The sequence below is a fragment of the Melospiza melodia genome, chromosome 10, assembly GCF_035770615.1.
Source record: "Melospiza melodia melodia isolate bMelMel2 chromosome 10, bMelMel2.pri, whole genome shotgun sequence".
Lineage (NCBI taxonomy): Eukaryota > Metazoa > Chordata > Aves > Passeriformes > Passerellidae > Melospiza > Melospiza melodia.
In genome coordinates this window covers 25665549-25808669 of record NC_086203.1, presented here as the reverse complement: position 1 = coordinate 25808669, position 143121 = coordinate 25665549, and the positions used below count along the sequence as shown (strand labels likewise).

The following is a 143121-nucleotide window of genomic DNA, read 5'->3' as shown; positions in this document are numbered from 1 at the left end:
TTCCAGGAAATCTCCTTTCCAGCAGATTAGCAGCTCCCTCTCCCCACCCTCCATACCCTTTCCAGCCCACAAGTCCTGGAGCAGTCAGGAGGAGTTTTGGTCTGCAGGGCAAGGCCTGGTCCTGCTGCTAATTTAACTCAAGTCTCCTTTTACACCAGAACCCATGATACACCAAGAGTTACAGCATGCCCAGGTTCCTACTCTCACTTATTCTATTAAAATTTGTGGAATTTTTCCTATTAAATCAAAATATCTATGGTATCTTTGGGCAGTGCCGTAAAAAATCAGGTCTCTTTTGAAAAGCAAGAGAGGCAGACCAAGCCAACAGCTGGAGGTGTGGGTCTCAGAGGACATCAGGGTGTTTTGAGGGTTTGGGGTTTCTTCCAGTCTTTCAGGCTGAACTTAAATGAATTGGGGCAAAATGAAGATGAAAATTTTGCCAGGAAAATCACCATGGCATCTCCTGCCTCCCCATCTTATGACTGGGGCAGGGCGGGAAGGAAGAGTGGTTTTTAAGTAATAAATGTATAAATAAGGAATTAAACAAACATTGCCAAAGGCCCTAAGTAAAAAAAAAAAAAAAACCCTAAGTGATCTGGAATGTTATGTAATCCAGGGAGCATCTGGGAGCACTTCCTTCACTGTTTGCATTACAACCGACACCCAAAAAACTTCACACCTGTGCTGGGAACCTTCCCAAAAAAAGCCCAGCCAAATATTTGAAACAAACATATTTTTTCAGACTTTTCTAACCCCAAGGCATTTGTTGCAGGCATTGCCAAGGCTCCAAGTCAAAGCATGGAGAGGAGAACAAACAAAACATCCCTCAGCCAAGCACGGCTCTCCTGCCTCGTGTGGGATGACCACGGTCAGGTTGGGAGCTGGATTGGGCTGGGTTTCCTAAACAAAAGGCTTCTCCAGCTCTGTCCCACCTTCCAGCATGGGCATTGAAGGGAGGAACATTTCCAGCTTGGTGTCTTCAGGAGAAGGGAAGAGCACCCTGAGTCCAACCAGAATTCTGCAGAATCAGACAAAGCCACTGCCATAAAAGAAAAAACAGGTTCAGAGTGACAAGAGGAGAGCCAAGCGAGCGTGCTGTGCTCAGGGAGGTGTTCTGCTCACTCTCCCAGGGAGGTTTGACAGTAGCTTAGTAACTCCGTGTCACCAAAATATTGCTGGGGTTTCCAACCTGGCAGAGCCGGCGGGCTGCATGGAGACCAACTGTGTCAACAAACAAAGCCACCCCTCGGTGCTGCTCTCTGTTCAGCCAAGCACATCTTCCTCAGAGAAAGGGAAAGGTAATTCCTCAGCTATTTATAGGGGAATTTACAGCACAACCTGCTTGCCCTTGCCTGGGCTGTGTGTTTGAGCCCACCTTGCTCCGTGGGCAGGGTGGCTCCTGCCAAGCAGTAGCCAGACAGAAGGGCAGACACAGATAATTAGCAGAGTGCTGGGACGGACAGACTGACTGCCTGTGTGGTCCTGCCCTTCAAAGCACCCAGCCTGCAGCCCAGAGCCAGCACAGGAAAGGCTCAGGGGTGGTTTGTGGAGAGGACAAGCTCCCTGCTGGCCGTGCCTGGAGGAGCTGGGCTGTGCTGAGAGCAGCTCTGTGCCTCGCTGGGCGCAGGGGAGGGGAGCTGCCTCTCCCTGCTGTCACCCATCCTGCCAGATGTGGGGTGGGACATGAGCTCAGCCCCACGAGAAATGCTCCCCATGGATGAGCACAGGGGTGCCTGAGCCAGGCAGCTCCACCAGCTAAAGGCAAGGCTCAAAGTCACCCCTGTGAGGCATGGATGGATGGCAGAGGCATGTGTGGGCTCTGCCTGCCTGGGGGGGAGCCTTGAGGTTCTGATCTGCCCTGCTGGGGTACCACCAAGAGGCTTCAGGTTCTGATCTGCCCTGCTGGGGTACCACCAAGAGCCCCACCAGGAGCCCTGTGAGGGCTGCTGGCCTCATGGTCAGTGCCTTGGAAGGGATTTATCTAATAGTCACATCAGCCCCATTCCCCCCTGAGGTGATGCCAAGTGAGAAGCCTCTTGTCAGTACTGATTTTGTGCTTCTTTTTAACATGGAACACCAGGCTCCCTGGGTAAAACTAATGCTTAAGTTACAATCTTTGGATTTAGGGATAAGGAACTGGAAAAGACCTCTGAATCCTGTCTCCTGCCATCACAAAAAAACCCAAAAAACCCACAAAAAAACCACAAAAAACCCCCACAAAAAATCTCATAAAATCTCTTTCAAATCCAAAATGCTCCTTTTGGAAAACCGAAGGGTTTTAGCTGTCATTGTTTGTCCCAGGCTTGTAGGACAGGAAGATTTCCAAAGGCAGAGCTTTCAGTTAAGGAAAAAAATAAATATATCAAAAGCTCCAAAAGAAGGTGGGACAGGCAGCTCCTAGACTGGCATAAGCCAACAAAGAGCTCTTTGCTCCTGGGGCATCTTGTGTCAGCCAAAGAACTGTCTCAAGGTTTACAGGTGAGTAGTGGAGAAGCAAACATCCTCATCTCCTGCCATGACAGGAAAGAGGCAGCAAAGCACCACTACACCTTCCAGTTGTCTGGGAGAGGATTCAAAACCCTGCTTGAATTAATCAAATCTGTGAGTATCCAGATCCAATGTTCTCTTTTCAGCATCTAAAATCTGAATCCCTGACAGGAAAGGCAGAAAGAGACAGCAAGGGAGTTAAGGCACTTTACAAATGCTCCCTTGCAGGGCAGATTTGCTCCCACAGCAGCCCTGCAGTTTTCCAGCAGAGCAGAGGACTGCAGTTTGTCCCTGAGCTTCATCCCAGCAGCCTGTCCTGGCTGGCATTGTGAGAGGCTGGCACAGTGCTCTCCACTGCTGGTGGCATGGAATGACCTGAGTGTGGTGCCAGCCTAGGTGTGACCCTGCATGGGTACCAGTGTCCCCATGCCCAGGGCAGCTCCCTGCACGCAGCATCTGCTCTGTTTCTCTCCCTGCTGAGAGAAATGTGATGGCATGTTTGTGACTGCTGCACCCTTGCTGGAGTCTCAACAGCTCTGCTGGTGTCTGGGCTCCTGAGGGAATAAACAGAGAGGGGAGAAAGAGCCAAAGCACCAGGGGAAACGAGAAAGGAGACAGAGCTGCCAGCAAAGGCTGCCTCCTGCCTGCTCAGACAAAGCTTGTCTTGCTGCCAACAGGGCACAAAAATGCTGCCCCACAAAAGCAGGCAGGGAGGAGGAGAGCAAGAGGTGCCCCTCAGTGCTGGCTGGGGTCTGTGTGCCATGGCTGGGCCTGGACACAGGATCCAGGGAATGGCACACCAGGGAATGGGGACACCAGGGATCCAGGGAATGGCACAGCAGGGAATGGGCACAGCAGGGAATGGCACACCAGGGATCCAGGGAGTGGCACAGCAGGGAATGGGCACTGCAGGGAATGGCACACCAGGATCCAGGGAATGGGCACTGCAGGGAATGGGGACACCAGGGAATGGCAGACCAGGGAATGGGCACATCAGGGAATGGCACACCAGGGATCCAGGGAATGGGCACTGCAGGGAATGGGCACTGCAGGGAATGGGGACACCAGGGAATGGCACACCAGGGAATGGAGACACCAGGGAATGGCACACCAGGATCCAGGGAATGGCACAGCAGGGAATGGGCACAGCAGGGAATGGAGACACCAGGGAATGGCACACCAGGATCCAGGGAATGGCACACCAGGGAATGGGGACACCAGGGAATGGCACAGCAGGATCCAGGGAATGGCACACCAGGGAATGGCACACCAGGGATCCAGGGAATGGCACAGCAGGGAATGGCACACCAGGGATCCAGGGAATGGGCACTGCAGGGAATGGGCGCTGCAGGGAATGGGGACACCAGGGAATGGCAGACCAGGGAATGGGCACATCAGGGAATGGCACACCAGGGATCCAGGGAATGGGCACTGCAGGGAATGGGCGCTGCAGGGAATGGGGACACCAGGGAATGGCACAGCAGGGAATGGCACAGCAGGCAATGGCACACCACGCTCCGAGGAAAGGGCACACCAGACACTGTCTCTGCTGTGTCCATAGCCACAGGGTCACATCTGCACCCTCCTGTGGAGGATGGGAGGGAAGAGCAGGGAGAGATTCCCAACCTTCTGTCTCCTTAAAATGCCCCTCCTGACATTAAAGCAGTAGGGAGCTCTATAAACTCCATTTTAAAGAACTTCTGTCTCCATCTTTTCTGGATTAAACTGTGCTGCCTGTCTCCAATCAAAATGTGAAGTCAAATCAGCTACAACGTGGCTGAAGAAGCCCTGAGTGGAGCCTGGGACACTGTCTGGGTTTGAAAATCCTCCTTTTGAAAATCCCTCAAGGTCTGAAGCTCTCCAAGCAGAGCCCACCAGAGCTGCTGACAGACATCCTTCTCCTTCCTGTGGGCTTTTGGCTTGCTGCTGGAGCTCTGACAAAAGTCCAGCACTTTGGAGAAGACTGGGGTGGCCAAGCAGAGCAGGAACCCAGCTGCAAGTCAGGAGACCCAGGCTGAGCTACCAGCTCCATGACTCTGGATGTGCTGTGTCCTTTCCCCATTTATTGCTGACAGCAGGATAAAGCCTTTTGCAACATCAATCATCTTAAAACAATAAAACCCATAAAGCAGACCAAACATCTTTTTTCCAAACACACCAGCATTAGTGACTTTACATCTGCATTGGCTGGAAGAGGAACTTTATTGTAACAAAATAGTTCTGTCAGTCCAATATTCTCAGCAAAGGCTACTTTAATGGCCTGGAGTTTATTTTCCTGAACTGCCACACACAGTTAGCACTGAGGAAAACAGAGAGGGCTTGATGAGACTCCAGAGCACGCAGATATTATTTTTTTTTTTTTGCAGCTTTAAAACTGATTTACAGCTTGCACATATGCAACGCTTCTGGATGTTTTGGATTCTGACAAGTTGCACAGAGGGCTGTGCTGAAGGTGTCCAGGGGAAAGCTTTATGTGGGCAATTAAAACACAGAGACAGCCCAGCCTAACGAGCACAGGGATGCTGCTTGGCAAAAACTGAGCTGTTACTTGGTGGCTGTTACCCTTTTTGTACTTGGCACTCCAGAAGCCATCACAAAATCAACTCCAAGAGTCCAACTTTCCTGGCACTTCTTATTCAGCAATATCTTGAATTTTTTTTTTTTCCTGATTTTTTTTTTCTCTTTTTCCCTGCATGGGAAAGTAAAGCCCAGTTTCTACAAATACTTATGGCAATGATATCCTGGTTTCTATGCTTGCCAGTGCAACCTGACGGATTGGGTATCTGTGAAAAGTGGATACAAAGGGTGTGATCACAGGCAAATTCATGGTAAAATCCCAATGAATATTCATGACATTTTTGTGGCATTCAACCATCAACAGCATTTTGGACTTCCCCCAGCAGCATCACAGCCATTTGTGGGGCAGGGGAAAAGCTCTGCTCTTCACACAGGAGTTACCAACCCTTCACTGCTAAATTAGGACCAATGCAACTTTACTTTCCAACACTTAGCACAGCCTGTAAACATCCTGAACACAACCCTCAATCCCAGTACCCTCCAGTGATCCTTGATGTGCTTTACCCCTGCAGCCTCAGAACACAGGGCAAACACCAACCTCTCCAAGTAATTTCAGATGCACTGATTTCTCTGCTAAACACCAAACAGCAAGTGGGGACTGCCTTTCTCACAGAGATTTGGGGAGCATTTGGCACAGAACAGAGAGCCTGATCTCAGCCAGATCCTCTGGGTGCTGCTAGAAGGCATGCTAGGAGTAATATTTTCCCTAATCAACAAAAATTTTAACAAAACCTTTTGTATATTTACTCCTTGCTCATGGGAACCTTGTTGACTGAGAAAGGCTGAGGGTGAAGAGCAGACACACTTCCCTCTGGCAGCCTCAGCCACCTGGAATATCATCTCCAGAGAGACATCTTCATCAAGACAGATAATGTTTGCTTGCTGCAGTGAACATGACAATAAAATATGTTTAAGCACACCATAAAAATTAAATAGCACATCCATTACATCACAGCTACCACATTGCCAGGGTAGTTTGGTTAGTTGGATCCACAAATTTTTAGTGGGAGAGGCTCTGTAAATTCAGTCAGCTTGTCATACTGCAAGATGCCGGGTCATGTCCTTGAAATGTGTTGCTTTATTGTGAAAATTTGGTTTACCAGAGGTTAATAAATCAGCCACTGCTGCAATGGTGTCTCTCAGTGCTCGTGTGCAGCAGATATTTCCTTCACCCAGTGAAGGATGTCAGTAGGAGCAGGAACCTCAGCCCAAACATCTGAACACAGCTGGGAAGCACTGACACATTTTTGGGTCATAATTTGAGGTTTCTTCCTGCCACCCCTCCCACCTCACCAAGCACACCAGGAGACCTTAAATCCAGTTCAAACCCCACCAGAGGCCTTTCCAGTCTCTTTTGAGGGATGTGATAAACTTGCACCAGTAAAACTGAAGGCAAATGGCTTCAGTCTGACCTGATGTGGCTCTGCTGGGATCAGGCTGACTTGGCCAAAGAAAAGACAAATATTCCCTCCACACACAAAACAAGGCAAAGCTGCAGAACGTTGCTTGACAGCTTTTTGTCATACAGAGGCACTTCCAGAGTTGTCAGGACATGAAAGCAAGCACTACTAAATAATATTTGACTTGAGTATTATGTCACATGAAGTAAACATCATCTGTTGCCCTGATGGCTTGCTCTGGGTTGGAAAACAAGCACCACTGCCAAGGCACCCAGCAAATTCCTAAAAGAGGCTCTTGCCCAAGTGCTCAGAGCAGGGATTTGGCTCCACACTGCATTTGAGCTGGGGATGGACAGACAGATGCAGAGGACATTCAAATCCCATGGGATTTGTACAGAGAGATGGGTAGGACTGCATCCTGCTCCTTGCCTGATTCCCAGATGTTCATGGGCAGCCTGTGAGGCTGGGGCTGGGTTTCCAGCCATGGGACAGTGCCAAGGAGTCACTCATTTGGAGACCAACAGCCATGAGAAAAGCTGAGCCAAGTGTGCAGAAGCACAGGGGAAGGTAGGAGAGGTGTACAGAGATTTTGGCTGTGGTAAAGGTCAGGCTTATCCAGTGTTATCAGTTGAGAAATGAAAACAGCAGAGAAGACACTCCAAAAATTCACCCTGGACACTAAACTGCTTGAAGGGTGAAAAAAGATACAGGGGAAGAGTCAAAACCAGAAGGAAGTTTTAGACTAATGGTTGGACTCAATCTTAGAGGTCTTTTCCAACCTAAACAATCCTATGATTTTGCCTGGGAGAGGAATACTACCTGATGCACCCAGGAGAAACCAATCCCAGTCTGGAAAATAATGCTGTAAAGAGCAACCTGGGGCAAACCCAGAAAAGGGTTTTGTTTTCCTCTAAGAATGTCCCAGGAGGGGCAGAGGGCCCAACACTGTCCCTCTCTCCAGCACAAGGAGTTGGGACCATGGGGATGCAGCGAGGGTCAGTGCAGTGCCACGGAGAGGCCCTTGAGGAGATCAGATCCTGGGCAGGGCCATGAGCAGCAAGGTCACCAAGGAACACCCACAGCATTGCAAAAATCAGCACCTTCAACTCAGGGCAATACAAAGAGCACCTGGAAAAATCAGTTTTCTTGGAAAAATTCCAGCAAAGAGCTGTGGGAGTGACTCCACCCCATGGAGGATTTGCACATGGAGAATCACTCCTGCATGGAGAAGTCACATTTTTGGGGCATGGATGGTTCCCCCAGAGATCCCTGCAGGGAAACTCCTGCAGGAAAACTGTCAGAGAGGCTGAGCTGAGCCCGAGACAATGGGGTTGGCTTGGGAATGGCTGTGATTTTTACAGCCCTAAATTTGATAGATTACCAAGATTTGTTCTGTTTGTTTTTTTAAGGGAAACGTTTTATGGAACCCAAAAGAATTTTGCTAACAAAAATAAAAAAGCCACTTACAGAAGGCCTTGTGAGCCACCACACAGACAAATGTTACTAAGCACAGTGTTTAACTGGGATTAGAGACATGGACATTAAATACCAACAGGCAACTTCTGCTGTGGGAAGCCCCAAAACCATCGATTGCTGTGGATCAAAACAATGCTGAGGGTGGTATCAGGACCCTTCTGCTTTGTCCTTAGGGTTTTTTCTCAGCATCTGCTCCATAGTCCCAAACACGAGGCAGAACTAAGCTCTGATCTGGCCCACAGAAGGGTCCTAACACCCACCACATACAGGATCCTGTTTTGTGGTCAGATTGCAAACATCTCCTGGAGATCCTGGGGATTTTTCCTTTGGATTAAGTACAAAGGCCTGCTGGAGGTTTACAAACAAATGCCTTAAAGATAAACGCACTAATTTTTTTGGTAGGAAAAGATGTTCTTTCAGGAAGAGAAGGAAAAGAAAATGTGAGCTAATCAGGGCAAAGACAGAAGAAATGAGTTCATGGCCAAAAACCCCCTAAATTCATTGCCATAAAAGATAAAAACTGAATGAGTAATGAGAGCACAGCTCCATCACAGTGGGAGAAAAACTGGATAAAAATGCAGAGGTCCTTTCACCAAACAAATCTTTTCTGCATGAGGAAAAATGGGAAAATATAAGAAACACAATTATCCATCAACTGCTTTGGCAATTTTCTCTTAGTGTCTGGTATAATAAGTGCAATTTAACACTTTGGGTATACAAAGCAAGAATTGTGTACTGGACCTGACAAACACATGATGGACGTTAGTAATGGAAATTCAAATCTTCCCAGCCAGGCAGACTTGTCCTGGGAAGGGGCCACACTCTTACCAACGAGGAAAGGGGAGAAAAAGGAAACAAAGATGAGCAAAGGAAGCCATCAGTGAAGTTGGGGTAATAGAAAGAAAAAACCCAAACTTAAATTAGGTCCATCTAGAGATCTTGTTGCTGGTGCAGAGGGTTCTGGGAAGCCTGAGCATCTCTCCTGATGTGTTCCAACAGGGCAGGTCAGTGTCAAACCACACCCCAGAAGGTCTCCTCTGCCAGTGCCCAGCCTGCCCTTGCTGCAGCCCCTGCCCATGGACAGCTCCACATCTGCAGCCTGCTGGTTGTGTGGGAAATGCTGTTTGAAGGGAGGAGAGGAGCAGTGAGAGGCTGCTGCCCCGGCAGAGATGGAGCACACAGGATGCTGGCCAGGCCGAGTCACTGTGAGCTCTGCTCACACTGCCCGGAGCAACAGGAGCGTGGCTTGGTTGCAGCTGGGCTGTCCCAGTGGTGCCCAGCCCCACTGGCCAGTGGGAGACTGTGCACAGTCCCAAATCAAGGAGAAAACCACATGCCTGGAGATATCCTTCCCCATTCATTCATCTGCACAGCCTCCCCTGCACACTGAATGCTTTCCCTGCGTTTATTTTATGTTGCACTTCTCAATGGTTACGGTTGTCAGATGCTTTCAGTGACAAGACACTGGTTTTTCAGTTGCTGTTGCCAAAATTCCACTATCCAGGCTTAAATTTTCCAAGCAAGCATCTGCTGCAGTCGGAGTCTTGGGGGGAAAACACTTGAAATAAGTCTTGTGTTTTGTAGAATGAGCTCATGGAAAACAGGGTTGTTTTGTCTACGTTTGCAAAAGAAAAAAATAAGAGAATCATCAATGTTTCACAGAGCAACACAAACATTTCCATACAATGGAGCGAAACATTGAAGCCTGCTGGAGGAGAGAGGAGTTTGCAAGCTCAAAGCCATGAGAAGGAAAACATCCCTGCTGGGGAGGCTGAGCCATGGCCAGGACATTTCCTCCATCTCCCCAAATGGGAATCTGCCATGGACAGGGATGAACCAGCACCCCAGCAGGAGCAGCTGGAGCACTCAGTAGACCCTGACTGGATGGAGCAATTGCTCTGAAGATATTCCAGCCCTGTCTGGGTGCAATCCTGTGCCCTGTGCTCTACTTGACCCACTGTGATCCCTTCCAACCTGGCCCATTCTGGGATTCTGTCTCCATGTGCATCTTAGAGGGTCTCCCATGGATGCTTGGCCTGAGCACGTGGTTTTTTGGAGGACAAATGCAACATGGTCCTGTCTGGAGAGCCCTGCTGAGGTATTTTCCAGCTACTTCAAGATGCAGCTGTGATTACATCATTCATTAATTTGTGGTAGAGACAAGTATCCCATAATTCAAGCCCAAGAGAGATTTCTAGGGCTTTGACACTAGAGATTAAACAGAAATAAACATCAGTATCAGCGAAAGTGACTGCAAAATAGCAGAAAGGGTAAGTGGTTGAGAACAGATAAAGATCAGTTGTGTTAGCCTGTAACAAGGATTTAACTGCAGGGAGGAGAAGGGCACACAGAGACCGTGACAAATTGACAAGTTCTTCACTGTTTATGAATAAAGGAAGTATTTCAAAGAATAAATAGAGAGTTTCTAGAGAGGGGAGGTGTGTGCAGGCGTGGAGTTTTGCATAGTCCATTAAGCTGAGTGTGCTGCATTTCAGACTTGCCTGGCTTGAAAAATGGCTCCAAGGTACTTGATATCAGCATGGGCTGCTGAACTTAACAGACTAATTAATACCTGTTTGTCCAAAGGGACAAATATACCCACAATTTACCTAAAACAGTGGTGTTCCACTGGATTCAGCAGCTGCCTCCAAGCACAGACGTCTCAGTCATGAAATCCTACTGCTTTCTAAATGTTTTGGAAAGAAGTACACAAAAATAGGCCCATAAACAAGGGCAGCAGCAGTAGGTACATCTTCTGGGTCTTTATAGTCTGTTTGGGATCAGCAATATGGGCTCTGCCATGCACTCCACAAGGAGTCAAATCCACAAAGAGTGTTAAGCAATGCCAAAAACTTCCTAAAACTTCTCTTTGTCCAAGGTGAATTCCAGGGATTCACCACCCTCCATCCCTTTAGCAGGTCCCTGGCACCACCACAGCTCTGCCCTGGCAATTGTGGCCAGCAGGATTTGGTCACTATGAGCCCTGCTCTGCCCTTCACACACTTTTTTGCCTTTTTAAGATCCAAGTTTTCAGATGAACGTGACAACAACCCAATAGTTTTCTGTTTGTGCCAGTGCTGAGGGGCTGAACACACTTGGAGATAGCACCTTCACAATTTAAGCATCAAACAGAGGATGCCATGACACTGTTTCAGTAAGAGAGTCAAGAAAATTTTTTAAAAAATTAAGTCAATGAGTGATTAAACAAAATATGTTAAATATACCTATTAATGTCAAACCAAAAGTAATGTTTCAGGAAAGCACATAAACCTGAGGAGTTTCCCTGAACAAACTGGGCACGTTCATGTGAATGAACTTGTGCAGGTTTTCCTGTGAGTGTAACAAAATGCCAGGAATTATCTGTTGCATAGGAAAGGGCTCCATTTCTTGCAGTACCAAAGCTCCAAGCTCAGAATGGACCAGGCTGCAAGGAGGACAGGGATGATTCCCCAGACTGTCCTTAAAGGGTATTCTAAAAATTTGGCCAGCACGTGGAAAATATTTGGAACAGCCTTCATAAAAAAGGTTTTGTTCTATCTGTTCAAGTGAAGATATTTATGGTGTCTGCTGTGTCATTCCAGATTTGCCATGGGCCATTAAATATCCACCTGGATATTGCATCATTTAACTACTGGAATGCATAAGCATTTCTGCTGCCTGTGAAAGGGCAGCTCTGAGCTGTGCAGAGCATTAAGTGCACTGCTCTACTTTAACAAATAAATCAGAAAGTGCAGCAGATAATACAACTGTGTTCAGTTGTGGTGGACTGATTGTTGTGTATATTTATTTCTTTTAACTGCTCATGACAAGAATGTGAGTAGGACTGGATATATTATTTCTGGCCTTTCCTTGAGTTTGTTAATCTTCTCTGGGTGTCAGCAGCATTTTGGTGATCCATCTGAGCAGGTCTCTTCTCAAACCAGACCCTGCACAAAGTCAGAATCCTCACACACAGGCAGATGCCTGGCATGGACAAAAAAAGCTCATCTCGATTCAAGACCATTCTCCAAACTTTGTGCACCTGTAGGTGGAAAACCATTGCTCAGCCCAGGTGGCTCCAGCCTGTCAAGATCTGGAACAGGATTCTGAAACAGCATGTCAAATTCTGCTGTAGTGCATGAAATCTCCACAGAAATGCTGAAGGTTTTTGGCATGCAGTGCCTCCAAGATGTGTCCAGCCTCAGGCAATGCTTTTCAGGCTTGTCCCTGTGCTGGCTGGTCCAGCTGCCTCCCATTTGTGTTCCAGTGCCATCCACCTATTTTAAGTGTGTCTGGTGACACACAGGGGGACCCTGGGGTCACCCAGTTGTACTACAAACACCAGCACAGTGTCCAAAGTGGAAGGAAGGATCCCTGGTTACACAGGGCCCTGAAATGGATACTCCTCAAGAGAAAGTGTCTAATGACATATGACTGCAGACCTCCTTGGTGGTCCTGCTTTATCCCAGATTTTTTTAGAAAAAGTCTCAAGCTGAACTGATGGAAACAAGGTGACATTGTGGTTTGATGCTGGCACCTGGCATGCAAACTGGGACAGCCCTGGAAAGAGCTGATTCTGCCAAAGCTAAGGGGTTTAAAATACATCTATTTCTTTCCAGTCCTCAGTGGGGGTGGTGGAAAGGAACCTAAACCCTCTCCAAAATCAAAATGTAGTTATAGAGGGTTATTAGGGAAATAAAGTAGTTTCAGTGGGAGTGATTTAGGCAGGCTGGGGTGGGAAACTGAATATTTGGGCTGGCTCTCCTGGGGCAGCCTGTGAGGCAAGTGCCTGCTTGAGGGCCAGCAGCCCCACGGCCTTTGGCCTTGGCACAAATCCTCTCAGAGTCCCTGGGGATGTGGATATTGGGAGCATGTCAAGGAGGTCAGGAAATCTGGCAGGTCTCTGCCCACATGACATCAGCTTTGGAAGAACTTTGCAGGAATCAGAGTCCTGCTGGGGAGACAGCAAATGTCTGCAGGTCCTCAGCTGCAGGGGAAGGAGCAGCTCTTTCTGCAGGGGAGTTTTCTGGCTGTCTGCAGCTTGCCCAGCATGCCCAGGCTCCATCACATATCTCATTAATGCCTCCTGGTTGTCCCTGGAGTGGCAGCAGCAGCTGCAGAGGCACAGGCTGGTCTCAAGTAGGAGGTTGCTCCCTTCCAGAGCAGCAGAATGTTTTCTTTTGCAATTCCAAGGGATTGGACTCTAAATCTGATGTGTTTCCTCTGATAAGCTGCTCAAAACAGAGGCCCTCACCCTCCTTCTCTGATACCAGCAGCATGGAGCACCGGGCAGGCAGAGAAAGGAAACCCAGCAAGATCAAATCCACTCACAGAACAATTTTATCAACAATTCCTAAGCTGCTCAACTCTTCCCAAGCCCAGCAGAGGCAGGTGTTCCCAGTTTACTGTAAACCACCAGAGAAGTGTGAAACAGCTTTTGCTGTACTGGGCCATATGGATAGGAAATCTGCCTCCAGAATAAATGTATTTCAATAAACCCCTGCTCGAGACACACTCTAGGCTGAGCCTATAAAGTAAACTCTGCAGCACTCATTTTGGAGGGGAGAGGGGAACTGTTTTCTTTGGCATTTCCCATCCCTTTTTGCCTCAGCTGCAGACAGAAAGAAAGCAAAACACACATGTGGTCCCTAGGAGGGGAGAGGAGAGGGAGATTTTGCAGGGATTGGTGTGAGGATGCCGTGGTGCTCTCGAGAGCCCCTCCAGTGCCACCCAGCATGAAACCTGCAGCTCACTGTGACCAACCAGAGCAAGGAGCCCTGGAGCAGACACTGCACTGAACAGAAAAGGAAAGCCTGGCTAAAATGTCCAAGCACAGCCTGTCAAGGCAAACAAATAATGATGGCAGGTAGAAAAGTGATTAATACAAAATCTCCATCCTAAAAAAATTGTTTTAGTGCTGCTTTGTTCACTTACATTCAATTACCTGAGTTTCATCAACAACCCTAAAATCCACAGGGTGCTTCAAATTGGTTATTCCTCTAGTTTAAATACAAGAAAACTGCACATAACCAGCCATTATAGAGGAAGCAGGAACCTTGGCAGTGGAACCCATTGTAGAGCAACCTGTCCTGATAGTTGTGAGCAAACAGCAACAGGTAAGATGCAGGTTGATATTTGATTTACTTCTTTCTCAGACTAAGATCTGGCTAGTAACAGCTGCCTACTTTATGGCTGTCTTTTTTTATTACTTTATTCACCCCTATGCCCCCCAAAAAGCAGGGGGGGGAAAAAAAAGAATGGCTAAAATTAATGGCTAGAAGAAACCGATTACTGTTGGCAAGCGAACTGAAGGGATCAATTGTTCCATACGGCAAAAGCCAAAGAACTCAGGGCTCTATTCACAAGAAAAGACTGATGTGCTAAAGGGCATGGAAATGCCACTTTTATTGTGTGGCAGAGAATTTTCACATTTGAGTCCAAATTCCATAGGAGAGCGTGGAATGCGAGCGAGGCAGCTCGGGGGGCTGGCCAGACGGCGCGTGCGAGCGCAGAGCCCCGCGCGGGAAAAGCACAATGGGCCAGCACAAAGGTTCTGTGTTCACGGCCTCCAGCACTGCACCAGCCCCTCACACAGCAGGGGAATTGTGTGCAAAATGCCTGGAAGTCAGCACCAAGTGTGCTCAGTCAGGCAAAGCCAGAGCAGTGCGCTCCCCTTCTCCAGCCAGCGTGGACTGTTGGATCTGTGGCTGGTGGTGGTGGGAGGAATCTTGGTCAAACCCATGAGAATCCCTGGTTTAGTGGTGGGAGAACAAACTCCTCACGTTTCTGTGCTTCAGGAGGAGGAGCAGCAATCCCCAAGCTGAGCAGGCTGTGCCAGGTGGCTGCAGGTGGGAGCAGGATGCAGGACAGAGCAGGATGCAGGTCCCGCAGGATGCGGGACAGAGTGAGTACAGCATGTCAGGAAAAATCTTCAGAACTAGGATGGGAAGAAATCAAGACCTTTGGCTCCAGGACAGACATGCAAACCGCTCATGTGTCTGTTGACAGAGCAGTTAAGCACGATGGGGCTGAAGAAGCCAATCTAAGCTGTAATTTTGGACTTGCATCAAAGGCAGCCCCAGTGGAGAAGAGGAGGGTTTACAGCCCTGCCATCTTAACCCCATATGCTGAGCTCACTGGGGTGAAGTTTCCAGAGGTTCTTGGTGCTGGGTGCTGCACAGAAAGTGGGGACAGATGGTTCCTGCTCAACACCAGGGATGGCTATTTATTACCAGTTGATTTGGTGTTTTCCCATAGACATCTGTACCACAGCAGGGAGGAACTTTGATTTTCAGTTTTACAGGCAGAAAATGGGAGGTGGGCACACATTTAATAAATCTTCCAATGGCAGCTAGGTACCTCACTCCCCAAAGAACCCTGGAAATCACAGTCCTTGTTCAATTAAGTGAAACACAAAAAAGTTCTCAGAGCAGCCAAGCACAAATTCTTCTAAAGCAAATGCCAGCCTCGAGATTTCCCAGGTTTTGTTTTGGGATGCTCTGTCTGCCGGTATCCGAAACTCAGGACACACAAGTGTTTATGCATTTCCAAGGAGGCTCATGGCTAAATTTGGGCAAAGGTTTGTGAACTGGAGGAGGGGGGAAAGGCTCTGGGAAGGACTGCAGCAGTGATTCCAGCAGAGCAGCCCTGCAGATGGGTGTTGGAGCACAGCTCCCGTGGGGCGGGATGGATGGAAGGCTGACAGCACAGATGTGCTGCAGCTCAGCCTGTGACTAATTTTAACAAGCTGCTTGCACGGTTACAAAAGGCAGATCTGTTGGCATTTTTACTTTCAACCACCTGGTCTTGACAAACATGTTGTGCAAATAGCACATATGTCATGAGGCTGGACTTGGGGAGGAGTGCAAGGCAGGGAGGAGCTTAAATCCTGAGGATGGAGGCAGGGGCTGGAAGTGGGGATGGCCAGGATGTCCCACCAAGCAGTCCAGGTCAGCATAACCAACTGTGGCCAACAGGCTGAAGGAAAGCAACGCTCAAAGGAAGAGGTGAAATATTTATAATAGAAATGATGCAGTGGCACAGGTCTGCCACTCATGATGGACAAGGAGCACTGTCCAGGCACAGGCTGGAGCAGATTCCCTGCTCAGTATCACCTACAGTGCATTGACACAAGCCTTGCACCAGTTCCTGTCCTTGGTGGGACCATCTGTCTTGAATGCCAGAGAGAGAGGGACAGCTCCAGGGAAAATGCCCAGAAGATGACAGAGGTTTGACCATTTGAAGGAGAACATGTTGAACAGTTTTTATAGAAGGTTTTGACTTAAAAAAGGTCCCTCTGTGTTCGAGCCAGCAGGGGAGGACACAACTACAGTGATGTGGTGCTTTCAGGGATAATCCTGGATCAGTTTGCACCCTCAGGCAAGGCTGTTCTTTTTGCATGAGATCCAGAGCACAGGCTGATCTGGTGGACCTAAACATGCAGCAGTGACCTCCACACTTCTCCTTTTCTCACCCCACAGTAACATCCACTGCCGAAATTGAGGAAGGACTGGTGTGAATTTGTGTTAGAGATGAACATTATCCAATTCAAGCGTCATGGCTAAGCACAGAGATAACAAAGGAGCTACTAACAGCCTCCATCCCTTGATGTCTCACTGGCAGGCCATTTTGGAATAAGAGTGATTGGGCTCATTGCCAGTGTGACTGGTAAATCCCATGATTCATGAAATGTAAACTTCCAGTTGTTGATCTTGCGATACTCTCTGCCCTTAAAACTAATCCAGCTGTTCACAGAAGTTTTCTCTGTTTTCCTGGAGCCTGGCACAATGAGGGAGATTAAATGCAGGAGAACAAAAGAGTGAAATGACAAACTAGTGGGGCCATGACTCAACTGTTTCATAGGCTTCTTTTTGAGATGGGGATGGGGAGGGACTGCTGACAAGCTGGGCTTTGATCAGACCAGGGAAGGGAGGAGGACACCAAGCGATGCAGAAACCATCTCAGTGAAATTGTTTTTTTCTTTTACAAGGATGAAGCTGGTTCTAGTCTCTGCATCTAGAATTAATTTAGTTTGGGTTGGGCAAGGAGCAGAGAAGTAGGAGAGCCCTGGAAATCTGTAGTGCCTTTCCCTGATTAAAATGTGTCCTGGCTCCCAAACATGAAATGTTATTCCAGCTCATTTTCAAGCTACACTGGAGCCATTTTCAGACTTCAGAGTAAATCAAAAAGCAAACCAAGCAAACAACAAGTTTATGTGTCAGATCAGCTGAGAAACTGGGTCTCTCCAGAAAGTGTTTCATATTTTTACTGCTGCATTACCAAAACGGGTCTCTGCTGACCTATTATATAAAACTCAGTCAAAAGCAGACCACCAAAACCCTTCTGCACACAGACTTACCCCCAAAAAGGGTCAGCCAGGAGCCTCCACAGTTGGTCAAACACACATTTTCAGCTGCCTGCCCAACACACAAACTCTCATTGCTTCCTCTGAAATAGTCATGGGACAGCAGAGAGGAACGAGAAGGAATTTGAAAAGATGGAGATTTAGGAACAAATGATAATTTATGTCTTTCAGAAAATGCAAGTCAAACCTTGCCTGCTCTGGCCCTTCAGCACTCCTGATTGGAACAGGATATTGTTTAGCATATCTCCAAGGTATTCTCATGTGAACATGACAACCAGGTGCCTACTGCGAGGACAGCTATAACAAATCACCCACATTCTTGTCAAGCCAACGCTGCAATTGTTCTCCTCACATCATCTGGCTGCAGTGTGGGCTCCCTTCAATTCCTAACACAGAAAGTATTTCCAATAGTTGACAGATGTCTTTCCTCGCTTTACACTCCTTTCTTACCCTCTTCAGTGTCAGCCTTGCAGGAAATACCGACTTAATTGGAAAGATTAGGGAAGGTCTCCTGCAGCTATTGCAGGAGAAAGTGGGAGCAGACAGAATGCAGTCAAGAGAGAATAATTCATTTAAAGTTTTATTTAGTATTAAGCTTTAAATGTTAACAGCCAGAGGAAGGAAAGGCTCTAAAATTCTGTTGGGTGTTTGTTATCACTCAGCACAAAGCAAAGCGATCCCTCTCACAATAATTTAAAACTGGTAGGTTAATTCCAATAATTTTAAACTGGTTAATTCCTTGTTCACACACAGAAGACAGTTTCCAAGAAGCAAGCATTTCTAAACAGTTACTAGAAGTACAATTTGATTTTGTTCTGCAATAATAGAATGTATGGTCCAGCTCACTGGTTTATCCCACACACAGACCTCAGGGTTTTTGCCCATAAATTTCTCTCCTGTGGAAGATGAAATACTCATTCTCAGCAGAAAAAAAAATTAAAAAAGGAAAAACGAACACACAGAGAGGAATTTTTTGAGCACGTAGATAATGAGAATTTCTATAGAAATTGTCTCTCATGAGCTCATTGGATTTGAGTCAGGGTTTGATGCCAAGATTTCTAAAGGACAAGTAGTCCTCCTCAAGGATCCAGGAGTGGAGTCCAGGTTTTCACCTCCACCCACTCTCTACCATTTCATAGGCAAAAAGAATATTTTCACATTGGTATCAGTTTGATATGGAGTTTGATCTGCTCTGATTTACAGGCTATATTCACCTATGAGAAGTTACAAAGAATTTTCTTCCTAAAATGACACAAAACACAACCTGTTCTTATGTCTCTCAATGAACTGGAGCCATCTCAGCTGTTTGGAACCTACAAACAGGAGTTGTAAGGGAGATATGTAACCATCTTGATTTATCACTGCTTTGCAATGCTGTCCTTGCAGCAAGACAAGCACTATCCTCCTCAAAAAAAGAGGTTTGTACTGAGAGGAAGAGAAGGGAAAAGAACAGCTCTGTGCTGCAGGGAGCAGCTGCAAAATCCCTGCAGGAGGAAAGCTAACCAAAGGAAAAAACTCTGCACGAGCAGTGCTCAACATGCAGCTCTCAGCTCCTCAGGACCAAATCAGGAGGACAGAGATTGGGCATGGCTGAGCAGGGATAAAGGAGCAGAGAATAAATTAAAAATTAATTTTGTATTTAGACCTCCTGATGAAACAGGGACAATTAGCAGAGACATGGTAATTCAATGGACAGTCACTGCAGGGCTCTACAGGGCCCTGTCAGGAAATCACCCTCTGAGGGGCAGTCCCTGAGCTGTTACCTCCATTACAACCAGTGGGGATAATTTGAGATAATTTTCAAGATTGGTATTATTTGTGTCATGCCAGCCAGCATTTATCCTGCAGGCCAAAACTCAGCACTCATTTAAAACACATTTCAAAGCATTACCTGCTCAGGCATCTGGAAGCGCTTAGGCACATGAACCTGTTTGCTATTTACACTGTTTAACTGCTCCCATGTTGGACTGCCCTGAAAGTTGGGCGACAGCAAAGAAAACAGCAAAGAGCAACACCCACTGCCTTTTCCAAGGAAAAAGGAGGATAAAACCCCACTGGTAGCTTTGTTTGCTCTTTGGCTTCTCCTTATCTCATGCCTTGAGAGCCCTGGGGAGCAAGTTAAAGGACAAGGGAAAGAAAATGAAGAGTAGCTATGACTTTAGATGAGGAGCCATTCCCAATGAAATCAGGATGAAGGCTGCCAAAGTCTGGTGGAGAACAGGAGCATCCAGAAGGGAATCTGCAGGGAAGAAGACCTGAACAAAGGTTGCCTCAGCTGGGATGCTGAACAGATGGGATCCAGTAAGAAAGGATCTTCTGCCAGGAGCCAATAAAGCAAAAGGAAAACCCATGAGAGCTGCAATGAAGGGCTGCAAGAACACTTCATGAGCACTACTGTGCTGCCAGAAAGGAGCCCCAGGCCTGCAAGCCACAGAAAACTGCCCACAGCACACCCTGGGTGATGCTGACAAAGTTCAGAGCCGGTTTGTGCTAACAGATCACACCTCCATGTGCAGGAGAAAAGAGCAAGATTACAGCAGGAGGCAGGCCAGGAGGGTTAAAACCTTTCAAATAGCCATGGTCCAGAGGCAGGACCATCTCCTCAGGACACAGAGCAACAGCAATGGAAGTTGAGTGCTGAGAGAGGCAGTGCTGGAAGGTGCTCACTGCCCTGCACAGTGACCTGCAGAGCAGGAGGGGCAGGGAAGAGCTCAGCTGAATGGGGAGCACCCTCCAGTGAAACCCCATCCAGGAGAGCAGGCCAAAGACAAGCAGGGATGTGCCACTCTGCCACAGGACACTCCATCCCTGCAGGGCACAGAGGGATTCAGAGAAGTGAACAAACACTGAGGTAAAAAGAAAGTTCCCCTCTGAAGAGCCAGAACCAGTTACCTTAAAAGGAATCAAAAAAGGAGGAGACAAAGGAATCCACTTTCAATTATTTGAAGAAAGCTGATGAAGGATTCCTGTCTTCTTCCTCCAAGAACTACCAGAGCAAGGCTAGCCCAGAGAACAGCAAAGGTACAGATTTGTTCAGTCCCCTCACTGGGACATGAAGGCCACTACTGTAAGGTGTCACTGAAACTGAAATCCCTACTAGCTTCAGCTGCAGCTGAGATGGGTGTGAATATCCGGAATTACCCCTCAGAGCCCAGGCTGGGCACGTTACAGCTTGGAATTATTCTGTGGAGCAGTTTTAGAGCTGCTGTGCATGGAATCTGCCTGCTGCACAGTTGGAATGTGTCGGAACTTAGCACAACCCTCTGGATGTCCAGAGTTGCTGAGAACCCCATCGGGGGGCTCAGAGACCCTGGCATGCTGCCCAGAACACCTGGGGATTTCATTTTGACCCTTGGAGCAAGTTGCCAGCTTTGTATGAGGACCTGAAAGTCACACGGGTTTGAACAGTGTAATAACAGAATAATCACAGGGTGAAAATGTAGATTTTAAGATTTTTTGCATGGAGGTTATGGGGACAAGATGGAGGAATCAGTGTGTGTCTAGCCTTTCTTCTTCTTGTTCTCCATTTTCTGCAGTGATGTTGGCACTTTGGGATTGGTCTAGTGTAGAAGTGCACTGTCTAACATAGGTGATAGGTATTGGGAATTAAATGTAAATATGTTATACGTAGTTTGTAGTATAAAAGGACAACACAGAGTGCCTGTGGCTGCCCTGCTGAGCAGATCTCCGCTGGGCAGAAAGAAAATTTTATAGATAAGAATTAATAAACAACCTCAAGACCAAAAAGTGAAGAGTCCAGACTCGTTCTTCAGCTGCACGGGCCGGAGCAGAGACATCCTGCACATCTCGGGGCAGCAAATATCAACAGCAAGCCGAGAGGAATGCCCTGCCCGGCAGCAGGATGAGCCCCCAGAGCAGACGCGGCAGTGCTCAGTGCCAGGTGACACACGTGAGGACAGGCACCTGCCAGCTCCCAGAGCCAGCACATTCCTGAGCCAGCAGCAGCAAAACAAACACAACAACGACTTGCCCCAACAGCAACTGGAGGCTGCAGTTCCAGCTTGTCTGCAGTATCAATAAATTGCTCTTTGTGAAAGTGTGAGGTTTATTTGCTCTGAGAACACCCGTGCAAATATTCGGGAGTATTTCTCTGAATATTTCTCCTGGGCTTGGGGGTTATTTAAAATCTTCCCCCTGTGAGCACCCCTGGACACAGAGCCTGTGGCAGTGCTGCCCTGCCAGTCTGCACTGCTCTGCTGTGCCCAGGGCATCCTCCAGCCAAAGTGCTCATCATCCCACATCCTGATCTTTTTCCAGCCTGGGAATGCATGAAAGGTGCAGCCACAGCCCAGGATATCTTGCACCAGGCTGAAAAAAACCTTCTTATTTCACCCCTCAGTGCACATTTAATGCAATTAATAATTCAAAATAATTCAAAAATTTAATGGCAAAGTAGCTGATTTTTTTTTCTTTTTCTCTCCTCAATCACTCCACAGGATAGTTGGCAACAATTTTTCTTCATCAGGTCAGTTCTTTCCCTCTTGGTCTGCCAAGGGTCATACTCAAATTCCAACTTTTCTTTGAATCCCACCTTCTAATTGTCATTGTTATCTAATTCTTTTTCAAGAGAAAGGAATGCCCCTTGGTCTTTCAATCAGCTCAGCTTTGTGACCTGACTTTAAATACATTCAGCTGAAAGCCATTAGCAATTATTCAATTGCTTTTGCTGTAAAATGGCTTAAATTACTTGACATTAGTCCGTTATTTGAAGAAAAAATATCAATTAAACCTTCAGGTTTAAAGAACTTACATTTCTACATTAGAGGCATTTAACAGTATTTTGATTCTAAATTTTTTCCACCAGTTCTATCCAGAACACAGAGTTTTGCCTCACACAAGTCCTGTTGCCATCTGAGGTGATGCTGGATCCAAGTGTGGCTTGGACCAGCATTGTCCAAGGGCTGGCTCCAGGTGTGCCACAGACCTGGGATGGTGCTGGGTCCAAGAGCTCACCTGGGACCATGGCTGGGCTGCAGGGAACACCCCCTGCTCCATGGCAGTGACCTCCCATCACTGAACACTCTGTCCCAATGGTGCTGGCAGCAGGATTGGCTCTGATGACAAGAAGAAGGAAATTAAAATAAAATAAAATAAAATAAAATAAAATAAAATAAAATAAAATAAAATAAAATAAAATAAATAAAATAAAATAGTCAAGTGAACAGTTTGGTGGTAGTACTGAGCAGAGCATCATTTCTGTGTCCACCCATCCTCCCTGCTGCCTCTTGGCAGTGAACAGGGCTCAATTTTCTCCCCTTCTGCTCTGAGTTTGACTCTTCTTCAGGGCCTGGGATGTTGGAATACTCAGGTCCTGGCCATTAGAATCATCAGTGAGCACACCCCTCTGGCACCGTTCTCAAGAAAGAGTGGCTACAATTGTAACTAGAATTTTAATGCAATTGATTTGATTTCAGGAATTCAGTTTTTCCCTAAGAAACCCTGAACTGCATTTAATCTCTCCAACCCATGGGAAAATACATCAAAATTTTCCAAAAGAGGGAGCATTCCCCAAAATCTCAGAGACAGACCCTCACAGTGGAGGGTGCACCATTCCCAGAGCTTCCACCCAGCCCAAAGGAGGCAAGAGAGGGAGCTGACAAAGCCCTACAGCCAGACTATATATTCCAGCCTGTTTCTTCTGCAAGGTTCCAGGTCATCACCCCACTTATGAGTGAAAAACAAAGCAAGCTCTGACAGCTGGATTGGGTTTGAGGGGACACAGAGTGATCTGGGGATCACAGCATGCTTGATGGAGACACCCAGGTGAGAGTTCACCTTCAGGAGCTCTGCTGGAACTGGGTACAACTGCTTGGGGCAGTTGTCAGGTGGCAACATGGGGTGGATAAGGGGAAGGGGATGACTCCCTACATGAGCTTTTGGGCCAACAGCACCTTCTTTCAGTTACTCTGGAACCACTGTTTAGATAGACAATTTCCCCTGGATCCACCTTCAATGCACTCTGAGGGCAGAAAAGGGCAGTTGTTGCAGACACCTTTTATGAAAAATCCTTTCCTTAGGATTTTTCCTCCTGAGAAGCTGTGAGGCCTCAGGAACAAAATGTAAACAATGGTTATCTGCTGCTGTGGAATGCAACAGGTGGATCTTTGATTAGTTCATGTTGGATGTTTGTAATTAATGGCCAATCACAGCCCAGCTGGGTTGAACAGAGAGTCCGAAACAGAGTCTTTGTTATTTATTCTTTGCTATTCTATTCTTAGCTAGCCTTCTGAGGAAATCCTTTCTTCTATTCTTTTGGTATCGTTTTAATGTAATATATATCATAAAATAATAAATCAAGCCTTCTGAAACATGGAGTCAGATCCTCATCTCTTCCCTCAACCTAAGACCCCTGTGAACACAGTCACAGGCAGTATTATGATACAGACAGCTGTGAAACCTCTTCAAATGAGAGGAGAAGTTCAGGTATGACAGCATTGCTGCTGCTGTGAGTGATGCTGCTGCAGAGAAGCACTGGGTTCTGCACTGTCCAATTCAAACCCCAGCCAAACTCAGATGTGGCTCCTAAGTGGCACAGATCAAAGACATTAATTTTTCGGAAAGAGGGAACAAAAGTTTGCAGTGCACAAACCTCCCCCTACAGCATTCTGCCAATCCCCTCTGGACTGTTTTGTTAGCGGTGCTCTCTGGGGCTGACAGTCCCTGCTGCAGAGGAGGCCAGCAAGGATCCCTGCACCACACTGGTGGTTTGGCAGCTTTACGATGTTTTACATCACTTTTGCACAGAACACCAGAGCTATAAAATTTGTAGTTTTCCTAAACCCCCAGAATCCATTTAATCAAAACAGTCCGGTGGCCACACCAGGGCATTATGCAAGTGCATGGCTGCTGCTCCTTCAGCTGCTGGAGGAGGAATTTGCTGACAAGTCAAGATTAAACTTTCAGTTCCTTCTGCTCTCTGCGCTCATTACAGGCTGTTAAGAAATTTCAAGTTAATTAATTCAACCTCGGGAGAGGAAAATACTTGTAGGATTTAATGTGGAAGGGACAGGCTGAGTGTGCTTGCAGCTGAGCAGAAAACAGTCCTTGTTCTTTGAAACCCCCTTCTCATCCTCTGCTGCTGGGTGTTGTCATGGGGTAGCCTCGTTGGAAACCATTTCACATGAAATTAATTCTGTAGCGCCTAAACAGATTTGCACCACAAATCCAAGTGGTTTCTGAGCCACTTCTTGCCATGCATTTTGTTTTCTTCCCAGAAACTGCCTGTATTCACAGCCCATAACTTGGCACCAGCACCAGCAGCCACACCTCACCTCCTTCCAAGCCAGAGGCTGGTGGGCAGGCAGGGGATAGAGCCCCATAAAACACAATTAACCTTTTCATTAAACAACAGCTCCCCAAGTGAGAACCTCCTGTACTGACAGGAACGAGACTGCTTTATGTTAACGGTGTGTCTCGAAATTTAAAATAAAATATTTGTGCTTGCATAAATAGTTGGAAAGGTAAAAGTGTCATAACAGTGGGTGTTTGTTATTGGAGCTGGAGCTTGCCTCCTGCCTGCAACAAAATGTCATAACAAAGCCGGCGTGGGGCTGGCTGCGTTTACTCCTCGCTGCAGTGTTTAAATTCTGGTACAAACCCCAGCCATAAAAAGATGGCAGGACAATTCCTGCAGAGGGGGCTTATTTCAGCATACCATGGACCCAGCATTGTCCCAGGGGTGCACGGTGTGTTCTGCAAGCTGAGATGGCACTGGGTGCAAACAAGCAGTGGATGGAGGTGATGGTGTGCCCAAGCATAGATCCAGCACCTCTGCAAAGATTTGCTCTCCACCTGAGCTGATATTAGATCTGCAGAATGATTGGGGCCCTGACAGTTTGGAAGCTGGAACCACCATGGTTCATGGCAGGTTTGGACCAGGGTCACCTCAGGTGATGGAAACCACAGCTGGTTGGACCCAGCACCATCTGTGCCCAGGGTCACCTCACCTGCACAAAGGTTTGTGCCCCCTGAGACCACACAGGCCCATGGCAATCCTGAGCCCATGGTTAGGTTGGCAGCTGCAGAGCGCCCTGCAGCTCCCCAAAGCCTGCCCCAAAATCCTCAACAGAGAGTTGACTACAGCCCATCATGTCCTAAAAAGTGCTTTTTGCAGGGTGCCTTCATCCTGAGTACAAACTAAGCCAGGCTTTCCATCCCAGCCCAGCCCAGGGGATGCTGGAGGGAGACTTTTCTCACACTTGGCCAGCAGCAGCATCTTCCCAGCTGCTGTCAGCAGCAGAGCAGGCAGCCCTGGGGGCTGTGAGCACTCCCTGCAGCTCCTCCTGGCCAGCAGGGCCCACCTGCTGCAGCAGCATGGGCTGGCAGCCTTTCAGCCCTGGAGCCCGTGGATCCCATGGCTGGGGGAGGTTTCAGCTGCAGAGGAGCCAGTGTGACTCTGGTGTGCTGCAGAGTGGGGCAGGGGGCTCTGTGGCTCTTTGGCATGGTTGCTGTGTCCCCACAGCTCTAAGAGGAATTGGCACAGGGCTGCACAGGGCTCCCATGGCCAGCCTTGAAGCAGCTCTGCTCTGATGGTTGCTCCAAAGCAAGACCACCCCCAGCAGGTCCCTGGCACCCTCCTGCCTCCACCCACTGCTTGTAACCCCTCGGGTCACACAGGTGCCTGTGCCACATGCTCTGTGTCTGTCCCCTTGACCCACCCTGGTCATTCAGACCCTGGATGAGCAGGAGGAGATTCAGTCCTGTACAACTGGGGCAGGCAAACCCAGCATGAATTCTGGCACAGTGTGACTGGGCAGAGGGCAGGAAAAAAGACAGCTATACCTGGGAAATGTACCACCACCCTTTTCTTTTAAATGCCTCAGGTAACCTACAATCTACAGCCTGCTTTGCTAGCACAGATCAGTACTGGTGTCTGTCTGGTGTCAGCTGTGTGCAATGGTTTTGGGGAGCAGTTGGCACTCCCCATGAAGCCCAAAGCAGGGACAGCCCACATGGCTGTGCCATACCAGCAGCAGAACCTCAGGACTGCCTGGCCAATACACTTCTGCAGCTGTGAGCAGCCATGAATTAACACTGAGCATAAAGCAGCATGATTCCCCCAGAACAGCTGTGGAAATGCTTAGCCTAAATTAAATAAGCATTACCATAGCAGCTAGGTGCTTATTTACAAATGAAGGCCTGGAAGCTGCAGCCAGATCTGCTTTCCCTGCTCCCCACAGGCCCCCAGGGCCAGCACAGGCAGCCTGCAGGGTGTGCACAGGCACAGGACTGGATGGTTGTTTGGAGGAGCAGGGTTGTGGGCTGGACTGTCTGCAGGTCTCTGAGGTCATTCAGGAGGTGGAGGTCTCCAGAGGTTGGGGGATCTTTCTCTGAAGGGCTGAACGTGTGACAGAAGCCACCAAGAGGTCGATGCTCTGAGCAGGGGTGATGAGGGCTGAGCAGCCCCATGGCAAGGGATGTCGTCCTTGAGCTGAGGCACATCTCCATCGGCCACCAGAGACCCTCTCTGCCAGGCAAGGAGGTCACCCCTGTCCCGGCAGCCTCAACTGTGCCCTTGCCAGCTCCCTCTGGCTCAGGGACCCTGTTCTGACACAGCAGCCTCAGCCCAACTCACCCTCACAGATCCTTTCCCACGTCCTGCACCCAACTGGTGCCCTTGGCAAGTGTTTTCAGGAGCAGGCATCTGTCTGGGGGCTCTTCAATCCACACAAAAGCCCCTTAAATTCCCTGATTTCCTGAGCTCCTGCCCACTCAGCAATCCTCTCCAGTCCCCAGAGAGGCATCAATCATGGCAGTGAGGATGCACAGCAGAGCTGGGGCTGCTCTCCCTGCCTCAGGAGAGCCCCAGTTTGTGTCTGTGCCTGCGTGGGCTGCAGCTGCCCCACACAGAGCCATTTTCTGTCCCCCTGCTCCTGGGGAGCAGCTGCAGCCTTGTCCCTGCCCGGGGTGAAGGCCAGCAGGAGGGACAGGGAGAGCAGAGCGTGGGTGCAGAACCTCAGGGAACAAGGGGAGGTTTCTGTTGCCCTGTCCCACCCTGCAGGAATCCAGGGTCACATCGTTCCCACCGGGAGGGGACTGCACAGCTGTGTCCTTCCTTCCCTGCTCCCAAAAACCTGCCTTGCTGCAGAGCACTTCAAAGGCTCCACTCCTCACCAAGAGCAGGGGAGCTGGGAGCCAGCAGGCCCAGGACATGGGTCTTCATTACAAGTCCCTGGGGGATAGAGGGAAATGCAGATGCATGGGAACAGGGATGGGTGTTTGGTGTGTACTGAGCTCAGCTCCCTCCTCCCCATTACATCACCTGATGCCTTGAGGTTCAGCCAGTGCAAAGCTCCTGGCACAGCACCCAGGGCTGGGGGAGAGCCCTGGGGCCAGGCACAGGTGGGCAGCACAGGTGGGGCTGTGGGGAGCCAGCAGGGCAGGGAGCCATTGCCACTATCACCCTGCAATCAAACCCTCTCCTGGGAAATGCCTGGGCTGCAGCAAGCTGGCACCCTCCTATGGAAAAATGTGCCTGGAAGCTCTCCCTGGAGCCATGCCTGCTCCAAGGAGTCCCTGATAACCCTGCTGCCAGCCACATACCCTGGGATGGTTCTTCCTCCTTCCCACTGCAGAAGGACATTCCAGATCCCATCGTCTCGCTGCCTTTCAGAGCCTTCCATTTCTCAAAAGAAATTCCTGCGCTGCCAGAAGATTTTACCACTTTGTTCTCAGAATATCATAATATTTTCTTTTTTAATTAAATCGCATTCCCCATCTGCCTTGCATACATGTTTTGGGTAGTCTGCTTTTGCCAAACATAAGGTCAACATCCCTGCTACTAACTTTCAATAAAAGCTCACTGGTGCTAGAGCTGTGTTTTATCTAAACCCGATGTGTGCTCACAATCCTGACCGCACCCAGGCTAGGGCTGTGTGACTTCACTGCCCCGGATTCCCATCAAGAGCCTTTTAACATGAGTACACTCATTTAGCAGCAGGCATTGTCTTGCTTTCTTCATTAGCAAAATGAAAACTCACAAGGATGATTTACAATATTTCTGTAACAATGATGAACTTGCAGGGAAGAGTGGCTGTGTTTGACTTGAGCTACGAGCCAATTAGCAGAGATGTCCTGGTTCTTAGTTTTAAAGCTCAAAAATGGAGTGAACTCAAGGAAATTCAAGAGAAAAAAGCTTCAGCAAGCGCATTAATAAGGGAGGCTGAAGGGGAGACAGCTAGGAAAAGCAAATCCCAACCTGCTGCATGGAGACTAAAAAAAAAAAGAAGTCTATACAGTTGTACTGGAAAATGGACACAAAAATATAGATATGGCAGGGTTTCACTGATAGATGCACTAAAATGAAAAAAAAAAAGAAAAAAAAAACTTCACAGAACTCCTACATGTTTTTTGTCCAGAGTTCCCAAACTTTTCCAGCAGAGGTTTCAATCTCAAACTCTCCCAATTTACAGAACAGAAGCACAAAGATTAATAATTCATAGCAGCTTCCATCTATATCCTGCAGTTTGGAAAGGAAAGAGAGGAGCACAGGCTGGACCATACATTACTGAAGTCCAGAAGCTCTATTTAACTCATAGGAGAAGGATTTTGGATTTTGTACAAGAGCTCACCCATTCACATGCTGTTGGGAAGCACAGTGCTTTCCCTCCCCGTGCTGAAGCTGAAGACTGCACTCAGCTATAAATCTGGACTAAGATCTGCAAGGCCAAATCAAGATAAGCACAAAGCAGAATGCCTGCAAGTATAAACTCATCTTCTTCAAAGCATTTCAGGCCCCAGCTGCAAATTGGTTTATTCCGAGAACAAATTGTTGCTCAACTACTTGGAAGAATCTTCACAAAACTTCAGGCAAAGTACCTTTGATTGAAAAGAGCATAATATCAGTGATAAATAATATCAGGTGAGAACACAGCAGGCTTTAACCTCCCCCAAAAGTGAGATAAGTAACATCAGACATGTTCTATCACTTGCTGCTCCATAGCAGCCAATAAGTTGCCCAAGAGCCTTCCCTGGGGTTTTGTACAGAATGTCCTTTTTCCTCTGTGCAAATTGTAACAGCCTTCCTCCACCAAGAAAAACCCACAGAGAAAAAGGACAAATAATCCCTCTCTGTTAACAAAGGGTTGGCTGGCCCAGGAATTTGGGATGAGCTTCAAGGATGCCCAGAAAAAAAAAAAAATCTAACACCCTGTTAATATTAACTCCTGTCCTTGCCAAGGAGAGCACAGTCACATCTCAAGCACCTAACACGTTTTGAGAAAGATGTTACTCAAGAACAGCTCAGGCCAGCTGTGAATTCACCCTTCTTGAGCAGCTGGTGGCACTCTGGATTCAGCATCAGGAACACCTCCCATGCACCTCCCACCTGCACAGTTCTGGCTCTGCTTGGACAGAGGAAAGGTGGGGACCAAGTCTCTTCTCTGTTGTCCCACTTGCTGCTGGCCACTGGCATCATTTTTACACGTGTGTATGGAGAGTCATGGGGCTGTACAGGCAGATGGTGTGATACTCTCACAGGTTATAATCTTATTTTTCCTTTTGTTTTTTTCCTACAGACTGAGAATTATAAGTATTTTACCTCCAACATGTTCTGGTTTTTAAGGTGAACAAACAAAGGTCAAACCTGTTCCTAAAAACCAGCCATCTTTCTTTCTCTTCTACTCCACATGAGGAAGGGTGCACAAGAAGGAGGGACAGAGAATGTGGGAAGACAATGGGAAGGAAGGAAGAACAGGAGAAGGAAGAACAGGAAAAACAATGTGAGAAGGCAAGGAAATAAATAGAAACACATGAGGTAAACTAACCCTGATTTAATCACTAGACAACTCAGCAGGGTCACAGATGACATGAGCAACAAGCCCAGCAACCTCAAGGAAATATTGTTGTATTAAGACAAGCTACTTTCCCCTGGAGCCCATCACAGTTTGGGTTTGCCACCACGTTGGATTGGTCAGAGGAGGTGCTGCTGCTGCCCAGTGGTTCCTGTCCCCAGAGAACAGAGCACAGAGCAGATGTGTGTGCTGGCAGGGAGTCAGGGAGCTCAGGCATCCCTCAGGTACCCCTCAGATGCAGCACCAGGACCATGTGCACACACCTGGCATACCTGGGCATGGTCCAGCGAGCAGGGCTGTGCTGCAGGGACGCACCTTGCAGCAAACATGCAAGATAAACCACTGCAGGCAGAACTGCAGCAGAATGAGAGCCTCAGATCTGGAGGGATCAGGCTGTGGGAGCTCTCTGGAGCAGCAGAGCATCATCTGAAAATACTTTGCTGTTTCTGCATGGTCCACAGCCACTCTCCACTTGGTGGCCACATCTGGGGAAGAACATCCACCTGCACTGTATTATTCTTCTGTGTGTCGACCTCATTTTGGCTCTCTTGCTTAGTGTTTGAAGTTCCTGTGCAGAATCAAATTTAGCAAGGTCCATACCTAGGCTGGAAAAATATCTGTCCTGGGGGCACTTCCTCGGTCATCCTGGCTTTCATTAACCCAGCTTCTCCACTGTCCTTCTTTCACACCCATTAAACAGCACCAAAGGGAGCTGGCAATACATTTTCCTTTGCCCTTCTCCTTTGTGCTCCTCCTTGATGAATGGCTAAAGCAGATGCACAGTTGCCTTTGAAGGCTCTGGCCCATGAGCATGTTGAATCAATGATGGATTGGACCAAATGAATCACAGTGTGGGAGAAAGCACAAGGCAATGATTTCTAAGTGGCCTTCACATCTTTACACTTCAGAACTTGCTTTAAAAGCCTGTTTTCTTCTTTTTATCTGGTTCCAGTTTCTGCAGTGCCTTTGCATATGTTGAGGGAGGTAGGGGGGAAGGAGGGGAACCTTTACATATAAACAGAAGAATCCACTTCTCCATTAGACAATAATGAAGCATTGTCATTTAGGGAGTTCAAATAGCTGGGAAACCACTTCAAGGCCATGCAAAACAACTGGGCAGCATCAGAAAGAACAGCAGTTGGCAAACTGAGCAAGAGAGTTCAAAACTCCAGTGAGCAAGCTCGCAAAAAACCCACAGCTGGTTCGGTAGCCTACCTCCCTTTACTGGGTCACCAGAGCTGCTTCAGCAAGAAGCTTTAATGAAACTGTATTTTTAGGATATGGTGAATTGCCAGGAATAGCTTGATATATAACTGCTGCTGCTGGATCCCAAGTGGAGCCCTGTGTGCTCAGCTGAATCCTGTGTGTCCCTCCTCACAGCAAGTGGGAGGTCTCCAAAACCCATCCAGAGCATCAGCTGCTTCCAGCTTGGCTGCTCTTGGGCCCTCCCCGTGACTGGTGACACAGCAGTGCTCATCAGATGGATGTTCTTCCCCCACAGGTACTCCAGGGTGGATGTAGGGAACCAAAGCCCCCATTTTGCAGTGCCTTCCTGGGCACAGGAGAGAGGCAGAGTTTGTGAGAAAAGGAAATTGTCTTTTTGGCCTGACAGTGCACTAGAGGGAGAAGAACATGTGTGCAGACACACAAATTTTCAGGCTCAAACATCTGAAAAAAATCCCAGCAAAAGCCATCCCCCAGGCTGGGAGCTGGTTTTTATGGTTAAGCAACATGCCACACATGTTCAGCCCCAGGTCCCTGCACTCCAGGCTGCACTTTGTGCCCAGACAGCCCTGCCAGGGGCAGGACACTGGTGGCTGGTCCCTGCCTGGGCAGAGGTCTTCCCACACACCACCCTCTGTGGGATCTGCTTTATGTTACTGCTGGGGACGATGCTGCATGTGGAAATGCAAGTGGAAGCTTGCTCAGACCACAGAATTTGCAAAGCCTGTTTGCTTAACCAGAGCTAGACACGAGCCAAGGACAGTTTGGTTTGAGCTCCTTTCTTCTGGGTGCCCCACATGGAGCACTGTGGCTGCTGCAGTAGCTGTGCCCATCAGGGGGATCCAGGGGTGGCAAACCGGAGGACAAACTCAGAGCTGCCCCCAAGATCCCTCTTGGAGACCCAGTCTCAGTAGAAAGCAGGGAAAAATTCCCTGAAGCACATTTCTCCTTCCAGCATCCTCTTCCCAGAGCCATCATTACTCACTGAGCTGCATCCACACAGGAATTGCAGCAGCAGCACCCCATGCACCTCACTGCCTGCCTCCTTGTCATCCCAGTGAGGGACAAACCCCTCTGCTCCAGAGATAATGGACTTGGATGCACAAACTCTTCTGGAGTTTGCCCCAAGCCTGCCCTGACTCCTGCACACAGCAAACACCACTGCCAGCACCTGGGCAGGGACAGATCCAGCCCAGCTTCCCAAAAAATATCCGAAATCTCCATGGCCTGCAAACAGGGCTCTGCAATGTGCCTACTGCTCTCCACACAGGCAGGGGTATTGATGACGTGCTGTGAGGTTTGGAAGTATTATTTTATCCATGAGCTGAAACACAATTAGCTCAAGACTTTTCCAACCTGACACCAAGTGTACAAATAAAACAGTGGAAAGGGCTGAACAAGCCAGAGGATGGTACTGCAGGAGGCAAGTGTGTGAAATAGAGGTGTTTGGGACAAAGGGAAGTCTGTTAAAGTAAGAAAAGCACAAATAAACAGTTTTTTTCCCCCCCAAATATCACTTTCAGCTTCATCCAGCCAGAGCTTAAAGATAAAAGGAAAAGGAGCTGCTGATTTTCCAGTGGGGGAAACTCAGCTGGGGGCTTCAGGGCTGTGTTTATTGAGCCCCATGTTCACAATTGATCTGATGAGGACTCAGAACTTAGGGGGCAGCACAACCAAGTGCTCATGGGACCTGAATCTCCTTTGCTTTACAGACCCCTCATGTTTTAGGGGAAGTGAAAGTTCTCCAGCTGGACACCCCAGGAGCACAGTATCCCCCAGACACCGTGCTGGGACGAGCAGGGGATGCTGTGAGCTGCACCCCTCTGGTGAAGCCCTGTAACACACAACATCCCTCTCCAAAGGCAGCATTTTTAGCCACCCCAATCACATTTGTCACTGATTTTCAGTGCTCTTACATGCCCTCACTGTACCCCAGTGGGACACAGCCCCAGCTCAGCACTGCCCTGTGCATCTGCAGGGCACCACAGGCTTTGAAGTTTTGCCCCTCCAACGAGAGCCCTTGTTGGTACTGGAGCTCACATGCTTATTAGGAGGTGAGGATGATTAATTGCCTCTCCCTGCCCCTCTGGGGGGGCTGCTCAGTGCTGTCTCACTGACAGTGATGTTTCAGGGCCATATGGCCCTTCCACATCCCATTAGCAGCCCCTCTGCTCCACCCCGAGGCTCAGTTTTCACCGGGGTGGGGAACATGAAATACCAAAACTCCGGCTGAAAACTTCAAGGTCAGGAAGAAGTTTAGGGAAATTCATTCTGTGAAGAGCTAAACCTTAGGGAAATTCATTCTGTGAAGAGCTAAACCTGTCTGCTGCCATCAGTGGCGCTGGTGGCACACAGCAGAGGGTCACCAGCCTCACCCTCTCCAAAGGGACCTTACTGCAGTGGCTGAAATGCTGAGTGAGTCTCTGTCATTACAATGCACTGCCATAAAATCAACTGAAATCCTCTTTTCCCTTTGTCCCCACACTGTGAGCTTCCCCTAGGGCACATGGGGCTGTGTTTGCTCATTTTGGGACTGGCAGCAATGGCACGGAATGTGCCCAATGCCCACAGTGCCAGGAGCAGGGAACCTGCAGACTTTGTGAGATAGCATAGTAAGGCAGTCCCAAGGTGAACAATGCTGCAAACCTATAGCTGCATAACAGGTAAATATGGATTAAAATGGGTCCTCAAGTTGTTCAGGTTGCTGCTTTTTAATTGGTTGTGTTCATACTCCATGCAGTCCCATGCATACTCCATGCAATTTGTCTCTGTGCCCCTCTAACAGTGCAGCACTGTGCCCACACTTGCATGGAACGGGTGCATCCCTCTGACCATGGATCTCATAGAGGGCACCTACGAGGGCAAATTCACAGCAGAAGCAATTCCCACCCCCTGCTGCCCCTCACCAGTGCCCAAGCACACCATGGGGACCACTCCCAGCTCATTTGTGTCCCTGCAGAGAATGCTGTGGGTGCTCCTGTCCCTGCAGCCGGTGCCTGACAAAAGCCAAGTTGCCCAGGAGGGCAGGCTGTGCTCACACTCAGTCCCTGATCCCCCTGCACAGCCCCCCTTGGCAGGCAGCATGGAAAATGCCACTGCTCACAGCTCTGCTCTCCAGGGTGGAGTTTCCACAAGCCACAGCAAAGCAGGAGAGCCTGACCCAGAGGCCAGGGTGGCCAGGGGCCTGCACCCACCTGCTGAGGTGGCACAGAGCTGGGACACCTGGCAGGGACTTGATTGCTCACCCCAGCCCTGGTTGATGTTTTTACTGCAGAAAGAGTCCAGCCAACAAAAAAAAACCCAAAAAATATAAACAAATACAAAAGCCAAGGAGAGCAGCTTCCAAATTACATTATTTTACTTGGTCATTCAGTTCCCATCACAGAAAGCAACTGGGTTGTTTGTTTGTTTGTGGGTTGTGTTTTTTTTTGGGGGGGGGGGGCTTTTTTTGGTTTTGTTTTTCTTTTTTTTTCTGGAAAAAAAAGATGGTTGTTCACCTCAGTGTCCCCTGTGGGAGCTGAGCAGAAAGAGGCACCAGCAGTGGCTGCCACCACCTCTGGGGCTCAAAGCAGCTCAGAGACCATCCCTGCCACCCCAGCAAGGCCTGCAGGGGATGGGGACTGCTGGGCCAGCACTGCCTCAGGAACCTGAGCTGGGATCAGCACTGGGATTTCTGCTCCACAGTCCCTGGGAGAGCTGCTGGGTTCTCTTTCAGTGGACAGAGATATGGGGACCTTCTCCTGCCTGCCCCCAGCAATCGGCTCTGATGCTTCAGCTCCCTCCCTGGGAAGGCTGGAAAAGCCTCCCTCAAAGACCTTCAGAGCCATGTAAGGGGAAAAAGGGAGAAAGAGAGTGAGGGGGAAGCAGATGCCACAGAAGAGCCCCTGTGCCCACAGCACATGCACCTTTCCAGCCCCACGAGCGTGCCAGCAAACCTTCCTGCTGCCTAATGTATTCCATGTGGAGCCTGCACCTCCAAAACATTACTTAAAATGGGAATAAATCCTTCATGGGATCTCAGCATGACAGATACCACTTGATTGAACTGCCAAGCAAGGAACTTTTTATTTTAAGGAAAAGCCTCCATTTAACCTATTGTCACTCTGCAGCAGGGGGAAGCAATAAACTGTGGATGTCTGCTTTGCAGCCAAGTCCAAAAGGTTTATCCACAAGCCCTTTGCAGCAAATCTCCTCCACGAGTTCTTTTGATACCTTGTGGATTTGCTAAACATTTATAACATGAAAGTGAGAATATTATACACACTGCCCTGGCATAAATCACAGCTCTGATCCTCTGTGTACACAAGCAATGGAAAGGGGACCTGGGAGGAGTGAGAGGGTTCTAGGCTGCAAGGTGAGTAATTGGAAAGGTTTCTCTCATCCCTCCACCAGCACTAAATGCACACCAAGGCATTAAGAGGAGCTGCTTCTCCCCCAGCCCCTCCAGTTTTTCAAGTTTTACACCTGGGGAAAGAAGAATGAGCAGCCCCTGTTAGACATCAGCGAGGTGAGCGTACAGGACATTTCAGAAGTGGAAAAACATCTGTTTAGTCCAGATAGAAACCAGATGGAGGCAGGGGGAGGTGGAGGATGGAGAAAGAGACGAGAGGAAAAACAGAAACCTGGTCAGGAAGAAGGAGGAGAGATGCTTCCAGGAGGAACCCACCCAGACCTGCACGTCCTCCTGGGCTGTGGGCAAACAGCAGGGCACAGCTCTTGCTCACAGGATGAGGCAGTAGGAGACACTCAAAGCAACTCATTTTGGAAACCCAGATGCTGCTTGGCCCCCTGGGACACCACATGGTCACCAATACTGGCTAAGGAAAATCTTGCTGGTGAGAAGAACTGTGGGTGTGGGCTTATTTCCAGCCATCAGAGCCCCACACCTCCCAGTTGTGACCTCTGAAATGCCCCAGTGGTGCCTGGAGCAGAAACACTTCCTACAAGGAACATACAAAATCCCACGTTTGCAGTAGAAAGTGTTTTTAAAGGGGTTATTTGGCACTGTTCCCCAGTCCTCCTTATCCTCACGTTCACCACGGCAATCAAGCCCTTCTCTCCTGCCCCAGCCCAGCTCCCTCTGAGCCTTCCAGAGCCACAGCTTTTGGAGTCTTTCAGGTCTAGCAGGGGCAGCAAATGAAGGTTGTGCCTGGCAGACAGGGTGCAGCAAGCAAAATCCCCCAGGGAATGGCACAGGCAAGGCACACACAGACCTGGGGAGCTGCAGGTTGTGGGGCCTGCAGGCAGAGAACAGCAGAGACTGCAGCAGGAGGGATGGAAATCCCCAGAGCTGCACCACCACCCTGGGCAGAAACACTGCAACAACACCAGGGACACGTTTTGTGGGTGCTCCTGCAATGCTGCCAGGTTGGAAAGATCACTAAAGCCAGGACAGTGAGATGCAAAACTCACCCTTAGTCTAACAAACTGCTTCCTCCTGGTTTTGTGTCTGACTTTAGTCTCAGATTCCACTTTGGCTGGCAGAGTGAATGAAAAAAAAAAAAAAAAGAAAGCAATTTTTTTTTAACAACTGTAAAAGGCTTCTCCAATAGTATCAAATGCTAGAACTAATGAGCAGTTTCCTCACTATATAATATTTTCCCACGGAAAAAAAAAAAAAAAACAAACAACATTTTCACAATGAACATTTTTGCAGGAAATGTTTAATTTTGAGGCCATTTTGATCTATTTCTTAAATCCAGGTGAAGTGTCTCATTTCAAGTGAGTGCCAAAATTGAAAGTCTTTTTTTATGTTGCTGTTTAAAACGTGTCTGTTCCTTACATTGCAAGTAGGAAAAGGATCAGAATAACTTCTCCCTTGTCCCCAAACAAAACCCAAGTGTTTGAACATGGTCACTATGCAATCTGAAAAGCACTGTTCAAAGGCTGTCTGAAATAGTTTGGGAAAATTCTTTCCTGCTCCATTTTAAAGAAATTCATTACAAATGGACCCAAGCTACCACTTAACTTGGTTAACACTGCATAAAAGGGGACTTCAGATGTCCAAAACTCATTTGCAAAGAGGTGAGAGTAAACCAGCCCTTTTCTGACCAGGGAATAAATGGGGAATGTGGGACTGAATAAGGAAGAAGGAAGGATTGGAGGTTGTAGCAGTAAAATAGAGAGGGAAGGAAGGAAAATGTGGTTACCACATCCAACCCCCCCCCCCCCCCCAAAAAAAAAAAATCATTAAATAGTTTGGGTTAGAAGGGACCTTTAATGTCCATGTAGTCCAACTCCCCTGCAATAAGCAAGGATATCTTAAACCAGATCTGGTTGCTCAGAGCCCTGTCCAACCTGACCTTGGATGTTTCCAAGGATGGTGTATCCAGCACCTCTCTGTGCAACCTGTGCCAGTGTTTCACCACTCTCATTGTAAAAATCCATCAGCAGACCGTGCAGAATCTACTTCCAGCCCCTGCAGACCCTGGTGCCCGAGCAGGACTGCCAGAGAGGTGGCACTGAGCCTGGGCTTTGGGACAAATAAAATCTGAATTCTCCAATTTTTAACCTCTAACAGGAGCTCCCCCTACCCAACCACAGCAGGTCCCTCACTGCAGACTGTGCAGCTGTGCATTTACACCTTTCTTAGCAGAGGCAGATCACTATGGTCTCATCTCTGCCCTGATGACTCTTCCTACAGAATTTCTGGAAGCTCAGCTGTCCTGGAACCCTGCACAAAGCTGCTCTCCCGCCAGCTTCCTCTCCGGCCGGCTCCCAATTTGTCTGCAAACCACAAGTTTAATTGGAGCTGGCAAGTGCTTTGACTTCAAAAACGTCTGTAACACCTGGAAGGCAACGCTCAGGTTCAAGGGGGAGGAAATGGGATGATATCCAAGTGCTATTGTCACGCTCTCAGCTGCCTGCATGAGAAGGAATGAGTAGCTGCAGGGTCTGGTGCGTGCAGGCGATACCAGGCACGCACACAGCTCTGCCCTCCTCCAGCCTCACACTGCAGCAGGCTCCTGAGGTCACGTTGGAGCTATGTAAAAACCTCTTCTGAATAAATAAATAAATGAATGAATGAAATAGACACACCCCATAACGTTTGTGGAAAATTAATTGCAAGAACTGGGAAGAGATGGTGATGCGCCATTCCTGGAGCCCATAGAGCAGACAAATGATCTAGCAGAGAAGGCAGAGGATGGGAAAGGCTGCTCTGATGAGGGACACTGGAGGGGACTCTCAGCATGGGCTCTGTCAGCACCCTTAGGAGCTGACACTCAGTCTGGATCCACATTGCAACTCTGCACGCTCCATTATCCCAAAGATGTGACTTCCAGCTGTCCTGACCCCCCTTTATGATCCTCCCCATTAGGGTGGGCAGGTTTTAGGAGAGGCATTCAAGGGAGTCCTGGCTGGAGCTGTGCCCTGGGCTGCCCTCCTGGCTTTTGGAAACTCTGAAAGCCTTCAGTGCCCACTGCTTGTCTGAGCTGCTGCAGAAAGAGAAGGAACAGAACCCGTTCCTGATGGAACTGCCCTGGCAGGGCTGGTGGACCTGTGAGTGCAGAGCTGGACCAGAACTACCTTTTTCTGCAAGAAACAGTGATGGACAAATCTTGCTGAGACTTTCAAAGACCAGGTTAGGAGGAAAGATGGATTTCCTGTGATTTACCTTAATGAAGGGTGGAGGAGATTTCTCCTCATTGTGTGTTCTTGCAATTTCAACCAGTTATGCCTTGTTATTTACAGTGGTCTTTCTCCAAAATGAGGAGAATTTTGAGAATTTCTCTAAAATAAGGAGCTGAAAACCCCTTCCTCTCCCACAGCTTTGAGGGTGAGAAACATTAACCCTTAGAAGAGATTTAAAACAGGATAAAACTTCTATGACACAGAAAGATCCTGCAGTAACATCATGTTTTATCATATCATATAAACCTGAGAAAAGCAAAACATCCATTTGTCAGCTTCTCCCACCAAGTTTCACCTTTTATTTTTGTAGATTACATTGTTAAAAGCCCCACTATTTTTTGGGGGGTTGTTTTTCAGAAGGTCAGTTTATTTTACTTAACTAATATCTAGATAGAGAGTAAACAAAATTTCAAAGGGGTCACTTGGCCATTTCTGCAAGTCTTTCATTCAAGCCATTTATCAAACCTTTAATAACAGCCACTAACGTGTGAGAAATGTTAATAGAGAATGAATGTTAAAAAAAAAAAAAAAGAAAAGTAAGTATTTTGCAAGGTGCTCCAGCCACAGCCCCAGAGATCAGTGTGATTCATGGAACAGATTTCCTTCTCTCTCAGGGAACCATGCTGCAAAAGGACACAGGGGGCTACTGACACATTCCTGCTGTAAAAGCAAAGCATGCAACTAGAAATCAAGTAACTGTTTTATTTTCACCCCATGCCTGCACATGCTGCATCCTGTCTTTTATTTTCTTGTAACAATCAGATGCTTTTCTAGGTTTTCAGTATCATGTTCAGTGAGTTCCTTAAACCTGGGCAAATTCTTCTGAGCCAGATTTTGGAAAAAATCCCATCTGGAAAACTTGAGTGATAATTAAGGTTGTGACACTGGCATCATTGCCATGTGAAGGGATAGATAGTTTTATTCATTAAAAAAAAAAAATCTCAGCAACTTCTGCAAGCAAGAGCAAGCACAACGAAAGCATGCACTGAGTTGTCTTCCATTAACAGCACAGATCAAATGAGCCAATGCAACTGCTTCAGCTTTGCCTAAATAAACGCCTGGATCAGTCATCAAAGTGGAATTGTTTTCCACAACACACTTCCTTGAGCAACCCAGATAGCCTTTGTGCTGGCCCCAGAGGTGATGTAATGGGAAAGGCTCTGAGGCAGTGTCAGAGCCCTGCAGATTGCTCAAACCCCAAACCCAGCGCTGCAGCCTCCAGGTGCGCGCTCAGCACCGACCCTCAATGTGATTAATGGCTTTTTCCAAAGCCTTGTGTTAATGCAGAGAGCCAACTTTAACAAATTATGGATGACCTGGGGGAGGATCCAGTCACCTAGAGGCTGCCATGTGCAAGGAAGCTGTGCCAGCCTACAGAACCTGGGTTTCTCATAGATGAGCCAGGTGACGCTCAGCACTGCCTGCAATCACTGTGGTACACACACACACAACTCCTGTCTGCCTTGCTCTCTGCCAGAGAAAGATATTTGGGACAACTACTGCCCCCCCCCAAAAAAAGCCTTCAGCCAAAGAAAACCATCAGTCCTGTTGGAACCAATCTGAAAACGCTCCCGCTCTAGAACCAGCAGCCCCTCCTGGCCACATCCAAGTGTGGGCTCTGTTCAAAACCACAGAAGGCAGCTAAAGTCCCAAGGAAATGCCTCACACAGAGGCACCACTTCAAACAATGCCATTCAGCAATGACTAGTCAAACTGGAGGTAAGCAGCTCAAAACAAGATAAAATTATAAAATAGCACTTAACAAGAGAAGCAAATCTCTTTCACTTACCCCTCACATTGTAGCTTGGGACCATGACAGATATTCCAAGTATCATAAGGCTTCACCATGCACTCAAAAATATCCAGCACACCCCAGATGAATTCCATCCTCCCCAAAAAAGGACAAGTCCAAGGGCTAAAGACAAGAAGTCACCTGAAGTATAGCTCTGGTATTTCTGGCAAAATAACCAGAAAATGTAAGAAAAAAAAAAAGCCCCACCTGCAACTTCAGCCTCAGGGCTCCCTGGAAGGATAAAGGCTTGGGGCAGTGCAGGTGGTGCTGGCAGGTTAATAGCCCACAGCTGCTTTCTCCCCACAGGTGTAGCTCATCCAGGGACCCAAGCAAACACACCCTGCACCCCATAAATGCTGGAGAGAGCACAAATCACCTCTGCTGCAGCCAGCCCTCATTCAGAGGGATGGTTTGTGTAGCTAAGGGCTTGTACAGCATCAGATGGTGGTGATGTAGGAGAAGGGAAGGAGTTCAGCTCCCCTTCCTTCTCTCAGCAAGCCTGTACATAGGCACGTGGCTATTTACTGCTTTGTTACCAGCTGGAGTCAGTGACTGCAAAAACCTCATCACAAAGGGGAGTAAGTGGAAGGTAAGAATGGCATTTTTTGTTTTCTTCTTTCACCTTCTTGGCTGGGGATTTTGTTGGACATTGCTTATCCCCTAAGCTGTGCCCAGGGAGGGTTCCCTCTCGGTGCCCCAGGAGCAGGTGATGCTGCCACAGCTCTGTGAGCAGCTGAGGGGGTTGGTTGGTCTGCCCTGACCTTCAAGGGGTCTGAGTTTGGATCATCCAAAAGAAAATAGTGTCCAGGGTAACTAGAACACAGAGGCTTTGGCCAAGTGGGATGGAAGGGAGTAATGGAGGCCTCCTGGAGAAATACATAAAAGCTAAAGAACAAAAGAAACCCTAGGTGAATTTAGCTCCTCTCTGGAGCAGCAGAGGTGTGAAGCTAGAAGTTCTACACAGTTTCTTCTAACCCAAGAGACAAATCACATCCTGCTGGAGTGTTTCAGTTCTGAGGGTATTGTCTTCTTTAAATTTGGGTGGCAGGGAGCATAAGGCAGCTTGTGCCTCTTCACACAGTGCTTCCTCAGATCACAGGCTAGTAGGGGATTCAGGCTCACTATTTCTGAGGGAGCTCTTCATCACAGTGTGCCTTTCTGCAGAGCTGATGGGAGCAGCCTCCTTAGGGCCAAAGGAATGCAATCCTCCTGGGATACAATGGACACAGTTGTTCTGCATCCCTGGAACTTCCCCTGGTTGCTCACATCTTGTGGGAAATGGGTGTCGCACACTGAACTGATGCACAAATCCCAAACATCCATCACTGAGCTGTGGACAAAGCTGTCCAGCTCCTGCATGATGGTGTGGCATTGCCAGAGACTCATTCATGTGCCATGGCAGGCTCTGAGAGAAGCTTGAGACATTTTCCATCCATTGCTTCCCCTGTTTCTAATTAGTTATGGCACTGGCATAAACTGGGATCTGTGTCTACTAAGCCTTCATCTGCTCTTCCTTATTCCCACATGAAGTCATAATCCTTCATGCCATCCCAACTGTTGCACTGTGGGAGTGATTTAGGGTGCCTCAAACCAGAGGATCATCCCTCAGGTACTGAACAAACAGAATAACTGTGGAGGAAAACAGGCCTTGTGTCACAGGCTGCTGGTGAGAACACATGTGCTGGCACAGGGACACCAAGAGAGGAGTGGAGCAGAGGCTGATGTATCCACAGAAGAATTTGAAGAACAATCATGAGATTTTACACATGGCAGATGTCTAAGATATTTTGAGAGATTCTTCTCAGAGCCTCTAAGCCACAGCAGGGCCCTGCCACATATTTTGTTCTTCCCCTAATGATGCTGTGCCATTTGTACTGCAGTATTGATGCACTCCTGGGTGGTACCAGCAGGATGAGGAGTGTGGTTAATGGCTGGCTTCAAGGGCCAAACAGAAATATCAGCCTGCAGCTCAATCCCTAGCCAAGAATGAGGCACTCAAGCAAGGAAACAGATTTCTTTCCTAAACAAGGGATCAAAGCATGATGAAGCAGTGGACAAGTCTTAATATCTTCCAGCCAGATGAAGCAACAAAAGACAGCTTGGTAGTAACAGCCCAGAGTAATCAAGGAGGCAGTAATTGAGTCCCAATAAAAGTTGTCACAAGGTATCTTGCCCCACTTCCAGTGTGGATAAAGATCAAGGACACAAGTTGGGAAAAACTAGCTCTGACCTGTAAAGGCAGTGCTTGCTTGCCAGATGCTCCCAGAGCCTGGCTGCTGTGGCCATTCTGCAGTCATCCTCCTTTGATTGTTTTATGGGATCTGGACCTCTGAGAGCAGCCCCAACTTGTGCAACCCTCACTGAGCCTGCCCTGGAAACCCTGCCAGGCAGAGCCCATCCCTGCTTATGGTGCCCTTCAGCTGTGGAATAACGACTGGACACTGAGCTATTACATGTGTTTATTAATTCTATATTTAAATGTTTATTAATAATTAACATAGCTACTCAGCTTGGCAGGTTTTTATTTTTCAGCAGGCACCCTGCATTTACTCCATGTGGGTTTTTCCTTATCTGAGCGCACAGAGAGGTCAGGGCTGTTTTGGGGCAGGGTGAGTTACCTTTTTTTGCCATGGAAGTCAAGTCAACAGCCATCAGCAAGGAAATGCAAACTTTACTCTGGGAACCCTTTGGAGCCCACTGCTTTTATTAAGCAAGCTTGTGGCTCATCTTCCCACTTACACAGAGGCAAGAGCTTACAGTAAAATAAAGCATCTGTTTTTCAGCTACACATGGATTCCTAGCCCTTTCTAGAGACTTATCCAGAGTGAATAATTAGTCTTTATTAAAGCATCCCTATATGAAAGGTATTAAACTCCTCCACCACTATTTCTAATTATTTTTTCTATTATTCTCTGAGCAGGGGCAGGTGACTCCAATTTTATCTGCAGCAGGATTCCAGTCTTCCTTGCTCCGCTTTTATCTTTTCATCTAGCACATTCCTCTGTGGCTGCAGGAACTTCATGCTTCCCTCTCAGCCTAGAGGTGAGAGCGAGCAGCAGAAGTTGCACCATGTAATTATGGTTATTATGCCAGCTAATAGAGCTCCTCATGGCACAAACACTGCTGGGAACAGCTCTGCTCTTGCTCTTGGAGGCTTGGCACGGATCTGAGTCCAAGCCCAGATCTGAAGAGCAAAGCCCAAACCCTGCCAGCTCACACATGGGGCCAAACCTTTCCCTGGGCTTGGGGAAACCTCTGGGTTTTGGAGTTCAAGCAGGATTAGTGTAATGTTGTGCTGGAATGTGTGATCCAAGCAGACAGTGCTCAGACTTCAGGTCTACCAGCTTTTCTTCCTGCACTTGGACTCAGTCCATTGCCTTGTCTACCAAAATAAAAAAGCTTTTAAGTGTAATCTCCAGGTTTGAGTACTACAGGTTTACATTCAAACCCTCATTCTTACCATATATTTTGCCCATCCAAATGGCAGGCAATATCCTAGTGCTGTCTCTTTCTCTCTTCCTTTTGTCTTGACAAGAAACTGCTCTCGTGCTTTTAGAAAAATGAGATAAATGCACACACATTTATACAACACTTTTATGAGAAGTCCTTCAGTATGGGATAAAAAGGAATCAGAGGTGGCAAAGTTGTGACAGAACTTGGATGTGGTTAATTGGATCTACTTATTTGCACCATTTTTTACTAACTGCCTGTGTCAGTCCTGGGCTCAGAAAGCAATTTAACTCATTGCCTGTGAAAAATGAAATGACAGCAGCTACTCGAGTGAACTTTCACATTAAGGAAGCATGATCTGCTCTTGATCAAAGACCTTGTGTTCCTGGAGGACCAGAGTTCAAGCACCAGCCTCTCATTTCAAGAGGAGAAAAGGTTTCTGTGTCATTGCAAGGTAAATTTCAGAGTTTGAGGCCAAGGTAAACTTTCATGTCAGCACTGTCAGTGACCCTGTGCTGAAGCTTCACTTGATCATCTCTTCCTTTAATTCTCACTGTCATATTCTGCCTCCTGCTCAGCTGAATTGGCTTCCCCCATTTCAGCAGTGAGGAGTGATGTTATCACTTGTGCATCACGTCATGCAGCTTGAACCAACAAAACAAGCTCTGAGGAGTGGGGTTGGCATCCAAGACACCAGCTTTGGGTGCCAACAAGCCATAGAATTGTCCTTGCAGGTCTGGTGTAACCAGAACAGCTAATAAACCTCTGGAATGCTGATGCTGTGGTTGATCTGGTCACACCAGAGAAACCATCTCTTGCAGCTGGGATGGCAGGAGCCAATTCATGAGCAGCTGATAGCAAAGGCCACACTAGAGATGTGTCAATGTGACTGTTGCTCTGCTGAGTAATCACTGTGACTCTGTCACACCTGCTGAAAACTTTTTAAGCATTTGGCATCATGACAATATTGATTGGAACCTCAGTGCACCCACGTTGACAATACAAGGGGTTGAAGCCATAGCAGCAGTCATTTTGCAAACCTCAACACCACTGGTGCTGGGTGTAAAGCCATCGTGAAAGTTATTAGAAGAAGACAAATCTTGTTACAGATGGATTTGTAGCTCTGCAAATAGGATGGAATGAAAAATGTCAAATGCAAGGATGGTCAAAAAGAGCAAAGGTCCATCCTTTTCTATTTTGCTGTCTCCAACCTTCAGCCTGCCCCAGGAGAAGTCAGGTGCAGCCTTCCCAAAGCCTGACAGCACTGCCATAGCTGCCCATGCAGTGTGACACCTCTGGGTGCTCTGCAATTCCCAGGGCTCCTCCTCAATGCCGGGTCTTGCAGTGAAAGCAAAGACATCTGTGAAAGGCAGCTGCAGATCCTGGGTGGGTAGAAGTGAATTGGAAGGTCTAGTTTGCAAATCAAACCAGAGAGATATTTCTGCAGAAACCAGGAGACAAACTCAGCTCATGCTGGAGATGAAGGGTGCCCTGAGCCTGGGGCTCCTGAGAGTTCCTGGCTGTGCCCCAGGAGTGTGGGGTCAGCCCAGGTGAATCATCTGGGGCTGCTTCCCCAGCTGTAGAGCAGGGTAATGCTTCTGTTCTCACCTCAGCTTGTCTCCTCTGTTTAGATTTCAAGCTCCTCAGGGCTGTGTCTGATACATGTATGTACAGTTCCTGGCTTAATAGAGTCATGATCCAAACTGAAGCCTCCAGGCACTCCTGGATATTATAGCATTGCTAATTTCACAAGAGGCTGCAATCAAATTCCTGTATAGGGGGGAAAAAAACCCCTGAAAAATCCCCAAAAGGAATAAAGCAAGCTATTAAAAACTGAGGAACATTTTTGCTGAAGTGGAAATAATGGTACTTTGTCCCAAAATGTATAAAATATGTATTGCAATTAAATCCTCTATTGGCAAATTGCTCTACAATTAAAAAACACCGAAGCTTGAGTGAGGCAATTAGAATAATAGTAGAGTGTTAATTATAGCTTGATGGATTCTGCATGCTGTCAGCAATTACCTTCCAAGTGTGCACTTCTGAACCGACTCCAAATCCACAAAAAGACACCGGCAGAATTAGAAGTATCTTCCGTGTTGGCATGCCTCTGCCATTTTAAAATTTGTTTTCATAAATACTTTTATAAGCTATTTAATTAGATTTAATGAGGTTTGAGGAAGAAACATCCTCCATGCTGCACACAGGCTCCAGCACAGGCATTGACTTGGGGATGAGGGAGAGCACAACTGGGAAGAGCTTTATTTCCTCCCAGCTGCCCTTTCCTCTGTGCAAGGATATCTTGCAAGGTAAATTTCAGAGATCTTGTGCACATCTGAGGTGATTGGACCCAGGTTCCAGCGGATTTGCTTCTAGCTTTCTGTTTTATTAAGGTTATCTAAAGATTTTGGATCTCTCTGTCTCTCCACATGGGAAACCCCATACTTACCATCTTGCCCTTATATTAAAAAATATTGACATGAACTGTTGAAGTTAATTAAAAAGCCTGGTTGTCAAATCTGAGAACACTTTAAAAGAAGCAAAAAAGTCTCCTTATTTCTATGGTACCATCCCTACTGAGCAGGAGAAATCCTCTCCATAAAAGTGCTTTTGGGTCCAGCAGATTTGACTGCTGTGTGTCAGGCATCTGGCTGAGAAGGTAAAAAAATCCCTGTGCATTGTGTCAAATACAATTCATGGTTCTATTGACCACTTTGTAAGAAATCTAGAAGAAAAGGAGAATAGGCAGGGGGTGTGAATGTCCTCACCCAGAGTGACAGCTTCCCAAAATTGTGTTTCTCTCACACCTTCCCTCATGCCATCGAGGCAGCATTTCATTACTGTGAGCACTGGTGCTGATGGTTGAGAAAGACCTTGGAAGATTTTTGCTCAGTTTTGGGACTGAAGGCAGGAATGCTGAAGCTCAGGCATTCAAAAGCCAAATTGCTCATCACTCTAAAGGCTGGCTTGTCACCTGCCTTCCTCCTCTGTCAGTTGCTGATAAGGCTCCAGTGTGCTGCCTTCTCTTGCTGCTGGTTCTTACTGATGGGTATGGAGAACAGCTGTGCCTTCATCCTGCTCATCATACTCATGGAGCTGCAAAACTCCACGTCCTGCATGGGGAAGAGACCCTGAGGTTTTGACATGGGACTATCACAGCCTGTGGGCTAAATGGAGTTTCCTTGGTTGGGATACCAGCAAATTCAACTTCATACTTGTTTATTTTGCTCAGCTGAACCTACTCTCTAGGTTACAGCAATCCAGCTTTGATGCTTTTCATGACTTTGTACAGCTGAGGTTCCACTCTGAACTGCCTGAAATGCCATTGCCCTGGGATTTTTTGGGAAAGGATGAGCAGCATGACTGGAGCATCCTGCAGTGCAATGCCCCGTTCTGTCACAGGAAGGAAATTCGGCTCTGTCCCTGCACGCAGGAGGGATCTGCACTAAAAGGTTGCAAATTTAATTAAAGGCAGTAGAAGCAGGATTGCCCTGTGATATCTAAAATATCAGGGCAATGCGATTTAACTCCTTACAGCAGTAAGGGGTTAAATCACATTCTGCCCTCTGTGGGTGCGCTGAGCGCTCCTAGAGCTTCCCTCCCCAAAAGCTGTGCTGGACCACATCCAAACCTGACCCAGGGCAGCGGATGCTCTCCGGTGAGCTCGGGAGCGCCGCTCGCTCGGTGCGGTCCTGGAGCGCAGGGATGCTCCAAATGAGCCGTGCCCGCGGTGCTGCGGGTGCAGCCCCGGTGGGTCGGGCTCGGTGCCCTCTCCATCGGCCCCGAGCTGGGTTCCCCCACCTACGGGCGCATTTCGGACCCGCAGCCGCGCTCAGGTGCGCTCTGGAACGCGCGTCAAGAACTGACCCGCTCCTCCCACGCGTGTCCCTGCGAGTGCAGCCCCACGGCAGCGTCGTGGCGTGCAGAGAAGCACAGTCCGGGGTGCAGGGATGCCCCAGGCCCGAGTGTTCCCGGAATTATTGTCGGGATTTACGGCCGGGGGGGTTCGGGAGCGCGGGTCCCAGCGCGGGGCGCGGCCCCTTTAAGAGCGGCAGCGCGGGGGGGCGCCCGCCCGCGTTCACACCTGGAGTGGGAAAGGGGGGCGGGCCCCGCCGCCCGTGATTGACGGGCCGCGAGCACCAATGGGGCGGCGCGGCGCCGCAAAGGGGGGGACTCCTGGCCAATGGCGGCTCGGCGGGGGCCGCCAGGCAGCCAATGGGCGGGCGCGCGGGGGGCGGCGCGGCTACATGTTGCGGTGTCGCCAACGTGGGTCCGCGGCGAGCGGCGCTCGGGCCGGGCGGCAGCGGCGGCGGCTGCGACCCCGCGGGAGCGCACCGGGACCGGCCGGCGCCCGCCGAGCCTGAGCCGTGCGGCGCGGAGCGGCAAGAGGAGGAGCAGCGACAGCAGCAGGCGGCGCTTCCCGCGGCGGGGACGCGGATTTGACCCGCCCGGCAGTGCCCGGTGGATGCCGGTGCCATAGCGCCCCGCGGGGCCGGCGGCCGAGGCGATGCTGCGGGCGGCGGAGCGGCGCTGAGCGCTCCCGCCGCCTCCTCCTCTCGCCGCGGACGTTGCCCGGTGCCGGATACAAAATGGCGCTGCCGTCACGGGCGGCGGCGGCGCTGCTGCTGCTGGGGCTGCTGCGCTCGGCCGCCGGCGGCTGCCCCGCGGGCTGCGCCTGCGGCGGGGACACGCTGAGCTGCGGCGGGCTGGCGCTGCCCGCCCTGCCCCGGGACCTGCCCCGCTGGCCGCGGCACGTGTGAGTACCGGGGGCACCCGCGGGAACGGGGCGGGGGGTTCGGGCAGCCAAGCCAGCGCTCTCTGGCTTGTTGTCAAGGCAGGAGAACTTAAAACAGAAATCCCCTCAAAACTCCGGGTTAAGCTGCACTTTAACAACTGGGCTGCGCGGTGCGGGATTTGTCCCGGGATCCGGTGTCCCCTCTGGCACCCACCGGGGCGGGGATGGCGGAGATGGAGGCGGCGGTGCGGTGCTGGTCCCGGGTGAAAGCTGCGGCTCCCTTCGGGGCTGGCCTCCGGTGTCCCGGAGGAAAGGGAGCCGGGAGCGGGTTTGGTCTCTCAGCAATGGGATCTGCTGGAGATGATGGCCAGCTCGGGCTCCCGAATCCTTATTAGGGCATCGTCTGTCTATCCATCCATCTGTCCGTCCGTCTGTCCGCGCCGTCCCGGGCTGCGGAGCGGGGCGCGCCCCAATCCGGACCCCAGCGCCGCGGCCGCGCCCGCTCTCTTAGTGCTGGCTTTTAACGCTGCCAACTTTTTCGGCTGTGAAATTCGGGGAAGGAAAGGGAGGCGAGGGTTTCTGGGGAGTTTCGGTAAAACCCAGGTGTTTTCCAGCCGCGGCTGGCTGCGCTCCCTCCGTGCTCGCTGTAAAGCGAAGTCATTCAGCTGCGCTGTATCGTGTGTCCTGGGCGGCAGCGAGCTCAGAGCCCCGCACCTGGGGCTTGCTGCGGCACCCTGAGGTGTTTTTTATTACAAGAAAGGTGGTTTAAAGTGCTCAGGTTCGTGTCCAAGCGCAGGACGGTGTCTCGGCCATTTCCCGGTCAGCGCAGCGCGTTTTGACCGCTGCTCGTGGAAACCGAAATAAAACATCGGACGCTTAATGCTCAGGAGATTCGGAGGGAAAAGTGTGCTCAGCATTGACAGTTCGAGTGGTTTAACAGTCCAGGAGGACTGAGAGTATCTATATGCGCTCACAAACTTGTTAAAAAGTGTCCCGAGCTGTTAGTTAACTTCGGGAAATCAGTATCCAGAAAGGGACAGGGAAACAGCGCTTCTGCTTCGGGGCCTTTCTGCTGTTTGAACAGATTCATAAATTATCGAATCTCTGAAACGCCTGGTTGTAATAGATACTGCTCAGCCCGGCCAGGAGAGAGGATGGTCACTGAAGTGTTGCTGGAGTTCGTCCAGCTCCTTATTGAAAAGAATTATTAGAGGTTTGTCGGGTTCTCCTGGTGGTATTCACTTTTAGCTGCAGAAATGCCTTGTTTTACATTAAATTATCGTGTCTCGTATCGAGAGAAGCGTGTGGCCTCTGCATTAAAGCCCTGACTCATCCCATTCACCTGTTGCTCGGAAGGATCTTTCCCTCACCTTTCAGAGCAAGCTTTTAATAATTCCAGCATTCCCATGCACCTCTTAAACTAGGACAGTGTATCTTTGTTTGGGCAAGGAAGGGCGTTAAAAACCCCGACAAAATAAATTTATTGTTAGGTGTTTTTTTTCCGGAGTGCTGATGCCCAGGAGTGTCTTTTTCAAATGGAGCAGGTTTTGGAGTGTCTTGAGTTCAGTTCAGATTTTATCGGTGGAGGAACAGCACGTATAAATCTTCTGCTGTGGACCTGTGGGCTGTTGATCTTCTAGACACGTAGAATACGATGTGTAACTTTGCATACTGAAACTAACCAAGAGTTGGTTAAATGATGGCTGTTGTATTTGAAAATGCAACATTAAGGCTTTTTTTCCTCTCCATAGCTAGTGTAAAAAAGACGTTGAAGCTATTGCAAGTACTTTTGTTTCTAATTATTAAAAATTACTTAAAATTACCTATTTCAGTTTAGAAGTACAAGGATGAAGCATGTTTTTCAGGCTTAGTGGGATCGTAAATGTTCATTTTTTGCGCAGAGAGTTGATAACTCACTTCTTTAAAAGCACCATGTGCTAGCGAAAAGTGCGATACTCTGTGCGAGTACCTCCGTTTCTTTTTGGATTTTTTTGTTTTGTTTTTAAAGAAAAAGAAGGGAAATGTGGCGATCCTCAGTGGCGCATGGCTGATGCAGGAGGGCAGCCCAGGGGGTGCGGGTTCTCCTGCCGTACATTTGGGGGATCCGGGCGATGTTGGAGCTGCGCATCCCCATCTCCATCCCCGCTGGGCAGGCTGGGTCCCGCCGGAGCTGTTCGCTCCCCGCCGTGATGAGCTCGGGCATGTTGGATCGCTAATAGGAGACGAGATAAACCCCAGCTTCCAGCGGCTCTGGTGGCAGTGCTTTAACTTCATTAAGGCTCTATTGAACAAGCCCTCCTTAGCAGTTTATCTTTATTCCTAACGAGTGCCACAATGCCGGGGCAGCGCTCGGAGTCGGTTTTCAGCGTGTTGGAGATAAAGCTTTTGTTTGTCGGCTTGGAAATGCGGCTCGGCAGCCGGGGAGGCTTCTGGAACAGACTTAATCACGCCGCGTATTTTGTCAACAGGACTATCAGTACCGAGGAAAATTGCTTTTTGAAACTATTGTTGTTCCTCTGCTGGCAGCAGAGCTCGGAGTTGTCATTTTTCTCCGAAGCTTTCAGAAGGAATAGCTGATACACAGTCACTCACATTTAATGTTGTGTGTAGCATGGATGTTTTTCAGAGTTGTTTTTGATTTTTTTCTTCCTTAAAAGCAACAGGCAGCTCAGCACTGTGCAGCAGTTATATAAGTGTTCTTGACTTGCTGCACGGGGCACGTTGCAACACTGCCATGACCCATCCCGTGCTCGCAGCAGCACCAGCTGCAACTGGGAAAGGATTCCTGATCCTGGGAAAGGTGCACAGAGCTCCTTTGCAGTGCCTCCCTTTGCAGGTGCTTTAGTGTCTTGTGGTGTTTAAGTCTGAAGTTTGTTTTTACAGTAGAGTCTTACATGTGGCATCAAGTTTAGGGCTAAGCTTAAGTGCAGAACTCTTTGTGCCCCAAAAAAGCCAGGGCTTCAGCAGTGTTGGTGATGTGGCACGTCCCCTGCATCCTCTGCTTCTGTCTCTCCATGCATCTTGATTTTTGAGGAGTGACAGAAGAGTATTTAGCATTTATATTTCCTTTAGACATCATGTATGACTGACGGTTTTTTCCTTTTCTATTTAGTGATAAAGCAACAATATTTTAGGTACAGCTTTTGGTGAGAAGATTTAGGGACAGTGAGGCTATGGTTGGATGGTGAATTCATTGCTAGCACGGTCTTCAGCAAAGAAAGTTTTTTATTTTAAACAGAAGTGTTGTAATGTGCATTTTGGACCCAAATGAGATATTTTGGGGGATATTGACCATCTGTGCATGGACCCTTCTGCCTCTGGGTCGGTGTGCGTGTGCCTGGCATGTCTGGGAGAAGGCAGCAGCCCCGGGAGAGCCGGGCTAAGAGCTGCTCTCTGTTTCCCAGGAAGGCTCCGGGCTTTGGTGTATGGATGAGCTGCCCCGAGGCACCAGCTGTGTGCGAGCTGGCTCTTTGCACGGTGCTGCTGCTCTCCGGAGGGACCAGGGCAAAGCGCCTGAATGCTTTTTAAAGTCCTGTGGGTGCCTGCCAGTGGTTTCAGGCTCTGGAAGTGCATTTGAACTAGGAGGAGCAGTCTCTTTCTGGGCTCAAGTGCATACACACAAAGATTTTTGTTTAGTGAAACTTACTGTTTGTGCTCAAAATTACCTGTAAATTTCATGCTAAACTGGGTGTCAGGTGCTGTAGCTTTGCTTTCACATGTTAAGGTAGCTTTGCTTGCTTGGTAAGGGGCTCTGCTGATGCTGGTGGCATGGGATTTTAATTTTTGGGGTTTTTTTTTTTTTGGGGAGGGCATAATTCGCTCTCAGGCTCTGGAGTAAGCCTGCTCCTGCAGATGCTGGAGGAGGAGTGGGGGACTCTCCTGCTGGGAGAGGGGAGTGCTGCTGGCAGTACCTCTCCTGCACGTCCTGCTTCCAGGCCTGCTGAAATAATGGAACAAAGATTAAGTCATGGTCACCCTGGGCTTCTGCCCCGCACAGCTGTGCAGCTCTCAGCGTGTGCTGGCTGCCCGGGGGGTTTGGAGGATGCCTTGGGACAGGGATGTGCCTTGGTGCAGGTGGCTGCTCCCTCTGGCCACCCAAACACCCTGCTGGTGATGCTCCAAGGGTTTTCCTGCTCAGGTGGGACATGCTTGGAGCTTGCAATGCCACACAGCTCTGGTGATGCTTCCCAGAGCTCTGTCCTTGCCAGTGGCTCTGCTCAGGACAGTCCCAGGGCTGAGGATGGCTCTGCACCCTGCAGGACTGCAGTGCCTGCCCTGGTGGGGAGCAGCAGAGCCTCTCCGGGCCGGCTGTTTAAGCACAAATAAATACATGTGCCTGCGAGTAAATCCACCCTTCCTGTGCGAACATGTGTCGGTGGATTCGCTGACCACCCTCAGCATGCCGCAGTATTTATTTATCAGTTCCTACGGGAGGACAGCAGTTAACACAAACCCTCTCTGCATCTGCTGTCTGAGCTTCTCATCTCCATCCCACACTGAGCCACGGCCGGGGCAGAAATTGGCTCATCGGACTAGGATTAAAAGCAAATACGAGCCTGATAAAAGAAAAAAATACCCCCACTTTAGAAGCCCTTCTGGCTCTGCAGAAGGCCCTGGCTTCTAGTGAAAAGCTTAGGACCTCCCGTGCATATTCCTGTCTCCTTTTGAGAAACTTCACGGCATTTAATCACTTTGAGACTTTTCCTCTCTGCAGTGACTGCAATTCGAAACGCAGGGGTCCCATACAAAAGAAGCAAGTGCTCAATGGGCTGTGTTAATATTCAGTGCTATTTACAATGGGTGCAGTTTGAAAAGGGGAGAATGGATGGTCTGGGAGCTGGGGGAGGAGGAGCTGCAGAGGGAAAATTCCCAGGACAGGGGAAACAGCGTCTCAGTAGGCAGTAGGGAAAAAAAAAAAAAAAAAAAACCAAAAAACCGAACACACCATCAAGTGTCCTCTAGAAAAATCAACTATTATGTGTTAGGTACAGCTTAATATTTTTTTTCTTTGCTTGTGCAAAGTGCTCCACAGTCTTCTGGATGTAAGGTTTGGGGGTGGCTGAGCTTTGCAGGATTTCCTGCTTGGAATTTAAGGAGCAAATGTGAGGTTGATTGTCTTATCCCTTTACTTGTTGGCATCAAGAACCTAAAAGTGGTAAACTAATACGTTTGGGACCCCAGACACTTTATTCAAAGCACTTCAGGTACTTAAATGCTTCCTCGAGCATGGGTGAGCTTTCACTTCCCCGCTTAAGCTGCTGCTGGAGTTCTGTCTGATGGGGATTTGGGCAGATGTGGAAGTTTTTGGAAGTGTAGCTTTATTTGCTGCGTGAGCCTCACCTGGTGCAGCACTGGAAGGATGGTTCCAGACTGCAGCTTCACTGCTGCAAGGGCTCAAGGTGGTTTCATGTTGAGGCAAATCCCCCAAGAATTGTCCCGGAAATGCCCTTGTGACTGTGCTTGCACCTGGCTCATGAACAGAGGAGCATCTCCCATGCAGGGCAGCTGGGAATTGCTGAGTGCCACCCTGGCCATGCCCCAGCAGTGCCTGCCTTTGGCTCCTGAGAGCTTTGATCCATCCTGGAGGGGCTCAGGTTTTGCCTTGAACTTTGAGTGGTGCAAATTGTGATGATGGCTCTCATTGCTCGGTAGCCAGCTCTGCTCGGGGTTTGTGTATTGGCCCTGATTTGTGTATTGGCCCTGGCTGGTTTGTTAGCCGCACCCAGAAACTCTCAATTAGGGCTGCAGGGCTTTTAATTGATCTCGTTGGCTGCCCTGCCAGACACCTTGGATTGAGTTAGCTCAGCTCATCAGCTTTTAACACAATCATTTTGTGCTGCTAACCTAATCACCCCGTGTGACTCCCTTGTCTTGCAGCGCTGAGCTGGATGGGGTCATGTGGATGAATGCAGCACGGATAATTTAGACTGATGCTTGGGAGAGCCATCTGTGGAAAATCCAGGCTTCAGGTTGAGCAGCTCTGCAGGACCTGGGCTGAGCAGGAATTAGCACCTCATGCGGGGTGAGGGAGTGATTTAACATAAAATTTAGCTTTGGTGAATAACAGTAAATAAATAAAGCACCTTGGTCTGGATTGTGGTTTCATAAAATACCTGGGCACCCCCTGACAGCTCTTCCTTGCTGGTTTTTGGTGGCGTGTGAAGAGAGAAGCAGAGTGTGCGGCTCCAGGGTGTGCAGGAAGAAACAAAGGGTTTCTTCTTGCACACCCCGTTTCCTGCTACGTCCAGCTATTCAGTAATGTACTACAATATATTTTTTTTTGTTTCCTAGCATGGACAGAGGCCTAAGTCAAGGACCAGGGTGCCGTTGTGCTAATGCACCACATGAAATACCTATTATTGTTGTAGCTGAGTCATGCATTAATAGTTAACCAAGTCCTGCAGCCCCAGCCTCCTGTGGCTTCAGAGCAGGACCACAACACATGTCCTGTGTTACACCCCCTCATTATGCTTTCAGCACGTTCTCTCAGGCCTCAACCATATAATTTTGGAGATGTCTAGAAGCAGGCCCTGCTATTTTGGGGACACCTCTCGAGACCTGATGACGTGTCACATCCAATTCCAGGAGCAGGGTTCACTCGGTTCCATTTTCACTTTGAGTAAGAATTGAAGGACAGGCTTCAAACTGCAGCCATCTGTGTAGCTTTTATTAACCATGCTGGGTGTGCAGACAGAATGGTTGGTTGTTTGCACCTGCCATGGCAGTTTTGTAGCTTCCCACAGTGGCTTTGTGTGGATTTCGGGAGGAAAAGTGTAGGAGACTTAACAATTGAACAATTTGATATGGGGCTGCAGATTCTTAAAATGTTATATACAAGTTGCATTTGAAAATGCATTATCTGCCTAAAACTTTGTTCTGGAGATGAAAGTTTTATGTGCAAGAGAATTTTATCTTTTTTTCCCTTCTTTCCAGGATGGGAGGCAGGGTTTGGTAGTATTGATGTTGCTGCTCATGATGTGGCAGTAACTTGTGTGAATTTTCCTTTGGGGTCTTTTCTTGGACCTGTTGGGGCAGTCTCATTATTTTTTGTAATTAGGAGAGGTTCAGTTTTAAACGTAATTCCTGTAAATCCTACTCAACCTTACTTGGTTGCATACTACAGAAAGTGCCTGTTTTTAGAGGAATCCTTTCACATTAGAGAACACACCCTCCTGAGCTCTGTGGCAATTTGGCTGTGAAATCCTGAAGTGAAAAGCTTTTTCCCAGACCACCTCCTCCAATTTTTAGTGGCTTTTTTTTTCCTCCTTATAGGAAGGCAGACAAACCCTCAGGTGCAAGGAGGAAATGAGAAATTCAGAATGCCAAGTCTGGGCAGTGCTGCTTCCCACTTGCCCACACACACAGGGACAGGGATTTGTCCTCACCACTTAAATGTTTCTCTGGTTGCCCAAAGCCTGTGATTTTGGGATGGGCACTTTCCAGGACAGAACCCTGTTGTCTTTCAATGCTGTGAATGCTCCTCTGCTCTGGAGAGTTTACCATCAACACCAGCTACTCACAAGCCTCTCTCCAAAATACTGACCTGCAAATTCCAAATACACTTTGCCTAGCTGGTGTTCAGGCTGCTTTATATCTTCACTTATAGTGTGTTTTAGCCTGCTGCATGCCAATATAAACACAAGTTTTCTATGTTATCTAAAAAATACTCTTAAAAAAAGTGCTGGCTGTCCAGCAGGGCAGGACATGCAGCCTGTGTTGCAGTGCTGCTCCTCAGTGCAGATGGGGACTGGGGCTGAACTGGTGAAAGAAATTCAGTTGGAGGTGGCAGGTTTGGGCTGAATTGGTGGGAGATATTCCCTTGGTGGGTGTAGGTTGTAGCTGTGTTTGTGGATGCAGTGCTGGAGGTGTCCTGTGTGTGCAGGAGCTCCACTGGGGTGTGGTGAGTGGGTGCATGTCCATTTAGGAGTGGGGTGGTGGGAGATTTGGGCAGGGGGGGAGGCTGCTGGTCTGTGGATTGTGTCCTGGGTAATAAAACAGCAATTGTAGGAAATGGCCTGGCTGGAGGCCCTGTGAAAAACTGCCCCCTAAATGTGTTCCAGTTGTCCAAACAGTGGTGCCTCTCCTCGTGTGCTGCGTGCAGGGGGAGCCTGGAGCTCTGCTGCTGCCTGGGGAGCAGCCCCAGGCACCCCTTGCTGCCTTTCTGCTGTGCCTCTGCCGTCCACACAGCTTTCAGAGCTGTGGAAAAGTACCAGAAACTTTAGCATAGGTTTAAAAAATGTCCTCCAGCAGTCTGGACAGGAGGATGAGCTCTTCTGCAGCAGTCCATGGGCAGGCAGACTGAATTTGGCTGTTTCCCAGCACAGGGTGGTTGCTTTGAGATGGAGCTGGAAGGTGCATGGAGCCATGGATTTATTCCTCTCTCAGGAGACTTTGCAGCCTCAGGGAATGAGAGAATGGAGGGGTATGGCAGGATTATGTTGGCAGTGACCCCTCTGTCACTTGCAGACGGTGAGGAGGTGTATATTGATCATGGATGTTCTGCTTCTCTCATGCCCAGTTCCTTCTTTGCTCACCCACCTGCCTGGTGGTGGCAGAGGCAGAAATGGGCAGCAATGCCAGGTGCTGTGACACAGGGCAGCTGTGACCTGCTGGGAGCCAGGAGAGCATCCCATGCTCTGTTTGTCCATGTAACTCATGCAAACCTTTGTCCCCTCCTGAACTGCAGCACAGCCACATCCACACTTGTATTTCATTTGTTTTGGCAATATGGGGAGGCTTCTCCTGTTTTAGGAGATTTAAACAAACCATGTGATGTTTTATTTTGAAAGGTGTCATAATAGTTTGTGCTTTTTCTTTGCTAAGTGTATTTTTGTGCTGTTCCTGTCTGTTGGTCTATAAACAACTCTGTTCATTCTTTTTCCTCCTTAAACAAGTAATCTAAGTCAGAATTCCTGGCTTTTGAACACCTTTGGATTCTTTTGGAGTAGTGCATGCATTTTGCTTATAAATCAGTAAATAAAGGATAGTGTGTTTTTTTTTAGACTTATCTGAATTGGAAGGATTTGTGAGAGTTGTTCCATCTTTGTTTCACATGGTTATAAATCTCTTGTGTATCTCCTCTCCCACTTTCCAACATTTTTACTGAGGTGGTGACCACCCAAAAGCTGTTGAGGTTGATCAAATTAAGGGGTTTGAATGACTGTTCATAATTTTTCTGTTACAATGGGTTGGAAAATAATGTTACAATGGGTGCCTAGGCAGACTCCACCTTTGCTGTGTGAGTGGGCAAGGAGAAGTTCTCTGCTTTGGGAGGAGGTCTGCAGTGCTGAGGCTTCACCCTGATTTCTGAGCACTTTTATCCAGGGTTGTCACCTGTTTTGCCTGCTGGACAAGGAGTTATCAGCCTGTCCCTCCATCCCACAGGGATGCAGTGGGACTCCATCAGCTCCTGCAGTTCTCAGTTTTTCCTGCTGTTGATCTCTGTGAGGCTGAGCCCAGCTCCCCAGTGAAGGTGCTTGGCTTCTGGTTCCTTGGTGAGCTGAAGCTCTTCAGGAGCTCTGGCTTCATCCTTGCTGACCCTACCAGCAGAGACATGTGCTGCTCTTTGAGTTAATTCCTTGGACAGAAACTTGTACAGATCTACCAGGATGTGTTAGGCTTGCACTGTCCACTTCAAACAACAGCTGGGTTTGCCTTCCCTGGTGCAATAATCTCTCATGGCAGGTACTGCTGTTTGCCCACCTTTCCTGAGAAAGGAGCTTGTGCAGTTGTTCTCTTCCCCCAGAGCTTTTGATGCTGCTGGCCACCTTCACTTTAAGGGTGAACTCAGATTTGGAATGCCTGCCTCTCCCATGGGCAGCAGGCTGTATCCCCTCTGAGGGAAGGGAAGCAGTGTGAGATTATCCTGTATGAGAAATCAGTCTCTGTGGAGAGAGCGGTGCAGTTTAGCCATCCCTGCAGGAGAAGTGGGTGACAGAGTCCCAGCTGGGAGACAGGGCTCTGCTTACCCCTGATATCAGTTTGGTTAGGGAGCTGTTCAGAGTCTGGCTGGAATGGTGCTGGTGGTATCTGATATCCACAGCCAGGAGCAGAGGAACAAACAAGGGATTGATGCCATGGAGAGCCCCCAAATCCTGATCTCTTTGGGGACCAGCATGGATTCCTCTGTGTCTAAAGTGCTGTCACCAGTGCAGTGGAGGAGCATCTCAGCCAAAGCAGCAAGCTCTTGTGACTGCCACAGCCAGAGATTGGGTTTTGGTGATGTGCTGCTCCTCTTGAAGCAGAATTTTCAGGAAGAAGGTGCTTTCACAGCCTGCTGGGCATGGGGCTGTCAGCTGTGGTTGAGAAGGAATGGCCCTGGGTGTCTGCATCCCTCAGATTGCTCCTTCCCTCAGGGCCATTCAGGGTTTGGGATTTCCAGCCCTGTGGGGAGGAGGCAGAGCCATGCAGCTGGGCAGCATCCCTGGGAGATGCCAAATCACAGCCCTGGCTGTTTACCACAGCTTTTCTCTCGTGCTTCCTAGCACTTGTCTCAAGTGTTACCACTTTGTGGTCGGCTTCACAAGAGCCTGAGCTGTCCTCTCAGCTGGCAGGGACACTGGGACTGTGCTGCGTCCCTCTGTGTGTGATAAGCACGGTGTGCTCAGGCTGCCCAGGCTCTGTGCCCTGCTGTTTACTTTGTTTGCTTCTGTCTCCAGCTGGGAATAGCTGAAAGGCAGAGCTTGAAGCACTGCAAGTTGTAATGCTGGCAGGGGGCTTGCTGGGGAAAGGGCTGTGCACCATTAAGCCATTTAGATTTGTCACAGATCATTTTTTTTCAAGTCAGAAAACACAAAAACACTTTCAGAGGAGGATGAGGTGGCAGCTGAACACCTGGGGCTGTGTTAATTAATGTTGCTTTGTTTGTGAGATGCATGGTTAAAATGAGAGGAATTCAGCACAGACTTACAGGTCTGGAAACAAAATGGGGAAGTGTCCCTGTCCAACAAGTTCCAATTGCTTCCTCTATGGTTTCCTGAGTAATTCTGACTGCTGGTTATTAACAATCTCTCTTGCCATGGCAGGGTGCATCATTCCCCAGATCTCCCTTTGGACCAGCACCTGCCTGCCATCCCATCCCTGCTCCTGAGCTGGTGGCAGGGAAATTTCCAATCCTCTGGGAAGTCAGCTTCCTGAACACAGTGTGAGATAGACAAAAACAGCCACAGCTCTCATAGACTGGGACTGGGAGTGAATTAAAAATGTGCATTGAAATATTTTGGGGGGATTATGGACAGTCATAACTGAAAAGCCTTTTGATGGTTTTCCTGCTGTTTAGGTTTGAAATGCAGAATTCCTCTTGACTTGTTTGAGTGGATTTGGAGACACCTGACTGTGCCAAATGTGGAAGAGCAGAGCTGGTCCTTCTCTTGTCATTCCCATAGTGTTGGGAAGGGGCTGCAGGATGCCCATTTAGGTCTGGTCTGTGGGGACAAGCCAGGCCCTCCAGCACCTCTCACTCTGCCAGAGCTTCACCATTCACTCTGGCCACTTCCACTGAGGGCTTTCAAGCCAAGGTGAGCCAGCTCTGTGTGTTTGATGGTGTTTTGGGGCAGTATTTGGCTTTTTGACCCATGCCCATCCTGCCACCATGGTTGTTTTCCACCCTTGCTCTGCATTTCCAACCTTGCTCTGATGTAAATCATCCCTCCAGCCCTCACCTTATGGGATCTATGAAGACTTGTTGGGAAGCAGGGGAGGAATAAATGCCAGGCTGATGGAGGCAGAAATAAATGCCAAGCTGATGCAGGCAGGAGCTGGACCTTGCTTTGGTAACACTCCTCCTGAAAATGGCCCTATATTAAAGCAGTGAAGTTGCATCTCACCTAATATAGCCCTATAAACATTAGGCTTTATGGATAAACTAGAGAATTAGTTTTCTCAGTTTTGTGGAGTGCAGTGGGTATTTCCAGAGGACAAGTCAAGAACTGTCCAGGGGCCATGAAAGCAAATGTCCAAATGTGGCTTGTCCTTTGTGGATGGGGGCATTGGGATGTGGTTGCATCCTGTCTGGGAAAAGAGACTCTGCCCAGAGCTTTTTCACAGCATGATCATCTCTGTAAAGGCCAAGAAAACTTGATCTGGAGGCCTGTTTTATTTGTTCATTCCTAACTCCAGCCCTGTTTGAGGGAAGCACATGGAGGCCACCAGCCTTGCTGTCCTGGCACAGCCATGTTCCCCTCCTGGAAGAAAGGGTTCAGGGTGATCTTTGAAATGCAGCAGAAATCCCACACTTCCTTCAGAGTTTTGACTCTTGCGTTTTTCATCATGGGCAGGGTTTAAAGTTTTCTGCAGCATTCAAGGAAAGTTTTGGTTTCCCTTTGCCCACATGTCAGCATTCCTGAGCAAAGCAGCCTCAAGATTTGTGGAGCAAATTCTTGAAATTCTGCAAGTGTTTTGAGCCAGAAAATGTTTTCAAAAACTGCCTGACCTAAGAAAGAGTTGGTAGGACTTGGGCATGGCTTAGGAAAAATGAATAAGGCATTTTTATCCCTCTTTAAATTCGCATCATTCTGACCAAAACCACCATTCCCAGTCTTGAGAGCTGCTGCACTCTGCCACCGTGTTGTACTTAAACCACAGCTGTGCTTATTTGAATAAACCAGATAAAAAAGATACAGATTTTAAACTGAGCTTTTCCCTGTTCTTGCACTGACTTCCCCAGTGATCTGTGTGTCATTTAAATCTGAAAAGGAGTTTGGATGCTTCAAAGTGGACTTGAAAGGGAAGGGTGTGTGTGGCAACTCCTGCACCTGCAGGCACTGCAAACCTGCTTAAGGCTCCTGGAAATGTTCTTCTCTGAATGTTCACCTCTGAATGTTCTCCTAGGGGTGATCTGGGTGTGCTGCCACCAGCACCCCATAGTTGTGCTCTGCAGCACCCGTGTTGCTGTTGTGGTCTCTTGTGGATGCTCCAAACATTGGGTTTATAATTTATGCCCTGGATGTCTCTTGCCATGAGCTCTTTATAGACATGACCACGAGTGACCAGGAAGGGAATTGGGAGGCAGGAAGACTCCTGAGTGTGACTTGTGTATCCCATAACCTTATTTCTAAAGGTGAAACCCCATGGCTATTTTGGCCCAAGTATAAATTTTGTCTTAGTTTTCTTGCTGTTACTGTTTTTGTGAGCACATTCACAGTTCTAGGGGATTTTGGTATTGACATCTTCTCTTAAGAGGATGGGTCTGACTCAGACTGAAATTGCTGATTGATTCCCCTTTTTTGCCCTCTCCCTTTTTCCTGCTGAAGTCAAGAACCACTTCAAAGGCTCAGATGTGTTGGTGCCAGACGCCACACAGTTATTGTGAGGAGAATTTGAAATATAATTGAAAACAAACCTTTGTTCAGCCAGGCATATCTGGCTGTTGACTTTCACTCACGACAGAGGTGGGTGCTCAGCCTCCTCTGCTGGATTTGATGTCTGCACACTTGTCATGGCAGATGAATTGCCCCCATGAATTTACATCTGGTAAATGTTTGCAAAATCTGGAAAATGCGTATTTTCCTACCTAGGAACCCGCGCTGACGCTCAAAAGTTGCCAGCATATTTGTGGAATTCCTTGCAGTAATAAAACACATCAAATTGGTCTTGGCAGGCTGATTTCAACAGAGATGCTCCAAGTCCAGGTTTCTCAGCTTGGCAAGCAGAGTTGTCCCACTTCCTTTTAAGACTCGTCTCTTCTGTGGGATATAAGGATATTGTTCAACGTAATTTCGAAAACATTTGTGAAAGCATGGCTAATACAGATGTCTGCACTCATTTCAGCTTTGTTTGCTGAGACAGCAGAGCCCGGTGTGGGAGCTTTGCAGCCCAGCTCAGCCAGTTCTCATGGTGAAGTCCAGGAGGCTGGAACTCCCAAAGAGCCCAGCAAACCTTTGCCCACAGCATCCCTCGCTTGCCTGGCGCTGAGTACAAGCTGTTGTTTTCATACCCCATAAGATGACATTTGCAAACATGGTCTGCAAGGTGCACAGTGTGGTTTAGGTCCCTGTTTCTTGTATGAATTTCCTGTATTAATTTAGAAGAGCGCACCAGGTGTGTCTTGGATGAGAATTTAACCCAGAATTTTGCCCCAGGACTTGTGTGCCACTCCATGCTGTGTTATGGTGTGACCACCTGGGCATCATTTTGTCCCTCCTTGCTCCAGGTACTCAGATTTGACTTTTCCTTGTGCCAGGGTGATGGTCTGAGACCTAAAAGCATTAGTGCAGTGGAGTGCAGGGAGCTCAGTCTCTCCTGGAGGTTACTCCTGCTGCCAGATTTGGGTCCCTCTGGAATTTAATAGTTCTCACTGTGATTATATATTGCTGGATTTGGTGTTTCTTCTCCTTTTAATTTGCCTCCCCTACCAAAAACACCAGTCTCATTGCATATGGCTGCCTGTCTGTTGTTTATTATCTTTGCTGCACTGTGGTTAGTGCTCACACATGATATTTCTTTGGTTTCAGTACAGACTGAGCGGGTTGTCCGCCCCTGGATCCAAAAAATGTAAACTATTTATAAATGAAAAATACTCTTCCAGTTTGAAAGTGCTGTGTTGTCCCCCTTCCATCCACCATGTGCACATTTGTCTGTTCTCCTGTAATCCCACTGATGTAAATCCAGATTTCTAATAATTTATGGGACTGGGGGCTGTCTGGAGAAATTTTGATGGGACCATGTGCTCATGGGGGAGAACACGAAGCAATAGTGATAAAAAGTAATGGAAAAATGTTATTTGTCTGTGCTGCATTCAGTGCAGATATGGCCCCAAACTCAGATAATCCTTCCTACAGAGTTCAGGGATTCTTGATTTTGATTTTCCAGTTGGGCTCATCTCCATAATAAGCAACCCTTGAAAAACTGGGACAAAAGAACTTATTAGTGTGGCTTAAAATGGCCAGAGTGCTTTTTCTGGTACTCCTTGCAATTAAACTGTGTTTGATCTGTTTTGAGCATGTACTTAGTTTTATATTGAGCTAAGAGCCTATGTTTAGTCTCCCAGGGAAGAAAAATAAGGCAGGCAGGATTTAATAATGTATTCTGGGAGGCTGGGGTGAGTTTTCTGTGCCTCTTTGGACAGCAGGGCAGGAGGTGATGCTGGGTGGGCAGCAGGGGATGGGCTGGAGCAGAGGCTGAACAGTCAAGCCCAGGGGCAGGAGAAGAGGAGGCTGGGAAGGAAATACAAGGTGTTTAATTGAGGAGCTTGTTAGCCAGCAGCTGATGGGTTGTTTTTGTAGAGAACTCCAGGGGAACTTGAGCTGAGTTGGTTTCCTGGTTGAAATGAGTGTTGCACGCTGATGGGGCTGGTGTAGGAGTGAGGCATGTGGGGAGCAGAGCCCTTCAGAAAATGCTCCCAAGAGAGCAGGAGTTATTTTGATCTATGGTGACATGGTTTTCCATGCAGCCAGGGTGATGGTAAATGAGGTAGGGCTGTCCTGCTTGCTGCTCAGATCTGGGAGATTAGAGGATAGCTGAAAAAACAGGTGGTATTTTTTGGAAGGCTGTTCACAGCATCCCCAGCGATTCATCATTCAACTGCAAATAGTGGAAACTTTCTCACTGCCAGTGAGTTCAGGCAGCCTCTGCCATGAAGATCAGTCAGTCTGTAAATGGTGCAAAACATCAGTGGTGTAACCAGTGCAGAGTATTAAAGCATCATGAGTGTAAATTCAGTAAATTTCCAGGTTTTCTCTGGACACTCTTGGCACTGATGGTGATAATTCCTTGCTCTGTAAAACAACAATTTTTGAGCAAGGAATATAGGGCTTAGGGTTTTAATTTTGACTGTTTGGGAGCACCTAAATGCATTTGCACGTCTGTCCTGCACAAGACAGCACTTGCTGGAAAAGGCTGCTGCAACCTGGCTGGGCCTGTGGAACAGAGCCTTTAATGCACTGATTGCATATTAATGAACAGCCAAGAAAGGAGGGAGGGTGCCAAAAAGCAGGCAGCAAAAAAGCCAACAATATCAGCACGAACTTTGCACTCTAGAAAGTGTGAAGTGATGTCGGTGAAAGGAGTTTACTGCACAAGTGGAACACTGTGGTCCCCTTTGATGCCCACATTTCTGTGCTAGTAAAATTGGCCAGAGGAAGGATAATTGGCCAGAGGAGCTCCAAGGGTTCCTGTTAACCAATTCTGTACCCCTTGGAATGCTCCCCACTGCTGAGTGTATTTTGGCACTGTGGGTGCTTGCTCTGGAGTGTTTGACGTGCTGTGTGTGACGTGTGGAGCTGTAACACCTCTCCAGCACATGGGGTTACCATCCACATCTGGTTTGTATCACCCTCAGTGGTTTTATTGCAAGCTGCAGTGCTCCATCTGCACCCTTTCCCTTGCCCAGTTCTGTCCCACAGCATCAGGAAAGTGAAATCCCCAGCCTGGAAAAAGCTACAGAATAGGCTGGTGTGTGAATTAATTAATATAATGGCTACTGATAGCAGTGTGCTTTTCCTGGGATTTGGCAGAAATTGGATATCTTGGCTCTTGCCTTTTCATTAGCCTGGTTTCCACATCCCAAGCTCATTACCAAGTCCTAGGGATGTGGGTTTTGGGGTTTTTTTAGGGCTCCCCACCTACTTGGAATCTTCCCATAGAGGCTTCCCCACCGAGCCAGTGGTGGCATTGTCCCCATGGAGTGCTTGGGGACAGATTGGCAGCTCTGTGTCCCTCCAGGAATGTGCAGTATTCAGTGTGGGGGCTCGGGTCCCCTGTGCAGCTGGGGACTTTCCTGTCAAGGAGCACTGGGAGTGTTTAAGATGATCTCGCAAATATTTTTTGAAATTTTTTTGGGGTTTCTTTTGGCCCTGGGCCAATTTTTTGCTTGTCTCTGATGCATAAAGTGGGTTTGAAAAAATGTTGTTTCTCTCTCTTCCCCCATTTAAACATTTCAAGAATGTCAAGTCTTGTCAGCCTTAGCTTTGCTGGAAAAAAAAAAAAAAAAGAAAAAAAGAAATCCCTTGAGGAGCTTGGGGATGTGTTTTGTATGTGATCTCAAAACCCTGAGGGGAAGGTACGTGAGGCAGGGAAAGAGGAGGTCATTAACAAAAGCTTCCTTTATCCCACATTTTAATGAGGCATTGCCATTAAAGAGCAGCAACCACAAAAAATTCAGCCAACCTGACTTTGTTCCCCAGTGTTTAGCCCCTTGGTTTAAATCATGCTCTCACTTTGCTGGTTCCCTGCTATGACCAGAGTTTTCCAAGGAAGATAAACTCCAAATTTGTAACATAAACCTGTTTGGTAACATGGACAAATTACGAGAAGACTTCTCATGGAATTTTTCTGCTGCAGTTACTTGTAATCCCAGTAATAGACATGAAAATGGGCACAAGAAATCTGATTTCCTGATGGTTTGTGTCTCCAGGGCTCACTGAGGTTTTAATTAGTGCAGAGTGTTGCTGTTATCTCTGGATTGTATTTTATCAATGCCCTCCTTCCCCACCTTGGCTGTGGTGTATTTTGGGAGAGTGGGGCTCCTTTTCTGCGGTGATGGGCCCAGGCCATCCAGGGCTGAAGATCTGTGCTGCTCTCCCCTCCTTGGTGTCCCTGTTCTGCAGCCTGGCAGGAGCTCCTTCCTTACCCTTCCCATCCCTCTGGTCTTATTCCACTTTTAGACTTATTGGGGAAGAGGACGGACGTCCACAACACAACTGCAAACAACTTTCCCCTCACTGATCATGCAGAAATGAGGAGATTTGGTGGCTTTGGTGAATTCATTCTCCCTTAGTGGTGCAGTGGGATGGATGCTCAGGGTTTCACTGAGACCCCCTCCTGCTTTCTGGGCTGTTTTCCCAATGCAAGGGCATCTCTGTGCTCCATCCCCACCACCAAGCACCCCCTGGATGCTTTTGGGGTGAGCTGACCATTCCACCTCAATCCTGTGCTGCTCAGCTGGACTTTGGAGCCCAGCTCTGGATGGGGCAGGGGGAAATCCCCGAGAAGGAGGAAATATTTGTTTAATTGCTGACGTGGTGTAAGGTTCAGATTGTGAAACAGCAGGGACAGAGCAGGGCATGGTTTTTCCCTGTGGTTTGCAGATAACATGTGCAGAGCAGGCAGCCAGTGTGGGGCTGGGGGGAGAAAGACACTGAGGTTTATTTGTTTGTGTGGCTTGTTTTTAATTTAAATAACCTTTATAATTTCCCCTCCCTACGAATAGTAAGCGATTCCTTATTTATAAGGGCCTTGCCTTATTATTCAGCCTGAAATACAGGCTGCACTCCAGCTTTTACAATTGGGATTAATTTTTAAGATGGGCACAGGCAGGGGGGCAGGTGGTGTGAGCCCCCTGTGTTTGCATTTCCTCTGCTGGTGGAGGCCTTTGGCTTCTCTCTGAGCAGAGCTGGGGCCAGCTGCCTGCTGCCCTTGCAGCCCTGGTGCTATAAAAGAGGCAGCAATGTGTTCCCAGCTGGAATGGGGCTGGGTAATTGCTCTGGGCAGGTTTATGGTGGGGAGGTGTGAAGTGCCCGCTGTCTGTCTGTCTGTCTGTCTGCCCCCCTGCAAGGGGCTCTGCAGATGGGCTGGGGGCTGCTCAGGGAAAAAGTGTGTTAGCCATCTACAGAGTCATGGAATTGTTGAAATCACAGAAAGGCTTGGGTTGGAATGGCCTTAAAACCCATTTAGCTCCCATCCCTATGGCCTGTGCACCCACTCGACCAGGCTGGTCTGGGACCCAGCCATAGAATTGTCCCTTCTCCACAGGGATCCAAGTCACAGAGTGGGGCTCTGGTACCCACGTGCTTGGACAGAAAAGCCACACTGAGATTCAGAGTGCATCTCTAGATTTCAAACTGAATTTTGTTTATTAAGGTGGAGGGAAGTGTGTCTAAGGAGCCATTTGCCAGCTTTTCGTAAATATCCTAGAGATTTCACAGCAGAGTGCAGAGACTCTTGAAGCTGGCTGGGCATACCAGAAACTCTATGAAATAGTTGGATTTGATCAGCACTTAATCACAGTCAGGCAGCTTGGCCCGGTCTCGCTCCTCTCCCAGCCCCAGCGGAGGCAGGAGGTGCTGGGGCTGGCCTTGTGCCCCACTGTCAGCTCCACGTGTCTGTGCTGGCACACCAGGACATCTGTCAGTGCCCAAGGGAACATTTATGGCCGTAAGGAGAGCAGGGGGGCTGCATCAGGTCACTGCTGTCCCCTCAGGTACGGGGCAGTGAACTGAAACGCTGCCTGCCCTCCTGCATGGTGGTGTGAGGGGCATTGCAAGAGGGCTTTTCCAGGTGTTCTATCCAAGCTTTTCCAGGTATTTTACCCAAGCTTTTCCATTTTCTGAAGTGGCTGGTTCAGGGGCTGTTGTGCTGCTCATTTGGTGCTGTTGCACCCAGAGGCAGGTGAGAGTAGAGAGGTGAATCCACTGACTGCAATGCCCTTGATTTAATTGCCAGTAAGTTTTTTTTTATTTTTGCTGTCCTAGATCCCCTTGCTAATGCTTTCTGTTTGTCCTGCTCATGTGAACAGCTTCCCTGCTCCTGGCTGTCCATGCCTATTGCAGTTCCTAGAGACTTGTTCTTCTCAGGATCAGAGGAGCTGTTTCTGCAGGCACACACACTCACGTATTTCTTGACCCAAGTCCTTCCCAGCCTGGATTTGTGCTGCTCTTACCCTGCCTTATGGGCCAGCATCCAAATTCAAGCACAAGAGAGATATTTGAGGTTGATTCTTTGCTGAATCAAGCTTGCTTTTTTCCCTACAAGAAATAAGCAGAAAACTTCAGCTGTGGCTAGGAGTTTTCAGTTAATTTTATGAAGTTATTGGTACACAGAAACAGAACATTTTCAGCAGCAGCAGTGCTTTTCAAAAGTTTGCCTACGAGCAGTTTATTGATTGAGCAAATAGGTGGATAACACAGGCCTGGAGGTGTATGATGGTTAATGTGTAACCATTAAATAGACTTATTTGGGCACTTTTTATGGGTTCTCATAGCAATTAAATCTTATAAAGCTGTGGAGAGTGTTTTTATGTGGAGCAAAATGAGAACCTTTATCGCAGTGAAGGTGTTCATGGAAAAGGTACAGTTTATGTAATTGTGTTCACGTGACTTGACGTAAGTGTGGGGCTGCAGGAAAAGCAACAACCTACCAGAGCTAATTCCCGAGGCTGATTGCAATATCCCTGTGTATTGGCTTTCCTCCCAGTGGCTCTTTCAGTATATTGAATTCAGTGTCATTCCATGGGGGGCATTTTATTGTGAGCCTCCTTTGCTCTAAACTGATTTTTTGGCTCTCCCCACCATGGGTGTGGTTTTTTGGTGTGTTTTTTAATGTGTCTTGGAGCAACTTTGGTAGTGGTGTCAAATTTGCTGAAAAAAAAGAGCATAAAATGGTTTCCTGCTGGCTAATGTGATCAAGAAGTATTGTGCAGTTCTTGAAGCTCTTTCCTGGTTAAATCACACAGGACCCCAAACTTTGTGGGGATATGGAAAAGCCTTGGTTTCTTCTTAGATTTTTTTTCATCCCCAATATGGTGTATTTAATGGAAAGTGAAAGCTGAATGAAATGTTGGGGACTCAGTAGATGTGTGTGTATGTATATATGTATGTATAAAGCTGTAGTTCCTCCTTTTCAACCAAAAGAAATGAAGGCTGAAAACCAGATTTGTTTCCTGTGTTTGCAGCAGCACCTTCTCCACTCTGGAGCCTCATGGATGGTGGGGGAGAAAGGATGGGGAGGGCAGCTTGGCTCAGCTTGTGGAATTGTGTGATTGCACAGCTCCAGGCAAATGCTGACACCAGGTTCCTTGGCAGATGTGCTGCTCCTGAGGTGCCTTGGGAGCTAAAGATCCTTCCCTGGCACTTCCTGCAGCCCTTGCTGGGGCTGGTGGAGGTGGTGAGTAAAGGGAGAGAAGCTCAGTGAGTGTCAGTGATGGGTGTTAAAGAAAGGTTTCACCCACAAATACTCTGCTATCACATTATGAGATCCCTACCCAAGGGATGGATGGCTGGCAGATGTGCAGAGGGATGGGACCCCTTGGGTGTGTCAGCAGTGCCAGCCTGGCACAGGGCATGCGGGCATCTGCTCTGCTTTTGGCATCTTTAGAAAACAAAATAAAACCCAATTGCTGGCTGAGAAGGGGAGAATTGTGAATTGCTGTTTTCCATCAGCACTTGGCTGCCTGGGCTCTGTGCTGTGGCAAGGGTGAGCATGTGTGAGAGAACCTGCTGCAGTTCTGGAGAATGCACCAGAGCATTGTTAACATCAGCCAGATTCCTCCGTGGTGTGGCTCTGTAGTGCAGTCTGGACAAAAGGTTAAATTGGGCAGTCATTTTTGCAGTTCTGGAGAAAGTCCAGTATCACTCAGTTAACTTTTGCAGAGCCATTTCCTGTAGGTTTTGTTAGAGAAAAGCAAGGTTATGTGTTTCCAGTTGCAGTAGAGTTACTTTCCCCTATAAAACGCACTGCAATTTATTTTTACACAATTTTGATTGCTTTGCAAAGACTTGGAGGGTTTGGAAGATCTTGAAAGTTGTTGTTTTTTATTTCATACCTCACTTGCTGTGACAAATTGAGGAAAATGTGTTTTTTTAATGTGGCATTGCTGAAGTCTGGCCAAGCTGGGAGTGTGCACAGCCTGTGCTCCCACGCTGATGTCTGACCCAGGGTCTGCTCCTGGCAATGCCCAGTTTTGGGAAGCACTGAGGGAGTTTTTCTCCTTCAGGCAGGTCACAGCTGGCAATGGCAGCACAGATGTGGTGATGAATTGCACAGGAGTTCCTTCCTCTGGTTTTTCAGCTATGGAGATGCTGTCACCCTCTGGCTCCTTGGCTTGCCCCCTTCCATCCCTCCATATCTGCTCTTGGAGGGTGCTTTGGCTTCTCCATCATGGTTCATCTCAGGATTCCTTCATCTTTTCATGTGAATTGCTGCATTTCTTCTTCCCATTGCTTGTGACGGTGTTCACAGAGGTCTTAGGATGAGGGAAGAGATGGGGATCTGACTCCATATTTCAGAAGGCTTGATTTATTATTTTATGATATACTGCATTAAAACTATACTAAAAGAATAGAAGAAAGGATTTCCTCAGAAGGCTAGCTAAGAATAGAAAGAATGATAACAAAGGCTCTGTCTCAGGCTCTCTCACAGCCAGCTGACTGTGATTGGCCATTAATTAGAAACAACCACATGAGACCAATCCCAGATGTACCTGTTGCATTCCACAGCAGCAGATAATCAATGTTTACATTTTGTCCTTAAGGCCTCTCAGCTTCTCAGGAGGAAAAATCCTAAGGAAAGGATTTTCATGAAAAGATGTCTGTGACAATTGCTGTCTGTGCTTAGAGCAGCAGTGCTTCCCACAAGCCCTAACTAATTCTTTCTCTGATTTCCTTGAAATGGTGCCATTTATTATTTTCACAGAGATCAGTCTGTCTCCTCTCAAAAGGACATGGTTTGAGTTCTCCAAGCAATGAGTGCACCTGTGTCCCTCACTGTGCTGGAATAAACCTTGGGGCACCTTCTGCATTCACATTTCCCAACTAATCCCATTTTGGAGCAGGGCTTGGTGTGAAGCCAGGGAGCCCTTGGCCCTGTGAGAGCTGCAGGTTGTGCAGTGAATGGTGAGCCCCTGGCACGGTGCCTGGGCTCACAAGGACCACTCCTAAGAGGGAAGGGGTATTTCTGTTCCTGGCCAAATTGCACTGTTAGCTTTTCTATTTTCGGGGCAGCCAGGTGGCCACCCACATGGAGTTTCATTATGAGAGTTTAAAAAAAAATATTTTGAGAGGCCATTAGGTAAGTTTGAGATGGCATCTACTTTGGGTTATGCCTGAGTGAGGTGGGCTCAAAGCAACAGGGAAGGATCTGGCTGCCTTTAAACATCTTCCTGCAGAATTTGTTGGGAAAGTTTGTTCTTTGACTGAACCTTAAACATCTACATTCCCTTTGAATTAGCTGTGATGCCTTTAGCTGAGAAACTCTGCAAATCCGAGGGAGTTCATTGAATAATAAATCAAGGCATCCATCCAGCAAAGGACATCAGGGCCCTTTGAAGTAGATGAAAAAATACCTTTGTGATCTGAGAGAGAGCTTTGGTGCCTGACTGATGCTGATGCAGGGTTCAAACCCAGCTGCAGTGGCCCCCAGCAGAGGTGGGGAGCAGGAGCAAACGTGGACTCAGGAGCAGCTGCTTCCCCTTGGCTCTGCTGCAGCCCCATTTGCCCAGAATCCTGAAAGTTTGAGAGATCCAAAAAGCAAAAAACTGCAGTCAATGGAAATAAGGACTGATTTTTAATGCTGCAAAGTTCTGAGATATCAGACTTGGGGAAGAACAAGCTCATTTGAAGGACTTTCTAAAATTTAATTGCCTAGAACATTTTCTCCTTCTGAGATTTTCTGCAGTCTGAGTTGCACTAATAGAGAAATCTGGCTTTGTAAGTGGAAGGAGCTGAAAAACAGCACCAATAAAAGCTGTAAAGCTCTCAAAGATTTTTAAAATAGTGCTTCTGTAAAAGATGTGACATTATATGCCGGGGCAGAGTGCAATAAAGATATTTTAGTAGCACTCTTCACAACTCAGTTGTAAGCTGTACAGCTGTCCCAAACTCCCCTGATAAAGCTTTTCTAGCTGTGTAATCACTGTAATTGTATTGCCTCATGCATACATGCATGTGTTTGTGTTTGCATGAAGGTCATGTACATGTGTAAGTTATTTAAGCATGAATGCACACGTGAGATTCTGCTGTATGTAAGGAATGTTAAGGCTGGCATGTAAAGCAGCAGTAGGTTCAATTGTTCCCTCAATTATTTTATGGCATTCCTTGGGCAGAGACTTGAGCTTCAGCTCCATCTGCTTTGACATTGCTGCTGTCCCAGGTTTATTGGCAAAAACCAATACAGGAGTTATGCCAAAAAGTCTGAGTGATTATTCTGACAGCTGACCCTGATGCTAACATGGAGGTAGGAAATGTGTTTTTTATAGAGCACACTCTCACACATTTACACACTCACTCACACTTCTATTTCTCTTGATCTAAGTGGAAATGGCTTGTTTTAAATGCAGTTTTTCCATCTTGAAGGTCAATTAAACCAAGTTGGAGGTCAGATAGAAGGGACAGAACATTTGCTTCTTGGTGTATCTATTTCTGTAATGTTATCAGTGCATGTGGTTTTATTTCCAGCATTTTGTTCCCGGGGCTTCCTCTAAGGCTGAACAAATTGGATCAGTTGGATGTGGTACAGCTTCCAATTTGGGGTTAGAAGTCCATTAAATTGCTTGGTGCTTTGTTGGCAGTATGAAAGTGCTTAGAGTGGAAGTGCATTACGATTGGACATTGATTACTCGAAAGGAAAGGGGATGGATGCTTGTGTAAACCATACACCTCCAGCCAGGATGGACAGCTTTGGGGTTTTTTTTTTAGCTTAAAATCCTCAGGTTTTGCCCTTAAAATGCTGTTCTTTATTACAGAGCAGAACTATTTTTAAACTGGGAATGGAGAGCTGTCTGCCATGTGTTCCTCACACCTCTGGGGGATTAGAGCTGGCCCTGCACCATGCAGTGCTGCCAGCCTCACACAGCCCTTGGGTAACTAGTCCTTGGGATATTTGGGGTTATATACATCATTCCTTTCCACACACTAAATGTTTGCATTTGGCCAAGCTCTCAGTTCCCGCCCGTGGCATTGGAAGGTGCCAGGAATGTCCTTGCTCTGGTTGGTTTCAAACTGAGCGAGTTTATGGTGGGGCACAGGGCTGTAATTCCACTTGGGCTGATCAGAGAGGGCTTTATTCCCACTGTGCAGAGCTGCAGAGTCGCCTGGGTGTTTGTGTGAGATCGGAGTCACTGCTGCAGAGCTGGCAGGGCTGGCCGTGCCTGTGTCCTGGCTGCTCCAGCTGGGTGGGCTGGGCTGGCTCTGCTCCCTGCTCCATCAAACTCTGCAGCCCATCTGAGGAGGCACAGCGTCACCTCAGTCCATCTGCTGAGAGCTTTTTCCCTGGTGACAGCACAGCCATGCCCTGGGTGGCTGGGGAGTGAAACAGCCAGGTATTGTGGCCAGCCAGGGGGAGAACAGGACAGCACTGCTTCTTTCTGGGAAAAACCTCTAAAAACACTTGGGTACCATCACTGTGTGAGAGCAGGAGGTGATGCAGCCCTTCAGGATGGGTGGAAAGCAGCATCAAGTGCAGGAGAAGCTGGAACAAGCCTGGAGTGAGCCCCCATACCTGGGCTGCAGGAAAAATCTGCACATTGCTTTTCTAAAAACGTTTTACCCCCCCACTCTTTTCCTGACTAGTTTTAAACCACATATTCCTTGGTGCCACTTCTCAACAAGCATGTTTTGGGGGCAGATCAGTCCTTGCTGATTAACTATAAGTGCCAGGAGAGAGTGGCTGAGCAAACACAGTGGGAGAGGTTTGTGTGCCCTGTCCCACCATTAATGATGGACTGGGCAGGGCCATGCCAGTGCTGTCACTGGGACAGCCATGGCCAACTCTCACTCAGGGTGGGCTCTGCAAAGGGGTAATGCCAGCTCTGTGCTGAAATTTCATCCTCAGGGCTTGGGCATCCCCCATCCTGTGTGCAGTAATGCAGACATGGTGCTGCTGGGTAGTGGTTGATAGTGGGAACCTGTTGTGCCAGGTTGTGCATTTACTAAATTAATATTTCTGATTAAAAAGTGGTGTTGGAGTAGTGGAAAAATATCATTTTGGGTGGTTAAGATCTCTGAGCTTACCAGGAACACTTGCAGATAGGATTGGAACCATTTGAATCCCCAAAGAGAGCAGAGCACGTTACAATTCTGTGTTCTTGGGGAAAACTTGAAATATGATTATTTGGTACTACTGAATGGTTGACCTTGGAAGTTTTCTAAAATCAGGGAAATCTTGAACAATGTTTGAGGAATTTCTGAATTATTTCTCTCTTCTCTCTGCACATAATTTCTAACCCACAGCTGGATTTTGCGAAGTCATGTGGTGGGAGGGTTTGATTGCCAGCAGTCCAACATGCTGCTGTGGGTCTTCCCAAACATCTGAAAAAGCCAAAGGTTTGACATGGTTTATCTGCTGTGAGTACTTGTGAAGAATTGCACAACTTTCAGAAGAAAATATTTGCTTTGCAAAAGGAGCCATTTTTGAAACCGTAAATAGCACTTAATGCTGATTTATCAGTGCAGCTTGTTATTGTTAATGGAGGCTGAGCAGTTCTAGCATAGATATGTATAGTAAATCACATAGTTATTAATCCTCAATAAATTGGTTTAATATGTTGAATACACAGTGGGGAGCCTTAATTGAAAATGTTAGTAAAGAAGTCATGGCCTTTATTGATTTACCAAAGAAAAACAGCAGTGATGGAAGCAGAAGCAATTTGTTTGGTAAGTATTTTGTTTGAGCTGGGCTATCCAGCCATTGCTCCAGTGGTTCAAGAGACTGCTTTGCTTTGTGGGTGCAAAATCACCAAGAAAGAAATTTACTATCAAATTAGAGAAATGTGAGTTTGGCCATATACAATCAAGCAACCAACTTGCAGGCTTTTGGTTTTAGGGCTATGTCTTTCTCATGGCAGTAGTTGGCACTTTAATCAAAGCAATAAACCCAGAACAAACCCTCTAAGGTGTCAGGGCAGATTATGGGTGGAGTTTTATTTGTGGGTTAAAAAACCCTCCACATCCTGCTTTTCCTTCCAACTGCTTACCTGTCACAGGTGGCAAAGCAGGATTGCTTTACTTGAAATTAAATACAGTTATTCTTACTTAGGTGCTCATTCCCCCTTTGAAACGTGTTTTTGCTTTGATGCAATCCTTGGAGCTGATGACTCAGTGTGTTTTGGAGAGGATTGTTCTCCTTCAGGTAGTGCAGCTTAATAGAAGAGGCAAATACAGAAATATTGCTGCAATTAAATCCTGCTTGCTCTGAGCCCTGCAGCATCCCCTGCACACAAAGCTGCCTTTGGCTGGGGAAGAGGAGCCTGTGGCCCCAGCAGGAGGGTGAGCAGCCTCAGGGGCTGCAGGCTGTGTGCCTGTGGCTGCTGCTCTTCCCAGAAGCAGAAAAAGCATTGTGGAACACCTTGTGATTCCTGCTTGCTTTGCCCTGCGTTGGTTTGAGTCCCTGAGGTGTCCATGTGCCCAGGGAACAGAGGGGCCTGAGGGGATCTCATGCATGACTTTGAAATCACTTCACTTCTTGAAACCTCACTTCACTTTTTTTTTGAACAATTGGAACAGTGGTTTTGAAGCAATTGAAATACTGAGAGCTTGTTGAGTGGGCCAGGATGAAGCTCTGGTGAAATGAGTATCCTCGTGTCCCTTCTGATGGTGCAGAGCCATAGCATGAGTTACCCAGGTGATTTCTACATGTGTTATGGAGTATTGCCATATATGTGTGGTAATGTAGATTAAATTGCATCTAAGCCTTCTGTCTTAAGAAATAAAATAGGAGTTTTTGGAAGAGATGATCTTTCAAGAAAAGAGAAAAACTTAGACAAGAACTTTACTTGAGTTTTGCTAAGGTTATTAAAATAGGAGGAAATGGGATCCTAGGTTTTGTCAAAACACATTTGTGTAAGCCAAGAAGGGCCTAAAATAACCTGACACTGCCCTGCTGAAAGAGACAAATAAGCCTGTAAAAATCCTTGGTGTGGGAGATGTGGAAGCCTCAGCAGCCTTGCAGTGCTCCTGCAGAGGATTCCTGCCTTTCCTCAGCCCTGAGAGTGTGCCTGCTCATCCTGTGCTGCCTCTTAGAGGCTGGCAGTCTACAGTGGCAGAGATATTCACATTTACAGCCCTATGTGAGCTGAGGCCACGTGTGTGATCTGTGTGCACCCTAAGCTGTGAGTGCAGAGTGGCAGAGCAGGAGGAAGGGCAAGGCTGACAGTGTGTCCCTGAAAGTCACTTGGAGGTAAGATCATTCCCAAACCATTTTCCTCAAACCATACCAACCACATGCTAAATTCAGTTGTAGTCTGGTACAATACCTCTCAGTGATGTGGTTTTAATTAGTGTTCTTTGCATTAATGGCTGTATCTGCATGGTATCAGTTCTTTGGGGATCATGCTACAGGAATTTCCTTTAGCCTGTATCACTGGTCATGACTGAGAGTGATTCATGGTGCAGTTTTCTTGGTGTCTGGATGACCTCTCAGAGTTTGTCTTCACTGTCAAATTAGCTCATATTATGGCTTGAGGGCTGCCCTTAGGTTGACTCCCCCCTGCACATAAAGCCCCTTATATGAGCAGGCTGTTAACCCAAGCCAGTGTGATGCTGCAGCTAATTTGAACAAGGACATAAGTAAAGCCTGACTGAGCACATCATCTGAGCCACCAACAGAACCCCTCATTGTGGGGCACAGCTTCACCCAGGTGGGTGCTGTGTCCTGCAGAGCCCCCTTCTCTCCAAAGCACTTTGAGCAGCAATCCGGGGCATCCACCTTGTTTTGGTGCTCTTACCTCCTTCTGGGAGGTGGCTCTTTGCCATGCTTGGTCTGGGCCATTTCTGGGCTGCATTTCAGAGTCTCTTTAAGCTGGATGCTTGGCACTTGTAGGCAGCACCCAGGGTACCCTGTAACAGAAATTACAGGGGGCTTAGCTTGGGGCACAGTGGCTGAAAAGCTGCCTGGTGAAAAACGACCAGGAGGTGCTGGTTGAACTGTCTGAACATGAGCTAGTGAATGCCAGGTGAACAGGGAGGCCAGTGGCACCCAGCAATAGTGTGGCCAGCAGGACAGGGCCAGTGATCACCTTCAGCACTGGCCTTGCATTGAATGCTGGGCTCAGTTCTGGGCCCCTCAGTACAGGAGCACAGTGAGGTGCTGCAGCATGTCCAGAGGAAGGGGCTGGAGCACAGCTCTCATGAGAAGAGGCTGCAGTGGCTGTTTGGCTGCTCTTGCCTCATGGGAGTAGACTTTGCACCTGTCCTGTGCACAGAAATCAAAAATGGACTAAAGCTCCTTCTTTCTGTCCTTTTTGTCCATACAACCACCTGAATCCATGCAATCTGATGGATTTGTGCTTCAGCATTAATGCTCCCCTGTCACTGCTTTCTAGGACACTGCCATCTTCCTGGCACCTCACAGGCTTGTTTAAAAGAGACATCTGAGTGTGCTTTCTTCTTGCACAGCTGTACCCTTGTAGCATGGGCAGTGTGCTCCCTCTCTGGCTCCCCTGGCCCCCATCCCCAAGCTGATTCAGCTGCAGCCATGCTTTTCATACCCACTCAAGTGTGCATGGGGCCTCCATTCCAGGGCTGTAAAGCCATCTACAAACATGTGGGAAGAGGATGGTGCCTATTCAGGGAGCTGCAGACTAGGCAGCTATCTTTCGACAGATGAGCCAGAGGAATTTCTACTGCAGGGCTCAATTGTTCTGGGCCCTCAGCTCCCTTTTGTGCAGGAGCAATGAAAAGTTGTGTTATGACAACGGTTGACAAAGTGTTTAATGAAAGCCACAGTTGGCAGTGACAGAATTTCAAGCCATCCTCCTTTTCTCCAATGCCTGTCATCAAAAGGTGCAGAAACGCTTTTGACATAATCTTCTGCACTGACAGATAAATGGTTTTGATGTGAGGGTTGGAAACTTTCACCTTGCAGAACAGAATTCAGCCATCATCGTGGTGGACAGAGACCAGGAGCTGTGTATGCCTCTGTTCCTTTGTCTGGTTTTCAGCAGAGAGCTAGGTTGCTTTTCTCTGCACTGGTCAAGGTCCCAAAGCAGGGCCAAAACTTGGACATAAACTCCTGATCTGCCCTGCACCTGGCCTCTACAGGTCAAAGAACTGACTGATCCCTCTCACTGCAAGCAGGACTCTTTCTGTGACAGCACTGTTTCTTTTGGGAGGTAGTTTGAGCATACCCAGTTACTTAGCAAGACTTCAGTCTCTGCTGAGTTCAGTGATAATGCCACTTTCATAATGCCAGCTGAAGGCAAACACTGCTTTCTTATTTAGAGACTAGAATAACTGAAAAGACAGACCAGGGCCCTTCCCATATTGATTTTACAGGCTCTCAGTTCCTGATCACAGGCATCTTAGTGACAGGAGGGGAAAACCCTTCATTGTTGGATTAGCCACTACAAGGAAGACTTAAATGGATAAATAATATGCAGAACACTTTTCATGCCAGTAAATCAGAATAAAGTTTAAAAACATTTACCAGCTTTTCAATAGAAGCTGATATGAAAAAAACAATCTGAATGTTAGGGGCTGCTCAGGTTGGTTGTTCTGTTCTTTCTCCTCTGCCAGCTGTAGAAAAGTAAGCTTTGTAGGATGCTTCCCTCAACTCACAGCTCAGGCTCTTGAATTTATATACTTTTGTTTTCTTTCCACAGTTGTCTTAGAGGGATCAAAATATCCTTCCATGAGTAATTCAACATACCCATGCAGAGGAGCAGGGCACTGAGCAGTTTGTGGGCAGCCCCACTTTTGGGTCAGCTAACATCACCTGTAGGTGCCAGAAAATGGGCAGAACATGCACCAAAGCCATGGGTTCTTGGAACTGGCATAAAACACTGCAGGTGATGCTTTATAAACTGGCTTTGAAGAGATGCTCAGGATGAGAGATACCTCAGAGGGCTGGGCAGGTGCTGGTTTGGGAGAGGACGGGGTTTTGGTGTTGGGAGCTGATGCCTCTCTTTCTTTGAGGGAGACATTTTGGAAAACTGATGGCAGAAACATTTATTTGGTGATTCATTGGGCAATTTTGGCATCATCCCAAGGGCTCCTCAAGAAGAAATGCATTCTGTGCTGCAGAGGAACAGCAAATGTGCCAGCTTGCAGTGGTGGGACAGCTGTGCCCTGGGCTTGGCATCTCCATCAGCCTGCACTGCTGGTCTGCTCAGCTCAGAGAGGCCAGCCTGGTGGGGACATGAAAATCCTGCAGTGCTTCATTCACTGCTGGACACTTAGGACCCACATTTAGGGGTGGGAGAGCATCCTGTGCACCCATGACCTCAAGTTTTGAGCTCCCTTCTTTATTTGCATTACTGGAGCCCAACCAAGACTGAGGCCTCATTTCATCAGCATCAGGCAAAGCAAGACAATACCTACCTCAATTTTATTTACAGTCTAAATAGACAAGACAGACAAAGGGTGGCTGTGGAAACAAAAGCTCTGGAGAGGTGATGTGACATGACCGGGTCACACAGCAGGAGATGAAGAGAGCCAGGAACAGACAGAGGTTTCTTGACTCCCAGTCCCAGTGATCTGTCTATTGAAACATGTTAATTCTTTCTCTCACTTCAATGCTGTGACTGGCATGCCACACACTGCCTAGTGAGGGGATCAGAGTTCTGGGAAGCACATCCTTTGATTGCTAATGCTTCAGGCTAGAAATTCTTGGATACTTAATATAAGTTAAAATACAGCTAGTGCCAGATACTCAGTAAACTTTATTTTGGCGTATCTATGTAATTTCAAGTCTCCTGTTTGTTTTGTACTGACTCTATTTCTAGCTTTCATTTCCCCACCGATTTTTGAGCAGTGTAGTGTACATTTAGTGAGGATATTTGGTGGTTGAGGTGAGTAGTGTGGGGGGAACTGAAGACTTTGGTGTTCAAGAGGATGGAGTTCACCTGCATTTCTGCAGCAGATATTGGAAAGTCTTTCTGTTGCTGGTGCAGCAAAATCTCTCTGTGCTATCTGAAGAACCAGCTACTTGATGTTCAAATGTCCTGAATGGCAGCAGCAATAATCAGAAAATCACTTTGGGTGATGTTAAACTGTGGCCATGAAATCCTTTAATTTATGAATATCTTTGTTTTTCACTTGTGAACTTTGGAGGTTCCTGTCAGCATCACTCAGTGCTTGAGCACAGACTAAACCAGGGACCTGGTCCCTCTGGCAAGTGCAGGGAGGATCAGTTCTGGTGCATGTGTTCTTGTTTCTTGCTTCATAAAACAGCCCCTTAGCCTATTGCAGAGGAATGTGTTGAGGAGAAATACATTACTTGAAAAATGTGAAGTTTGGCTGCAGTAAAAGGCACAGAAATACATGAAAACAGATGGATTCATGCACCATCATGTCTGGCTGCATTTCCCCCTTTTAGTTTGTCACTTGTGTTTCTGTGTTGACTTTATTGTGTTGAGCCTGTAGGAGGTTACCTGTTGTATTTTTCTTTTTGCCTGTAGATGAGGCAGGGGCAAGCTTCAGCATGATCTTACTGCGTGGTTAAAAAAAAAAAAGTAGTAATGTAATCTGTGGGCAAATTGCACTTTAATTCGTAATTGTGCTATGAATATGGACTTGGCTTTCAAACACACTCTGAGTTTAAACTGCAGTTTGACTTTTATTTAGATAAATGCCTTTGAGTTCATAGTGAAATGGATATCTGCTGTAGCCTGGTATTGATTTAAAGGTCTCTTGAGTGTTTTAAAAGACAGTAGGGGCTTACAGGACAGCATATTTTAAACTGAGATGCTTGGTTAGGTTTTACACTCCTCTATAACTTCAGCTCTAGGCTCTTTTAAGAGCCAGCTTGTGTTGCCGATTGTGGAGCATTCTTCCACAGCAGGTATTGGCAAAAAAAATTGAACATTTTGGGCAAGATGCAAGGAGCTGAAATGATGGGGAATGGTGTGATGTGAGAGCCATCAAATGATGCCCTGGTGCAGGGGAACGCTTTGAGGACTTCCCATAAATGCATTACAAGAGGGCAGGTGATCAATATCTGCTTTTTAGCTTGAAAGAGGTGTTTATCACTTCCTGCAAAGTCGGTAAGCTTTGTAGTCTTTCAAGTCTTGGTGTTTGCAAGGCTGCTGTGAGCCTGGATTTCTCTGTGCATTGCCACAGAGTGCAGTGTGTCAGTGTGAGCTCTTCAGGAGAGATTTTCCATCAGTGCTCTTCTGGCAGCTGCCTTTTCTTTGTGTGTGCCTCAGCTCCTGTGTCACGGAGCATTGGTGGAAGTTCAGTGGGTGCCTCAGCGACTTAGACCCAGTTTGGGTTCCAGACCTGCTTGCTTTCTGTGGGCACAGTTTTAAAGCAACAAAAATCCCAAACCAGGGAAGATTGGCCAGTTTTCTAGTCAGACTGGCTTGGTGGTTTGAATAAGCAGCTCAATATTTGAGGGCTTATCTAAAATCAAGCCGTGAATCTTTTGGGCTGTGTTCAGAGGTGCAGTAAGAGGGTGTAACCTCCCTGCAGATGAGGCAGGAGGGCTGAATTTTACCCAGGGTAATATCCGAGAGCAGGGCGTGGAGCAAAATAAAATTAAAGAAGTCCCCCTCACAATTTCCTTACAATTTACTGTGGTTGCTGTTCTGCTGCCACCCATCAATTTGCCTCCTCCCTCTTTAGATTACACTCTCACAGAAACATGCCAGCACTGCATACAGAAGGATAATTAAAGCACTTGTTACTTTTTGCATCATTAGTCACTTGGTCTTAATTGATCTGGTTAGTCCTGGCTGCAGGTTTGACCTGTCCTGTGTGGAGTGCTGAGAGTGCATATCTTGAAGGGAAGGCTCTGCTCTTGCACTGTGTGATGCTACAGCAGAGCATGGCAAAGCTCTTGCTTGTGGTTTCTGCATTTGGCACTTAATTTGCATTATTTTGCCTGTTTGCTGTCCCAATTGCTGCAGTGTGTTCCTTCCTGCAGCATGTTGAGCTCTGGATGTGTTTTCAGTCAGGGATGTCCTGTGAGGCAGATCTGCTCTCCCACCAGGCTGCACAGCCCATTTGTCATCCATCAGTGCTCGAATGTGATTTAGGTTTACGCTGTTGGATAGTTGGAAAGTGTTGGCTGGGGTTGTTGAGGACCAAAATGTGTTCTACTGTGTGGCTTGAAAGCTGTATTCACTGATTAAAAAAAAAATAGTGACAGGCTAATTATATCATCTTGTTAGAAAATATAGAATATATTTTATGTTTACACATAGCAAGTGTACATATGTGTATTTTGTGTGTAACACACTGTGGTATAAAAAATACCTGTGTGAATATAGCTATAAAATATTTAGTGGAAGGTTTGTTGATTGTTTCAGTTCTGACTTTAATTTGTCAGGAAACATCCTATTCATCTGTGATTAGTTTTGTGGTTGGAAATAATCAATAGTAGAATAATAAATGTAATTGTGTAATATGAAGACAAATTAAAACCACACTAATCTAATGCAAAAGAGGAAGAAGCTTGGGGAGAGCTAGATAAGATTTTTGTCTTGGAGCTGAACTCACTTGTGTATCCAGCAGAAAAGTGCTGCACTCCTGTTTAAGTTCTCTTTAAAAAAAACTCCAAAACCCAAACCCTCCTAGTGTAATCCAGAATAATTAAGATGATTGTTTTGCTGAGCAGGGTGACTGCATTTTGCTGATCCTTCTGTCTTTTATTTTAACAGAAACCTGAGCTACAACAAGTTGGCAGAGATTGATCCTTCTGTCTTTGCAGAGCTGTCGAACCTGCAGGAAGTGTAAGTATTCCTTCAAAGGCTTTAATTGTGTTTTGCCAGGGCTGCTTGTGGGCTGTGAGGAAATTATATCTAGTTTCCTAAGACAGTACCTTCCTTTAGGTAAGTTGAATGAGCAGGTCTGACTTGGTGTGGAGGTTTTTCTTCCCCTCTATATTGTATCTGGGCTGCTCTTTTTTAAACTAATCAATGGGCAGAACACAACATTCCAATTAAAACAGCAGAGCTGTTATTGGAAATCATTGGAATTTGCCTCCCTGGGTGTTGTGCAATGCTTGGAGACAGCAGTTGAGCACACCTGAGCACACTCACACAGCTCCTTGCTGAAAGCACAACCCCGAAGCAAAGCACAGCAGCCTGGATTGTGACACCTGATGCCAACCTAGCCCAAATCTCCCAGGAAACAAAGGTGTAGTGTAGTGGATAACAAAGCACTTAACCGTGCCTCCTCCTCTCTCAGACATTTGTGCTCCTTTTGGAACCAGAACAAGCTCTGCTGGAGGTATTGCTAGAAGAGGCTAAACCAGCAGAGCTGTCCCCTGCCCTGGTGAGGAACAGAGGAGCTGCTGCAGGTCTGAGTGGCTGTGCCAGCCCCTCCTTGCTGTAAAACAAACCCATTTCAGGGAATGCAGGTTTTCCAAGCTCCTGAGAAGGCTGAGCAGTTTCACTCAGAGAGGGGCTGCACTGTCAGCCCTCCACAGGGGTGCCTGGAGTTCTGATTTTGGGGTTTAAAACCAAAAGTGCCTGAGATGGCAGGCTGAGGTAATGAGCTGTGTTTGCCTGGTGAATCGCTGGCATGCTTGAGGTTTGGGCTCTGTTTGAAGAGCTACTGCTGCCTCATGGGAAACTGAAAAAACATTTCCTTTCAGAAACAATACTGTGCTCTGTCAAGCATTTGCTCTTGTCCTCTGTCTGTTTTCATTAAATGTTGGCTTTGGGACTCGTGGAGGGGCCAGATCCTGTGATTCTTAAATAGGCGAAAAGTGGAATTTTCCCTGGCTGATGGCTGCTGGATTGGACTGTGGAGATTCATGCAGCATTTCTCTCCTGGCCTCCTGTTTGCATGAATAGTAGGGGCTTGCTGGGAATCATGAGTAAGTGAGGAATGGATATCAGGAGTGACTGCGCTGCTCTGAAATCAGCTCTGCACAATCTTTAGAGAGAAAGTGATGTGGGTCAGCAGAACACTGCCTGCAGGATCTGTTTTCTCAACTTCTCTTTTCACTGTGGAAAGCCTTAAATTGCTCTGTGCTTAAAGGAGAGAATTGCAGCCCTGATTTATAATTATCCTCACATGACTGTGGCTTAGCAATAGCTTTTATTCATGGAAGTGCCTGAAGGTGTGTGACTTCAGGGAGCACAGGGTGGGAAATTGGGAAATGTGTGTGGCTTCTGATTCCCCAGGTAGGGAATTCCCTTGAGCAAAGTGTGTAGAGCAGTGAACAGTTCCCTGCTGTAAAAAGGTGTCAGGGTTTCTGCGGAGATAAGTAATGCAGCCACAGTGTAATGGGTAGATAAGAGCTGCTAGCTGTGTCAGAAAGGGTTAGGGAATGGGGAGAGAGCAGAAGAGTGAGTAGGAGGGAAAGGGAGCAGTCAGAAATGGGAGACTGGAGGGGAGGCAGAGGTCTGGAGCAGAGCCTGGAAGGCAGTCTGAGGGAGAAGCTCTATTAAAAGCCCTATCTACTAATCTTGGTTGCTTTTGAATAACAGCTAAACCACAGACCACTGAAATAAACTGCATTTCACAAGGAGAACCACATCTCCATTGCCAGAGCATCTTCTCTCTGAGTTTTGTTTTTTTTTTTAAGCACTTGACAAACATTAATGAAATAAGCATCATGCTGTGGCATGTCTCGAGAGCAAGTCAGTGTTTCTCTGTGCATGCTGTGCTGGGCAAACCAAGGCACCCTCAGGGAAAGAGATTGCCCCAAATAATAGATGCATTGATAAGAGCAGAACCTCCCATGATGCTTCAAACGTGCTGTCTGTGGTTCCTGAGCATTGCACAAGGCTTAAAACTCTGTGTGTGTCTCTCCATGTGAATAATTACTGTGGTATATTTTGAAAACATTTTGTTTTCCCTTGATTTAAAGAAAATATCTGCAGACCAAAAGATTTAAATTTCATCCCTTATCTTCAATGCTGTGCTTTGCTTTCTGAGATTGTGATAAAGTCAGAGCAGAATTTACCCTACACTTCTCCCTCAGTTTAGGCAGTTGTTTGTGTGCTTTGTTTTGGTGGCCTTTATGAGAAGCTTTTAGAAAAGTTTTAAGTCTGTGTAGGATGAAATTTAGTGGTTCAAAGTGATCCCCTTTGCTCTGAAATAAGTGGTGGAGGCTCAGGGTAGGGGCTGGACTGGGACATTATTTTCCTTCAGGACACTTGATCTTTCATTCCCTTTGGTGCCTTCATGTGGTGACAATGCCCTGGTGTCCATCCATTCTCATTCCATGGATGGATGGATGGGGCTGCTGTGGGGTGGGCCCTGTGCTCCTTTCTGGCCTTTCCTCAGCTCATGTGGCTCATGGAATCCCCCAAACTGATGGTTTCATGGCTCTCAGGCTTTCCAGGCTCATTGGTAGCAAATAAAAGTAGTAACCAAGCTAAAATTCCTCTCCAAACAACTCACCTTTTCTTTTCTAAAGTGCCTTTCACTGAAAGCTCTGGAGAGCTGTGCTATTTTTGAGCAGGCTCCATTTCAGCTTGACACCAGCCTGGCAACTGGACTGTAAATATTTTATATGGGTGGCCCCCCCCCCCCTCCTCTGCCTCAGCATCTAGAGGGTTTGTGTTGTCAAAGGTGAGGGCTGGGGAAGGAGACTGAAAGTTTTTAAAGTTGTTGAGCCCAGCTGCTCTGTTTTGAGGGGTTTTTCCGCCCTCTTTTTTTTTTTTTTTTTTATTTTTATTTTTCAATTGCTTTACATAGGGAAAAAGAAAAGATGAGTGGGAAATCCCAGGCAAATACAGAGCTTGGCTGTCTCCTCTGTGTCAGCAAATGGTGCCTGTGAGCCAAGACAGAAAATGAGGTGGGAGAAGCACTTCTGACTGATTCCTGCCATGGCAGGAGGCTGATATATGAATATCACACTTATGTCAGAGCAGGGTTTGACCAGTTGTTAGATGCTGCTTGGTGTCAGAGCTGCTTAACCAGAGCTGACCCAGGCTCCTTCTTCTCCTGAAGATGCTTAGTTAGATGCTAATGAAAACATGCTCAAATAAGCAATTTAATGCTTTTTCCAGCTTGCTCTGTACCTTTGGAAGCTCCAGACCATGTTGTAATATGAGCAACAGTGAGCTTTTAGTTGCAGAGTGGAGCTCCTTGCTGAATTGCAATGCATCTGGCTTTTTTCCCTTACATTTTAAGGCATGGGTATAATGTCAGAGGCAGAGGAAAGCTTTTATCCCAGCAGTGCTTGGAACTCCTCGTGAAATCAAATATCTTGCCTCCTCTCAGAGGAGCCAGAAGGGAAGTTCTGGGATAAATGTGCCACTGCCCTCTCCCACCTGCCAAAAATAGTGTTAAAAGGAAAGAAGAGGGGAAAAAAACCCAACATAATTTAAGATTGCCCCTACTCATGCCTGTGGCTTAGCAACCCTGGGCTGTGCAGCTCTGGGATGCGGTGCTTTGCACCCAAATTGTGAACTTTTTGGGATTTTCTGCAAAAAGAGAGCACTTGGAAAGCCCAGAGTGACCAGGGGTGCTTTGGGGGTGCTGGGGAGCCTGCCCAGGGCCTGGCTGTGATCACTGCAGTGAGAGGGGGGAGAGGGTGAGAAGACTGAGAAATTAGGTAATTTTCAGGCAGCCAGACGAGCGACTGTTACAGTAATTAATTGACTAATTCACCATACAAACAAGAGCTCTTTAAAGCAAGGAAGAGCCAGTCACATGGCAAGGATCTGCTTTCAGTCAGAAAAACACTTTAAAACATTAGGCCCTGGCAGGGGATGTGTCTGTGCTGGTGGTGCCATTAACCAGGGGCTCTCTGTGCTCCCCAGATGCCTGGCCTGGTGACGTTTCTGTGCCTGGTGACATTTCTGGGCCTGGTGACATTTCTGTGGCCAGCACTGCTGCCTTTGTGGGGAAATCCCTCTGGGATTTCCAGAGCTGGGCCTGCTGTGGACAGGATGCCATCAGGTTGTGCCCCCGGGCCCTGACCTGGTGTGAGCATGGGAAGGGTTAAATTCCTGAGCCATGGCACAGGTGGCTTTAAGGTGCAAAATTCTCCTGTGTCGGGTTGGATTCTGGAAACACAGGCTAGAGGAGGGCTGTGCCACATTGCTTTCCTGCCCGGCACTTTTTGGCGTGGGTGGCAGGGAGGAAAGGCCTAAAGATCAAGGTGTGGCCATCAGAGGCCCAGAAAAACCCCTTCAGATGGAGGTTTCTGCCTCAGTGCCAGCCTCCCCTGCTCCTGTAGGCCTGGGCACATGCTGCTTGCCTTCAACCCTGGTTTCTGTTTCTTGCAGGAGGCTGGACCACAACGAGCTGAGTGCCATTCCCTCGCTGGGCTCTGCTGCTTCCAGCGTCCGTGCCCTGTACCTGTAAGTCATTGTCACCTCCTCTGCCTCTGGCTTTCTCTGGGGAGGGTTTAGCTGCTTCTGGGAGCTTCCTGGGTGTCACACTTGTTCCTGCTGATTCTAGGGTTTGGTTTTTGGCTTGTTAAGAAATTTAAGAATTAATTAACCTTAATTAAGAAACATCATGTGGAGTAGTGTGATTTGTGTGAGGTTTTGTGTTGTACATATGGTCAGTGGTAATTCAGGTCAGTAAATTCCACAGGTTGAATAAAACTTCATTTTTCTTATCTGCCTTTGGGTTTCAACCATTAGGTCATACCTGTGGTATTAAATTTTACATTTGCTTTATTGTTCTTTTTATTCCTGGCCCTGTTCTGATCATTTCTTCTTTCCTCTTAAAGCCAGAGAGTATTCATATCTTAATCTTTTAGGGAACTCATTCCAGACCGGTTTTTATGATTTCTTTCAACTCCTTTTTAACATTTTCTTTTGAGATTTCTTTTTCTCAGAAGAAATCATGCAGTGATTGCAAAGCATGATCTGCAGAAGGTTTGAAGTTCCTAACTTTGGTAGTTTAGATGGCCACAGAAGCATCAGACCCCTGGGAGCCCTTGTGTATTGACCACCAAGGACATTGGTCCATGGTGCTACTGAAGGGAATAAAATATTAAAACATAAAACTATTTAGTATCTAAAGAGTGTGGATTTCTGAAATTAATTTTTGCATGTGTGTGCTTGTAGTGTGCACTGAGAAGGAATTTTGCTGAGGGATGCATGATACCTCCCAGGTTCCTGGGAAGTGTTAATGGCTAACAGGGACTGGAGCAGTTCAAGTGGTGGCTTCCAGCCTGCATGGCCCTGTGCAGGTGTCTGTGTTCTCCACAGATTTGGTACTTCTTGTGGTGGAAAATCATCTGTGACCACACCACCAGCTGATTGGCCTCTCTTGCTCTAAAGGCTCTGACTTTTTCTGAGGCAACCTTTATCTGCTGCCCTTCTGTGCGGCCACATTTGTGCTGTGCACCAGCCTTTGAAAAAGACCTCCAGAAATCTGATTTATGGATGGAAAGCTTGCACAGAATTTGCCATGCAGGGATATAGTTTTAGGCCCCCCAGATTGGCTTCTCTTTCTCATGAAGTCTATAAATGCTCTGAGTTCCACAAACCCCTGTTGTTATTTTTTGCTATTAATTTCACCGTTGGCAAAGAACCAAATTGCAGGAGCTTTGGGTTTTTTTATTCCTGAAATGAAATGAGCAGTTTGGAAAGGGGGAATAATGGCTTGTGGAAGGCAGTAGATTTACAGCTCCTCTGAAATTTCAGAGTGGTGCAGAAGGAAGGAGAAGCTACAAAGCCAAATGATAAAAGAATGGTATTCTGAACAAACCTGTTTAGTATCACTTTCCAGAAATCTGAATTGCTCCCCTCAGCTGCTGCACATAAATAACTCTGATAGCAGGATTTGTAATACTGTTGTCATACTGCTGCAAGAAGGGTCTCTTTGTTCAGCTTGTATTAGAGAATGCCACATCTTTTCCCCCTTGCATTTCCTTTTAATTTTTATCAGAGATAAAAATAACTTGAATGATGTTTTAAAGTACCTGCTCCAATCAATGTTGCTGAGTCACATTGGAATGATTTGCTGAGGAAGTGAAGTTTTCTCCATCTTTGGGAGTCTTTAATCAATTGCTTGGCTTCCTAAAAGATGGGCCTTTAGTTCAACCCTAGGTTAATGGGCTTGATAGGCAAATTGGTGGGTAAAATTTAGCCTTGTGCGATGTGAGGAATCAGATTATATGGTCTTACTGGTTTCTTCTGGCCTTCCAATCTGTGAAGTAATAATTGGGGAGGCTGCCAAACCAAACCCAGGGTGAAGACTCATAATGAAGACTTGTGTACTGAGAAACTGGTTTATGTTTAAGTGTATAGTGTTACAGTGTATTCTTAATGCTAAAGAAAAATAAATACATTTCCTTTTTGTTTTTTTCAGTGTTTAGAAATGTGTGAAGTGTGTTTACCTCGCAAACCTCTGAAGTAGGTTTTGTATATTGCATGTGGTTAAGTATTTCCAAAGGACTGTTAATGTATTATAAAAGCAAGTCTTGTGTATTTGTCACTCAAAACATCCCTTCTGAATGAGTTATTTCATCTCCTACTCTTCCTAAACAGGAGAAAGCACTTTTTCTCATTTTGGGGCTGGGAGAAACAATACTGCCAAACTCAAATTTTCCATAAAGTTTGATGGTTGTGTGGGGTTTTTTTGGGTTTTGCCTTTTTTTTTTTTTTTTTTTTTTTTTTTTTTTTTTTTTTTTTTTTTTAATGAGCTCTGCTTTGCATTCCCTGCTTTTGGGTTTTCCATACCTGTCTCCATCACCCAAAACTTGCCTGACCCCACACGTGTGAGGACCAAAGGCCAGTTAAATATATATGTAAGCATGTGAGAATCTGCTGAAGAGAGAATTCTCAGAGCTTTCTGCAAGCCTTTGGATGTCCCAGGCTGCAGATGGATGCAGACATAACATATGTACCAAAAATGCTTTGTCCTGATACCCTGCCATGAAGTTTGATTCAGTTCAGTTATTCCTCGAAGAATCAGTTTGTTTGCCTTGCATGTTGAAAATATTGCCAGAGTCGTTCATTTCAGCAAGAGCAAACATAAGGGACTTGATAAGGCTTTTAATAGAACAGAAGGGAAAAATAATCTATGTAGGGTTACCAAATAAAGACAGACATTAAATGCAAACATCTGTTAGTGCAAACAAAAGCCAGGAAATTCAGCTGGGAGGGGGAGAGACCGAGTCTGGATTCATTCCGAAATTACATCGGAATAGCTGAGAGGAGAACCTTGCCTGCAATTCCCACAGCATTTGTAATTTAGTTACAGTTCCTAGACTTGGACATTGGGGAGTTGATGGCAGGATGTTTTCACTGACATGCCCTTGGCTGAGGATTTCCCATCCCAGTGCAGCCACAGTGTGTTAACTCTGAAGGCTCTCGAGGAGACCCTGTTACCTGATCTGCTGGGGAAAGGGGTGATGGAAAAAACCATTTATTTGCAGAACTTAGTCTGTTTATATCCAGCTTCCTCACTAACTTGCATGGAAGGACTCTTAGGCCTGCCAGGTTAAAGGAGCTGCAATCAACCCTGCACTGGTCTGTTGTTACGGGTTTCCTACAAACCCCTAAGCTCAGCCCTTACTCTAGGGTTTGTCTTCATTACTGCTGCATCTACCTGCATGTGAGTAACTGCATCCTGGAGGGGTTTTGGGGCATTTGGACAGATGATGGAGGTGGATCCTTGTCCTCTGCCCTGGCTCCAAGCCTGATTCAGTCAGCGTCCTCTTCTTCTGCCACAGAATGTTGGGCAGCTGTAGGGCTCAGTGGAGAGTGCTAACCAGACAACACTCTGCCCCATCCTTAGCTGACTGGGAATTAAGGAAGTTAACAGATTAAACACTTAAAAATAACTTTCATTTCTTTCGCTGTAAGTCTTTTAAGCTTCCAGCCATTTAGGAACAAAGGGGACAGTGACCCACAGCAGTCAGCTGTGTGTTAGCAACAGGCAGAGCTGCTCGAGATGCTTTGGCCCCATCATCTTGCTCTGAATAAGCACAGATAACAAGGAAACTCAGAATAGGGATTTTTAGAGCAAAAGAGTGTGAAATAGGATTAGCTGATTCACAAGAAGATGCAGTGACACTGCAGTGTATTTACTGGGGAAAGCAAAATCAATAGGACTACTCTGCTGCCAAACTGAGCAGAAAAGTCTCTTGAAGAAAATCAATCTTCTTTACAGACTCATTAATGTAAAGATCAATTCACATTAAACTGTAATTAAACAGAGAGCTAAGGGGAGAAGGGTAAGTGATCTGCTGTGCCCCAGGCCAAATAGATCATGTAAAATTTGAAAACTAAATACTGGAGAATTGGAAACTGGGAGTGGCAGGGAACATGCTAGGGCTGCTTGGAAAAGGGCTGATGAGCTCAGATGGTTGGGGCAGCATGATCCTCATGGAAAGGAGGGTAGTCAGTGCTATTCCAGCTGGATGTCAGGTAAGACAGGTCAAAGACTTCAGCCAGTCTCTTCCATTTGGCTTGCATGATTTCTTGTAGAGCTTTTCCTCTTAAGTGCTGGGGATTTCTTTATAATTCTGGTTAAATTAGCCACACTGTTAAGATTGTAATCCTTGTCTGTGATTTTCTTTGACTCTTATTAACCTTTGTACTGGATAAAAGTTGACTGGTCTTGGAAGTCAATAATGTGGCAGAATCAGGATTGCACTATTGAGCTGTTGCCTCATTTCTCCACAGTGAAGGCTTGGGAAAGCTGCTGTTATTTTAGTGCTGTTTGCACTGCTTCACTTGTGGTGTCAGATGGGGTTTGCAGAGACTTTCTGAAAACCCATGTGGTCCATTAGGTTCTTTGAGCTGCTGTTTTGCTTTCATCCAAGACAAATGTGTCTTGCTTTGTGAACTGAAACAATGCAAGCAGCCTGTGCTCTGAGTGGGATCTCACAAATAGACCTTCTTTTCTGCAAAATTTCCTGGGAGCTGGGTTGGTGGAGTTGACATCTGTGAACATCTTTGCTTTTCAGGTTGAGGTGTTGCAGACTCTGTTGAACATCAGGGCTGCAGCTCTGTCAGTGTGATCCTGTTAGAGGGAAGAGCTCAGAGCTGCTGCCATCTGTGCTGCTCCTAGAGCTCAGCTCAAGCCTGAGCTGGTCTCTACACGAGGTGTGAGCTCACTTTGTGTTCCTGGCTGGGCCAGAGTAAAAGGCTCTGTGTGGGCGGTGTTGAGAGCTGGGAAGTTTGGCTTGCAGGAGGAATGAGGTTTGAGCTCACAGACAGCACAGACACAGCCTTGGAGGCCATTTGTGGCCTGGGATCCTGCTGTGCTAATTGCTGTACAAACAGAACAACTGCCTTGACCCCCAAGGGGTTTAATCTGCAAGTCATCTTTGCTGGAGTTAAAAAGGGATGATCTAACAATTAGAAATAAGGAGAGTACTCTGTTAATTCCATCTGGGTGGAAGCAAGAGGCTTTGTGCTCGCAAGCACCAAATCCAGATGAGTCAGAGGCAGCGGGGTCTGCTCGGAGTCAGCAGCTCTGCCTGTGTGCAGGACGTGCCTTGGGCAGCTCACAAACCACACTGCCTTCCTCCCTTCCTCATTATTGGCCCCGGGAAAACTTTCTCTGGGAACTGAGGTGGTGTAGATAGATAAGTGGGAGCAGATTCACCCCCAGCCCCTGCTTGCATCACCTCCATGGTGTAATATCTGCAGGGGCCAGTTCTCCAGTGTTTGCTTAGGTAATTCCCCTTGGAGATGGAGAGAGCTGCTTTCTGAGAGTTTGACTATACAGGGTATACTACTGAGCTTCTGGGTCTGGATGTGAAATACATTAATATGGAAAGGGAAAATGAAAAGAATGCTGTCAGGCTGTTCAGTGTGCAGCAATGCACAGGCATAAGATATTCTGAAACTCACCTCTTAAGTTTGTTTTGCTCAGAGTTCATATTAAGGCTCTGGTGTGTAAAGTCTGCAAGTTTTTATAGCCAAAGACTGCAGGAACCTTTCCCAGTGGATGAAACCCTCATTAATCATGTACTCCCAAGCACCAGAAGAGATGCTGTTTTGACTTTTCTTTTGGGCTGCTGGAACTGTTCTAATCATTTGCATGTCCTCTTTGAGCTTTTAGATATAGCATGAATGCATGGAAATGGCAAAGGATCTGAGGCTATTCCAGGGAAATGAGTAATCATTTCTTCTGGAAAAGCAACAGCAGTAAAGCCCACAGTTATCAGACTCAACAAAAGAGCATCAGAAAGTAATCTGGGCACATACAGTGGAGTGTAAAAATTGGCCAGAGGATAAAGATAGTGAAAGTTGGTGGCAGCTCATGAAATACCAGTTACCCCTGGAGGCTGCTCTATTATGTATTTAATAACAAGCATTTTGTGCAGCCATGGCAGCTTCTTCTGTGAGCAGAGAATTGCTGTGAGCTAGGCCAGATCTGCTCTGGCATCTCTGTCCTGCTTTGCAGGCCATGCTGGGTTAATCTGTGTCTGGAGGGAAGAGAGGACACCAATGGGACAGAGCACAAGGTTAGGGCTTGGAATACTGGAATAGGATCTTTTTGTGCATGACCACATATTCATTGTGCCCTAAAGTATGTGTATACATCTCCAAGGGCAGGAGCATCTTTTATATACAATGCACAAAGTTTCCAAGTTTCCAAGTTCTGTCCCTCTGCAGATCAAGCCTAGATCAGTTGTTAGGGTCATCTGCAACCACGATCTTTTGTTAAGGTCAGTATGAAAAATAGCTTCACATTTGAGCCTTAGAATAGCCCAAAATTGCTCCTATTAATATCTGTGGTGGATTGACTGTCTCATTTAATGGCATATGGCAAATAAAGCACACGTCTACAAAAGCAATTCCTTTGTTAGTCTTCACAGACCAAGCAGGTTTCAAATATAAATAACTTGCTGAGTTGAAAGTTGTTTTAGTTCATTGGAGTTTCCTGCCTAAAAACTGCTGGCAGTGGCAATTAAATTTGCTCAGAGGTGAGTAAAAGTCAAGTTGAAGCTACAGTAAAAGAAAGTTGAATTATTTTGGGGTAAAAGTCTCTCTCCATGTTCCTCTCTGAAAGCTTAGCCGATTCAGCTTTTTAACAAAATTGCACAATCTAAAGAAGCTCTCAGTATGTGTTCCCACATCCCTACTGAGATTGAGCAGCTATTTATCCTGGTTGTAGACAGTGGTGCTTGTTCAGAGCATGAAATAAATCCCAGAGAGGAGTAAGAACAGGGCTGGGGGTAGAACTGTGGGATTTAAGTTGGGTGCCATAAAACACTGGCACTATTAGGAATAGTGTAGGGTGAAGAAAATGTTCACTTGAATGTGATACTCCTTGGTTAAGGTTGGAAGAGATCAGCGAAAAAGTCTGCAGAAAGCTCATTTCTAACTGAATAAAAGCCAGCTATGGGCTGGATTTTCTCTTATTTTTAACCCATGTCAAATTCCCCAATTAATTGCAGAAGTGAACAATAGAGGTCATGTCAATAGCGATTATCTTGCAAAAGCAGCCCTGCTGGGGGTGTGCAGAGTGGAAAATGTGATTGCTGGTTAAGAGAGATGAGAGAGTGATCTGTCACACCTTCAGATGAAGTGATCACTTGAGAGGCCACGCTCCCTCAGGTTTGTGTGCATAACTCCTGGTTGTTAACAGGAATTCCACGTGAATATTGATTGGGAATGAGTGGTTGGGTGAGTGCATGTTCTGCCTGTCAAACTATTTAATGTTCAATTGCACATCAGGGAAAATAGCAAAGGTAGCTGGAAGATGAAACTGGAGTGCAGGGCTGAGTGAAAAGACAACTGTGTTAGTGGTCAGATCTGAGCAGATAAAATGAGTTGGGGAGAGGTAGAATTAAGAATTGATGACAAAAGAAAGAATCTGTAAATTGCTCATGGATTTTAGACTTAAAAGTCATTTCCTGCTCAGTCCATGTACTGCAGATCACACACTCTGTGTTGACCAGGGTGGTGATTAGCATGAGCAGTCAGGCCAAGGGATTGGACTTTCTGTAATCTCTCAGGTGCCCTGGAAAAGGAACACTTCTGGTGATTTTACCAAGATATTTTTGCCATCAAGGTTGTTTCCTTGAGAGAGCAGTCATCTTTTTCCAAATAGGAAGAACTGAAGATGTAAATGATATTACTATGGAAGCTTGAAGGACTTACTGGCTGAGTGGTGGTGATTGCTTGCACTTGATTTTATAAGATCTTTACCAGGGAAGCTTGAACAGCCTGTTTTACACCAGCCTGGCTTAGCACAGAGGCAGTTCTACTCTAAACCCCAAATTTCCTCTTCCCTGGATGTTTTGGCACCTTGTTTTGGGGTTTCCCAAAGCCACCCTTCCCCCTTGATGAGCTTCATTAGCAGCAGGGTCCTGTTCTTATGAAGAGCAGCTCTTTTCTTTGCTAGCTTGACCACTGCTTTTCCACACTGGAGCTATTCCTTCTTGCAGGCAGAGCAGTGTGAGCCCAGCAGAGCTCAGTGAAGGCTGCCCAGAGGCAATCCCTGTTCCTGTGACCTTGCTGACAAGACAGATAAGCCCTTTCAACAGAGCACAAGTGTGTGTCATGCTGGAGCAGCCAGAACAGCCAGCCTATCTACATCTCTCAAGTGTTAACAGGAGTTTGACTGGCCAGTCAAAAAGGAGTTCCTTCAAATGCTGCCTTTTTCAAGAGGCAGGTCTTTTAGCAGCCACTGCTGCAAGTTCCATGAGGCTGAGAGTTTGATGGTGTGGAAGATGAATTCAAGTATGTTGTCCTTTCTTTACCTCCCTTATCATCACTGTAGCTAAATCCACCTGTTTTCATGGTGTTCATGCCAAAGGTGGGAAAAACCCCTGTGTCACATTGTGGCTTATACACAGTGCAGGCTATCAAGTCTGCTTGCAGTTAAAATTTGGATGAAAACTGCAGCATCATGGGCAGAGCCATTGCATTTGCTTTGCACTGGAATTGCTTCTCCCCTTGTGTTATTTTCCCCTCCTCGCTCCCGTGGAGAGACAAAAGCAAAATAAAACCACCCACAAAACACATGTGCTCTCTGGGCTGTGGTGGATCTTATTTACTTTGATCATGTATTACACAAAGAGAAACTAAAATCAGTATCAGGATTTAAGGATGAAAGTGCCTCCATGCCCTGTGCTTTTGGAGCTTCTTGACTTTCAAATGGAAATGCCATCCCTGTTGATTAGAAGCACAAAACTTGCATGAAATGAAATGAAAGGAAGCTGCTGTCTGTGCTCCAGCTCTGTGCTGGTTCTGTTGACATCTGGGCGGGATCTGATTTTTGGGTTTCTGTTTTTCCTTATCACAGACCTGGCTCATCTTTGAGGCAGTGATAAGGTGGGGGGCCTGGGCAGCAGCCCTGACATGGGCACTGGGCACTGTGGGGCTGTGAAGAGCAGGAATTAATCAGAGCAGCAAACTGTGGGGTGAAGCTAGCCTCTTTCTTGGCTTCAGAGAGTTGCTTATGCATTTAATTTGTGATAGAAAATTGAGTTTGGCTGGCATGTATCAGTGGCAGAAGAAAGCCTTGAGGGAGAAGCACAAGAGGAAAAGCCAGTGGCAGAGCAAAGAGTAGCAGACGAAAGATACGAGATGTAGAGCATGGAAACACTGACCTGACTGTCATCTGCCAGCAACTGAATGACCCCTTTCAAATACTGATGCAGCCCTTCCTTCAAAGAGGCTCTGCTGAGTGCCACGACCCCATTCAGCAGCTGGTGCAGAGCCCTGTGGTTTCCTGCATTCTTGTGTGAAAACTGCCATTTACCTTGTGTGACTCCCTTCCTTCTATTCCCACAGGACAATTCTCCTCTTAGCAGAGTTCAGCGCTCAGAAGAGCCTCTCCTGTCCTTTGCAGCCTTCCTTAGTGCTTGCTCCAGATGGAGGTCAGGGAATGTGAGAAGTGACAGGAGCTGGAGGAGGGGGTGAAAGGCCTATACAGCTCTGAGTGCTTGCAAAACCAGCAGTGATGTTGTTCGGTGGCTTAGAGATTCCCTCCCTTGTGCCTTTGGCCAAACTGCATCACAGGTTGGGCAGCCCCTGCTGAAGATACCTGGCCCCAAGCCTTGCAGGTGCATATCCTCCATTGAGGGGTGAGCTCAGGGCTCTGCAGATCATCACTGAGATGCTTTGGGTTCAAGTTCACAGAAGTTCAGGAAGGCTCATTACAGAGAAGCTGTGCCAGACAATGAGATGCTTTGCATGGCCTGTTTAATGGATCTGAGCCCCTTGTGAATACATCATTTTAAAAGCTGCTGCAGAGCACAGTCCTGATGAAACATCCAGTGTAACCAGAAGAGAACTGGTCCTCTTAGAGCCACCCAGTTGTGATGGGGGGACTGTGCCCATAACAGAGACTGTCTTGTCTTCAGGAGTCTTTATTTGCTTTGATGTCACATCAGGTTGTGTAATCTGCTGAAGAGATAAGACAGCCTCTGTTGTAAAGATGACTAAATTCTAATCCTGCCTGTCCCACACATTTTGTTCTCTCAATGGAATGAAATGCTGAAGGCTTAGGAAGTTGTATGTTGCAAAAAATATCTAAAATCATATGGTGGCAAGTCGAAGTCCAGTGAAAGGAAATGCAGATCAAAGTGAGGGAGGGAGAGAACTTTGAAAAATGACATGGCTTACCTCAGTGGATCAGCACACAGTGTAAGGTCATGTAAGGAGTCAGAAAGTTTACATAAACAGTGCTAGTTCAGAAATACTCAGAGGGAATGTGTATCTCAGTGGGCATGTGGTGGTTTTGGTTACAATAGGAGAAGGGCTTTCCTTCATGCAGTTCAGACTTAACCTATCAAAAATTGTTCATCAGATCCAGGCCTTTGCTTATGTCCAGCTGCTGGGAAAGATTTTAAAGAGAATTCTTGATCCCCTTCTCTTATCCATGTGGATAAGAAGGAGCTGTGGTTTCCTGGCAGCAGGATAACATCTGCCCATGGTTGGTACCCCAGGCACAAGGATGCTCTGGGGCCACGGGGAGTGCAGCAGGGTCAGTGGTTGCAGTCCATCAGTGTGAGAGGCAGATGAGCTTGGTCCTGTGAGTGACCACAGAGCAGCCTTTAATAATAGACAGTGAAAACATAGCCCCTGGGTCACACTGGGCTCACATGAACAGCCCTGTTGGCTGCAGTGGAACTATTTGTGTGAATAAGAGTTTGCTTGTGGGAAGAGAGTTCATAGCACAGCCCTCTGCAGGTGGCAGCTGCTCCCAGGCCCAAAGGGGTGAATTAGCAAATCTCAGTTCCCAGACTGATTTCTGCCTCCAAACAGCCATGACCTGGAACAGAGACACAGTCACTTCACTGTGAAAGGTTCCACATTTTTACCATCCCCTCCATCTTCAAAAAAAACCCCAAAACCCAGGTTGTTTTTAAACCCCCCTGTCTTGTCCCAGCTGTGTGTAGCTGGGGGTAATTTGCTTCATGCTTCTCCATCCCAAACCACCAAATAGGGTGAGAACATGACCTGATAAATAAAAGCCCCCTGGAATATATCTGATTTGAAGCTGATGTACAGCAGATGAATAAATCCTCTTCAGGTTTTCTGCTGTAGTTAGATATAGTTGGAACAGCTCCATCAGCTTGTTTCAGGCATTATTCCTTTATATGATTTTAAGTGAAAAACAGTGTAAAATGGTAATGGATTTTGTTTGCTTCATCTTAGACCTTTTTCTGAAGGAGTGCTAGGGAGAGGGAAGATCCTGACTTACAGTCTTAGGTAGAGTATATGAACTTTCTCCTAAAGTTTGGATATCTGTAAAAATTACACAAGTGGCTTTTTTTTCAGTGGTTTGGTGGGGTTTTTTGGGCTTTTTGGGGGTGGTGTTTTTTGGTTTTTTGGGTTGGTTTGTTTTGTGTGGCTGACCCTGAAATGCAGTGGCTCGCTGGCCTGCCACTGCTCTGCTCTTGTTGTGTGTGCAGGCAGCACCTGAACAAACAGAGCTGTATCTGTGACAGCCTGGGAACCCGCCAGGGTTCCTCAGGGAAGGAGTGATTCAGAGCATCTGAGAAAAGTGGGGGCTGCTTCCATGCATCCCTGCTTCCTGTCCACACAGCAACCCATGCAGCCTTGCTCTGAAAGGACACTGGGGCATTTCCCATAAGCAAATGCAGTTTTTGTGTTGGATAAAAATACACATTCTTGTGACAGTACAAAATCTTGTGCCTCATGGATTATTCTGGAAAGGCTGATAAGAAAACACAAAGTGTCAGACAGCTAGTGGGGCTTTCCAGAGCACTTGGGAAGTGTGACGGCTCATGCACATCAGGCTGTTCAGTTTTTCTGGGAAGGTCTCATGTGAAGAACTAGAGAATGGTGTGACACAGACTTCCAGCATGTCCTGCATGCTTATTTCATCTTCAGCTGCAGAGATGGCTTCGCTCTACTCCAAGGAAGGCATTTCACAAGTTACAGTAGACAAGAAAAAGTTCTCTGATAGAAGTCTTTGGAAGTAAAATGTGTGAGTAAAATGTTAAAACCATGTAAGAAGTTCTACGCTGATAAATTGTTTGAACTTTGAGTCAAAGCTGATGTGTAGGTCCCCATGACATTCTTCCCCTTCCTTCTTTCCATATGTTAATAAAAATCACTTAGGAGATCTTCGGTTATTGAATGTAAGAAGGTGACCAGGAAAAGCAGGAACATTTATGTTGCTGCTGTTGTAAATACAAATTCATCTTCCAGATCATCAGTTACCCTTCTTGTCTTGTTAGGAAGATTACTCAGGCATTGCACTCTACTCTGAAACCATGATTTTATTTATTATTTTTTGTATTTGTGTGGTGAATGACAGGCTAAAATCAAATAGAAAATCATGTGTGTTGAAAGCTTAGGAACCTTTGATCTTCTTCAGTGTTTCTAGAAGGATCAGTACTGGATCTCCATCTCTGAGGTGAGCAGGAGGAGGAGGGCAGGTAGTTGCAGGCGTGTGTTAGTCACAGTGTGTGCGATCCATCTCTGGGTACCCTGCCTTTGATCTCCCTCCCTTTGCACAGCCAGTCTGTGACACCAAACCTTGCCTGTCCTTCAGTACCAAACCCCATAACTCTTTCTGGCTCCAGCATTTTGTTTCTTCAGTGCTTTGTCAGGATGGAAATCCTAACCAAACCCTGAACTTTTTTAAAATCTCTCTCTTTCTAGTCCTGTGATCTCCCTCGTACGCTAATTTTGAAAATGTGCTGGCATATTAATAGAACCCTGCCCGAGGTGCAGAGCCCCTCTTTAGAAGCTCAGTTTTATTTTTGATGCCTATAACAGGTGCTGGTTTAATAGGTTTGCTGTATTACAGCTTTCCTTTTTCTCTGGTGAGCCGGGCCAGATCTGTAAGCTGACACTACATGAAGGGCAGGCATGTGACTTCTCCCTGCCTTTGGCCTCGCTTCACACTGAACATTTACACTGCAGCCACAGCAGCCTTAATTCAAGCTTTGTGTAAACCAGGAGGTTTTGTGCTGATTGTATTTAAATCAGCCCAAGCAAAGCCCCTTGTGCATTCCTGTCTGAGGGTCTTGCTTTGATTTTCTGCTGTCAGCTTTGGAGTGGGCAGCTGCTGGGGAGAGTGGATGTGGCTCAAACAACAAAGGAACAACTTTGTGCTGCTCTTTGCATCCATTTCACACGAGGAGTTTGAAGCTGAGGTATAAATTAAACTGAGCGGCGTTCTCCTTGCTTGCTGCAAAGAGGAAGGTGAATTCTTCCCCTGTTAGGTCTGGTGGAAAATGTTTCACAGCCTGTTTATCAAATAAATATTCACAAAGACGCCTCGAATGAGGAAACGCACCGGGATTAAAGTGTAACTTTACCTCTAAAATACAAGCTGAGATTCCTGGAAATGCTGCAAGCCTTTGACTTTGCGCCACCTGTTATTTTCCTGCTACCCCCTCCAGCTCCCTCCCGGCTCAGAGCAAACCCAAACAGGCTTTGGCTGTGCTGGAACGTTCTGCTTGTTTTTCTCAGCGCAGCGGAGCAGAGAGCGCGCGTTGTGTTTGTTTCCTCACGGCCTTGCTTCAGCAAGGAGCTGCCTGGGGATGGTCCAAATCTCCTGTAGACACAAGGGGTCTGTGCAAAATACAAGTGCTGAGGGGCTGTGCTACTCTGGGGTGTTGAACTGAGGGGCTGGAGGGTGCATCCACCCAGCTCTCCTCTCCCTCTGTGGCCGGAGCTGCTGCTGACCCCAGGGTGAAGAAGTTCCTGAACAAGTGCCATGAGCACAGAGAGTGTGGAAGGGATCTCTGCTGACTGCCAGTTACCTTAGCTTGGCACAGAGGTGTTCCAGGTCTGTGTTAGCTGCAGATGAGGTGTCTCTGGGAATGACGTTGGGGATGAACTTGGAAGTTCTGTTGTTTTAGCCAGATCCTCCCATATTCATAAACAAACACAAATGGACTTGGATGGGCTCCTCAGTTCCTATGATTTCTTTTTCGCTTGAGCTGCTTTCACTCCAGGTTTTTAGTCCTCAGCAAAGGCTGCATCATCCTAGCTGGGTAGTCCTTTTCCATGCACTTTGGAAAGCCAGAGGTAGAGAGGGGTTAAGGAACTTGCCCAAGGCAGATGAGTCTGTGCCAGAGCTGGGAATAGAAACCAAGAGACTTGGCTCCCACTCCAGGCTCTAATTGCACAATCTCACATTGAAGCCCTGTCATTGTACACTCTTGAAGTAAAGTGAGGCAGGGAAGGCTGTTTCCAGGCTGTGATACCCAAGGAGTGGGGAGAGGAAAGGATACCTGGAGGTGTTGGTTGTGCAAGCACCAAGTATTTGTGCTTTAACGCCCGGTTTCGGCAATTGGTTCTAAAATCTGATCTGTCACATTTGAAGCCAACCCAGTGTGAAGTGGTTGGGAGAAATCCAGCCCTTTTCCAGTCAGTGATAAAGGGGAGAGGCAAATTCATAACATCACTGGTTTTTTGGCTTTTTTTTCTGCAAAACTCCCTTGGGATGAACAGGGGAACAAAGGCGGCAGAGTGAGAGGACCCAAGTAGTAACAGTAAGGGTTAAATCACATTTGGCCCCTTACCAAAAGAATGAAAAATAAATTGTAATCAAGCTAGTAAAAGGTTTGGGCTCTGTTGCCTTCATATCACATGCTGTGTATAGGAAAAGTCACAGGCTTTGTTTGAAGTGCAGTGCTTTGAGAGGGTGCAGTGCTTTGCAGCGAACTGTCTGACATTCCCCAGCTGGGACTGGCCCGGGATGGTGTTTGGAGCTGAGAGCTACATTTGGAGTCAGCCCATGTTTGAAGGAGAAGGGGGAGAGGGAGAGAAAGGAGCCAGTTTTTCTGCCTGTGTAAAATAAAGTATCCCTCTCATCTGCCAGCTGCAGCACATGAAAAGCGAGAGGCGAACAGACAGAAGTCACCTGGAAACTGCGAACACGGCTCAAACAAAATAGTTCTTTCCTGTCCTTTTCTTCCCTTCTTCAAGTCTGTCTTCTGGGATGGGTTGGGAGATCTGGCAGGCAGAGTGAATATATATTGAGCAACCAAAGCACAAAAATATTAATACTCCAAAAGAAAAAAAACAAAACCAAAAAAACATTGGCTTCTGAAGAGCATTTCATGTCCAAATTCACTCTGTGCTCTCAGTCCCTTGCAGACTTTGCTGCCCTGTGTAGGGATTGTCAGGTGATTTATAGATTCTCCACGTTCGTTTGTACAAGCCTTCATTTCCTGTTAATTTACAGCCAGATTCATCTTAGCCATTTCAGCTTAGATGAGATCAGAGCTGAACTCACAGCCCCTGCTTCAGGAGAGCTCCAGAAAATGTGCTCGTGCTTTGCTTTCAGTTATGTCTGTGTTCAGGCACTTTCCTGAGTCAGGCTTGGATGCACATTTAATGGGTGCTCTTCTTTTGAGAAGGGAAAAAAGATTAAAAATTTCTGAACCTTGTGATTCTACTAATCAAGTTAATTGCAAAAAAAAAAAAAAAAGTCCTAGAGGGAAAGAAATTTCCCTTGCCCGTGTTTTTAGTTAATGGAGTTCACAAAATTCTGGGTATAGTGATTTTTCCTGTATTTTAGTCTCACTGTGGTATAAATTCGGTGCACCACTGTCCTATGTGTGCATGGATGTGAAAATCCAGACTTTATTCCCAGCTGTAAATGAATATTGGTCTTTTGGATAGCAGCCATGTCATTACCTTTGAAACAGTTGTGGTTGTGGAGACCTGTGTGCAGGTAACCCATGGAATAACCAGTTTGGAGACATAAATTATGACTTTCCTTTGATTTTTCTTGACACCTTGTTGCATTGTATTAGCAGCTATAGTGCTGTAAAATTTGTCCTTAGTGTTTTCTGAGCCTGCACTGAATTAATTATCATTTAAACTCTTCAGTCAAAGTGTTGTTTCTGTGCCTGTTTCCCCAGCATTAAGCAAGGGCCATGTGCTGGCTGTTTAAAGGGTGAATCTCCCAAAAGCAAATTGTTCTGAGGTTGCAGATTTTTCACTCTTCCTGTTGTAACCAGAAGAGAGCTGGTCACCAGCAAAGGTTGTGGTGAAACAATCTGGTTTCAATAACAGGGAGGGTAAAGGAGCAGATCACAGTGTGGGGAGCAGGTCCCTTGCCATTTTCTGTCAAAGAGAGGAGCTTTTCTTCCAAAGGGGTTTGTCTGGGAGAGCTCAAAGAGAGGGTGAAGCTGGAGAAGATGGGCTCCTGAACAGCTGGAAGTGCCTGAAAAGCTGTTTCAGTTTTTGTTTCAAAGGGCTGATGCCTTGTCAGGGGAGCTGGACTTGCATTCAGGAGTGCTTTCACTGGCTGCTCTCCCCTCCTCTGCTCACCCAGTGGGTGTCTGGACGGATTGAGGCACAGGACTTGTCTGAACTCTCTTTACTGTCTCTTATTATTCAGCAAGTTCCCAAGTGTCTGGTGAGCATCTCTGTTTGGAGTGCCTCACTCCCAGCCTTGCCAGTAATATCAGTGACTGCTCTAAATTCACATCAGGCATGTGCTCTGCCTCTTGTGACTAATGCACAATGTATTTTTTTAATTGATTACTGTTCTCTACTGACTCAGGCCAGAAAGGAGTCAGAGGAAAGGACTCAGTGAGGGGGTGATTTTTACTTAGACCTTGTTGAGTACAGATGAGGTCTAAAGGTATTTACCTGTTTGCTGCCTGTGGAAGCAAACTGAGGGCAGTTGGTAGGAATTTCTCTAAAGAGAAACTTTGGATTGAATCCCTCAGGCTGTCCTGGTCAGGCAGCAAACACAGGATCAGTGCAGGTCTGATCCTGCAGCTGGTGCTTGGGCACTGCAGAGTTGTCCTAATCCTACAGCAGGACAAAATTAGCAAAAGATAAGGAAATGCCAGCAAGAACGTTTGCAAGACTTCTTATTTCTGTGTGTTATAAATCACTGTAACACAGTGCAAAGCGGGGAATTTTCAGAAGAATCTTTAGGAATGTAGAGTGTTATGTAACTTTTGTTGAGTTTGTAGTCACTTATTTGATTCCTTCTCTGAAAGCCACATTCTCTGGATAAAGCCTTGGCATGTTGAGCCACTGATCTGCACTCCTGTGTTTGGGATTTAGAAACAGTCCTGTAGCACTTGCATGTAACAAACCCAGTTTGGAAGTACAGGCTTGTGGGAGAGCCCAGATTAATGGAAGAAAAACTGATGAGTGGAGTCAGTAGCTCTGTAGAAGGAAAAAAGTGGAAGCCTGCAGATACCTGTGAGCTGGCTGTAGCCAGAGGAGCAGCGAGGGGATTAGGGAATCTCTCCGCAATGGTTAAAAAGTTAAAGCTGTTAAAAAGGCACCATAACTCTGAGTGTACAAACTCAGGGCCTGCTGCAGACTCTGATATTAATTCTGTTTTTCTAAGAGAGCTAAACAGTCCCTTTTTTCTGCTCCTGACTGTTGCAGGCATCACAACAGGATCCGCAGCATCGAGGGCAGAGAGCTGCAGCCCTACGTTACCCTGGAAACGCTGGACCTGAGCTTCAATGACATCACGGAAATCCGAAACGGCTGCTTCCCACAGGGACTGCTCATCAAGGAGCTGTGAGTGCTGCTGGCTGGGAACTGCTTTTGTGGACTTAGCACAGCACAGAAAAGGGCCTCAAACCTTCAGAAAAAGAAGCCATGAGCATGAGAAGTATGGGGTTGTTTGTCAGGATTTTAAGCGCAAGGGAGAGTTAGAAGGCAGCACGTTGTCACTGTTGTCAAGATATTTTTTGAGTGGTGTTTGGTTTGTGATGTAGTTAGGAAGAATGCAGATTATTATTAATTGTGTTGCAGAGAAAAGGTATCCTTCAGGTATCCTACATCCTTCATGTGTAGGTATCTCAATAAAGAATGCAGATTGTTATTAATTGTGTTGCAAAGAAAAGATCTCTATCTTTCAGGTATCCTACATCCTTCATGTGTAGGTGTCTTTACAACTGCAAACCTGTGTGTATCTAGAAGAGTGGAGAGAGAACAACTATTTAATCATTAAAGTGGCTTTCTGAATATTGAGAACAGACATGTCTCTGATTATCTGAAGAAAATGGGGTCAGGCAGAGTAACACACTGCCACAGGATGTTTGCCTATTCAGAGAAATATGAAATAATCTGTATTTTAGGTACTTTTGAAGAGGTGCAGGCAAGTAGTCTGCCTGCATTAAAGTTTACTCCCAAGTTTGTGTTCCTGGTTGCAGGAGGGTACAAGAGAGTGGTGTTGTGACTGATGTCCTGCAGAAACAGCCCTCTGTGGCTCAGACTAGGATCCAAATAAAAAAGACCTCTGGGACAGATACTGAGGGGAAAATGGGGAATGAATAGCATCATCCTGCACCGGAATAGTCTCCAGTTCCTGGCTTCCACTCCTGACTGCCTTGTTCAAGTAGGAGGGTGTCAGGGAGCTCTTTGGAAGTGCCCAGCAATTCCCTACATTCATCACAGGCTCTGGGAAGGGCGCTTTGTGCAGACAGAAATTCAGCTGGGTTGAAGCCACCTCTGTAGTTTTACCAACTTGTCTGGAGACCAACTAAATGCTGATAAAAGGTAATTTCTGACAGAAGCATTCATTTTTGTGCTGTGATTTATTGCAGCTACCTGGGGAGCAACAGAATCAGCACCCTGGAGCCCGGTGCCTTTGATAGCCTGTCCCGGACCCTGCTGACACTCAGGCTGAGTAAAAACAGGATCACCCAGCTTCCTGTCAAGGCCTTCAGGCTGCCCAGGCTAATTCAGCTGTGAGTACAAATGTCCACTTTAATTAAGCTCTTCGTGGAGATAAAATGATTCTGGGGGTGTGCACAGCAAATGTCACCTGTCCTCACCTGCTGTGTACGACATGTAGAATTCACTGTGCAGGAGTTCTCTGCCAGCTCCTAGGAAGGCACACTGGGAGAGGGTTTTGTCTTCTGCTTCTTGGCTTTTCAGGTCATTATTTGGATCAGGGAGGGAGGGAGGGAGGGATGCTGCAACAGATACCAGCATCTTTTGCGCTTGACAGAGTGAGACAAATCCATTGCCTTGCAAGCTGCTGGTGTCTGTGGTGCAACAGAGGTTTGCAAGATGTTTCCATTGAGAGGGACAGAACTCAGATGCTATGTTAATGTTTTAAGGCCACACAGGTATCTTTATTGGCAATAAAAAAGCAATGAGGGAAGGTTGTTAAACTGTGAGGTGATATTTGGGCAGAGAAAATTGCAGCTCAGATGAGTTAACACACACATGGTTGTTGTTCTGCCTGTGTGGGGACACGCAGACATCTGCAGCTGTAAACATGCTTTATGTGTAAAAAAGTGGCCACTTAATGGCACTTTTTCCTTCTGCTGCTGTTGCAGAAATGGGCCCAGCCTAAGGCTCCTTGTAATCTTTCCATCAAATTTGATAGACAAAAGGTCCACCTCTGTCGTTAACATGAAGTCCACAAATGCTGTTGGAACTTGCACCTCCAAGTGTCAACCTCCTGACTGAGGGAGAAATCCTGAAGCCAGGGTGTGCCCAAGGAGAGTGTGTGCATTTGTGTCTGCATACATGCAGGATTTACAGCCAGTTTGGGATGGGATGGGATGGGACACACAATAGGAAGAGTCTTTTGCCTCTCAGCTGGAAGTTGCTGTCCATTGAGTGAGGGCTTCTAATTCACTGTGTTTGACTGCATCACGTGCAGAACTGTAATGAAAACAGCTCAGTCTGTTTAGGAACATGGTTTGCACTGAGAGATGGAGTAATTGGTGCTCTTAATGACTGCCTCAGAGCTGGATGTTTAACTCTGCAGATAAACATGAATGAGTTGCAAGTTACCCAGATTGGTGTGTTGTAGGATTTGTGTACAGTTCTTTTTCTGGCAAAGCCTGTTTCACTAATAGCCCAGGAAGTGCTGTACCACAAGGGACTTTAGGCCTGCAAAATCTTTATTGCTTACTTGACTTTAAGTATTCTCAACTTGAGCCCAAGTTCAACATTGTTTTTTTAGGCAGTTGAAAAGTAAGCTTAAAGTCTCTATGGCTTCTACATCTTTTCCAAAACAAGTTTGGATGTTGTAACCTCCACCATTTTCCTCAATACAAACACTAAATAGGGAACTATCCTCAGCTTAATCTTGTATGTGTGGAAAAATATCAGTTTAAAAAGTTTTAGCTTCAGCTTTCAGTGCATTGAAGTTCTCCACTGACTTAACAGAACTGGATTTTCAGCTGGTATGTCTGGGCTAAGCAATCCATAAGACTGATACAGGTTGGTAAAGTGTGCTGTGATGATGTTCATATTGCTATTCAGAAAAAAAGATATTGCCAAAATTAAGGGGTCCTTCCTCACCCAGGGAAACTCCAAAGAAATTTAATGAACCAGGCTGGAAACTATTGTATATACAATACTAAGACTACATTGTTATTGGAAACACTTTCATTCTTTATTAGTTTCTGATAGTAGAAAAAAAGAAAAAAGTGACATTTTTCAGGGGGACTGAAGGCTTTCCTTTCAGACTTGGCCGCAAAGTTTCCTCTTGGGCCCACACTTTTGGGGCACCTGCATGTTTCAGAGCTCATTTTTACTGGGCAATTACAAGTCCTATAAAAACAATGGATTGTAAAGGAAATAATGCCAATGATTTGATCAAATGGTGTCTGTGCTTGAGGGAGGATAGAGAGTGGGAATTGATGAGGGGGATCAATGGTTGAAAAGAAATGCAGAGAGAGAAGGGATGAAGAGGAATTGCTGCCCTGTGTAATTTCTCTGTAGTGAAAGCCTGTCCCAGGGTGAGTTTGTTTAGGAGATCACACCCAGCTGCCTCCCCTGGATAGCTCTGGGATTGAAGGTTTCCGGTGCTGTTCTGCTGCCTCCTGGAAACCACTGACACAGGAGCTGCTGGCATTGCTGTCCCCATTGTGTGCTGCACAGATGACTGGGTGAGAAAGGACTGGGCTTTAACAAACTTGTATGGCCTTGGTGATTTCAGGGAGCTGAACCGCAATCGCCTCCGCCTGATTGAAGGGCTGACGTTCCAGGGGCTGGACAGCCTGGAAGTGCTGAAACTGCAGCGCAACAACATCAGCAAACTCACTGATGGGGCTTTCTGGGGCCTGGCCAAAATGCAAGTTCTGTAAGTTGGTGCTGTCACATCCTTCTCTGTATTTTAGCAGTGACCCGTGCTGCTTTGTGTGCCCCTTTCTTTGTCCTGCACGCCCAGAGCTGCTGCAGCAGCATTGCCACATTTCTCTTCACAGAGAAAAAGCAAAGCATAATTTTCCTCAAGAATATTTCTGAGATTCACATTCTCTGAACCTCAGAGAAAGAAAACACAATTCTTATTTTATTTGCTCTACCCGTGTTTGTGTAAAAATAGATTGCAATATGGAGATTGTTTATATAAAGTATTGGTATTTTATTTACAAGTGTGTGTTGGGACTGTGAGCTGACAGTCATGAGATTCCCTGCAGTTGTGTGCAGAGTTGAGTGCTTGGCAGTAATGTAAAATAGTGTAATATAGTATAGAATAATATAGTATAATAAAGTAATTAATTAGCCTTCTGATAAGATGGACTCAGATGCATCATTCTCTCCCCTCGTTAGGGTGCCTACAAATTCCATACAGCAGCTTCTCTTTGGCTGACCCACAGTTTACAAAAGCTCACTGCTTCAGCAGGTGTTCAGTAAAAACAGCACTGTTTTTTAAGCTGTGGCACTATTCCTTTGAAAGTTTGACAGTTTGAACATTCAGCATTTATCTCAATTGGTCTTTAAATATCTGGCTTCTGCAAAATTGTTTTGGCTGATAGGTGGAAACTCTGTGTTGCAGACAGTATCATTCCACCTCATGGGATACCTAGAAACCAAGCTGGCCATTCTTGGTGATGTTTTCTTTCCATACCAGAGAATAAATTGATTAGTCATTGCAGAGATACCTGCAGCTTCCAGCACCCTTGACTTCCATGTGTGTTTGTGAGGTTCCAGGTGATGAAGGCAGCATGATTCTGGGGGCTGCTGTCACACAACTGAGACTCTGCAAATACAAGCTTGAGTGGGATGCTTTAAGCCCAGTTTACTTGCAGTGGAGCTTCTCTCTGCAGTCACATCTCCTTCTGGGCATTTCCTTTGTGTTCTCCTTGAATTTCTCTCTTTGTTTGACAAGAAATGCCCACACATGCATGTGTCCACCTGGGTATGTAGAAAGGTGTGTAGGAATGGCTAAAATCCCAATTCTTTTTGGAACTTCTTCCAGCATTTGACCAGTGCCGCTTATCTGGCAATTCCTTCTGATTTTCCTCCACAGGCACCTGGAATACAACAGCCTGACAGAAGTGAACAGTGGCTCTCTCTATGGCCTTTCCTCTCTGCACCAGCTCCACCTCAGTAACAACTCCATATCCCGCATCAACCCCGATGGCTGGAGCTTCTGCCAGAAGCTGCATGAGCTGTGAGTTGCTTTCTGTGGTGTTGTGTAATGCTGGCAGGAGAGAGGGGAGTAAGGAATTTTCTCAAGGCTTACAGCTCCCACTGTATCAACCTGTAGAAATGCAGGAAATGCAGGCTCCTAAGTGATGCCCTGGTTATTTATGATGTTATGACCTTCAGAGCACCTGGTTAAAACACATTTGTACCAGAAACAAAGGCTAGAACCCACTAAAAGTGCACAGTGCCAGAAGACCTGGAGAGTTTGTGAGCTGTGGCTTGCCAATGTTTTTAGCTAGTGAGTTACAAGACTTGTAACTTGCCATATAATAACTGTACAGCCTGAAGGAAGCTTTGCTTTATCCTCTGTGTTTACAAAGAACAACCATGCTTTCAGCCAGCAGAGATTTGGCCCTTTCAAGGCAGTTCTCCTTGTTTCTCCTGTTTACCCTTTATCCTTCCTGTGGGGTTCAGTTGTTGAACAGTAAATACATGGCTTTGCTCTCCTGAGGTGCTGGGGATACAGCCTGGCAAGTGAAGGAAAGCCTTGCTGCTGAGGGCAGCCCCACAAGGGTGTCTTTTGGGTCTGTGGCACTGCTTTAAATGCCTTTTTGAAGAGACACACAGGGATGCTTGCAGTATTTACAGAAGGTGCTGCATCCCCTCTGTGCAAAGCTTTGCTTTTTACTTTGGTCAACTTGACACGTGGTCAGTGGAGCTGGAATTCATTCTGCTAAACATTGTCAGGGAGTCTCCTGTGCACCAAAAAGCAGTATGGTGGAGCAAATTCCTGCTGCCAGAGGCCTCATTCTGCTCTCACACTGGAGGTTGGTATCTGCCTATCCAGCTGTGAGTCCTGAACCTTTGGGCTGTGGGTTCAGAGAAGGATACACATGACACATATAATTTCTTTATGTTTAGAATTAACATTCTAGTCCTGTGGTCTTCTCTTGAACCCAAATTATTTGTTCAGATGTTGGTTATTTTTTGGGGGTGCAAGGAAGTACTTTATTTTTTGTTTTAATTAAATACACGTGTGATTGTTGAATTACCTGATTTTTCAAATGGCTGCAGAACTGCCCATGCCTTCCTCAATTCAGATCCTCACATGATATTTTGCTAGATTAAGGCAGTGTTAATGGAGAGATCTTCAAGGCAGCAGATAGAACTGGAACTGTGCTCTGCCTTTGGTCTTTTAAAATGTGAAGCATCCAAAAAAGGGGAACTTGCACTCACAGCTGGATCCTTGGAGCAGCCAAATGCAGATCTCTGCACTGCACAGAACCAAATATCTCGTGCCTGTGCTGAGCTTTATTTCAGCCTGGTTAGATGGGATGGGTCAGACCCACCTGCACCTCCCAGGGCTAATGGCAGAACTCTTTTAGGGAGAGCTGAGCTTGCCTTCTCTCCATGAGTCTTTTTGCAAACCCTCAAGGTTTACACTGGAGGTTGCTTGTCATGCTGAGTCCTTTTTCTCAGGTATGGATTAGGATCTCATCCAGCAAGCAGTTCTAGCAGTGAGCTGTCCTGTCTTAGGAGCAGGAATTGCAGAAACTGGGTTGCAGGATGGGGTAGATTTGGAAGGTGCCTGGTGGTGTGAGGTGGTGTGAGGCCCTGGGGTGTGCCTGGCCTGACAGGGCAGGATTGTGCTGCAGTCTGAGGCCGTGGCTGAGATGGGAAAGGTGATTGTGTGGGAGTTAGCACAGCCCTGCAAAGTCCTGCAGGCTCTCTCAGGTGCTGCCTTTAGGGTAAGGCTGCTGCAGGGAGCCATCAGATCTCAGAGTGAAACTCCTGTAGGAGAGGCCTGTGCTGAAATGCCAGGGTGAGGAAAGGAAGCCATGGGTACATCCAGACTGACTCGTGCACTTTGTTAGTGGTTTCATTCCTCATTGAAAGATCCTTGCTCACCTCCACTGTTGCTAAATCCACTGGGTTTCAGTTACCTGAACCCACTGTGGCTGTACAGGGAATGAATTTCAGTCTTCTAAGGAGGGAGTTGATATCTGAAGGAGGAGTTATCTCACATTCAGTTGCTGGGACAAAACGTGAAGCCAAGGCTCTGGGCTGATGTAAGAGCTGACAAGGAAAGAAAGTTCTTGCCTTGTTCTGAGCATGAGAAAGGGCTGATTGTATTCACCAGTCAGGTGCTGGAGCATCAGCATCATGGAAAAAACCACAGTGGGAGCAGAGAGTTTCATCAGAGGTAAATGGTGACTTGGCTGCTGGGTCTTTCCTTCCCTTTTTTTTACCTGTAGCTTGGTCAGGGGGAGTGAAGTGTGTGAGAGGTACCTGGTCCAGAGCAAGCTGGCAGCAGCAGCTCCAGTTGCACAACAGGGCTCTGGTTAACCCCTTCCTGCACCAAGTTTGGCATGGTGCTCTAAATCTCCTGCTTCTCACCAGGCTGGAAGGGCTGTGTAGACAAACATTGTCATTTATTCATGCCAGTGATTTCTCACCTTTTTTTTTTTAATATCCTCTTAAATGTGCTATTGAACACTTCTGTGTTGTTACCTTTTTTTAAACTGAATATTGAATATAAAATTATGATTAAATATAAAATTATGATTAACATTAGATGATGTTAAGAAAAAAAAACAATTGGAAAACAAAGAAAGGTAGAGGTTGGGCTTGGCATCTGACTGTACCAGAAGTGTAACAACGAATTGCCCTGTCCTGTGGCAGGAAGCAGGGCCCTGAAGAAGCCACTGCCAGGTGCAATAGCTCCTGAAACTTTCCATGTGTGACACCAGTGAGAGTCACCACGTCCTGCTGCTGTCTGTCCATCCAAACAAACAGAGGGAACATGCCTTCACCAGTTGTGGCAGGAACTCTTATGTGTGGAGTCAAAAGGAACTATTTATTTTCTCAGCCAGGTTTAGGATTTCTTTTAAACAATTTTTTTTTTAAACCCAAATTCTTTAATAGCAGGTGAGGACATAATTTTGACCAGATGCCAGTTCTTCATAGCTAACACTATAGCTTCTTTAGGAATGAAAGTATGTTGTCCCATACCTTCAAACTCATTAATCTTTGCTGAATTTTTTCCAGAGCTTGCCCTCTGCCCACTCACACAGCTAAAAGATAGATAGCCCCTTTGCCAAGTAAATGACACTCTCAGTGCTCTGGAGTATGTGTCTGTTTGGGCTTTGGTTTTGGCTTTGCAGCGAGTTTCATGCAAGCCCCAGACACATTTTTAAGCAGACTCATTAACAGGCAGTGCTAGAAGAGGAATTTGTAGGTTTGGAACTCAGTGATTTTTTTTTTCTTGTCTGTACAGTGAAGAATTTCAGTGCTTGTTCAAAGCTGTTTCACTTTTTCAAAAGCTGAGCAGCCCAAACCCTCACATCTTCTGAAGTGAGTGGCACTCCCAGGTCACCAAGAAGGTGGTTGTGAAAATCTGGTGCCTGCTGCTCCTCTCATGTGAGAATCCAGGGTGATCTTCCACAATAAAGCAGAGCTTTATTCTGGATGGAAGGTGGTTGCACAGATCCCAAGGCTTGCCCTCAGTGTCACATCTCCAAAGCCTCATCCACACCTTGCTGGGAGAGCAAAGCTGCTGCCTTCCTGCCAGCTTCCAAATGCAACAGGAGCAGTGCTTAAAAAAACCTCCCAGACCAGACATAATGCAGGCAAGGGGAGGAGATAGATGGAAAACCAGGAAAAAAAAACAACCCTCCAAGTTTCTTGTAAGTGGAGAGGATTTAAGGCAAGCTGTGCTCCTTACAAAGGGGAGTGGGAGGAAGGAAAGGTGGCTGGTTTACAACAGACACCTCCTTTCTGTGGGTGAAAGGAAGCATTCAATTGCCTTGTGGTGAAATGCTTTTGGCTCTGCACTGGGGTGGAGCCCAGGCACCCACACCCAGAGCCTGGGGCTGGCTGTGCACAAGTGCAGAATGATAAGGCACCTCCTGAGCACAGCAGCCTGCCAAGAGCTGTGTGAGCTCCAGAATCCATCAGTGTGACATCACTCTGCACCTCACAGGGCGTGGGCAGCAGGGCCTGCTGCTCCTGTGGGCCTCAGGGAGAGGGATTGAGCACAGCGGGGCTTCCAGACCATGAGCAGACCAGAGAGGAGCTCTCCCTGCTGGAGCTGACAAGGTGTGTGTGCTGGGTTATTGCCCTCAGTCACTCCTGGGACAGCCTCTCTCTGTAGCCTGCACAGAAATGGCCCCAGAGCTGGGTACCAGCTGCCTGCTGCTCCTTGATGTCCCCCATGAGTGTTTTGGGGCAATACTTGCATTCAATCTTATTTCCTCACCCACCCAGTGCATCAGGTGCCTGTGGGAGGCAGGCACTGCTTGGCACTGAGGAGTTTGGAAAATACCAAATGGATTGACAAGAGCTGTTTGTTGCATTTTTTCCCCTCAGGATTCTCTCCTACAACAACCTGACCAGGCTGGATGAGGGAAGCCTGGCAGACCTGGGGGGGCTGCATGTGCTGAGGCTGAGCCACAATTCCATCAACCACATTGCAGAAGGAGCTTTCAGGGGACTCAAAAACCTCCGTGTCCTGTAAGTTGCTCTCAGCTTTTGTCACACCACACCCATGTTTTCCCTCCACAGTTTGTGTTCTGCCACATGGTTCTGCTTTGAAGATGCTTTGGGTGCCCACGTCTGGCAGTTTTAGATTCCTGAAGCCACCTCAGCTGACCAAAAATCCCTGAGGTCTCATTCCTGCAGCTAATAGCAGTATTTCTCTTGCTATCACATTGATTTTAATTGAAATTCTTAGAAAATCTTGGTTTCTTTTGGATCATTCTACACTCAGAAGGAGCAGGGAATGATTCCTTCTACTGACAACACTGGAAATTTGAATATCCTCTTAAATGTGCTATTGAACATTTCTGTGTTGTTACTTTTTTTAAAACTGAATATTAAATATAAAATTGTGATTAAATATAAAATTTTGATTATATATAAAATTATGATTAACATAAGATGATGTTAAGAAAAAAAAGCAATTGGAAAAGAAAGAAATATAGAAGTTGGGCTTGGCATCTGACTGTACCAGAAGAGTCATAGAAATAAGAAGCTTTTGCAGGTACCATGCAAATAAGCAGAAGTTTTTAATTCAATGAGCCCATGAAATATTCTGTGTTCTGATTTTCATGGGAAGCCCTGAAAAACCAAAAAATTGCAAGGGCAAAAGTTTTGTGTGCCCTAATACTGAATTGCAGAAATGATCCATTGAGTGCTGGCTGTGGCCATTTACCACAGACTTTTATTTTAAAACCACTGACACAATAAAATACCTGGAAATGTGATACTGGAAATGAGCTTGCCTAGTCCAAATAGCAACTTGTAAGGTTTTAGGAGCAGTATAGCCCATGAGACAGATCAGTGTGGCCTCCTGTGGGGTGCAGTTGTGTTATATTTTTGTGACCCCCAACAAGGGAAGGGAGGAAGGAATGATGAATTTGACTCCATGTTCTTAGAAGGCTAATTTATTATTTTATTATCTATATTATATTAAAGAATACTGTACTAAACTGTACTAAAGCATAGAGAAAGGATACAGACAGAATGCTAAAAAGATAATAATGAAAACTTGTGACTCCTTCCAGAGTCCTGACACAGCTTGGCCATAATTGGCCATTGAGTCAAAACAATTCACATGAAACCAATGAAACAATTACCTGTTGGTAAAGAATATCTAAAGACATTCTAAAGCAGCAAAACACAGGAGAAGCAATCAGATAATTATTGTTTCCCTTTTTCTCTGAGGCTTCTCAGCTTCCCAGGAGGAGAATTTTCAGAAATGTGATGATGACACAGTTGTAGCATTGTAGCATTGCACAGTGAGAGCTGTGTGAGACTGAAATACATCTGGGCTTGTCTTGTGAGCATCAGGAGATGGGGGATGCAGTTCCATTGCTGTGTTCTGTCTCCTCACTGGAACCTGCAGAGCTGCTCTCTCCTCTCCCTGGGAGCTGCAGGCTCAGCACCTTCATCTGGCACAGCACAGTTCTCACAGCCCTTGTGACAGCACCAGACACGTTCCCAGGCTGCTTGGGTTCAGCAAACTGATTTAGTTCTTCCTTCCAAAGGAAAAAGCCACACTTTGATACTTTTGTTCCTCTTGAGAAGCCCATTGTGGCCTGAGTCATTAAAAGGAAATGGGAACAGAAAAATCTCCCCTCTTTACAGTACTTTTTTGCATCTTACTCTTTTCTTTATTGAAGTTCATAGTGAAGGAAGTGACTGGAAAGTGAGTTTGGGTTTTGTTTGCTTTTTTTAAACTTAAGCCAAAGCCTTTCAGGCCCTGGGCATTGAGAAGGGACCTCTCTGAGGCAGCTGTCAGGACCGGAACTAAAGGTTTCCAAAGAAAAATGGAGGGGAAGGGAAACTGCTCCTTCTCTTTGCTCTGCACTGAATGTGGAGCCTCTTTTATGTCCAGGGCAGAGGGGGGGAGGTGGAGTGTGTGAGCGAGCTCTAATTTAATAAAGAGAAAGGCCCATTGGGTCCTGCACCTGGTGAAAAAGAGCTGAGCATGCTTTAATTATGGGCTATTGTTGGGGAGCCTTTGGTGGGTGTGAAACTGCTGAAATGTGGAGCTATTCAAATGGAGGTCAGGCCCGGAGACCTCTGAGCACAATGATTAACAAGGCTGCGAGCATTCAGGCTCAGCCAGCCAGAAAGAATAGGAAATTGGCAACAGGGGCTGGGAGAGGGGCTGGGATACAAAGAGAGCTGGGCCAAAATACCCCACTCTTTTTTTCTCCCTCTCTCTATTTTCACTCATTTGTTAAAAAGGTTTTTTATTCCTCCTTTCTAACACTAAACCTTTGAGTTGCCACTGGATGAACAAGCAATACCATTTTCTTTCCCTTTTTCAAGAAGGCACAATGTGTGGCAGTCAATTAATAAAAGTGTGTGTCAGAGCTCCTACAGGCTGTTCCCACTTCTCTGCCTCTGCCATGGGAAAGGCTTTGCTGCTCCAAAGACCAGTAGCCCGTGGTGAAACTGAAGAGGAGAAATGTCTGAGAAGGGATTTTCCCTTAAAAAAAACAAACAGAACAAGGGACATGGGCTTGGCAAGCCTAAGGAAAATGTAGAAACCGAGCTCCAGGAGGATGGATTTGCTTCTGTCCCACTAGGATGGTGCTGGAAATGCCAGCACATCAAAGCATTGTCCTGGATCCATCTCTTTGGCCACCACAGCATTCTGTGTGCCCCCATTTTGTCCATGCCTTTGGCACAGAGCACCCCACAGATCACCCTGACACCCAGAGTGGTGCTGGCTGAGGCCAGGGCTCTCCAGGGATCTGAGATTCAGGTCTCAGGCTTTAGCCAGCTGAGAAACGGGAATTGTGGCTTTTGGCCATCTCCCTTCTCATCTTTGGTTCACCCTAAAGCAGAAAAAGGAGCAAAGACAGAGCCAGCTGAGGGAAACCATTCCCGTATTGAAACTGGGCTCTCTTTTAAATTTGTTTTCCCTTCCCGTGAGTTACTGTGTATTTGTGCTGCCCAGAAGCCACACTGTGTTGCCTGTGTCTGGAGTGTTGCAAAATGCAAGAGGACTTGGTTTTTCTTTATTTGGTCTTAATATTTTTTTTTTATCTGGAAACGTTCTGATAATCATCTTCAAAAGGTGTGAAAGGAGTACCTGAGGGCTCAGGGGTTATCTGGATGCTGAAGTTTGCTTTGGTGCTGTGTTTTGCCAGGTTTTAAGTCAGAGTGATGTAACAAAACCAACAAAGCCTGTTTAGTTTTTCTTTCTTTTTACTTAACATTGGAAATGATGAATTTCTGTCTGTGTTGCTGGGTATTCATTGCTAGCTGGATTCAAAAGCTGGGAGGGAAGGATTTCTAAACAGTCTGTTCAAACAGCTTTTGTGGATCTCTGTGTTTGTTCTGTGTGCTTGTTTTTCTTCAGACCTCTTTGACTCTTGTAATTGATGGTCAATTTGAAAGCCAAAAGAAGCTAACTCTGAAAAAGGAATTCTCTTGTTTTTTTTCAAATGCTTATACAGAGTTAGGCTGGTGTAGTGATGCTGGCACTTTCCTTTGTTGAGTTTTCAAGTTCATTGCCAGAAAAAATGCAGCTTTGTAGAAAATACACCAAATCATCTTCCTAAGATTCAGCTTTAGACAAATACATGTATACACTAGAATACCCAAAGTGATCTTATTTCATGGTAGCAGCATTTAAGGACAGCTGTTCCTTTCAGTTTAATTTTGGCACTTTATTTTAATTTTCCTCCTGTTTGGATGTGCAGAACTAGAAAAGGACAGAAACCTGCTTGGTAAAAAGTAGTCGTCTCAGAGGATTTTAGCTAGGGGCAAGCTCTGTCTGGAATGCACCATTCCAGGGCAGGAGAAGTGATTGGTGCTGCTTTGCTGCAGGACTCTGCATTTTCTGGTATCTGTCAGGAGAAAATGGGAAGCTCTCATGTATTCTTTAATATTAATATAGATGATAAGATAATAAATTAGCCTTCTAAAACATAGTTTCCTCCACTTGTTTGTAACATTGGGACTGAGGTGCTGATTCTGAGCTCTCTCTTGTGCTCTCCCCAGGGAGCTGGACCACAACGACATCTCAGGCACAATAGAAGATACCAATGGAGCCTTCACAGGCCTGGAAAACCTGAGCAAGCTGTGAGTATCCCTGGGCTTGGGTTCTGCAAGCCAGTTTTGGTGTGTGCCTGTGTGGGGTTGGGTCTGTCCCTTTTTATGCAGTCTCTCTCACCTTGGAACAAGACAAAAATCAGCAGAAAATCTGATGTGCTGTGGTAGTTTTGCAGGCTCACTGCAAGAGTGCAAATGTGGTTTTTGAGCAGGTATGAGGCAATTATTCCCTTTCTAAATGGTGAACAGACAGTGCCACACTGCAGTTCAGACACAGAGAGGAATTTAAGCTGTTTTCACGTATAAAACTCAGCACAACCATTCCTCACTCCCAAAAGCAAACAAGCAACAAAACCGACCCCTTGCAGTGTGCAGCCAGGCACTGATTGATGCAGCAAATAACAATAAACAGAAGAGAAAAATCTCCCCACTTCCTGCTGCAGCAGAGGGTTGAAACAGGATTCCTTTCTGTGGGATACTCTTTCTGAGAGTGATCTTTTGGGCTCGGTTCCATGTGCAGTGACAATAAAAGGCACCATGGGGCTCAGGCTCTTGAGGAGATAAAAAGGCTCCCGAGGCAAGCATGCGCCTTGCAAATGTTTATGGCTTGCCTGGCCTTGGCCAGGATTTTCACATTGCTCTCTGCAATCCCTGTCCCGTTTGAAACAGGGGGAGATAAATCAGCCCTGTCAGAGGTGCCTCTGATGGCTTGTGACAAATCAAGAGTCTCTAATCATTACCTCTTGCCTTTGTTGAAGTTCCCAGTGCCCCCCTGTGCCGCTGTCTGTGCTGCTGGCATGGCACAGCCAGAGGTGCAGTAAAAGCACCTCGATGCAGAGCAGATGGCTGCAATGAATCCTGGCAGGAGGAGGGACACTGTCACGCTCTCATCAGAGACTCCTGGGGCAGAGGGACAGGCAGGGGTTGTGGGGATGCAGTGCTCAGAGGGGACAAATCTGCAATCACAGACAGAGAGGGCATTTCATTGCTGCTGAGGGGACCAAGCTGCAGCTCCAAGGAAGGTGGGGCAGAAGCAGAGGAGGATTTAAGGACAGGGGGAGCCAGGCAGGGAAGCAGAGGCAGTGTGGGGGTGAGAGAGAAGTGAGTAAGAACTGCTGTGCATGCGGAGTCAGGGAATCTTCCCATGGCTGCCAGAAAAGAGGCAGAGGAGCAGATGTGGTGGGTAGAAGAGTTCTTGGCTGCCTGACTGAAGTATTTGGTTTGTCTGAAGAAATCAGTGAGAGCATGTGAGCAGTTGGAAGGGTGATGGGAGCAGAGACTCTGTCCAGTGGGATTTGCAGGCTGCAAGGATTGTGAGTCTGTAGTGCTGCTTTGATGGGGAGAGAAAGTGGTGGAAAGGAGCAGAGAGAGCTGTCCTGGTGGTGCATCCTTCCAACAGGGCCAGTGGCATGGGAGCAAAACTAGTGGTTTAGGATATGTTAGAAATACTGGGTGTGGATAATAGGAGAGTGGTGAAAAGTCCAGAGGAGACAGCATGGAAAGAAAGCTCAGCAGAAGAATTGCCTTGAAAAGCAGGAGCAGTGAGGCCTGATGAGCTGTGGGGGTCAGGCAGAGGCCAGGAGGAGCAGCAAGGAGCAGGAGGAGGAAGGAGGGGAGCCGGGGCAGCCTGTGGGGTTGTGTGCTGGCAGCTCTGGGCATAGCAGCTGTGGCTGTCCCCTGGAAAATGCCCTGGCCTGATGTGATGTTCATCACCCAGCGCAACCCAGGAACACCTCCAGAAAATGGAGCTTGGGCTGCTGTTAGCCAAGGATGCACTGAGGGCTTGTGCAAGCCTAAGGGAGTTTGGTTTATGTCTTTATTTCCTCTGTTGAGTGATGCCTGTCACTGCTCATGGACTCAGGCCAGCTCTGAGGCTGGCTGAGGGATCTGTGCAGGGAGGGTTTGTGCAGGGGATTGCAGCACATTTCTGAGCATGTGGATCAGGTTGGTTTGGGGCAGGCAGGAGTGGTTTAACTACCTGCTGTGGGACAGACAGCTTGCTGGGATTGCTCACTGTCAGCCAGCATGTAAAGCTAAAAAACGCTCAGAACATAAAATTATTTAATTATTATTTATTTTTGAGACATTTTGAGAATACTCGTGAATGATCACTTCTAAAGGGATCTCCTCAGAACTCTTTAGCTTATCAGCACATAAATCCCAAACTGGTGATTTCTAAGGCTGAAGTGAGTATCAGGATTTTTTTGTAAATAAAAGATCAGCCCCTTCAGCAAACATTTCACTGTGTGATTTAGGACCTGTGTTTAAACCGTCAGCCTCTTTAAATGCATTAGCATACAAAAAATAAATGGGCACTTCAGAGGAGACCTTCCAATGAATTAATAATCACCTCAGCTCTGTGGAGATTGCCTTAAAAGCCCTTCCCCTTTGATCTGGCACAGATTAGCCTCTGAAAGGATTTAGCACAGAGAGGGTTGTTCGCTGACATGAAGGTGTTAAACAGAGATGGAGAGGCCAGTCACTTTAGCCTTCCCTGAATTATATATGAACTCTCCAGGATGGAGAGCACAGGCCTAAATTAAAATGTTGCTTGAAGAAAGAGGGAGTTGAGAAGCACTGGAGCATAAAAAGCACTGGTGGAATCGCTGTGGAGCAAGGAGGTTCCTAATTATTCAAGCTGCTAAATGTAACCAGCTTTTTGATGGCTCACTCAGCGAGATCTTCCTGCAGGTGCAAAACTGGCTGGAGGAGAAAAGGCTGCAGTGAATTGTGTGCTTGGCATGTAATTACCCTGGTGCAGTCTCCAGGAGAGCTTGTGCTGGGCTCTGCCCCTGGAGGAGGTTCAGGCAGCAGTGGGATGGGTAATTGTGGCTGTGTTCTGCTGCCTTCACATTCCAGCCTTCACAGCCCTTTGATGGGGGCCTCTAGATTCAAACTCTGGCATTTGTAGAGGCACTTAATTGAAATTAGTTGCAAGGAGTAATGAGTTTGCTGAGGCCTGACTTGTTACGTGTGTTAGGCATTTTTCATGTCCAGGCATTGAGCTGTGTGCACCTTCACAAGTGCTGTAGCTGTGTATTCCCTTCCCCAGATGTGCTCCTTATCTGTGCACAGATAACTAAACAGATAGCAGCAGTATCCAATTTTCAAAGACCAAAATCCACTGAACAGTAATGGAAATCTGCAGCTATCAAACCCAAGCTCAGCATAATCTTTTCAGCAGCAGTTTCCCATCTAACTTCCATTAGAATCATAAAAGTTGGAAAAGGTCTTTAGGATCATCAAGTCCAACCATTAACCTAGCACCATCACCATGTGCTGAAGTGCCACATCCACATGTTTTTGAACAGTTCCAAGGATGGTGACTCTGCCACTTCCCTGGGCAGTCTGTTCAATGCTTACAACCCTTTCTCTGAAGAAATTTTTCCTAAAATCTAATCTAAACCTCCCCTGGCACAGCTTGAGGCCATTTCCTTTAGTCTTTACTTTATTCTCACCTTGTCCTTAAAGCACATTTATTAGGAATATGGCTGCAGAAATCAGTGTGTGTGGATGCAGCTATTTGACCAGGGTTTACATATAGTAAATTATTTACTGTATTAATCATTCTAATGGATTTCTCAAAGCCTTCATTAATGCAGCATCCCTTTTACCAAATGATGGCACACATGACTGCATACATCCTTTGGTGCTGGGGGTATTTGAGACTGGGCTTTCCTGGAGCCAATATATAACCAAATTATCCTGATGTTTGAAAAGTGCTTTGTGGAAAACCTTGACAAGTTCTTGGAAATGTGTTTGCTCATGGAATGGCTGCACATGCTCCATCTTGTACTCCTCTCCCTGGCCAGTAAGCAAGCAGTGGGGCCATCATAGCTGTAAGTCTTTTTGGGGTGCAGAAATGGCCTTCACACCCTGTACTGGAGGGCAGCTCTTGAATGAAAACTCAAAATCAAATGCAGGGCACACCAATCAAAAAGGGCACACCAGATAAGCCCTTTTTCCACCTGAGGTGTGGGTGATGGCTTGCCCTGGACACCACGTGGCACCTGGAGGATGAACCTTGGGGGGAGCCTGGGGAAGGAAGCAGTTCCTAATTGATGACACTGGTTGATGTTTTATTAAAACAGGTGAGGGGACTATCCATTTGGCACAAACCCTGGTCAATATTTATGGAGAGCTGTTGCTCTGGAGATGGCAGCTGGGCTGGGATCTCTCCAGCTGGGTGATAGCCCCCTCATGCCACTGCTGATTCAGAGGAATGCTCTCTGGTCACAGATGCACACAAACCCATTCCTCAGCTCTGCACATTACCTGATCTGCCTTTTGCTCCTTGAAATTGTCCCTTGGCTAGGATCTGTTGCATGGTATTGCTTTGCTGTCCTATTTAACAATGAGGAATGAGCAGTGCCTGCAGTCAGCTGCTGTGTGAGTGTGCAGCTCTGAGTGCTGATGGCTGCTCAGGCCAAGCACCAGGGGATAAATCACCACTCTTCTTCCTGTCTGGGAAGAAGTCAGAAATGAAAAGTTTGTGGGGAGAAACCAATATCTTGTTAAGCTGTCACTGCACTTAATCCTGTCCACAGCCAGCCTGTGAAGAACAGAGGGGACCTTCTGTTACTCAGCAAGCTGGTTCCCAAGCACGGGAGCAAACCTGCCTTTTTACATGATATGGCACATTCCCTTCTGTGCTGTCATCACTATTAAATTCAAATACAGATAAAAGGATTTCATTTCAGGAGCAGGAAAGCGAGTGTGCTTCAGCCCTCTTAATCTCTGTGCAGTTCAGATTTCCTGGGACTTACACTGAGTGTGTATATCAGATAAAGCCATACTAATTGTGTTCCTTTTTTTTTTTTTCTTTTTTTTTTCCCCCCTCTCCCCATTTTCTTTCTGTTTATCTGGCACTGGATGTTTGGAAACTGCAGAACTCTGTTTGGAAACAAGATCAAGTCAGTGGCCAAGAAAGCGTTCTCAGGGTTGGAGGCTCTGGAGCACCTGTGAGTAACCCACCATGCCTCAGAGTTTGGGAAGGGGGGTCTGCCAAAAGGAGCTGCTTGAGAAATCTGCTAGCAATTTAATAGTGTCTTTGTAAACTGAGAAGCCTGTCCATTTGTGGGGGCCACCTGCTTCCTTCTCATTATAAGTCCGCCTCAACTTTGGCCTTTTTTTGTGCCAGGAACAAAGTTATAGAACATATGGGAAATTTGCATGCTCCTAATTTTTTGAGAGTATCACCTTGACTTGCACATTACTGCTTTTTGCAGGCAGTTAGCAATGAAAAGGGGCTGGTGCAGGCACAGCACTCTTTCCTCCTTTGCCCCAACTCCCTCCTAAACCAGGCTCTGGCAGTGCCACATGTTACAGATGACTGGGTTTGATGCATCCCCACTCAACATCCCCATTCAGCACAACCCCCTTAGAGCCATTTGCAAGAAGTGAATTTTGGCTGCCTCTGTGTAATTTTTTTTTCTGTGTCCCAAGGCTGATGACTCCAGCAGTGATTCATTAATAACCTCCTTTCTTGGATTAAGACAAGTTAAAGTATATGTGACTGTGCTCTACATGTTTTATTGGCTGTTGATTGTATGAAATGTTATGGCCATTGAGAGCACACGGAAAGGTTTGGGCTGCCTGACTGGGAGTACATTCCCAAATAAAGGTGCCCTTAATGCTCTACTGAGATTGTCCTCTTTAGGCAGTGCTCATCTGCCCTACATGTCACTTAGTAAACTTCAGCCCCAAATCTGACACTGCTTTTTCAGAGAGCAAAATATTTTTTTTATTAGCAATAGTTGTGAGGAAAGGCTTTAACCCCTTCCTTTGGAAATACTGGGATGTTTTTTTAAATCCAACAGTATCCTCTCCAAATAATTTTCAAATAATTCCTCAGATGCTGCTTAGTGCAAGTATTTGCTTTCTTTTATGTTTGCTGAAGGTCTAGCCTGGGGTACACATTCCTGACTATCTTTGGTTATTGAGGGGGCTGAGGAATTTCTGAGCTATGGATGATGGAGGTAGCTCAGACTGAGAAGCTGCAGTGAGAAGATGGGTAGGGAATCTCTTAGTGATTCAGTTAAGTGTAATTTTTGTTGGCTGGCTATTGTTCAGCAATGCTTTAATAATACAAAGGCGTTTTGAGGAACATTTCTATGTAAGTGCTGAAGGCCTTAACAAGGAGCTACCAAACCACATTTACTGGAGTCATTGCTTAAATCATTGTGAGAGGCTCTGTCCCAGCCATGGCATCTCCTCTGTTGACCCTGCCTGTGGTTGTGCCTGCAGGAACCTGGGGGACAACGCCATCCGCTCCATCCAAGCCGATGCCTTTGCCAGGATGAGGAGCCTGAAGCAGCTGTAAGTGATTGTCCTGCTCACACCCACCCAGGCAGGAGGGATCCTCCTGGCCCTGCACCTCAGAGCAGCACTGCTGTTACCCACACTGCCATTCATTCATTTCCCCCTCCCCTGCATCCTCCTCTGGGGGGTATATTTACACATCAGGAGCTGTCATTGCATGTAATAGTGAGTGAAATCAGATCACAGGGACAGGTTCTTCCAGCAGGTTTGTGCCTGTGCAATTATCCATCTCCATTCAGGAAGTCCAGCCCTGCTCCTGCTAGCCAGCTCTCCTGCTCACAGCACCATGGATTTAATTCCCAGTGGCCCATGTGCTCCCTTGCTGTTCCTGTGTTTAGGGTTCACACACAGGACTGATACTGCAGTGATAAGCACCATTTGAACTGCATCCACTTGTCATTCAGCCTTCTGGTGTAAAAATACAGATGTGTTATCGGAGCTGCTGCTTGTGCTCCAGGCTGGGGCTCTGCACTGTTATCAGACACTGTTTCCAGTCTTGCCTGGTTTCCTTTTCTCCTCTTCTCCATAAATATTTAATCCACTGTCAGTGTGTTGCTATGCCCCAGAGTGGTGCAGTGTCTGTGGAACACAGAATCATTTATTTGGTATTTGGGCAGGTACAGGTTCTTGCTCCTGACATTGGAAATGGGAATCAGATGGTCCCTGCTGGCAGTGACACCTGATACCAGTGACTGGGAGTGAAGAAGATAAACACTGTGTGTCTGTTATGTGATTAAAAACTTTATCTTCTGCACTGGCACTTGAAACAAAATTGAGATGAAGGATTGATCTTATTAGTGAGAGATAGTGAGAACCCAGATATTGTGAAGGAATGTTTATAAAAGGGAGAAGTTCAGATAGAGGACATTTACATGCAGAATGAATTGTGCTGAAGGATCTCCTGACCTGTCCCAAGTACCCAGGAGGTTTTTATGTCATCATATGTGTTAGAGGCTACACATCTTTCTAGAACAGGAAAACTGACAGCTTTGAAAAGTGAAATCCCTATATTCCCTCCCTCTCCAGTCAATTTTCCCTCTTTACCTTCCCTGCTCATTTCAAACTTCAGGATTTTCTGAGGTATTGGGTAGAAAATTAGCAGGAGGTTCACATCTTGTAGTGCAGTGCTGGAGTTGGGATTCTCCTGTGCTCTTGATACCCTGCTCTTGCACAGCTTGTAGGATTGCAGGGCAGGAGCTCTCTCTGGGGCATTTTCCAGTCTCTGAACATCCTCACATTCAATTCCAAGGATCAGAATGAGTTTTGCGAACCAAAGTATGAATGCCCTATTCGTGTAAATTTACAGTTCTTCACTGGCCTTTGAGTTACATTGGGCCATAATTTGGCCCAGAATATTAAAAAGAACCACGTTAATTCCAAAGCTCCCTTTTTCTTTGCCCGTTTTTCACACCTCTTTTCCTAGTGTTGGATCAGAGAATTACAGACTCTTACAATGGTGGAGTTGGAACTCAGGATGCTGAGAAATGTTTGTGTGTTCTATTTTCCAGACTAGTTACTGTTCCTGTGGGGTTTACACAAATATCTTTGGTCATTTCTCTTCTGCTGCTTCTTTTAATCACTAAACACAACTCCAGGGTCACCTTGTGGAAGGCAGGGCCTCTCTGCTGACTGCTCTGCCATGGAGGGAACTCAAAGCCTTTCTTTCAGTGAGAGCTGGGTCTCCTCTCTCTCTGGTCAGCAGCTAAATGCTGAATTTGGTCCCTACCAAAGGCTCAAACCCCAGAGGGGCAGAGCAGGAGCTCGTTGATGTGTCTTGTCTGTTCCTGGGGATCACTCTGGGGGCTGGTTAATAATTACAAGGAGCTACAGAGTGTCACTGCAGTGCAGGAGGGGGTTTCTCTATTTGTGTCATGCCTGTGACACCTTCAGTGCCTCCAGGACATCCCTGCAGTCCTTTTTTATCCTTCCACCCTTGTTTAACATGAAAGGGCTGTGAGTTTCCCAGCCTTCCCTCTGTGCAGGACTGATGTTGGTTCTGGTGTTGGTTCTGTTTCCCTGCAGGCACATTAACAGTGACAGCTTCCTCTGTGACTGCCAGCTCAAGTGGCTGCCCCAGTGGCTGGTGGAGAAGGAGCTGCAGTCCTTTGTGGTGGCCACCTGTGCCCATCCTGAGTCACTGAAGAGCAAGAGCATTTTTGCCATCCAGCCAGAGAGTTTTGTGTGTGGTAAGTCTTGCCTGCATGTTTTGAGGTTGTGTGAAGGGTAGGAGTCACTTGGGAAACATTTTCTTTGAGTACCAGCATGTTATTATGAGAGGGTTTCTGTTTTGTTTTGTTATTCAGTGGGATCAAAGGAAGCCCAAGCCTGCATTTAAAAAATTTGTCATTGGCTACAATTTATTTCCCACTAAAACCACACAGTGCATTGCTTGCATCCAGAGTATTCCTTACAGGGCTCCCTGAGTATTAAATCAAAAGGGACTAAGGGCTGTTCCACTTCCAGATGGGGCTGCACAGACACTTCCCCAGTCCTCTCAGTTTGATAGTATCAAGCCTGCAGCTGTAATTTTTTTTCCTTCTGCAGTGTTCTGAGCTCTTCTGTGGATTTGTGTTCTTCACCCATCTCTTCTCCCTCTTGGAGACAACAAAGAGTTAAAAACAAAACCCAGAGGGGAATCCCTCCATCACAGCTGCTTCTTTGGGGCCAGTAAGGCCCACCCAAATACTGCAGTTCACTCTGCACCTGAGCTATGGTTTCAAAGCAGCTTTACTTAATACCAGCGCACATAAACATCCACTACCTTTCTCATAAAGAAATTTAAATGATCAGAAGAGGCCAAATCAGTGCTGCTCAGGCATCCAGGTTTTGGGGGAAAGAAAGGCCTGGTTTGGGAGCCAAACCCTGTGCAGTGGAGCCAACCAGTGAGGATCCTGGGTGGAGCTGCACATGGCTGTTTGAAGGAAAAATGAGCTTTTGCAAACAGTATTTAACTGAGCTGGATGCATGACTTGCACTGAACAGGGAGCAGAAGCTTTGTTCCAGGGTCCCTCCTGATCCCCCAGTGACACTCTCTGCCTAGGTGGCCTCTGTCTGAGCAGGCTGGGAGGGAGCCCTGCTGTGCTCATCTGGAAGGAGAGATCCTGAAAGCTCCATCCCCACAGCAACATCACAAAGCAAAAGCAGCTTTGCTCCCGCTGCCTGCCAAGTCCTCCAGGCACTAGTAGTCCTGGTTCCAGAGGCCTGGCTGTTTAATTAAACCTTAGTCAAATATTAAATTACACCATTTGTAGAAACCTAATAAATGAATCTGCTTGGAACCTTGCTAAAACCAACAGTCTTCAGGGCAGAGAGAGAGTGTGCAAAGCTTTCCACCCTGGTCGGGTGACAGGCAAATACAGCTGCTTCTGCTTTGAGAGTCATGGAGTCCTTTAGGCTGGAAAAGACTTCTAAGATCTTTTAACTTTAACTTACTTACTGTTAACTTCCTGCAGCCAAACACACCACTAAACCAGGGCCCTGAGTGCCACAATGACACATGATTTAAATACCTCCAGGGATGGTGACTCCACCACCTCCCTGGTCCCTGGGCAGCTCATTCTGGTGCCTGACAGCCTTTTTGGGGAAGAGAGATTTCCTGTTAGCTAATCTAAACCTCTTCTGGCACAACTTGAGGCTGTTGCCCGGAAGAAGAGACCAATCCCCACCTCACTAAAACCTGTGAGCAATTTTCCCTGGAGGTAACACTTCCAGCCCTTTAAATGCCCTCTCCCCTCCTACTTCATGCCAGTAGAGGTCTGAAGGTGAGGTTTTAAATTCAGTCTGAATATCTTCTTCAGAGCATAGTATCTTTCTCAGATTCACTTGGTGAAGGAGCTGGGTGTCTTGTAAGAGTCTGAGGTCACTCAGTGACCATCTCAGCCCACTGAAGGTACCAGAGGAACAACAATCCCACATAAACCAATGACTTAGCAGAGCTGTGTGTGGCACACCTGCTCTACAGAGCACTGCTTATTTCTCATTTCACCTCCTGGCTTGCTCCAGCCTCCCCTCAGAGCCCAGCACTGACTGTTTCTTGCTGCTCTTTCCTCCCAGACGATTTCCCCAAGCCCCAGATCATCATCCAGCCCGAGACGACGGTGGCTGTGCTGGGCAAGGACATCCGCTTCACCTGCCTGGCAGCCAGCAGCAGCAGCTCCCCCATGGTGTTTGCCTGGAAGAAGGACAACGAGATGCTGCACAACGCCGAGATCGAGAACTTCGCGCACGTGCGCGCCAAGGACGGGGAGGTGATGGAGTGCACCACCATCCTGCACCTGCGGCACGTCACCTTCGCGCACGAGGGCCGCTACCAGTGCGTCATCACCAACCACTTCGGCTCCACCTACTCCAACAAGGCCAGGCTCACTGTCAATGGTGAGTGGGAGCTGCTTCCTCCTCTTCTTCTCCTCAGCCTGAGCTCCTGCTGAATTGTGGTACAATTCCGTTGTGTTTGCGGGGTGCCCCGATGAAGGCAGGAAGGATGAATCTGACTCCATGTTCTAAATATATTATGATGCTATAATATATTAAAGAATGCTATACTAAACTACTAAAGAATACAGAAAGGATACTCACACAATGCTAAAAAGATAATAATGAAAACTCACGGCTCTCTCCAGAGTCCCGACACGGCTTGGCCCTGATTGGCCAATGACCCAAAACAATTCACACCCAAATCCAATGAAACAATCACCTGTGGGTAAACAATCTCCGAACACATTCCACACATGAGCACAACACAGGAGAAGCAAATGAGATAATAATTGTTTCCCTTTTCTCTGAGGTTTCTCAGCTTTCCAGGAGAAAAATCCTGGGTGAAGGGATTTTTTCAGAGGATGGGAATGCCACATAGTTCCTTGTTCCCGAGGGTCTATTCCTGATGGTGAGCTCTTAACCTCTGCACAGCAGCTGTTTGTATCTCAGTGGGTGCTGGGAAATGCCCTGTGAGGAGCACACACCATTTTGTGTTGGATGCCATGCAGCCAAGCACTTCAGCACACATGTTTTTAGTGGCTTGAGCTGCTGCTCTTTGGCTGCTCAGGTAGATACTTTGCCCAATGAAAATGAAAATATAAAAGGGTGCAAAGAAGAGGGAAGTAGCAGTTGGAAGTTCTCTGTAGGAGAGATAACAGATTGTTTTCACAGAAGAAAATTAGCTTTAATCCCAGCTCTAATGATCTGAGTTGGGGGTGTCATGGACTCTGCAGACAGGTGTATTCTATAGAAACATGGGGTCAGTCCCCAGCAGTTTAGAGCCATCTTCCTGCCTGTGGGTAACTATCACCTTAATCCCATTGTGGGGAGGAAAGGAGAACCGCCCAGAAGATGTTATTTCCCCAGAGAGTCACTCACACCCTTTTCTTGCTTTTCCTCTATCAGTTCTGCCATCATTTATCAGAACCCCCCACGACATCATGAGCTGGATGGGCACAATGGCATGGCTGGAGTGTGCTGTAGCTATGACATTTTCTGAAAAATCCTTTCTTTAGGATTTTTTCTCCTGAGAAGCTGAGAAGCCTCAGGAACTTGTCGAATGCAACAGGTAGATCTTTGACTGGCCCATGTTAGTTGTTTCTAATTAATGGCCAGTCACAGTCAGCTGGCTCAGACTCTCTGTCCAAGACACAAACTTTTGTTATCATTCTTCTTCTTTTTCTATTTTTAGCTTACCTTGTCATGAAATCTTTTCTTCTATTCTTTCAGTGTAGTTTTAATACAATATATATCATAAAATAATAAATCAGCCTTCTGAAACATGGAGTCAGATCCTCATATCTTCCCTCATCCTAAGACCCCTGCGAACACTATCACACTGCACGGCTGAGGACCACCTTAATCCCTCTGTGGGAAGGAAAACGGAACCGCCCAGACGATGATGTTTCCCCACAGAATCACTCACAACCTTTTTTTGCTTTTCCTCTATCAGTGCTTCCATCATTTATCAAGACTCCCCACGACACCACGAGCCGGACGGGCACGACGGCGCGGCTGGAGTGCGCGGCCGAGGGCCTCTGTGGGAAGGAGAACAGAACCACCCAGAAGATGATGATTCCCCCGCAGAACCACTCACACTCATTTCTTGTTTTTCCTCTATCAGTGCTGCCATCATTTATCAAGACTCCCCACGACATCACGAGCCGGACGGGCACGACGGCGCGGCTGGAGTGCGCGGCCGAGGGCCACCCCGCGCCGCAGATCGCCTGGCAGAAGGACGGCGGCACCGACTTCCCCGCGGCCCGCGAGCGCCGCATGCACGTCATGCCCGACGACGACGTCTTCTTCATCACCGACGTCAAGGTGGAGGACATGGGCGTCTACAGCTGCACGGCTCAGAACTCGGCGGGCTCCGTGCTGGCCAACGCCACCCTCACCGTGCTGGGTAAGGATGCCTTTGGGTTTTTGTGTGTTTGTAATTTTTTCATGTGGTTGTAATCCTGCGGTTCTTCAGTGTATGGCTCTAAACTGCATATAGAGTGTTGCTGTTCCTCCATTTTGGTCAGACAGAGTAATTTCTTCTCTCTAGGCCTGAATCAAGGACACATCACTGTCTCAGGCCCTGAGAGATGAAGAGAAAAGTCAGTTGGGGGGGAAGTAAACTTGGGGTAAATTACTTCATTACCTGAAGCTGTAATTGGAAGATTAACCCCCAATACGCAAATGGACCAAACTGATAAAAGTGTGAAAACCTGTGACCCATCATCCATTTTGGGGTGTTGTCCTTGGGGGCACTTCATCTGCTCTAAATGAACCTGAAGGCCCTTCAATGAATATTAACTGTTTTTATTCCCCTAATTTTGTCTGGCCTCTGTTTTTAGGTAGTCCCCAAAAGCCGTCATCAGTGCCCTAGGAGGCCAAGTACAAGTGGGAACAGGGAAGGATGGCCATTCAAGCTCTTTACCACTTGCAGATAAAAGAGAGGCAGAGTCAAACGGTCTGCTTAGTCTTGTTTCATTCTTTCACATTGTAGTTCACTAATGAAAAATATCTGTAAAGTAAGAGAAGGAGCTGTAAGTTGCATCTTCTCTTGTGCCAAGGAAGCCCCTCCAACCAGCTTATTTCCTGTCTGGGAAAATGACTTCAAAAGGAAATTGCACTTCATCTCTCGTGCTCTGTGAAATAATTCACATTTCAGCTGTTGGCATATGTCCTCAGAAGTTTCTTGTTGGGAAAACTTAACACCAGTTGGTTGTGGGAAGTGAAAGCTTGGCTGTGGTTGTTAGATCTGTTGTGGTGTGTTGTGTCTGCTGTGTTCCTGAGCATGTGCTTGCTTCATGCCTTGCTATGTCTGCAGGAACACGAGGAACTTTCAGTGCTGTTAAATCTGACAGGGATTTTAGGGACAGTTGTTACACCATTGTTGGGGAAGATGAAACAGGAAAGCCTTATAAATATGATTGTCTGGCAAAAGATTTTGAGAATATAGAAACTATAAGTGAGATTGAAATGAAAGCAAGCTTTGAGATACCTTAGTTACTGAACAACTGGAAAACAATGGTATGGCTGGCTGAAGGTAATCCCCTGTTGATAAAACAATACCCTCTGCTTGCAGACAGCTCCAAGGCTCAGAGCAGACCCTACAGCTTGGCAGAAGGGGCCCAAAGAGGAGTTTTTTAGGTTTAAAATGTAACACAGTATGGTAATGTAGTGATTCTTATAGGCTGTATGCAAATGCTATAGGATTTGTATATTGTAGTAGATTGGTTAGTGAGAATCAGAACATTCAACACAGAAGATTTATTGTATTGTAACGGGAACCTCACTCTTACCTTTTTTACTCCCTTACTCTCTTACCCTTTTACCCTCTCACCCTCTCATCCTCCCTACCCCTCTCTTCTCTCAGGCCTGCTCTGAGCTGTGCCTGGCAGCTCCCAGCAGATCCCTGCACCAGACCCTTTGCAACAAACCCCAAGTTCCAAGCCCTGGTTACAGGGATCTCTCATCTCCATCTGTCCTGCCCGTCCTACCCCCATCACTCCTACACACCATCCCTAAAAATCAATTTCTGTGCTTGTTCTCCCGCAGAGACACCATCCCTGCTCCATCCCCTGGAAGACCACGTGGTGTCCGTCGGCGAGACCGTGGCTCTCCAGTGCAAAGCCACGGGCAGCCCCCCGCCCCGCATCACCTGGCTGAAGGGTGACCAGCCCCTGGTGGTGACAGAAAGGCACCACTTCACCTCGGGCAACCAGCTGCTGATTGTCAGGAACGTGGTGCTGGAGGACGCCGGGAAGTACACGTGTGAGATGTCCAACACGCTGGGCACGGAGCGCGCGCACAGCCACGTCAGCATCCTGCAGGCGCTGGGCTGCCGCAAGGACCGCACCACCGTGGGCATCATCACCATCGCCGTGGTCTGCAGCATCGTGCTCACCTCCCTCGTCTGGGTCTGCATCATCTACCAGACCAGGAAGAAGAGTGAGGAGTACAGTGTCACCAACACAGGTAGCTGCAGCATCCTCGGGTCCCCTCTAACCTTTTGTGCTGGCAGAGATCCCACCGAGGCTGAGCCAGCTCGGCAGGGAGCCCCACAGTCCCCTGGAACTGCAGCTTCTCCTGCCTCCTAGGGCTGGAACCAGCTCTCACAATTGCTGCTGAAGCATGTTCAGAGCTGCATTTCTCCCCTTGGCTTGCTCTTCAGGAAGGTCTTTTCCACTTGGCTGTAGTTCCAGCTGTTGCTTTGCTACTTTGGTTTTCCATGACCATAAATGATAACTTTTGAGACAGTCTGGATGATGTTCGTGATGCTGGGAACCCGTCTTGGTTGTTGGAAAAATGTATTGTCAAAGTCTTCAAAGTCAAAACTTGAAAAATTAGGCTTAGAAGCTGGAATCCCTTTTTCCATGTTGGCTATAACAGATACACCCCCTGATGATGGAGGTATCTGTTACTTTTTAGAGGAAGAATTAGCACTTACTGCTTTCTCCTGATACTCATAGGGGATAATTTGGTGCTGAAATAGATGTTGCAGTGAGAATAAAATCTCCTGCCCTCCTTATGCAGCCTCTGAACAAAACAGAAGTATGGAAGAACCAGCCTAAGACTTTCCTAGCCTGCTTGGAATTTCCAGCCTTCCTTAGCTTTAGATAGAGTACAAAAAGAATTTTAAAGACGTGGGCTAGGTAGGAAGTCTTGGATAGCCTATTATAAGTGTGATGTATTAGTGGGATTCTTTTATGACTCCTTTTCTTTAGTCCTCAAAATCCATGGCTTCGTGCCCAATATAATGGAGTTTTACTTGGTTTTGTGTGGCAGGGGAAGCTGAAATTGCCTGATAGAAAATGGAGAATGCCAAGAGGCTTAAGACTTATTTCCTGCTTAAGAGAATCAAACACCCTGTTCTGCAGAATGCTGTAACTCCTGACTTCAGGAAGCAGAAGTAAAAGTCAAAGGACAGACTGAATTTCAGGGGAAAGAGAAGGATTTACTTGTTCTGAATAAATAGTTCCTCTCCACCTACAATGTACTGACCATGCCACATGCAAACACTCAAAGTGCCTTTATCAGCACTCTCTCCCACAGGTGTGAGCTTTGAAAAATCAGGAATGGGGCTTCTGAGGGGAAGGGAATATTTAGGCAGTTCAGTTTCTAGTGCACCTACAGAAAACAACTGGTTCTAGATCAGATCCCAAATCCCCCTTGAAAATGTGAATTTCCTTTGAAAAATCCTGCTGGGAGCTGACTTCTCCCTTCTGCCATTGCTCCAGATGAGACTATAGTGCCTCCTGATGTGCCAAGCTACTTGTCCTCCCAGGGGACCCTCTCGGAGCGCCAGGACGTGGCCATTGGCGTGGACACCCAGCAGCCCAACGGGCACATGGACAGCAATGGTGAGCTGTGCTTTCATTGTTGTGCAGTGCTGCCTCTGAACTTGACAGGGGAGGTAGAAATCTCAGCCCAGAGTACTTCTGTGTTTGTGTTTGTTCTGAGTTATCTGCGAGATCTTTATAAAGTAACTCCTGCATTTATGCAGAGCAGGGATCTGTGTTTGACTTCACAGAGCTCTCCTCTCCCAGGAGTAAGTGTTCCTACAAGCTGACTGCCTCAGAAACTGCTCAGTGAGGCCCTAAGGACTGGTTTTTTGCTAATTTTGGATTCTGTTTTTGGCAGCTGAGTTACCCACAGTCATACTAGAAAATGCATTAACATTGCCTGTCCCTGCCTCCAGGCTTTGAAATTAAATGTTGGGGTTTTACACTATTTAAACACAGCACATTAGGAAGGAGAAGTTAAGAGTTCTGAACAAAGATCCTTGTGAGATTGTGCAGCATTTACTCTGTTAAATGTTTGCTGAAAATTATCTTTTATCTCCATTTCTATTTTTCATCCCTTTTCCAGTGTAAGTGAGACCAACAAGTCATTTAACCATGAGCAGATGGCTGTGATCTTTACCCAGATGGTTTGTTTGTTACAGGGATGTGTCAGGCTGATGCTGGAAGGTGTCCAGATGTTGAAGCTCCTGCTGTAGGTTGTAGGCAGCCCAAGCTGTGTATCAGCTATAACAAAGACACTTGGAAAACTGAGGACATGGCTGATGGAATGCTTGTTCCAGATAAGACAGGTACAAAACCCATTAATCTGGGAAGGCATTTCGTGTTTGTACAGATCACAAAACCCTCCAAGTCAGACAGCATTAACACAAGAAATTGTTACCTTTAGAGAAAAAAAAAGCTCAGAATGGTTCTCAAGTGCAAGCACAGAAAGTTTACTTTCTCCTGCTTGCTTTGATACTCTCTCAAGCTTGGATAGTTGGAATTTGAGGAACTGTCAGAAAGAGGCAGAGTAAAGCTCCCAGTTGCCATTCTGTGCAGCTGGCTGATGGGAATTTTGATTTGAAATATTCTTAAATTATGAGAGCACTTTCAAAACTGAAAGTGTTAAATTTTTTCATGCTCTTTTAAAAGGGCTGTTGACTTCAAAGCTCAGCTTTTTAATTTATTTTCAAAATTTAAAGGTTGTTTTGGGCACTACACCTGCCTCTGCTCTTTGCCAATTTCTATGGTGTTCCACTCATACTTTTCTATTTTTAGGATGTGCTTTCTGTTTTCACACTGCATTGTAAAAGCCACAGAAAATCAGCCAATGAAACAAATTTTCTCTCTAGGAGAAACTAATGTAAAGTTTAATAATGGAAAGTTGTTGAGTGCACTAAGGAAATTAACTTTCAGCATTTAGAAACTCTTTGCTGCTTTGAATTCTGCTCATCTAATGATATCAGTACCATTAATAACATATCTTGAGATATCAGTGCAAGCTGATGCTGCTCCCTGTAAAGCACAGGAAATAAGAATATTAAGATAATTCTTAATTAATTAAGAATTATTTAATTCTTAATTCTTATATTAAAAATAAGAAAGATAACTTGGTATTTTAACGCAGCTACAGTAAAGTTCCACTTTGCACTTCTACCCTGATTAGAAAGGAAAAGGAAATAAATGCATAGTTTATTTTAAAAAAAAGAAAGTTACAAGTATTTTGGAGTGCAAATGAATCCCTAAATAACTAAAGCTGTTAATTGGAACCACCTTGAGTGATGGTGGGTGTGGAATAGCGCTGTGTAAGACCATGAAGTGTCCATGTTATTTAGTGAGAGATTCCCCCAGTGAACTGCCATTTCCTTCCATGATTTGTGTCCTCCAGTGCTGACCACTTCCAGCTGCTGCTCTCACCCTGCTGTTTTCCCTTCCTCCCCCAAGGCTACGGGCTGCCCGTGGTGTGCACGGAGTGCAGCGGCAGCACGGACAGCGACAGCGTCCACCCCTACGCCAAGGACTGCCAGGGCCTAAAGACTGTGGAGAACACCCACCCCAATGCACTGAGCAGCAGGGAGCACCAGAGGAAGAGGGGTGCAGGCACCAGCCTTCTTCATGCCCAGCCCTGCAATGGCATTGCCAGTGGCAGGAGGGTGGAGACAGACGGGACCCTGTACCCCAGCAACCACGACAGGATACGGCCGGAGGGCGCGCACGGTACGTCCTTCCTTCCTGGGGTCACCTCTGATCCCCAGGGCCACCAGCAGGGCTGGAGCACAGCCCCAGTGCTCCCCTCGGCCTGGGGATGGCACTGGTGGGGTTGGTTTGGGCAGAGGATAGAATTGTTAAGGTTGGGGCAATGGAGGGTGGGGGTGCTTGGCAGCTGAGTGTCACCTAACCATGCTGCTCCTTTGGGCTTTTGCAGGCTCTTCACAAGCAGCAGCAAAGCCTTCAGAGCTTAACAACCTTAATTTGGTGAGAGCTTCGCCTGCAGGAGGGTCATTAAAGCAACTGAATGTGCTTCCTGAAATATCCCCAGCACTACTGGATCTGCAGGGGGAAGCAGAGGTGGAGCAGGCTCTCCTGCCCAGCCACAGCACAGCCCAGCCCCACGACTCCACTCACGAGCCCAAGCTGCCCAACAGATCTCTGGACTGAGAGCACAGACTGACTGCCACGTGCAAGTTAACAAACACACTATTACTTTTTTAAATTTTTTTTTTTTTTTTTTGCACAGAGTATATAGGCTACTTACTTCTACCTCGAATCTTGAACTGATGGCCTGGCAAAGGCAACCAACTGAGGTATGAGAAACAAGCTTGTATGGGGAACAAACTCCTGTTCGAGCGTCAGCTGATTGTACATAGTTTAAAACTTCCCTGAGAAGTATGAAGTGTTCAAAAGTCAACTTGCATATGAAGCACATAAATGCAAGGGATTATTGTGTAAAGAGAAAAAGTATTTGATACAAATGTACATAAGAGTTTTCATATATAAATATATATATATTAAAAAAATATATATATCTTTTACAGAGGCTATTTTAATCTTTAGTGCATGGAAAACTGAGTGAAATTTTACAATTTTGGCAATATTGTTTTCAGTATCAGGTTGCTGTTAAACTTTGTGAGAGAAATAATTCTGGTGCCTTAAATGCATAAACAGAACTTTTAAAAGCCAGACTGTTCCAAAGGGATTGTCCTGTTTTCAGTGGAAGTTCCTTTACACCATGTACACTGGGGTTGGGGCAATCCCAGGTACTGGATGGGTGGAAAAGTGACCAGAACAGCCTTGTGAAGAGGGATTTGGGGTCTTGGTGGATCAGAGGCTGGACATGCCCTGGCCATGGGTGCTCACAGCCCAGAAATCCAGCCATGCCCTGGCCTGCATCCAGAGCATTGTGGGCAGCAGATTCTCCTCTGCTCCAGTCAGGTGAGGCCCTACCTGGGGTTCTGCACACACTTCTGGTGCCCTCGATTTAAGGAGTAATGAGTTCAAACTGAAAAAGGGGAAATTTAGGTTAGATACAGAAGAAATTGAAATTCTTCCCTGTGAGGCTGGTGAGGCACTGGTACGGGTTGCCAGAGAAGCTGCAGATGTCCCATCCCTGCAGGTGTTCAGGCTGGCTGCACCTCTGAGCAACCTGGACTAAGGAAAGGTCTCCCTGCCCATGGCAGAGGGCTGGAACAAGATCATCTTTAAGGTCAGGACAGGCTGCATAGATGGGCTAAATCCAACAACATAAAATTGAACAAGTCCAAGTGCTGGGTTCTACACTTGGGCCACAACAACTCCTGCAGTGTTACAGGCTGGGGACAGAGTGGCCGGACAGTGCCAGATTTCAGAAAGGGACCTGGGGGCACTGGTTGAGACCTGACTGAACATGAGCCAGCAGGAGCAGGGAGGGCATTCTGCCCCTGTACCTGGCCCTGGTGAGGGCACACCTGGAGTGCTGTGTCCAGCTCTGGCCCCTCAGGTTGGGAAGGATGTTGAGATGCTGGAGCTTGTCCAGAGGAGAGCAACAAGGCTGGCGAAGGGCTTGGAACACAAACCCTGTGAGGAGCACCTGAGGGAGCTGGTGGTGCTCAGCCTGGAGAAAAGGAGGCTCAGGGTGCCCTCCTCACTCTCTACAACTGCTGAAATGTGGCTGGAGCCAGGTGGGGTCAGGCTCTTCTCTCAGGCAACCACTGACAGAATTAGAGGATACAGCCTTAAGCTGTGCCAGGGGAAGTTTAACCTGGACATTAGGAAAAAAATCATCACAGAAAGTGACCGGACATTGGAATGGGCTGCCCAGGGAGATGGTGGAGTCACCATGCCTGGATGTGTTTAAAAAAGGCTGGATCTGGCACTTAGCCATGGTTTAGATGATAAGGTGGTGTTAGGTCATAGGTTGGACTTGATCATCTTAAAGGTCTCTTCCAGCCTAGTTAATCCTGTGACTGTCCCTTCCAACTCAAGACTTTCTGTGATTCAATTGGATTATTTAGCACAAATTTCCTTCCCCTTGGAAATTTATTGTACTTAACACATTTAATAACAGAGCTCTTCAATTGTGTCAAATGAAATTTCTAAAGGAAAAAAGCAGTGAGCAATTACATGGCAACCTGATATTTTCCTGTTGGTGGAAGAACTTGAATTCCATTATTTTTCAAAACTTCATAAAAATTAGTATTTGAACTGTGACTGTGTGAGACTTTATAGTGGACCACACAGGAGGCACTAAATAACTCTTCAGCAGTGCAGAGCCCCAAAACAACCAGAGGAAAAGGCTGTTTTGACTGGGAAGAAGTTGTTACCAAAATAAATAACTGGTGCAGTAAACCAGGGGTGGTCTCACAACAGTGCACCTCTCAAACACGTCATCACAGAGGTTTTACCTGCCATGTGTGCACACTCTGAGCACCACAGCCCTCACCACAGGCCCTTCCCCTCCCAAAGGGACCCAGCTCTACCTGTCTGAGGTGTGTGCAGCAATCCAGCCTTTCCAGCTTAGAATAAATAACCTGTGCCAGTGTAATGCATTTTCACACCCAAACCCCACATCTGTTCTGTGGGGGTTTGAAACCATAGAGCTGTTTTGACAACAAAACTAAAATGTACTCCTGAGGGGACAGCTGTATCACTAATTCATCCAATAATTTTTTTTTTTCCCTGCAACACAATATTACACTTTGTAGTTGAACAGCCAGACTCTCTATATGAAAACATCACCTTCAAGTGAGTTATGCTGCCTTGTGTAGCAATTCTGGGCTAGTTAGAAATACATTTATTTTATAAGGAAAACTGTGGATTCATGGTTGAACAGACTTTTAAATGGAAATGTCCCAAACGTTTTTTTGTGGTTTTTTTTAAGTTCATCCATTAATGGGGGGGGAATATAAAGAAATGCCTCCCTCAGTCAAACAGATCTTTGTCACTTCTGACTTCACAATGACGCTTTTTATTTATAGGAAGGTTGCTTTCTGTTGGTGTTTGTTGGTACCTGTGGATGGAGGACTCCCAGTTCTTTGTGATTTGAGTTGTTCTGCTAACATGAGGTTGCTAACTCTGGTGATGACTACTTGGGGGCAGGTTTATCATGGGTGGGAGGGGGTGCTGTTACCTTTTTCCTTAGAAGCAACTCAAATACCAGTTCCAGTGAGGCTGAGTCTGGGAAATCCACCTTTGCCAGGACTGTGGTTCAGAACAAGCAGCAGAGACAAGGGCAGAAACACTTCATGGTCACTTTAGCTCCATCACTGAGGGTCCTGTCCCACTGCTGCTGCACCTGGGGGGTTTCAGGCAGTGAAAGCTGCAAGCTGCCCCTTGGTTTATCACAACCAACCCAGCCCAGCCTTATCTCCTGTAAGGGAAGGACCTGGGGTCAGGGGGAGCAGCAGCTGCCCCTGCATGAAGCCAGGCATAATTCACCAGTCTGTCCCAGTCCCTGACTATTGACACGTTTGCACTTTGAGACAGGTGGCGAATTATGTTGAGTGCCAAGTTTATTCAGAGCAGAGGAAATGGATGTTAGAAAATTATAAAGCGAGCAGAGTTTTCCCTTTGCTGAAGGGAGAAGTGCTCCAGAGCCAACTCATGGAACCAGGGACGTGGGGGAGATGGGAATGATTCGATGGGCTCGTTTTGCTGGCAGAAATGTCATCACCAGTGCAGATACAAAAGCATATTTGCCATGTTAACATTGAAAATAATGGTTCTGAATAAAGTTAACTGCCTAATGTTATGACTTCCACTAAATATGTGAATTTGCTGCTTCTAAGAGGCAATGTGAAAGAGGAAGTATTACTTTTGTGTACAAATTTATTTATTTATTAGAGAATTTGGTACAATGTTGTACATTGAAAAACATGTAAGATATTGAAGTGTCTAACAAATGGCATTGAAGTGTCTTTAATAAAGGTTCATTTATAATATTACAGCTGATCTGTTGAGAGTGAGCTTTTGGGAGTTTCAGTTGGAAATCAAATAAAATTCTAATCCATTGCTATATCTCTTTGCTGTCTTTCTGTCATGAAAATGGAGATCAACTGCCAAAGTACCTGCTCTTGAAATGGGGCCATGAGATTGTGGGGCTCTGACAGCCTGGCACGTGGATGGGGTGGAATTTGGGGCTGGGTGGAAAAATACAATACAGAACTTGTAAGAAATACATTTCCAATATATCAGCTTGCTTTAGTATCTGGCAAGTCCCCCTATTTTGGCAGTGAGAACAGAACAGATGAGGGGTGTGTGTGTGTGTGTGTGTGTGTGTGTCCAAGTAAAAACAGGACAGCAGCAGACCCAGCTGCAGTTGTGAACACCTCTGGTGTTCCCCAACCCCAACCCCACCCTGGGTGGAAATTCCAGAGGTAGCTTTGGAGATAAGCCTGAATTCCTGCTTTAACTAAAAATCTTAGCTTCTGTAAATTCTTTAAAAATTAAAATTAATTCCCCCTTTAAATTACCCCTTTGGGTATAAAGCAGACTGTCTGAGAATACTCAGAGTTCCCAGAGTTCCTTAACACATCTAGGAGTTAAAATTTTTTAAAACTGAGAGAGGTTTTAAGAGGCTGGTGCCTGGTGTAAAATTTAAGTTGTTCTCCCACCTTATCCTAGTAATGGGCTACATTAAATTTTGGTAAACTTAAAATAAAACATTGCTAAAACTTAAGGCAAACAGTCATAGGGGAACCCATGCATTTTTTTGGTCTATTTTTTCCCCCTGCAGTCCCAAAACTAAAAATGTCCTTTTCATCCATATTAGGCAAAGTGGTGCATGCAGAACAGCCCTGGCCACCTGCTGGGACTGTCAGTGTCCTGCTGCCATTCCCAGGTACCTCTGGCCTTTGGTGCAGAGCTGCTCCACTGGCACACAGGAAGGGGAATCACTTTTTGGCTGGGTTTTAGTTGGGGTTTTTAATTTTAATTTAAAAAAAAGTGATGACAAAAACTGATTCTGCAATATTAAATAAAAACAACAAAAAATGCCCTGTTTGGACCCAATGACATAAAGATGGTTATTTACAGCTCAAGTAAGTAAATGCATCAACTGCAGTGCTAACCCCCTCACTATGTTTAAAGATCTTCAATAGGAAATGTGATAGATTTTTGAGACAGAGTAATAAATCTCCCTCCTTTCCCAGCCCCTAAAATTGAATGTGATACATGTATTTATAGAATGTCATAAAAGAGACAGCCTCAAAGTGGCAGGAAGCACAGCTACACCAAGCCATGCTAATGAGCAGCGTTACCAACCAGCCAATACAGGACTTGGCTGAATTCCCTATTTTAATTGAAGATTATTTTAAAGAATTATGTCCTTTGTTCTGCATGTTTTACTTGTCTGCAGTAAGTTTTGGCCTCTGGAAAGTCTTACTACTCTGTCATGGATAGCAGTATATATGTGTATATATAATACTGCTAATATGTTTTACTATAAGTATATATTTATATAATATATGTATTATATATAATATATAATATATATTATATATTATATATTATATTTTATATATATTATATAATAGTATATATTATATACATTATATATAATGTATAGTATAGTATATATTATATATATAATATAGTATATAATCTATATTATATATATAATATAGTATATAATCTATATATATATTATATATATAAAATAGGTTTTATTATATAATATAAATATATATTATATATATTTCTATATAATAAAACATCCAGCCTGTGCTGTAGGCACTGGGCAGGGGCTCTGGTGTCACTGCTGTCACTGGTGTCACTGCTGTCAGGACACTGACCTGGTCTGGTGTTTGTTCTCCCTCTACATCAGCAGAACTCTGATGTTCTCCCTG

At 46.7% G+C, this 143121-nt stretch overlaps 1 protein-coding gene across 1 annotated transcript; it reads left to right on the top strand.

Annotated features, from left to right (window-relative positions):
• Positions 1–42782: 42782 nt before the first annotated feature.
• LRIG1 (leucine rich repeats and immunoglobulin like domains 1) lies at positions 42783–141292 on the top strand. The gene is given in 22 exon segments (XM_063164342.1): positions 42783–42845; positions 47939–48135; positions 48360–48489; positions 48492–48949; positions 83172–83243; positions 87705–87779; positions 105201–105338; positions 106370–106513; positions 108727–108870; positions 110041–110184; positions 114528–114671; positions 118680–118760; positions 123620–123691; positions 124977–125048; positions 127074–127237; positions 129105–129425; positions 131149–131430; positions 133074–133493; positions 134756–134878; positions 135463–135609; positions 136745–137017; positions 137226–141292. Coding segments are annotated over 22 exon segments (3897 nt in total). The 3' UTR covers positions 137459–141292.
• Positions 141293–143121: the final 1829 nt, after the last annotated feature.